The 144,179-nt window shown below is 42.7% G+C and overlaps 1 protein-coding gene across 1 annotated transcript; it reads left to right on the forward strand.

Annotated features, from left to right (window-relative positions):
• The first annotated feature begins 262 nt into the window (after nucleotides 1-262).
• Mkx (mohawk homeobox) lies at nucleotides 263-65,520 on the forward strand. The gene is made up of 7 exons (XM_027405480.2): nucleotides 263-565; nucleotides 2,420-2,689; nucleotides 4,364-4,523; nucleotides 11,271-11,424; nucleotides 11,837-12,172; nucleotides 64,593-64,626; nucleotides 64,733-65,520. The coding sequence occupies exons 2-7, from the start codon at nucleotides 2,502-2,504 to the stop codon at nucleotides 64,917-64,919; spliced, it is 1,059 nt and encodes a 352-aa protein (XP_027261281.1). The 5' UTR covers nucleotides 263-565; nucleotides 2,420-2,501; the 3' UTR covers nucleotides 64,920-65,520.
• Nucleotides 65,521-144,179: the final 78,659 nt, after the last annotated feature.

The raw sequence follows: 144,179 nt of genomic DNA on the forward strand, positions 1-144,179 counted from the left end.
CACGGTGCGTCTCTGCAACCTTCTCAGGCGCTCAGCCACGCATGGTGACATTTCCGGCACTGGGAGCAACTAAGACACTGGATTTGCACCGCAACCTCTGGAGCCCCAAGCTTCAGGCGACTTCTTGGATTACTCCCGTGAGCGGGAAGGAAAAAGCCTGCTTTGCTCGGCGCTTCAAGGCGGGAGCGACAGGAGCGGCGCCCCGCTGGGAGAATGCTGCTGCCGGGGGCTCGGGGCGCGGCCCGCGGCAGCTCCTCTGCGAGGGGTTAACTGCGGCTCCTGCGGCCCGGCGGGCGCGATCGCTTCCTCTCCCGCCGCCCGGGAACATGGATACCGCGCCCACGAGATGTTCGCGGGCTGGGCCAGGCAGTCAGGAAACATGAGAAGGCCTCGGTATTCCGGGTCCCGGGCCGCGCGCGCCCGTCTGGGTAAATAAAGCCGAGACGACGGCGGTGGTGGCGGTGAGCGCGTCGGAGCCTGCGCCGAGAACATGCGGCGGGGATGGGAGTGTGCCTAGCCCCGAGAAGGGACAGCCAGCCGCTGGCTGCGAGCCCCGCGGCCACAGGTACAGCCCCATGTCCTCTCCCCTGAGCGCCGAACGGCAACCTGGCCCGGGCTGCAGCACAGCTGCTCCCCAGCTCTCTGAATGCCGGGGCACTGCCCTCCCCTCCCCCACCTCTGTCTGAGGTCTAGAGGGGGGCGCTCCTGGGTGTTGGTCAAAGCGGGAGGGAGGATCTGGGAAACCAGCTGGCAGCCCACCTGGTCGTCTTTGCTTTGCTTTCTAATTATCCGAGGGGCAGTTCCGCAGGGAGCGCGCTCCCCAGCACAGCTAGGCGCCAATCTGGGTAAGTGCAGAGCAAAAGAGCAGTGATGGGGTGTTGGGTACCTTTCACGCGAGTCAGGATGAATTAGGAACTGTAGGTCCTAACTGCTCCCACGCCCCACGCCCGACCCATTGTAATGGTTCCGAGCTCTCGGACACGTGCCAACCTCCTGCCACCGCGCCTGCAGTCGCAGACCTGGACCATGGCGGTGTTTGTAGTCTGTGGGAAAGGTCCTAGGTGGTAAACCTCACCATGGCTTTGCTAGGGAAAAGGAGCTGTTGCCTCTAGGATGGGGCTGTGTGGAAGGAGGTGGAGTGTGAGGGGGAAGGACGTTTGCACCAGCAAAGAAGCGTGATCGCCAATCGTCGGAATGGGGGGAGCGGGGAACGCGGGGCTCACAAACTTGCTTTGACACTTATCGCGGAGGCTGGGTGCGCACCGCGACCGGTACCTGTCTGCGCAGGATTCAGCCCTAGAGCGCAACGCAGCGGCCATCAGAGGTCTGACTTCACTCTCCATACCAATAATGACAGCGGCCTTCGCTTAGTAGCTGTGGCTTTTCCTAAATGTAGCATGTGGCCGCCACTGCGGTGACTGGAAGGCGGGGCAGGGGGGCGTTGGCGACTGTGGGCGCTGTGCACTCGAGAAGCGGGATGTGTGTGTTAAAGGGGCTGCTGGCAGCGCTGTGTGAGAGGCTCAGAGTAGACTGAGCTACCCGGAGTTGCCAAGGAGGGAGATCTGGCCGGTGGGCATGGTCCGGATTTCGCGGCAATATTGCGGCCTTGCTCCGGATGTCCGTACCTGGCGGGCTGAGGCCTCCAGGCACTCCAACTCCAGAGGTGAGCTGCAGGCTGTCCCGGAGTCCGGCCGGCAGTCTGAAAGGTGTGGGGGTCACTGCCTACTAGGAGCCTTCAGGCTTCTGAAATGGGCTCAACTTCCTGAGGACTGCAACCCCCAGGGACCCAGGGCGTTGTGCCTTTGCTTTGAGCTCTCCAGAAAGATTAGAGAATGTGTGAGACATTTGTCCTGAGACCAATTAATTTTCAGGTTTGGGGCTCTACTCCTAACTTCCCCTGCTGTCCTTATCTCAGAGGGAGACTTTAACCAGAAGTAGGGGTCTCTGCCATATGGTCCAGGATTTAGAAACATGACACCAAGACCTAGGACGCGCTGACCCGCCCTTGTGGATGCAATTATTCATGTTACCCCAAATTGTCTCCTCCTTCCAACTCCTCCTGACTACCCTAGGAGAAGCTTTCTTCTGTGTGTGGTGCTTAACGAACATGTCCCTTACTTATTTATTTTGCTTCTCTGCCCTAATTGTGACGTTCTTAAAGACAGGAAAGTTCGTTTGAAAATTGCTTTCTTTACCTCAGTAGGTAAATTATTTGTTTGAAGTTCCTAGAGGTGTGGGAGCTTGATTGCCGGAAGAAGAGCAGGGACCTGTCCCAAGAGTGTTTTGTGAATGTGTTGTTCGCCAGGTGCTAAAGAAGGGTATTCACTAGTTTACCAGCAGCCCCCACCAAGTTCAGGGCTCCTGAGCTACATAAACCTAGGCACAGTCGGGAGTAACGTGATGCGCCTTGATCTTCTAGAACCTGAGCCCTGCTGCGGAGCTCCTGGCGGCCCGGCTCCGAGGCACTGCGGCGAAGCCGCGCGTCCCTGCCAGTCCGCATCATGAACACCATCGTCTTCAACAAGCTCGGGGGAGCCGTGCTTTTTGAGGACCGAGGCACCCCAGAGCGGGAACGTGGCAGCCGGCCATACGGTGGCGTCCTGGACAATCCACACACACGCCCGGAGGTGGGCATTCCAGATGGCCCGCCCCTCAAGGACAACCTCGGCCTGAGACACAGAAGGACCGGGTATGCTCACGCCCTGGGGCCGGTGCCCACCCGGGAGTCCGGAGGGGTAGGGGCAGCGAGCTGTCGGGGAGGGGATGTGGAGTGCAGACTAAGATCTGAGCATCGGGCGTCCGCAGCTTCCCCCAGAAGGACACATCTATATCTCCTGAACTGGCAAGCCCGGTTCTTAAGGATTTACCTTCTCAAAACTGGAGGGATTAATTCTTTAGAACAGTTCAAAAGAGTCTTGGTGGAAATGGAGTTGGCACCCAGTCCTCCTGCACCTAGAGGTCCCTAGCACTCGGGGACCCTGAGTAGTTACTTGTTTTCTCTGCATATCGCGGGAGCAGATTGAGCGCTGTGCCTGTGACAGGGTCAAGTCAAACAGACAGTTCCCAGGTAACTTCCTCTTCTATGGCCCGAGGATCTCACATTGGCCTCGGGGTTCCCTTGGCCTGGGACTAGGTCAGCTCCCGTAAGGCGTCCCTGGAGCTCACAGCTCGGCGGGGCCCGCGGCGAGCCCGGAGGAGGAGGAGGCGGACCTGCTGGCTTTCGGTTTCTGGGGGTAAGCGGCCTGTCGTCGCCCGGGAGGTCCGGGGTGAGCCATCGGCTCCAGTCCCTGGACGGGCGTGTAGGACAGTGTGCGCTCGGCCATGTCCTCGCGGCTACTAGAGAGGCCGGCCTCGTCCAGAACCACAGCACGGGCTTCTTGTCTTGCCGCACTGATGCTTAGTAAAAGAGATTAGGCTTCCCCAAACTGTAACAACCAGTCAGCGCGGCTGGAATTGCATTTCAAAGAGTTCGAAGAAGCTGACTCCCGGCAAGCAGGGGCGCAGGCGCACGAGCGGGGACTGGGGCTGGGAGCGCTCGCAGTTGCGGGGCGACACCTCCCGGAGCCTCTCGGGAGCGCATCACCCCACGCCGGCTCAGGAGTAAAAGGCTGCTTTGCCTGCTCCTCCTGGAAGGCGGCTTTCTTGAGGTCTTTTACAAACGTTTACCTGCTGGGACGACGTTTCACACTTTTCACTCTCCCTCAAGAGAGAAAGAGGCCCTAGACGGCTTTGTAGGGTCTGCAGTTTTCCCAGCTCCCCGCAAGAGCATCAAATGAAATGAGAAGAGTTCAGAGAACCTAGGCAACCATCATACTTTGCTTTGTTTCTGCCGTCCAGTGTGTGTTCCCTGACCACTGGAGACCTGCAGCCCCAGGACCTGAGCAAGAGAACTTGGAGGGCCGGCCCTCCTCCTGAGGCCAGGGCCACTCAATGACCTGGAAGCGGGGGGTGGGGTGGGGGGGCTTCCAGGAAAGGGTCAGTTAGCTCTGGGTCCAGATCTGCAGTCTAGAGAACACTTTTCCAACCACGTGGCGTTCGTCCCTATCCCAGGAACACTGCCTTATTGGGATCGACATAGCTCCCCGCCCCTTTCAATATAAATGGAAGGCCCCCAAACCAGCAGGCTATTTAGAGAGCCAGTGCTCTCACCGAGAAGTAGTGGCGTTTCCTTTTCTTGTTTTGCCCCAACTGGGGGCTCTCAGAGTTGAGGTGCATAAGGATAGACACCCTGGGTTAATGGGGGTGGGGTTCGGTTAAGCCCAGGTTGGGTGCTGACATCGCAGAAATATGACCTATCATGGAGATCCTTCAGGCCACCCAAAAGGTGTCACTAACGCATCCCTCTCCTTTTCTCATGACCCAGGGTTCGGCAGAATGGAGGGAAGGTGAGGCACAAGCGACAGGCCCTGCAAGACATGGCGCGGCCTCTTAAGCAATGGCTTTATAAGCACAGGGACAACCCGTACCCCACGAAGACGGAGAAGATATTGTTGGCCCTCGGCTCGCAGATGACGCTAGTGCAGGTAATCCAGACCCCTCAAACCGGAGGTCTCATCTCGCGGCCAGCAGCTGAGGAGCAGAAAGCCAGTGCTTCTGCCGTTGTGCCTTTCGCTAGGAAGGATGGCGCTCAGCATTCAGAGGCCGGTCCAGATACTCTGGCTTCTGTTTCCGAGGAGGATGGGATCTAGGCACAGGTGCCAGGTCCTGTCCTGCGTAGAAAAGAGATTTCACCCCTATCAGTCACTTCAAGTGCGAATGATTGGGTCCAGAAGGAGTTTCCGTGATGCGCTGTTGGGGGAGAAGGCCTGCAGCAATGTGATAAGTCGATGGGTAGGAATCTGGATTCAGGAGCCATGATGGGTAAAGATGGTGCTACCCACTGTTATTTTCAGTCTTTAGTGTGTATCAGTTACCAGGGAATCTACTTAGAGCACAGATTGTTGCATCCTGCTCTGCTCAGCTTTCCTGATTTCGTAGTTCTGGGGTGGGGCCTTTCTAACAAGTTCCCAAGTGGTGCTGAAGCTGCCTGTTCAACTTTGAGAACCCTGGGGCCTGCGGTGATATTGGACCCAAGTTAAAAGCTCCCCATACAGATTAAGTAAAAATAACTATTATTCAAGAGGTACAGAGCCGGAACACAGGAAAGGTGGCAGGAAGAGGCTTTTAAATGCTGCCTCCTCCTGACACAGCTGGAAGCCACAGCACATCTTTAGTTTTCTCCTTGCTAAGGAGAGAATATTCTAGAATATGAATGGCTAGTTCCCTTTGTCGGTTGTAGAGAAATCATGCCAACGTGTTTCTTTTGTAGTGAACAAACACGGATTTTTATTTAATTAGCTTTTCTGAGCACAATCATATTTGCTATTCTCCTAAACCGTCGGTACAGAGCAATTACTACCTGTTTTACCGAGGTAAAGGGAGCTGAGGGTAAGGCCTTGGTAGAATCAAATGCTTTTCCATCACACCCATCACGCCGCAGTTTTCTTTACTGAACATAGAGATGTAACGCTTTGTGTGAACAACAGATTCAGAGAGAGGAGGCCACGGGGAGAGCAGGAAAACTCCATATCTTACAGTAGCACAATCGAGAAAGTTTGCACATTTCGTCATACATATGACAAGAGGACACTGTGAGATCCAAGATAAAACTGAACTCGGTAAAATAAAGATCTCCTCCCAGAGCATTTACAGTTTCATTTAGGGATTACTGGAAAGTTTGACAAAGCATTGCGTTGGCTTGTAGCAAGGCTCCACAAAGTTCCAACATGTATTTTTCTGCTTATTTTCAGAATACAGTTTTAGAGAAAACCATCTGCTTTCCTTTCCTATCAACAGGAAATTGTAATAATGGTGATTTGCCACAGCACTGGAGGCAAGAAGTAATTCTGTATTCTTGGCTTAAGATCTGTTTAACACAAAACTCTGAACCTTACAAAAGCAGTTTCTAAATAGTTATTACAATCAGAAAAACTTGACTTATGAAAATAAAGGCATATGCTCCAATGTTAATTTAAACAGGCCTGTTACTTATCCTGGAATTATGCCCGCTTACAGAGGAGCTTGAATACTAGTAGTAAGTTCAACACGTTACTTTGCTTGATCATGTGGCTTCGCTGCTGCTCATATATAAAGCAAGTCTACTTGACATGTTTTTAAAAACGGTGTTTGGTGATTAAAAACTAACATTTGTAGTTATATAAGAGAAATTTAAATTATTATATTTTAATTGTTAACTTGAATGAACTGAAATACAGTTATACTTTTAACTTAGTTATATACTTACTTGCCACTTGTAATGATAGTTTCAACATAAATAACTGCTTTCACCCTTATATCTTGGTAACATTATTACATTTCTAACTTATGTAAAATTATCATTCAAAATTTTTTATTCTTTTATACCATTCAGAACATAAAAATATGTAATCCTTAATTGTAGCAAAGATTGCAATAATAGATGATACATGTACAACAATGGTTTTTCTATTGTCAGTAAGATAAATCTCTTAAACTTTAAAGTGAGAAGTGGAAAAACTTGAAATGCATAAAATTACCACTCAGGGACCTTATTTATAATCTATCTTAGGTCCAGTTATTTTCAACTATGCACAATGGCATATGCAAAAGATATACATAATATTCGATGTATACCCACACATCCATTTATATAGGAATTTATGTAAGTCAAACATGAATTAGACATCCAAAGCATATCCCAGATTTATGGAAACTGCATAAATTATGCAAATACTTTACACTTCTGGAGAAAAAGCAGAGATCTGTGATGTGAGTCAAGCTTTTGATCCTTGCAAATTAGACTCCCCCGTGTCCTGAGTCAGGCTCTCCCTGTGAGTCACTTTCTCCTGTGGAGTGAGCTTCTTGAGAAGAGTGGTCGTGTCTTACTCATGGGCTTCACCCCACAGGATGGCTCTTTCCATGTAGTACTCTATCCGTACATGCTTGTAGATGGAATAGCTTCCTTTTGGGAAACAGCATCCGAGTCACACATAGCTTTCCAGAATGTCTTTCTGACAATTACAAGATGTCTTGAACTCTAGCTTTAGTTTCAGAACAGAGCAGAGAACACACAGCTTATTAGCTTCATCCTGTAGCACCAGTCTTCAGAACATGCATGAGTCTGACACGCTTTATTTTCCAGTTGTCTACGAATACACCATACCCATGCGCCTGCTGGGAGGTGTGAAAAGCTGCCCTTGCTTCTGTCTGAGCTCTTCATTCTTGTCCACTACAGGGCCTCCTCTTGTTCTTCTTCATGGTTTATTGCAACAGGTTGTCACTATCGCTATTTTTTATTCCTCAACAAAATATCTTAGGTTTGGGCATTTATTTTGCATTTAACATTCCTCTGAGTGTGTGTCAAACTTTTCCTAGACTGTGCTTTTCCTTTCTTTTGCTCCTCTTAAGCTGCCGAGGGAAGGGGTGAAACCTAGTCAGCAATCTCCCAAGAAGCATGGAAGTAAAAAGATGGAAATATGTTTTAGTACTTTTTCTGATTCATAGAATTCCAGGGGACACTGGTTGGTACCTACAGTTTTTCATCCCTGAGAAAATGAAACAGAAACGAATGAACTGACCATGTGACTCTCGTTTACTGTTATTCATTCACCTTACCAGTTTGGTCTTAATTTGCTATAACTGTGTTTAACTCCTATTTGCACATATCATCATTATGAGACCACAAGAAGCATTTTTGATAAAATTTAAGGAGAGTATTTCTGTGTGGCATGCTTTGATGTCAACCAAACAGAATCTTATACTGGGCTTAGTTCCTATCGCTAACACTGTTCATATAGAAATGTGCTGTGTACTCCTAAAATAGGAATAGCTTGTGTTGTTGAGGAGCAATAACAGGTAGTATGGGATGGAAAATCTGTATTATTGTATGGTATGTAGCTTACCAAGGGATAATGCTTGGGTGTTGGTGCCTCTTCTTCTATGAATGTAGTTTCACATTCCTGGGATGTGCTTGTGTATATTTGGTAAAATCACAGTATTACAAATATTTGCTTCCAGTATTGGCATAGCTGTTTTTGCTGGTAGGAGTATTTCTTCTGAGACAATACTTGTTACATATTCAACAAAATTTTAGATGAGGCCTTATACATCATTCCAAGTGTTATAAGTACAGAAAGTAGACACCCAATATTTACGATAATAACTCAGACAGAGTGGCATGTTAATTTCAGATGTTCAAAACTGGACAGACTCCCATTCATTCCTTTGGCTTCACACTGCAGTTGCTCTGTCCACACAACAAACCTAAGCACCTTTGGTAAAGATGTGTGGAAAACAGTTTTCTCTTCCAGCGTCTAGAGATTTGGCTCTTTAAGCTTTCGCTATAAAATATGCCATTTTAAAGGCACTTCTGCCATTAAAATGCTATTCCAGAAGCTACCCTTGGTAGGAGAATATGCATGACAACATAAAGGAGTCCAAAGTAGATGTAAAATGTAGAAAATGTGAGTCTATGTTTTACTGTCAGTGACACAAGAAATTTACATGAAATCAATGAGGAAAAATGCAAAATATGCAAATTCACCAACCACTAGTACTTCTGTTGTTCAAGAAAGTCAGTATTAAATATTGCAGCCTGTACCCGACTGTTAAGTTGTACTATGCATTTCTAGTGATAAAATACTGGCAGCGTATATATGCTAGCACATGTGGTGTTGCTCAAACTTATGAAACCAGTTGAAGCCCATGTTAGATATCACTGACCTTTCTGGAAAATCTCCTAATGTCATTATAATGGGTGGAAAACTATGAATACGTTAAGACATTAAAAAGTAGATGATCTTTAATTGTGAAAAGCCAATTAATTCCCTGTGACATTTAAATGTTCCTTCAATTTTATACATTAGAATTATAGTGTACTAATGTTTGGTTTTTTTTTTTTTTTTAAACTGGAAGGCCATTCCACTTTGATTATATGGCATGTCATGAAAATTGGGTTTTATACTGTACCATATGGATATAATGCAAGTTAGTAAACACTGATTAAGATATAATTGATGCAGTTTTAATTAAACAATGTTGTTTAGTAAAGAACGTAACACAAAAGGGTTTCGTGTTGTGTCCTGTGAAATGTGTTATGAACATAGGAGAAGATGCAGGCTGGCCTCTTCTTTGTGAGAGGTGCAAAGATGGGCCTAGTCACACGCAACTGATTTTGAAGAACAGTGGAGAGAGTAGGAAGCAGGATGAACAGCTAGCTGCATGCACAGAGGTTGGCCGGTATGTGGACAGTGAAGACTTTCACAGCGCTCTGTTTTTAGAGTTGATAAAGATGTTAGAAAGCATCTGATCCACTTTACAGCAGGTGAAGGAATTGTTGCTTTGTTTTGTTTCATGCTGAAGATCAAACCCAGATCCTTGCAAATGCTTGGCAAGTGTTACATCCCAGCCCCTGGATGAAGTATGTGAAGTTCAGGAAAAGTTGGAATAAATTAATTAACTTTACACAACATGTCATATTTTTAGATAATTCATAATAGGAAACCAGGCCACTTTTCATTATACCAGAGTCTGATAGCAGGATGTTAATGATGACTTGAAGAAGTAAACTGATTAAGTCAAAACAATGCATCATATTTGAATTTGCTAATAGTTATTAAGATCCACTTGAGAGAACAGAATGGAAACTAGGGAAGTTTGGAAGAATGTTTCATTTCATGAAAATTTGGGCAGTGAGTTAGGGAACCAGAGGGGAGGAAGGGAGGGAAAGGGAGTGAAGAAGAAGAGGCCAGGGCTTCCCTGCTTCCATGGTGACTGACTGCCCCGGTCTCAGATTATCATGATTATAGGGGTTCAGGTGAGTGTGTGACATTTGTAGGTGTGTGTGTGTGTGTGTGTGTGTGTGTGTGTGTGTGTGTGTGTGTGTGTGTGTGTTGATATGACCTTGCCAAGGCCTGCGCTTCACACCATAGCTAGTATGCAATAGCTACTCACTGTGTATTTATTGAATGGTTACGCCTGGATGTTGCCTGTGTGCAGAGGATGGAGAGACTAGGAATTTGAAGCACTGAATCATAGCAATAACAGTTCAGTTTGACTGTAATAGGAGTTTATGAAAACTAAGGTTTTTGAAGTGGTCTGGTACACAGTGTGAAAGAACAGCCATCTTATTCAAGGCAGAAGGGGGCAATATGAGTGTAGTCAATGTTGACTTTATGTGAAAAAAGTAACATGCTAGACAAGGAGGAAAATGTAATTTTCCTTTTTTAAAGCAGCAATCATTATAGTTTCAATAATAATTAGATATTGAGCAATTTGCAAAAATACTTATTTTGTATTCATAACGCTTATACTATAAATACCCTAAATATATTTATAGTATGGCAAAGAAGAAAAAGAATCTTCCACTGAAAATATGTCCATACAAACCATTATAGTAATAATAGAAATTTGTGTTCTGGAACAAATTCACAGAAAAAAATTATATTTATATAGATCATATTTTAAAAAGCAAATATTGTCCTTTTATTTTTTTAAAATTGTAAAAGTTATATGCTGTTGATAACCTGATATTTCAAGAGAAAAGAACATTTTATCCTCTAGGAACTCAAAGGTTCCTTGAAGGAAGAATGAAAATAACTCAAATGTCATTTCTTTGTCTTCACTGATGTGTTCAACAGTAGACTTTCAGTTTCAAGCAGGGTGTCCTGGCATCCCCACCCCCTCTGACTGTACCACCTCTGGTCATTTTGCTAGCTCCTCCTTAATTGGATTCCAAAGCTTGGCCCTCAATTCCCTTCAGTTCACCTAGTTACAACTTAGCCTGAAGGTGAACCTCTAAGCCTGTAACTCTCAAATCAGACCCTCCCTTCCTTAAATCTTATGCACACCTTTTGTTTTCCTGTTGGACCTTCAAGTGTGTTCTTCTCTAGTACCTTAGCTTAGATATTCCGTGAACAGGACACACGGGCACATCCTCAGAAAGCTGTCTTATTTTTCCGATTTTCAGGGCAACACAAGTTTGTAGACTCAACATCACCATTAACTTTCCCATTCATTGTGTTTGTGGATTCTGGCATCATTCTTACTTCCTTTCCCTCTCCCTCTCTTTTGAGATGGTTCCTCCGACTGTTCTCCAAGCTGAACCCAAAACCTAGCCTAGTGATTCTACTGCCTCACCTCCCAAGTAGCTAAGACCATAGCAGCAACCCTGGTCTTGGGTTCTTTAAGAGAAAGTGATTGCATAATCTCCATGTTTTAATGCTTTGTTAATTGAAAAACTAATGCCGTTTTAGGTATCAAATTGGTTTGCTAATGCTAGACGTCGGCTGAAGAACACGGTTCGTCAGCCAGATTTAAGCTGGGCCTTAAGAATAAAGTTGTACAACAAGTACGTGCAGGGCAATGCGGAGCGGCTCAGCGTGAGCAGCGACGACTCCTGCTCTGAAGGTTTGTTCGGGCTTTTATTTTCCTGCCTTTGCCTTGCCATTGTAATAAGTTCACCCTAAATGCGGTCTTAATGGTTGACCCCACAAAATATTGTAGTGCTACAGATTTGTTTTTTTGTTTTTTATTGCATGAGGTAACCTCACCTTTACAGTATTATAAAGTAACAGGAATTACAGCTTTTCCTCTGTTTATAGATTTGTTGGGGGGGGCAAGCATTTATATTAAAATTAAATACCCCATGGAACAATTATATAGGTTCATGTTTCCTTTTACCTAAAAATCTAACATATAAAAAAATCTTATATGTAGCATACGTTCTTCCATTGTGCATATTTTTAATGACTAAGTGTGACAGTTGAACAGCCAGGGAAAGTATGTGCAAGTACTAGCTGGTGGTACTTTTTCCCCTCAGATGGAGAAAATCCCCCAAGAAATCATATGAACGAAGCAGGCTACAGCACCCCTGCCCATCACACTGTGATTAAAGGGGAGAGCTCAGTGATAAAAGCTGGAGTGAGACCAGAGTCACGGGCGGCCGAGGACTATGTGTCACCTCCCAAGTACAAGAGCAGCTTGTTGAACCGTTACCTTAACGACTCTTTGAGACATGTCATGGCCACAAGCACTGCCATGATGGGGAAAACAAGGCAAAGGAACCATTCGGGATCTTTTAGCTCCAATGAATTTGAGGAAGAGCTGGTGTCTCCGTCATCATCAGAAACTGAAGGCAACTTTGTTTACCGCACAGGTAAGCCTAGGCTTGGTTGTAGTTACGGTGACCTTGTGTGAGACAGATATAAAACTGTGGCAGAGGGGTTTATTATAACATATAAGAAAGCCATAAGATACATTGATTGCCGTAATTAGTTCTGACGCAAAGCTCTGATTGGTTTTAAAATGGCAGTGGGTATGTTTGTTAGTAGATGATGGTCTCAGCCTGAGATACTGCTCTCTAACAGTAAGGATAAGAGGACTTCAACCTTACTGATAATTTTAATGATGATGATGTGATAACAGTATTAATTTCTTCACTGTGTATTTTGTGTGAACATCAGTGTGTGGGCCAGATGCCTTCCTCTACCACACTCAGCTTTATTCCCTTGACATTTGGTCTCTCCTTGGACCTGGATCTAGGCCTGTAGCCAGCAATCCTCCTGTCTCTGATACATCAGCACTTCGGTTACAGGCACATGCCCCATCATGCTTAGTGTTTTTATGTGGGTGTCGGGAATCTGAACTCAGGTCCTCATGTTTGTGCAGCAAGTTTTCTTTCCCTCTGAGCCATTTAGCTTGCCTGATGATAACAATATTTAAAGGATGTATATGCTCCCTTTATGAGTAATCCATATGGCAGAGGATTGTACTGGATTGTGGCCAGCCATGCAAATGTTTTATGTACCCCCTTTTCTTTTTACATACTTTGGTTGCTCGAAGCGATAGGAAGTGAATACAAATTAACACACGTGCCAGCATTTTCAGAAAGAAAAACACAAACCTGGATTCACTTACTTTGGAAATTTCACTTTCATTCCTGGAAAGAACAAGTAGGGCTGATAAACAGATTTGAAATCTTTATATTCATTCCAGAAATATTGAGCTGATTTCTACCTGTCCAAAGCATTCAAATGGAGTAGCAGGTTGGAGAATATTTCTGTCTTGACTTTAGCTCAGAGAGATTTGCTTTTAAGGAGTATTTGAGCAGGGTTACTTTGGAAGAAGGGATAGGTGAGACCTACATCTGGTACTGATGCAGCCTGACTCCTAGAAACACCAGTGAATGAGCCTGATGTTGGGTCTAGAGACAAGAAAGCGTTCAGCCTAGCCAGTTACACCACAGATGAAAAAAACCAACCAAGAACACACAGCAGAGCCTGTACAAGAGGTTCCAAGAGGGGCACCTCCGTCAGCACTATGACTGTATTTACCACCACCAGCCACTGCCTGTAGTTATCCTACCACCACCAATCAATCAATGCCTATAGTTACACTACTGGCTGTAGTTACCCTACTGACAATCAGTGTTTGTAGTTATCCTTCCAATACCAACAATTGTCTATAGTTATTCTTCTACCACCAATCACTGTCTGTAGTTATCTTACCACCACCAGGCATTGTCTGTAGTTTTCCTTCCACCACCAATCATTTCCACCATTGACAATAATAGTATTTTCCCCAAGAATTTGTTGAGTGCCCTGCATCCAACATCATGGCAGATGTGATATCTAAACTGTATTCTTAGAGAAGAATGAGGCAGATAATTCCCTGTCCCTGGAGACATTTCTAGTAGGATTTAGTTCAAGTCGCATTATAAAACTTATTTTTCAAGGTATATTGTATGACAGGGATCAAGTTAGAAAGACTACAAGGTGAAACCTGTAGCTGAAGTAAATGACCTAAGTAATCTTCTTGAAGGACCACCAAGCATATGATGGCAGAAAGAGAAGATGAAAGTCTGGAGGTTTTACCTACCCATCAGCTCCTGTAATACAGATGTGGCTTGTGTATGGCAGGCTTTTCTCTGACTACTGGGCCCCTGTCTTTGAAATAATGGTATTTGTTTCACTCTCACTGAGTAGTTAACCCACTACTCCCAATCATTTACTGAGTAGTGATGATACACTTGTCCCTGCTATGGGGACCACACTCCTCTGCACAAACTAACATTGTTGAGGAACCTGACATGGCAACAGTGGAGCTTTAGGAAGGAATCCATAGTTAGTCCACTTAGTACAGTCTTCCGATTGATTAACCTGAAATCTCCTCAAGTGTCTACAGATGTGGACAGCATTATCATGCCCAGTGTCAGGACATCCTTAAAGAGCTGAGTCAACATTTTTCAATTTGCATCTCTAGCTCCCACATAAAGTAATCCCAGGCACACAGAAATACAAAACAGCCTCAGAAGGATGAACTGGGTATAGGAAGAAGTTAAAATAAACACACACACACACACACACACACACACACACACACACACACACCATCATGAAGTGCTGTGAACAATTGTTTGACAGTATACCATCTATAACTGTGTATATGCAATAAACTGGTATTCATTAACTTTGAAAATAAATGATGAATTCATGAGTAAGAAAGTTTTATAAATAACAAATAACGCTGGAAAAATTCAGGTTTCTAGCAAATCTGGTGCCCCAAAATTATGAATTGATGGGTCTATTTGGTTGCTTTTTTTTTTTTCAAACTTTGAGTAAGTCATAAGTTTTACACATTTTCTGGGACATTTAAATTATATCAAGTGCTTCAGTTTTTTGTTTTTTTTTAAGAATGTGAATGTAATCCTAATCCCGACCAGATTAAGATCATATAAAAATCTCTTTATGATACAAAGCACTGAGTGAGTTGGAAGATTCTTACAGCTCAAGCTACTCAAACTGCAGAGGCATGGCATGCAGCTGTGGCAATACAAATGTTCACATGCAGGTACAGCAAATGTGACTTGAAGAAAAATGCAATTAATGAGGTGAATTAGGTAGCAACTGTTTATATAGAAAAGAATTGTTTCTTACAAACACATTTATGTTACCCAGTAAAAGCAAGATCATATGCCTGTAAAATGCCCATCATGTTGAGTCGTTTGAAAATGTGTGACCTTCTCAAAGGTGACAGAACACTTAGAGGAACGCTGTGCCTGCAGTTGATGCTTTTCAGACTGAGGTACTTGGGCTGTTTGTGTTTCTTAAACCATTCCAAAAGTACTTGGTCCATATTGAGCACTGTTAGGTTTGCCTGCCAGCTCTTTAGAAATAAAGTTCATTCTTTAGTTATCCAGCCAATGAGAAAGCAACCTAGACACGTAAACTTTTTCATGCTTTTGTGTAAACTTTAAAAGAACAGTCTGATTTTTTTCCCTTTAATGTCCAAGCTTGGAAAATTAAGAGAGAGACCAAGGGCCTAAAAGTGCTGTGCCAAGTTTCAGGCCAAACAATAAATGGCTGTCTTGGGGGCAGGGGGGTAGGGGAGTGGGGGGTGAGGGTGGGGGGTGCTAAGCAATAGTACCGTCGTAGCCAAGTCACCACATGTGGCAACAGAAGCACAGGGGACCCTGAGTGCTTTCTGAGTGACCACTGTGGCTTCCTGGCATTTGAGCCTATGCCAAGTCCTTCATTGCCGTCTGGTTATGTCTCTTTCCTCATCAGGATAGAAATGTTTGGAGTCTGTTATTCACCCACACTCCTACCTCACCTTGCTGTATACTAAGATGTTAGCTCCATGTTAAAAAGAACACTGTGTGATTTGATCATTTGTCTAGGCTAAGTGATTACAATTACATCTCCCTGCCTTTTTTCCTCTCTCTAAGCATACATACTTCATTAAGAATATGGAATCAGGAATTGGAGTGTGAAAGTTGTTGTGTGGAAGGATCGTGGGGCATTTGTGAAATTTTATTTCACTGATTCCTCTTTTACTCCATTTTTTATTTAAATTAGAAACAAGATTGTTTTACATGTCAATCCCATTTCCCTCTCCCTCCCCTCCTCCCCTGTTCCCCCCCTCAACTAACACCCTACCTATCACATATCCTTTCTGCTCCCCAGGGAGGGTGAGGCTTTCCATAGGGGGAGGCCCATGAGTCTGTCATATCCTTTGGGATAGGGCCTAGGCCTTCCCCCATGTGTCTAGGCTGAGTGAGTATCACTCTGTATGGAATGGGCTCCCAAAGTCCATTCCTATGCTAGGGATAAGTACTGATCTACTACCAGAGGCCCCATAGGTTTCAGAGGTCTCTGCACTGACACCCACGCTCATGGGGTTTGGATCAGTCCATGCTGGTTTCCCAGCTATCAGTCTGGGGACCATGAGCTCCCCCTTGTTCAGGTCAGCTGTTTCTGTTGGTTTCACCAGCCTGGTCTGGACCCCTTTGCTCATCACTCCTCCCTCTCTGCAACTAGATTCCAGTTCAGTTCAGTGATTAGTTATGGGTGTCTGCTTCTACTTCCATCAGCTGCTGGATAAAGGCTATAGGATGGCATATAAGTCAGTCTTCAATCTCATTATCAGGGGAGGGCATTTAAGTTTAATCCCTGTCTTTTTTAAGACAGAGCCTTTCTTTGTATACCAGAGTGGCCTACAACTCACAGAGATCTGCCTCTCTGCCTTCTTGGTGCTGGGATTAAAGATGTGCACCACCACACCTGGCTTTGCCCATTCTTGTTAATCACGAGAGGGAGGAGACAGTGTATGCGTTATGAAGCAGAAACAATCAATGCATAAAAGTTTTTCTGGTTTTTATGTAAACATTATTTCTATGTATTTTGCAGACTTGGGCATTATGCCAAAGCCATAATAAATCCTCAGTAAATATTCACTGAGACATTTCCAATACAGCTGACAAGAATCCCCAATGTTTTAAATACAATTAAGTGACGTTGAAGGCAAGCAGTTCACTCAGTGTGTCCATGGGAAGAAATTCTGTGAATTAGACAGCTATTTATTTCAGCCTGTTAGGCTAACGAATAGGAATTTTCAGATGATTATGGAGTGAATTTCCAATACAAAGTGGCACCCAAGTCTCTGGTGCTGAGGTGGGTCTGAGGCATCAGGATAAAGGTCTCTAGACATCATTATTCCCTCTGCCCTCTCTCTTCCTCATGGTCTCCACACAAAACCAACTAACAATGCTACCTTATAAAACAAGTCCTCCTTGCCTTATGCCTCAAAACCAAATTTATTGATTTTTCTTCTGTACGGGAAGAGGGAAAGAAGTTTCTAAGTGTGGCGATTAGAGGACATCAGGCAAGCTGGAAATAAAACTTAAAGACTTCTGCTTTCCACTTGACTGGGGACCAAAGGGTGAGTGGGTTGGTCTGTCTGTCTGTCTGTCTTTCTGTCTGTCTGTCTGTCTGTCTTTCTTTCTGTCTGTCTGTCTGTCTGTCTGTCTTTCTGTCTGTCTGTCTGTCTGTCTTTCTTTCTGTCTGTCTGTCTGTCTGTCTTTCTGTCTGTCTGTCTGTCTGTCTGTCTGTCTGTCTGTCTGTGTCTGTTCAAGTGTTCACAGCTCACAAATGAACCTCTTTAGAAGTGACTGGGACATTCAGACATTTCTCTGAGCCTACCATCAGTAGATAATTCATCAGTGCAACCAGCTCCCAAGAGGCCGAGCATTTCAAGTTCATCTTGTTAAGCCGACTTAATTAGTCACATCTGTCCTAGACAAAACATCCAGGCCTCTGGGACTGCTTTCTGTGTGGTGTGAATTAATCATGTTTAGCCTTTCCTGCACTTGACTGAGATGAATGTCCCCAGTAAAGGGGCAATTTTTGATGAAGAGTGAAAAGAAGACATGTTCTTGGTACATGGGACAGCCTCTTTGAGATATAGGAACTATTTAGACTGCCTGCCATGGTTGCAGAATTGGAGCCAAGTGAGAGAGCTGGGCAGTGGAGTTGCTGAAGAAATACACAAAGGGTTGTGGAGGATGAGGGCCAGCTGCCATTTCTGAGTGTTTTTGTCTTAGCTGAAGGTGATGCTTGGAGGGATAAGATGTTCTTTTCCCTCTCATTTCCTGCACACTCATGTGTGTTAGAATTTTAGCTGGTGTCTGTAGTAAGGTCCAGGTGTGCTAGTGAGCCCTGAAAGTCAGCATGGGATGTCTCCTCACTCCTGGCTTCACGTCTTGGGAGTACACTTTGGGTCTGACAACTGCTGAGTGCTTCTCTCAGCAGCTAGTCCGTCCAGTCTGAGGGTCTCCTGCTCACACAGTCATTCCCACATCTGGGTGTGAGGGCCGGGAGCCTCGTGCTTTGGCCAGCCACTTTCTGCTTTGGGTGCTTTTTTTTTTTTTTTTTTTTTTTTTAGTTCTATCATCATCATTCTCCTCATCCTCATCATCATCATTTTGGTGTTGTAACTTGCCTGCTTCTTCTTGAGCTTTGCCGTTTGAATTATTTAAAACAACAATTTCCTGACAAGGCAACAACAGTTGATAGACTACAGCAGAAGATAATGAGATCTCCTATGTCTAGTCCAGCCAGCGGTGTTTAAAGGACAGCTGAAAGTCTATCCAGTTGTTTTTGCCCGTATACTTTACCTATCAACACCACCTGGGAAGGAGGTAGTCACCACGAGTGAAATTCCAAGATCACAGAAATTTAAGTATACATGTAAAAATACAGAATTATCTGCTCCTCTGAGGTCATAGTTTTAAACACTGCATTTGGGGTGTGTTTTAAGGACTCTTCTCTTCTTATGTTTTCTGCCTTCTATGAGAGCTCCATTAAGTTCTTATTCAAGGCTAGGATCAATCCAAGGGCCTTTGGCAGTAGACAAATGGTCTACCCCTGAGCCACACTCCTACCCACCAGTGCTTCTAAAAACTCATTCTAACTTTTCTAGTTTGAACCTTCTGTGTTTGCTACAAACCTAACTGGACCCTGACTTCTTTGGGTAAAGAACAATGATTTCTTGATGGACTTTGAAAGGCAGAACTTTCCTGGTTGCTAATTTCAGAGCAATAATACTTCAAATGAGATTTAAAGGCATTCTGACCACTGGGTAAGGCCATGACAACAGTAGACCATCTGTAGATTCTAAGTAAACATCCAATAATAGCCATCATTGCAAAACTTACTCACAGAGCTTATGTGGGGAATTTTAAACAAATTAATGTTTGAATTTATATCAACTTTATGGATTCACTTGAAAATATAAATGGTGTTACATAAAGTGTCTCTCCCATTGTGAAGAACTGAAAGAGGCACAGGTAGGAGAGGGAACGAGGGAGAGTGAGACAGACAGACAGACAGACAGACAGACAGAGACGACTGAGACACACTCACTCCCTGAGTGATTCTTTGATATCTCATGGGTACCTAAAAAAAAGCCAAAATGGAGATCTGAGACTCTCAGCCTCAGTAGCAGCATGACTTGCAGATGAACAGAATTTTAGAGTTTAGAGTTTTAGAGTTTTAGCTTAAAGAATGTATAGATTTTGTTAAAGCTGAGTTTGATCCAGATATATCTATCTTATTTTTTTTACATTATAATACTTATAACAGATAACAATACTAATTTCATACTTGTCTGAATGCAAACAAAATGTTGGGGTTTTTTCAAAATTGTGTGTGTGTGTGTGTGTGTGTGTGTGTGTGTGTGTGTGTACACGCACAAGCTCATGTGCATGGTAGGAAACACACAACGATTTGGTGAAGTTTGATTCTCTCCTTCCACCTTTATGTGGGTTCTAGAGATTTATCTAAGGTGGCCAAGGGTGAGTGGCAAGCACTTTTACCAGCTGAGCCATCTTGCTGGCCGCAAAATGTGTTTTGAAATGCAGCCACATTCTTTCTGTCTGTTAGGTAGTGAGTCCCACCGCCTGGCATGCATTACAAGTTCTCAGTGGCCCTGAATTGGTGCTGTATCAACTGAGTTTTTATAGGCTCCCTAGCACTTCGAGTAGTAGTAGTAGGCCTGCTACATAAATATTTCTTAAGTGAGTGAGTTGGTGTCGTTAGTGTGTCTGCTCTTAAAATCTTGACAGACATTCAAATATGCATAGGTGTATGTTGTTCTTTATTTATCACCATAACGAGAGAAAGAAAAAGACCCAGAATAAGTTACAGTTAATAAACATCTAGCAGGCATGTTTATCACAGAGAACATAGTCTTGGAGGCAAGGCTTCAGAAACAAAGTGAGATTTAGACCCATTCATCAGGACTCTGTCTCTTTGGGGGTTGATAAGAAGCCAGAACAAAGTTTTGCCTTTTTAAGAATGACTGTTCAAACCGGGTATTGGTGGCACACGCCTTTAATTCCAGCACTCGGGAGGCAGAGGCAGGCAGATCTCTGTGAGTTTGAGGCCAGTCGGGTCTCCAGAGCGAGTGCCAGGATAGGCGCCAAAGCTACACAGAGAAACCCTGTCTTGAAAAACCAAAACCAAAACCAAAAAAAAACCAGAATGACTGTTCACAGTTGAGGGTGTAATTGAGAGTTCATGCCTCCCAGATGTAAAGATTTAGGGTCTGCCCAGCCCTCACCCCACCTTACATTTTAGAATAAGAGGCAGTTACGCAGGAACCTTATGTTTCTCCTCTCTTCTATGTGTAAGGATGAAGAAGCCATACATATTATGGATTTTCCTACTAAAGACGGGTTTATGAGTAGGATATCTTGGCCCTGAGGAGGTATTCTCTGTGTTTTGCCCTGATTCTTCTGCTGCCATGTGTCAACAAATCCAGGGTGACTGGTTTCTGATGCTCAAACTTGCTGCAGCGGCCAGTCACCTCCCGGGCAGTTCCTTGGATGTGCTTATCCATGTCACTGTGTTTAAGACTGTGTCAGTGTTTCCATTAAGAGACTTTTTCATTCCCCTGGGTTTGTAAATGTCATTAAAATTCAAGCTAAATTCAAACCCTGGTGTAAAGAGTCTTTTATCCCCCTTACTCTGTGCATGAGGAATATAAGCCAATAACCCCCACTAATTCTAACTTTAGCTTTGTGCTTAAACTTTTTGCACACGGATGAGACTGAATAAAGGACATTGACACCTCTGTGTAGCCTGAGACTGAAGAAGATGAAAAAAAAAAGTTTACTGCCTCTGAAAGTAAGATGCTCTGTTTAATGAACAAGGAGGTGTGTGCTCTACCCCCCTCCACCCCCATGCCTGTCTGTCTGTCTCTGTCTCCCCCCCCCATCCCTACTCCTTGATTAGTTGCAGGTGAGTTCCTCTTTCTCTTCCCTACTTAGTTTCTAAAATTCAACAGGTATTTTTCTGTCTAGAATTTTCTGTGTAGCACTGGTGTTACAGAAGTTTTATGCTGGGTAAATATGCACCTTCTGCCAGCCCTGAATAGTCTGGCCCTTTGAAATTTTAAGGCCTCATGTTCTTGATGCCTGTGATTTATTAGAATGTTGATAACTGTGAGTTCCCAGGAAGCAAAGGGGATAATAAACTAGTTTGTCCTAAGCAGTTGGTTTTCTTGTTTGTTTGTTTCTCAGAACTTTTTCCTCACTTTTTCAGGTTGATGGAGAGTGGAGTGTTTAAATAACAGTTATGTACTGAACCAGTCCTCCGTGACAGCTTTAGTTTTGTTATAGTTTCTCTCAGTGTGGTGCACTAAAGGGGCAGGTGCTCATGGAGTTTCCTAAAGGATCCTTGAATCCCATCTCTTACTTCATAATGAGGAAATGGCTTTGGGTACTACCATGGGAACAAAAAGATGCTTTTAGATATGAATTGCTTAGTCTAATAGTTTCGTGTAATTCCAGGTACTTAATTGATGTTTGCTTAAGAATTCTTGAGTCATTCATTTTGAACTTCTGAGAAATTAGAGTGAGTGTGTGTACATTTCTACCAATTTCATTGAAATTTTTAAAAATTGTGTATTGTTATTATTATGTGTGATAGGGTGTGCATGTATACTCAAGTCAAGGTGTGTGTGTGTGTGTGTGTGTGTGTGTGTGTGTGTGTGTGTAGGTCAGAAGACAATTCTGTGGACTGGATTCTCTCCATCCGTGTTTATGTACATTCTGGGTCTCAAACTCAGATCGTCAGGCTTAGTGGCAAATGATGCTTTATTCATGGAGCCTTCTTGCTGGCCCAGTTTCTTTCTTTTAATGGCTATTGTGGAATGGTCTTGTTGACATTATCAATTGCAGGCTGTGATGGCCGAGTGGTACCATGATCTTCAGTTATAGAGCAAAAAGGAATGGTTTGTAGAAGATCACCGGTAGTTAACAGTAGTGGCTGCAAGACTCTGTGGGGTGCACCCATGCACTTGCTTGTAGCAGCAACAGATGTTGAGCACACAGGAGAGTATAGTAGCTTTTGAAAGTGACCAGTACCATCTTCTATTTACCTTTACATCATGGGAGCCTGAGGTCACCACCAGGAAAACTCCAGTGCTAATAGCATCCCAGTTTGCTGCTACTTAGATGTGGCTTAGTCTCAGGTTTAAGCATCAGCAGCATTGTCTTCTGCCTCCAACAAACCTGAGACTTCTCAGTCAAACAAGTAAAGCATGAGCTTTCTTCTGGTCAGGCAGGACAAAGCAGTTCAGGGCACCTGAGCTTCTGTGAAGGAATTCCTTATGGGCACTTCCCCAGATCAAATGGAGAGTGCCTCATCAGTGCAGGTTAAGAACACTTTCTCAGGCAGATTGGGAGGACCTTCTCAGGTCTGTTTGGGAGCACTCCATTAGGTTAAACTTGGAGTTCAGATTGGGAGCATTCCATCAGCATTTCCTAAGGTCAGGTCTAAGAGAAGGAGAATGAAGTTTAAACTTCACTGGCTCGGGACATTAGGCAGCATCTTACCCCCTGGCTCTGTAGCCTCGGTGTGCTTCAGTATCTTCCAGAATTACTGGACTGCAGACAGGGTTAAAAACTGCCTCATTGCTGGCATTTGGAACATTTTCAATACAGTGAAAGAGAAACATTTCTGGTGAAAACAGTGTGTGTGTGTGTGTGTGTGTGTGTGTGTGTGTGTGTGTGTGTGTGTGTGTGTTTGTGTGTGTGTGCACTTGTACAGATGAGTGTCAGAAAACAAATTTTGCCTTTGAATAGTTTCCATTCAAATAAAGAAGCAAGTTATTGTTTGGTAATAGCAATGTAAAGAGGAGTGTATTGTGAATGTAAAAATTAAAATGAACCGGACATTGGTGGTGCACGCCTTTAATCCCAGCACTCGGGAGGCAGTGGCAGGCAGATCTCTGTGAGTTCAAGGCCAGCCTGGTCTCCAGAGAGAGTGCCAAGATAGGCTCCAAAGCTACAACTCACACGATGAAAATGAAACATTTAAAACACTGGAAAGTGGTGGGAGATGATCATCCACACGGTGAGATTTCCAAGGGACAGACTGCTCTTACACTTTCACATAGCTGCCTGTGCACTAAGAACGCATTGTCCCTTCAGCTGAGCCAGACTCGGGCGATGGTGGACAAAGCTCAGTATGCAGGGCTGTTTGGAGTAGGAATGCCCTGTTCTGCCAAGACTGTCATTATGACCCTGAAATGTGCCCTTTTCTGAAGGGCCAGAATTCAGAGGCTGTCCTTCCAGCTTCCACATTGATTTAGACAGCAGATCCATTAAAAGGCAATGTGGAATTTAGAATCATTTGTCATATGGCTTCAAGGCAAAGAAAAAAAATGGCTATCTGGCCAGAGCAAAAATTCCTTAAGTGTTACTAGGTCCTACATTTCTAAATGCAAAATCCCAGGCCAGAAGTCGTTGGGTGCCAAGGACCTTTGCTGTGATGTCTCAGTCTAGTGTGAAGCTGACGGCTGTGTTGTCGTGGCTGCTTGCGGTCCACATGGCCTTCTTGAGTTGCAGCTGAAGCCAAGCCTGAGGATGTTTTTGTTTCCCATGTTCACTTACTGTTCTGGTTCCATCTACAGGGCTTTGTTTCCCTCCTACTCGTAACTCTTCCGTGAGCTGCTAAATCTGTCTAACTGGAGTGAGAATCCTGTCATAGCTGCATAAGGAGTATAGCTGGTCTTATTTCAGGTGTTGTTGAGCCTGCTTGGAAAACATAAACACAAATCATCTGGAATAGTAATGGTTAGCTATGCTAAAAAATATTTCAGGACTATTTCACTGTTACTGTGGTTGAAGCTATGAAATTTCATTTATTGATATTTCCTCTCATTAGAGAAAAAAAGTACCAAAGCTCATTGTTGTGATTTCGTGACATCTTGCCCACTTTCAAGCATCATTCCTACTCCCACCTGGGGACACAGTAGTCTATGGCATTCTAGGAGCCCAGGAGGAGCCCAGGGAGCAGGCTCGGCCAGCACCCAAGCTCACTTACTTCTCACTTTATTAAATGACAGTGTACAAGACACAAAGAGGGGCTCCATTGACACATTCCAAGTCAAATCAATACTTTTATTATATTTAAAACACCTTTAGACTCTGTTGAGTTTTGGAAAACAACATTGCAAGGCTCAGAGTTTCTCTCCCGCTAAAGGCTCCTTACTTTACACGAACCAGTGACCTGATTGTAGGTCACAGACTGAAAGAATAGAGGCAATGTCTGAGGTTAATGATGTACAGCTGAGCCAGAACTGCTAGCAGTGGGTATGTGTTCTAAGGTAAGCCCCTTTATTAACCCAAGTCTCCAGTTCCTTTTACTGAGACATGAAGGAACATGATGATGTAATCTGTAAGTGACACACCCCTGAAAAATCTGTGGCTCTGTGGAAGGCATAGGAGAGAAGGAAACACAGAGCTCAGAGAAATGCACAGGCAGAGGCCTACCACGTTAAACACCCTGGGAGGACATGGGGCACGAGGATGGTTTAGGGGCTCAAAGGACTCAGTGTGTCTATCGTGGGGTCTTTGTGTAATGTGTCATTTCAGAAAGATCTAACCCAAGTTCATAGACACCTGCTTCTGTTTTCTCTAATATTTTAAACATTTAAGTTGTATAGCACAGTTTATAATCTATCCTTAGACTTTATTTTTGTAAATCATATGAGGCAATGACCTGACTTCTCTGTTTACTCTTTTATTTATTTTCTGTTTTTTTTTCTGACAGTGTCTCAAATAATCCCAAACTTTCTATATAAACAAGAATAACCAATAACCTTGAACTCCTGGTCCTCTTGCCTCTTGCGCCCAAGTGCTGGTATTTAATTTGTATTTTCCCCCACACAATTGACTAACTAAGGCAGCAGTTCCTAGCTGACTTGAAAGGCTACCTTCATTCAGTAGGGTGCCTATTTCTAGATGATATTGCATTTGATCAGACCTAATGTACTCAATGTATAAGAGCAGACCACCTCCCAACTTTGGTCTCATAGAACATTTTGACATTTAACAACATATGTCCATTTTCATTTTTCCTCCAGATATTGTCATCTAGGTTTTTAAAAATTCAATTTCCAGCTGAACTTTTTAGTAAATCTGACAAGTTTTATTAAAATATATTCTTTGTAGAAATTAATTTGGTATCACTTTGAATATTAGTCTGACTATTAGCATTTAGTTTGGGGAATAGCTTTGTCTTTAATAGCTTTCAAGTCTTCCCACTAAGAAATGTTTATTCTGGTCAACTTTTATGACATTCAATAAGTTTTCATACTTTACATATAGTGTACATATTTGTCATGAAGTTAATTACTAGATATGTTATGTGTTCTTAATTGTTTCATTATATGTAATTTTGCCAGTTATATGTTATAATAGTTAACACTGACATATGGAAAAGCTATTGTATTTTATATAATTTTCTTATAGCCAAGTGGACTTTCAAAGTACACTGTATATCTTGTTCAGATAACATTTTGTATGTATCCTCTCCTCTCCATCCCCCTATCATCTTGGTGATTCTACAAAACGTCATTAGATAACAAACATTAAATGTAATTTTTCTTGTATTTTACCATCAAGTATATACTTGTAGAAGGCTTTTGGTTACCAGAAACCAAGAATAAGGAAATTACTGAGTAAAAGGAATTCTTCAGTCATTCCTAGAATAGTTAGTAAAGAAACCCACACTCAGCAAACACAGTGGTACATGTTCCATTTATAGATTGCTACCTCTGCAGTTTTAAAGATCATTCTCTAGTTATCTTTTAATCTATTTGTGTTATTACTTTAAAAAGAAATTTTCCTATATTTAAATGTCTTTGAATTCTTGGGGAAATTTTTCAATTCACTACACTATATCATTCTTTCAAAATGTTTCTGAATTCAGTTTCCATTGTATTAGTAAACATTCACGTTATTGATTTTACATCAAAAAACCTTTAGAGAGATTTGCCCATAATTTTATGTCATTCTGGTGCTCTTACATAGCCTTAGTAGACTAGTTATGCTCATCGTGTGCAAAGAACTAGAAACTATTTTGCCTTATTTTTTTTTTTTATTCTGGAAACTTGTAAATGATGTATTAGCTCTTCCTCATCTTGTGAAAGTTTGAAGGAATTTACCTGTGAGATGACATTGGCCTGAGTCACTGAGATGGCCTTAGGCTGTGATCTATTGGGATGAGCTTGGCCTTGAGTCATTGAGAAGAACTTGGCTGTGAGTCATTGCTGCTCTGCTTTTCCTCATTCATTTTCACCTTTCCCCTGTATGTCATGAATAGCTTCATAACTTTTTCTTTTAATTACTGGTTTTGGCTTCAATCCCATCACCATTTATTAACCAGCTTTATACTGAAGTTGATCTTTTCTATTTTAGTATCTTATTTTCATTCTCCAAGAATGTCATTGTCTTTTTCATTTCTGTTACAGTGTGGACCTTAAATTTCCCTCAAAACTCATGTGTTAAGGTGGGGCCACCAGCCTAGGGGAAATGGTGGGACTTTTAGGAGATGAGGCATTAGGAGATGAGACACAGGATAGGGAGTTAGTCCATTGGGGGATTCCCTTGAAGAGACTGTGGGATTGATGACAGATTCCCTCTTTCTCTTGTTTCCTTGCCTCCATGAGGTAAACAAATTTGTTCCTCAAGGCATTCCCTGTAGTGATGTTTTCCCTTTGCACAGGCTCTAAAACAGCCAACCAACCTCCAATGGAAACTCTGAGCCACACAAACCTTTCAGCCTTTGAATGTGGTTTTTCTTCATGCATTTTATCATAATGTTAAGCACAACCGGATATTATCATGTTTTCATAGCAGTTAAGAGCAGAAGTTACTTGAAAGTATTTTCAATCTCTCTCCCTCTCTCTATCTCTTTCTGTCCCTATTTCTCCTTCTCCGCCCTCTCCTCCCTCCCTCCTATCTCCCTCTCTCCCTTTCCTTTTCTCTCTGGTGATTGAGCCCAGGCCTTCACACAAGCTAAGCACATACTCTACCACAACACACAGCCCATATGCAACTCTTGATGGTTTTAAAGCCTTTGTTAGGAGTCCTTCTTGCCTTTTCAACAAGTCTACTGATTTGCTTGAAGACTATTTGTGGTCAGGTGACCCTTTAAGCTCTCATTGAGTCAAGAAGGCAGAAAAGGCATGGCTTTTTTCTGGTGAGTGTCCTATAACTGGTGCCTCTCCTGATTCCACTTGTGTTGCCTCAGTTTTGTTTGGGAATTGTTGACCTGTGCTCTGTTGGGAGAAGCTGCTTACATCCTGTCTACCTATTCAAGTTGTAGTTCCCTGTTTAGATTTCTGCACCAGTGTGATGGCTGTTTGCATCTCATCGTTCATGAATTTCTCAACTTTTCTGACTTGATAATGGTTACTGTGATTGTTTTAATGCACTGCTATGTATATATTTGATTTTAAATTTACATTCTATAATATAATTTTAATATCATTTTAAAGGACACATGAGTCAAACATTCAGCACACAAACTTAAAGAAGAATTCTGTAATACAGATTTAGTAAATGCTTTTATCATAAAAAATGTGTCTTCTCTTTCATGTAGTTTTTAAAGTGAAACATTGGACACACTAACCATTGTGCATACATATTCAATGTCAAGAAATAGTAAATTCAGAGTAATTGTCTGAACTATCACAGAACTGCTAATAGGGGGACAATAAAATGTCTCAGCTCATGAAAGCTCTTGCCAAGCAAGCCTGACATCATGGTTCAATCCCGACAATTGATGTAGCCACTGACTGGTAACTCAGATCAGTAATGCCAGCACATCTATGATGAGATAAGAGGTGAGGACAAGAGAATCATCTGGAAGCTTTAGGCAATCTAGCCTGGGGGATGCAGCGCAACAAATGGAGAGACCCTATACTACATCAGCGTGGAAAGAGAAACCAATCTCCAAGGTATTCTGACCTCCATGTGCATATCACGGTATACACGTAGTGTGGCACACTCTATACACTTGCATAATACAATTTTTTTCATTAAAAATTTCCTGGAGAGATGTTTCCAGTACTTGCCGCCCTTCCAGAAGACCCAAGTTCCATTCCTTGCGCCTAAGTTCTGCTTACAACTACATGCAGCTTTAAGAAATCAACACAGCCCTATCACACACACACACACACACACACACACACACACACACACACACACACACACTCACACTTACACACAAAACACATACACACTCACACACATAGATAAACCATTTTTATCCTTAAAAACATTACTGATAGACTTTATCTGCATATACATGGCTTGTTCTGATAGCAAAGACTTCCTAATCACATTGTTTCTAGAAAAACTAAATATAACTGAATTAAATAAACACACTATAGTTACACGAATATAATGTGGGGCTACTTGGCAGTAGCAGCACACTCCTTGCAATGCTACTGAACTTGGATGGACTGTTCTCTGTGTAGTTAGTATGTGGCAGGACATGCTAGAAACTCACTTTCCTTTTTGCCTTTCCATGGAAAACTTCAAGTTCTTTGAGGGGAAACTGGTGGGAATTTTTAAGTGAAAACAAGGAACTGTGAATTCCACTGCTTTTTGCCAACATTTCTTTCAAGCAAAATGATCAATAAATGGAGCATTAAATATCATATGCTTCAAAATGTTTTTTTACCCTTTTGTGCTTGCGTTACTTTTATGATATTAGCTAGTGCTGTGAGTGTAGTTGATAAAAATGACACAGAGAAAGAAAGCAACGGAAGGCAAAGGATCATGATGTTTGAAAGGCATTGTATTAACTAAAAGACATACTAAATGTGGTATGTGTGCTTGATTTGTTTTGGAAATGTCAAAATTATATTTGCTTTCCATTAAGACTTCTATCACTTTCTTCTCTTCCTCACTTTTTTTTCTGACAATAACGTGCATTGTGTCTTTCCAGAGCACCCCTAGATGTTCCCCTTGGTTAGATTCCCCTTGGTTGATTGACTGTGAATGGGCCAAGGAAGTATTTCACAGCAGTTCTGTGTCTATCAGCAGTGATAAACGGGCCTCGGGATAGTTTTCGGTGTGTTTTGATTCTCCTTCTCTATTGACACACACAGCCTCAGCACTGGTCACTGTTTCAAATAGGCCACTGTCCCCAGGTCTTTCCAAGACTGGTTCTTTCTTCCACTTGAACAACTGACATTTCTAGCATCCTTTGCTTGCAGTGAATCAATGTCATCTCTTAGTGGTATGTGTTTTACCAAAGGAGTCTTTCCCTGAATTACATAGCTATTGCTTTGGTTCATCTCTGAAGACCGATACACCCAAGGACTTTACGTCCTTCCACCAGCAGGTCTCACCACTGGAAAAGAAGCATAAATGAGTACCAGATCCCAATGAGCCAGTGATTGAAGCATTGGCCCACACATTTATGGGGTACAATGTAAAGTTTAATACATGTGTACACATAGTACAATCAAATCATGCTCACCAACACACATATTACCTCAAATATTTATTATTTCTTTGTGGTGAGAAAAATTAAAAATCTCAACTCTTCTGACATATACAGCACATTATTACTAACCATAGTTGGTTCTCAATCTTGGAATGGCTGCATCTCATGGTAATTCTAATCAGGCCTTTTCAGGACTCTCATGCTGTTTTCCTTGATGGCTATAGTAATTGCATGCCTATCAACAATGTACAAAGAGCCCCTTTTTCCATGGTGTCTCTGATGCTACACACACACACACACAGGCACACAGGCACACAGGCACACACACACACACACACACACACACACACACACACACACACACACACACACACACACACACACGGATATGAAGGGATTTCTCGTGGCTTTAGTCTTATGCTTAAGAGACATTGAACATTTCTTAATATATCTTTGGCCATTTGTTTATATTCTTTTGAGAAATTACAATACAAGGTTTTTGTTATTGTTGTTTTGTTGTTGTTGTTTTAATGTTACATGGGGTTGTTTTCTTGTAGTTGAGTAGTTAGCATTCTTTCCATACTTTGGATATCAGAATTTTATCTGACACATGATTTTTTGTGGTTTTTTCTCTATATTTATGATCTGTTTCTTCCTACTATTGTATCCTTTGCTCTGTGGAAATTTTTTCATTTGCAAAAAAAAAAAAATCCCAAACTGGATAGTGGTGGCGCATGCCTTTAATCTCAGAACTTGGGAAGCAGAAGCAGGTGGATCTCTGTGAGTTTGAGGCCAACCTGGTCTACAGAGCTAGTTTCAGGACAGCTAGGGCTTGTTACACAAAGAAACCCTGTCTCCAGAAAAACAAAACAAACAAACAACTCCCACTTGTTTAGTTTTTCCTTCATCGCCTGTACTCTAAGGGTCATTTCCAAGAATCATCGCCTCAATATGTCATGGAGCCTTCCCCCAACATCTCTTCCAGTGATTTTATAGTTTCTGGTCTTTAGTCCTAAAGGGTTTTCTTTCTCAGTAGTCCCACACACTCTTTGTTGGAGATGTTGTTTGGCAGTGGTACATCCCAACATTTAACCTAAAAGAAGAGAAAAATAGATTCCCCAAGCCAAGAAGAGCAAGGAAAACACCAGAGGCTGGCTTCAGATCGTCACACACATGTCGCCATAAAGAAATGGCTTGCATGAATCAGTCGAGGGCTTGAGGTAGCTGAGGATGTAAGGCACCACATGTTACCTCAATAACAGTGTGGGGCTTGTATGTCTATTTACAAATAAAAGCACAGTTTATGGCTGTGTGTGAGTTTTTCTACTTCACATAGTAAGTTACCATAAACATTATAACGCAATGCCATTGTATGACATCACAGTTCTGTAAGTCAGAAACCTGGCAGAATTACTGGAGTCTCGATCAACTCAGGGTCTCACAGGAAAGCATCAGGAAGTTAGTTATTTGGTTCCTGCTGGTAACACAAGCAAAGGACTCACTTGTGGAGTTATTCAAGCCATTGGAAGAATTCATTTCCCTGTGATTGTAGGACTAGCAAACCATCTCCTAGTCTTTCAGATTCTAGAGTGTTCTCTTGCCCCTTCTCTGACTTCTTGCTTTTTTCAAACAGCAACATCACACGGACTCCCTGCCAAGTGTGAATTTCTCTGACTCCCCCATTACATTTACCCATCAAAACCTTTGAATTTACGAGTTGCTGCCCTTATACTGAACCCACCAGTATGACCAAGAATAATCTCTCTGTTTTGGGGTCAACTAGTTGCTCATCTCAATCAAATCTACAAAGTCCATTCCCCATATAATGTAACATACTCATGTGGCACTAAGGACAAAAGCTTCTGAAGGGCATTATTTTGCCTTCCCTAATGTAGAACACATAACAAGGAGATTTTTGAAAGGTTCGTCTTATCCCTCCTCCAATGTACAGATGGTAAATATGGTATTACTAACAACTGAAGCCTTTTAATTGTAAATTGTCAAAAAGTATGCTGCTCACATGCTTTGGGTATGGACTATCTACAAACTGAGTAATGAGAACCCATCTAGATAAGTAAATTCAAATTTATATTTCATTCATTTGTGCTCATTTATCTGCATAAAAGCCCCACCTCTCATTCTCCTGTGCTCTCTATCTGGCTCATTTTACTTTCTTAAAAGTTATATACTATCTCACAACATAAAGTAGGCAACTGAACATGTTGAGCACTGGGCCATTAATAGTGTACTTCGAGCAAGCTGGCTAGGTAGTTGCAGTGGCCTGAGGGATGCTGAGTGGTGAGAGGAGTACTGACCTTGCTGCTTTACCCTAAGTTTGAGAAAAGCCCAACTCTTAGAGTTGAAGCTTACAAAACATTCAAGTTGAGATAGGCTGATTGTAGGACAAGGGGCTTCGTTGCAAGGTTATTTGAAAATACTATCTGTACTTGTCCTTGTAACTTGACCTCATTTAAGATTTTTAAAATTTTGGAATCTATTTTGAAAATTAGGCCATACATTCATGGACTGTGGATTTGTAGAGAAGGGCATGGAAGTTTTAAGTTGAACCTACAAGCAAGACAGGAAGCAAAGCTCTTCACCCCAGACCTGGTCTCTCCGGGCCTGCCCTGGGTATCCTGTGACCACTCTGAGAAGGAAGGAATACCTGTATAGGCCTGTCCCCAGGAGACTTGCTGTCCCTTGCAGATGAGCAGTTGCCTTTCTAAGGAGCCTAGCATGTTGGTCTCATGTGACAGGGCACCTTGCTTATTTATTTTCTTCTGTGCTTTCCTCACAGTTTGGACTGGATAGCTCTCTACACAACTGCCACTGCAGGCAATTGTCTCCCAATTACACTACTATTTAGGGTAAAGCTGCATGGTCAGCTGTCTTCTATTAGGTCTGTCACTGTGTAATGCTTGCTAAAACTTTACATCCCAGACTTAAAGTGTGACAGTAATATAATACTGAGTGGATAAAATATGGTTGCTGTAGCTGAGAAGCCACTACAGTGTTGTTTCCTTGTGTGCTGTGTGTTCTATACTTAATCCTCCTGTATCAAGGAACATGGTTACTTTAAGAGAACTAACTTTTTAAAATTCTGATGCTGTCTCCAATGGTGAGGCTCAATAGCATTCCTTTGAAACTACTTTCACTCTTAATCTATAATTAAAACCAACGTTTTCTTTTGATTTTTAAAAGCTTGTCCTTGAACCAAAATAAAACGGAACATTTTAAAACAGGGCTCCAAGCAGCTGTAGATACATTTCTTTTAAACCACAGAGACTGCAGTTAGATTTCTCAGTGCCAGACAGACTACAAATTATAACTGCAGCCGAATCAGAAGTGAGTGAACTTCTGGATGCTGCAGCACCAGTGGGACTGGTTGAGATTTTTGGAGTTGTCCCTGCCTTTGGGTGGTACCCACGGATGACTGAATCTTTGCCTGAGACGCAATGGCATACCCTTTGCCATGTGGGGAAGCATTGTAGCCTGCTTTGCCCCTTATCCCCTCCTTCACAGATGATGTGCTCACCTCCAAAGAAAGAAGCCATGTGGAGAAAGCCACCAGACAGAAGTTGGAAAGTAAGGCCAGAACACACTGAAACCCCAAGGCTTGGATATGTGATAAAAATACCATTTAAAGAGAAGGTGATTGTTTACCATGGCAGGAAAAGGGATTACAATCCATGATTGAACTGTAGAAATATTTTTACTAAGTTCGTTTTCATACTTACTATTCTGGTATTTGATTAGCAAATCCCATGCCAGATTAGGTCTAATAATATCTTGTATTGTGTTGCACTGTGTACTGCAGAGTGCATGAACATCTGTTATTCTATTTGATCCTCATTATGACTCTATGAGGTAAAAATACGGATAATTATTCCCACGTTCTGCAGGGTGGGAAGGAGTGACCTGCTGCAGCTACTTAACGGCAGAGCCAGAAAGAGAAGTGAACTCTCTCAGCGCCTGATTCCGGCTCTTTCCGTCCAATTTTATGGTGTTTTCCATCCTGGCTAAATGGACTGAAAAATTAATAATTTGCAGAGAACTCTTGAAAACAGTGACTAGGAGCTTATCTGGAGCTATTCTTTTTTTTTTTTTTTATGGTCTGCTTTGAGAGCTGGGTAAGAGATCCAGAAAAATGCACAACTACCTCCTGTCCCACACTGATAGCTTGTGCAATGCAAGTGTCCCAGTGGTGTTTCCTGGCATAGCGTGGTTCATGCTGTGAAGGGTTTAGGGCTGTTGTCACAGCCTGTCGCACCTTTACTTTCTAAGGCACAGTCACCTCATGTGTTGTGGCTGTTTTATACATGTGCTTTTTTTCTGTAGCATATTGATCAGGACACAAAATGAGTCTCCTCCAAGTGCTAGGTGTCCCTACTCTCCAAGACAGTATAGTGGGCTTGATGGAATATATGGAGAGCATAAATAAGGGTCTTCTAACCCATCACTTCCTGACTTTTCAGAAACATCACTTCCTCCTGCCCTCCACGCTCCCCCTGTGCTTGGAATTCAGCAGTCTCCCACAGCCTAAGCACATGCTCTACCAGTGATCTGCATTCCGTCTGTGCTCTTGTCCCAAAGTGTCTTTTAGTCTTCCCACATGGGACACTTTCCTATCTCTCCATCCCCACATAGCCTCACAGCATCTCATTAAGTCTACTCTTCGATCTTTCCTTCCCCTTTCTACTTTGTTGCCCACTCCAAGGGCATGGTAGAATCCGAACAGGTGGTGCAGAAGTCCATGAGTGTTCATGTGTGTGGATCTGTCCATTCCAGTAAAAACAGAAAATAAGTAAGACCAGGCAGAAATAACTTTGATTTTTCCTTATCAGTGGTCCTTATCCTATATAAGAAATGAAATATGCATTATAAAGAAAAGTGAAACTGTGTTATAGGAGTAGAGAATGCTATAAAAACATGACATGGACCAAGAAGGGTATAAAGTGGCTTTAATTTTTTAGTGAATATTTATTTTTAAAGTCAAACATAATATTTTAATTATTTGAGGTTTTCTACATCCATACAATGTATTTTATCATACTTAGCCCACACACACTTTTCCCTCTAATTCCTTCTAGATCCACTCCTCCACCCACCTTCCCTTCTTCAAGTCCCCTTTGTTGTTTCAATAGGCCCCCCTAGTCCAATTTGTGCTGCCCAATTTGGGAATATGGGTGTGGGTCCATGCGCTGGGTAATGGGTAACATACCAGGGACCACACCCCACCGAAAGAAAACAGATCTTTCCTCCTCTAGTAGTCATCAACTGTCAATAGCTCCTCAGGTAGGAGTAGGGGCCAATACATGAGCCCTTCCTATCCATGCTGGAATGTTGACTGGCTTGATCTTGTACAGTTCTTGTGATGACAACATCCAGAAGTCACGATTGCACTCCAGTCTTTCCTGTCTATAGCATAAAGAAGCTTCTCTCTGATGAGGTCTGAGAGCTGCATTAATATATGGGTATAGAGAAATGAAGTTAGAAGGCAGTTTGGTACTGTGTCCATTTAGCAAAATAATATTAGTAGGTACATCCCTGGATCCCATGAACTCCCTAGCCATTAATTCTTGGTCAGATATATAGTAGCAGTGCTTCTTCCTGCAGAGTAGGACTTAACTCCATTCAGAAAATAGTTGGTTCCCTCCATAGTATTTGTTCCACTATTGCACACATGGGCATATCTTGCCAGACTGGTTATTGTAGCTCACAAGGTTCACAGCTGAGTAGCACCATCAGATACTGTGGAAAGTACCCAGCAGGGAAAATCTTTCTTGTAAGTATGAAGTTGATTTCTCTTTTTTTTTTTCTGTGACCAACTTATGTGCTATCTTCATCAATAACGTCTGATAATCAAGTTCTGGGGGCAATCAGGAGCAATGACAGCAGCCTATATTCTCTGGTGGGGAGTCTCTTAGATACCCTTGACCAACAAATAACTTAAGAAGAGGTATCCCTTACTGGCACTGGGCCTTTTATTTGGCAATTTATGGCTTCTGAGAGGAACATCATGACCTGTGTAGAGTAACTCCAATTAAGGTCCTTTATATGAACATATATATATATATATGTGTGTGTGTGTGTGTGTGTGTGTGTGTGTGTGTATACATATATGTATATGAAGCTTATAAAACAGAAGGTTTCTGTGGGGATCCCTGCAAACTCTATTGCTGGCAGCAAAACTGTCTGATATGCAGAGAGGCAAGAAGGAAAACTCCATTCAACACAACTTAGTTAGCCAGGCTGGATGAAACTTCTGGAATCTGACACCAGGCAGTTTATTTTAGACATATTTAAATACAGTATAATCTTGGGGAAAAAAATTCCTGGTAACGATTATCCCAACCCATGTGCACAATAAAGCTTAAGGTGTGACTACATCAAAACTCTTTTGCAAAGTACCTGTGACCTCTTCCCGTGAAGATGTGTAGGCAGAAGTTTCCTGTCCCGAACACCCAGTCCCAAATAACTTCCCCGAGGCTTGTATTAATTATAAATGCTCGGCCCACAGCTCAGGCTTGTTACTAGCTAACTTTTACATTTTAATTAGCCCATATTTCTGGGTTTTTTTCTGTGCTTTTTTGAGACAGGGTTTCTCTGTAGCTTTAGAGCCTGTCCTAGAACTTGCTCTGTAGACCGGGCTGGCCTTGGACTCACAGAGATCCACCTGCCTCTGCCTCCCAGGTGCTGGGATTAAAGCCATACTCCACCACCACTCATGTTTTGCCACATGGCTCATGACTTTACGGGTCCTCCACCATGTCTTGCTCCCTCTCATCTCCTGGCAACTTCTCTGACTCCTCCCATCTTCTTCCTATCATTCTCAGTTTGGCTTTCCCACTTAACTTTATCCTGTTCAGCTATTGGCCAGTCAGCTTCTTTATTAAACCAATCACAGAGACAAATCTTCACAGTATTCAAAAGGATATTCCACAGCAAAGATGGGTTCTATAGCTTAAGGGCCTAAGATCTGGTGTGATCTCTGACCCAGATAGTTTAGAGGTCCACAGGCTATGAAGTACATGTGACATTTCCCCTAAAGATGGGTCTTGTTGACTGAGAAACAAACCAAAGATAAAGGTCTGGGGAGGGAGAGTCTGGGATGAACATTCTGGAAGATTTGGGTGAAGTCTGGCTCTACAAACAGGAAAGGTCATCAGGTCATTAACAACATCCACCCCCAGCCTTCTGCATGGAAAACACGTATTCATTTTTTCTATTGAGAGACAACCCTGCATGATTAACATTCCTGGTTTCTCTGGTACTTGTCTGTGAGCACTCAAGTCCTCTATGGGTTTCCAGGTTGCTTTTCAAAGTGCTGGCCCTGCACCACCCTACCCCTCATCCCTCTCCTCACTTTAACCATTTCTCCCATTACTCTCCTTCCCTTTTGACACCCTCTGTGGTTGATACTGGTTTTAATCACATTTGGTTTAAGTGTGAGAGATTCTTTAAGACACCTTCCTTCCTCAGCAGTGAGCATCTGTCCTGAGAGATGCCACCGTCTGTCATTCCAGGGCAACCTAGCAGCTGAGGCTTCGTGTTTAGTGTTACAGAAAGATTACCGTCATCCTATTTGAATATCATACATGACTAGCACCTATCACATTTCTGAAGAAGACATTAGAACAGTGAGGTGCTTTACAAATATCACTGGTTCAAATGCAGCTTAAGAACCTGGGCAACTTGTTGTCTAACCTTATGCTTCCAACTCTGCCTTCCCAACCCCTAATAATAATGGGTATCAAAATAAACTAAGCAGACTTTGTTCTTCTGCTGCAACACATAGGATAGCATAGTTTACAATTATCCAGTTAGAATTTAGGAAGGATTGGAAGGCTCTAAAAAATGGAGCAATGGAAAGAAAACAAATAGTAATTATCCTAATTTGATCAGAACATGCTACATGTGTGTGTTGATATATCGCCACACCCTATAAATAAATACATTACTTACACATACTGTGTTAGTTACTTTTCTTGTCATTGACAAAATACCTGACAAATGCAGCTTAATGGAGGAAGGACTAATTTTGGCTCATGCTTTCAGGGTATTTCGATGCATTGCTGGAGAAGCTGGGGCAGAATGGCTGTGGAGCAGTGGCTTGTTCACATGAAGCAAACAGGAAACAGAAGTTAGGTAGAACCAAGGATAGGTATGTGGTTTCAAGGTCCAACCCTAGTGATCTACTTCTGCCAGCACCATCTCCTAAAGGCCCCAAAGCCTTCAAAGTAGTGCCACAAGCTGGGGGCCAAGTCAAAGCATGAGCTAGGCAGTCCAGATTCAGTTTATAAGTCATGCTAATTCAAATTTTTAAAAAATCAAAGTCAACAAAGGGGAAGAAGGAAGGAAAGAGGCAAGGAAGGAAAGAAGGAAGGAAGGAAAGAAGGAAGGAGAGATGTAGAGACTTAGGGATAGACATCAAGCATTACACAATCACAGGTTCTGAGGTTGAGAAGGTAGAAGTCGTTGAACTGGAGTTGGTCCTGGCCCCCGGCCCTGCTTTGGAGTACTTCTGGAGCCCTTGGGGTTTCACTGGGTGCACTAGATGTGCTATTAGATGCTAAAGCACCCCGGTGATTTGCAACATACTTTGTCTGCTCTAGTGAACTTATGAAGATCAGATTCATCTCTTTTATTTCTTCTTAGGAAAACTCAGCCAGGGTCAAGAGCACTGGATCATCTCATTATACCACTCAAATACCACTGAGTATTTACGTCTGGATAATTTAGGGAAATTATGTGTCATTTTCTTTCCTGGAAAATATGGGGTATTTTCATAGTCAAGTATAGGTCAGATCAATCTGCCTTGATATAGGAGTTAGAAGATCTGGCCCAGTGCGGTGGTGCACGTCTGTAATCCTGGCATCCAGGAGACTGAAGCAGAAGAACTGAGAGTTCAAGACCAGCCTGGGCTATGTCATCAGACCCGCTCTTAAAAAAATTACAGAAATGTCGGGAGATCTGATTTCAAGACTGAGCCAGAATAAAACACGAGAGGTAAACACTACAATTACCTGCTAGCTATAACACATGATGGTAGCTCAGAAATAGAAAGGCAGAAGAAACTTGGAAAAAATCCAGGGTTGGGAAGTTACAGCCTCTTAGCGAGATAGAGAAAACTGCATTTGAAGAGTTGACTTGATTAAAGGAATAAACTAAGGAAGAAAAGAAGAAATGGGAACCTGAGAAAAAGAAACTTTAGGAGTTGGTCCTACATGCTAAGGATCAGAATGTTTAAGTACAAGGAAGTGACCATTGAGAAATGGGGCTGAATGAGCACTTGAAGGAACTGTGGATTCCATGCTGAGTAGTTCTGGGCAAGTCCTTCAGTAGGATTCTCTGTTGCACAGCAATATAATGTCATAGTGTAATAGATACAGTATTTTACTTTAATACTATTCTTTACTGAGTATAGGGTGCTTTTCATAAGCACCATCCAGTCTTCTCCCAGAGTCCACAAGCAAAGTACATAAAAGGGAAATCATGCTGCGGTGTTCCTTGAGGTGACTCTGCTGGGAAACAGCTCTGTTCCTCTCAAGCATGAGCTAAATGTTCACTGTTGAGGTAGGTAATCGAGTCACCATGAATCCAGAACGAGAAATTCTTTCAAGACCGAGGTGAAGAAATGGAAAACTAAAAGCTGGCAAAATGGCTCAGCTGGTAAAGACAGTTGCCACCAAACTGAAAACCTGAGTTCAGCCTGTGGACCCACATAGTAGAAGCAGAGAACTGCTGTGTGCTAACTCTCCTCTGGGTCTGTTTCTCCATCAAGTTAAGAATAACAGGAGGAGAAATTTGCAGTCTACTGGACACAAGATTTCTTATATCAAATACACCACACACAGCACATACACAAAGTCAGAATCCCTTGAGTAACACAGGGTTGAGGTGTGTGTGTGTGTGTGTGTGTGTGTGTGTGTGTGTGTGTGTGTATGTGTGTGTATGTGTGTGTGTGTGTTATGTGTGGAGCAGAGCTTGGCTCCATTTTTCCTTCTTCATGTGGACCTACTAGAATGCATTTAGAGGGTTGGGTCATGTTAAATGACAGCAGGGATCCGACTTAGTAAAAGACAAGAGTGGGGACTCTCTGAAATTCCCACAAAGAAGAAAGCCTGCCAAGCCCACAGCACAGCAGGGATTGGTATGGGGGTAGGGGAGTTAACCTACTGCCTGGGAGTTAGCCCAGAAGCCTGCTGGAGAGGAAGAAACTGAGGAAAGAGAGTTATTTTGGACAAGAGTCGGGGTGGATGTTCTTAGCATCTTGCATCTAAGGTAGAAACATTCAGAGGTCAGAGGTCAAGCTGATCCCATCCTGAACCTCTTTCCCCAACTATCTAACTCCTGTTGTCCCCCAGAACCAACTCCTGCTAGCTGTCCTCTGACCTCCACATGCTCACCATGGTACATGCACCCTCTCTCACAAAATAAATAGAGGAAAATGTAATTTTAAAACCCTTTTTAAGAGTGGGAGGCTAATTACATGCCACAAATGAAGATGAATCAGGTCTTCGATTTTTCTGTTACACAGTGAGTTCAGGAATATCTGATTTCATGGAGATGCTGTATGTACAAGATGACAAACCTTCCTATAGATTCTCCTTTATCAGACAACTCTTATTCGGTTCTGTGAGGGTCAAGTGTCTGGAGTAATCAAAATCATAGAGACAAGAAAACTGTTGCAGGGCCTAAAGACAAGGAGCAATGGGGAGATGTTTAATGAATGTGGACATTCAGTTTGGGAATTGAATAGCTTCCTGAGATGGATGGTGGAGGTGGGTAGATTATACCAGTGTTCTCGATGGACTCTTAAAAATGGTTAAAATGATAAATGCTGTTTCAAGTATGTTTTACCCTGAGAGGGGGAGGGGGCATTCATCAAAACTCTTCCTAAGCAGTAAAAGGAAGAGCTAGAGTCACTCCTCTGATTCGGACTTATTATTCATAATCAGCAGGTAAAAATGCTGATCACAGTTTGTATTGTGTATAGACATCAAGAATAAAATGATTACTTTGTTTCCCCTAGATGTAGCAGCAGCGCTTGGGGTATTTCCGCAGCATGTAAGATGGTGGCATTGGAGCTTCAGTCACTGTCTACTCCCACTGAGATTGTGGTTTTTGGTTTTGAAGAACAGGTTCCAGTTTTTCCACTGTTGTTTGCTAACTACAAAACACTAGCAAGCTCATCTAACTTCCCTAGCTTGTTTCTATATATGTATATAAAATGAAGAAAATAAAAATATCTCACAAAGCTATCATGAGGGTCAAACATGGTCAAGGCCTTGACAGCCAGAGCTCCTCTGTCTAAGTATCACAATCCCTCCCCCCCCTCTGTGGATACCTCTCTTTCCGGAGTTGTACAAGTTAGATTCCCGTTGTGGCTCTGAGTCTTTCTGTAATTGCACTCACCACCCCGTTTCTACAAGCACTCCAAGTTTAGAAAGAAAAAAAAAATGTTTTTTGAATGGTGAGTGAATTCTTCTGCTGACATTTAACCAAGACATATCCCAAACCCGAGCTTCTTGTGAGGTTAAGAAAATGTTGCTCACCTTCTTGTAAAGAGGTGAAATAAAATGTGTCTGTATCTCAGCTCCTCCTGGGAGAGCTGGAAGCAAGTGCACTGGGGGTTGTTACTTTGTGGTATTTCAATTCCGGGAAAAATGAAACCAAAAAATAGAGGAGATTTTTCAAATTTTTGTTGGGAAGCTTTTCTTTTTCTTCTTTTTCCTTTTCTCTTCTCTTTGATTTTGTTTTCATTTTATGGTGTCTTCTCCAGCATTGCTTAACACTGTGAAAGTCATAGACCTCCAGTTGCATGCAGATATTCGGCAGACTAATTCTGGTTACTGATTCACGGCTTTTTCTTCTGAATTAATGGTTTTAGAGAATCTAAATTAGTGGTTTTAGAATCTATTTCCTGTCTGAGAGACAATGCTGACTAGAGACAATCTCAATGAATGGAAAATAATTTGCATACATAGGATTTTTGTGTTTCCTGTTGTGAGTGAGTGTCCATATCGGGTTTCTGTCTGGAGTTTATATGGCCTAGTCCAGTTTGACAATTGACTTTTTCTTTATAAGCAATCAACCAGCAAGAGGGCTCTTCACTTTTAAAAAAAAATTGACTTTATTTTATATGCATTGATGTTTTGCCTGTATGTGTGGCTGTGTGAGGGTGTTGGAGCCCCTGGAACTGGAGTTACAGACAATTGTGAGCTGCCATGCGGGTGCTGGCTTCACTTTTTAAAGAACATAGTTACACAGTTTTGCCCATCACTGCCTCCTCAGCCCTCCTGGCAAGACGAATGACCACTCCTCCTCCAGTCTCCATGTTCCCTCCCACACACTCACCTTACTCCCTTGAGGCTGCTCCCAGGCTGTCCAGCAGAGCTGTAAAATTGAGTTTCTCCAGAGAAGCAGCCTTGTCCCTGCTGGCTGGCCTGCGAGGGCTAGGCTTTGGGAGAGGAATCCATATACCCTCATCTTCCTAAATCTGGTTCTGTGACTATAGTTAGGATCTGAAGAATTTTCTAGCTCTGGGAAGACTGAGGATCAGTTTTACATTAAAATCAAATGAGGCCTCACTACATTGTCTCTCAGAAATGGGTATGGGTATGATGTTCTCATCTTCCACATATGTTACAGATTTGTTTGCTGATATTAAAGGCAAACTCACAGGAAGACACAACCCTTCTTTTATACACAGGCATATATGATCTTTTATAGCCTTCTATATTCATAGATACAATATTTTATATTTATATATAAATTTATTAATTATATAATTTATATATATATATATATATAATCTCTACACATCATCATATATGTCAGTTCATCTATTGTGGACCTCTGAGCAAAGGCATGGGGGAGACAATGGTGGAAATGTGCTGTGAGAGCCTTTTGGAAAGCCTCCATGATTGAAATGAAACAGCAGTTGCTTTGGAGTAGCCAGGCTATTGCCTCATTAGCCCAATTTACAGAATGCTTATCTAAGCAAAGTTTATAAGTTAGGGTAAAAGTCAAAGCCATCAAAATGAATCATCAAAATGAATCAGTCCAGACGCAAAACTTCACAGATGTGGCCTGGATTACCAGAGCTGTGGTGACTGTGATTCCTGTTCTACTGAACGGGCTTTGTTCATTCAATAGTACAGCAAGTGTCAGGGAAGAGAGGAGTTTCTGAGGTGGGAAGGAGGGACCCTCTTTATAATTTTATAATTAAAATAAGCAACCAAGTAAATGTGGTCTGTGCTCAGTTATGACTTCTCCCATTTGTTATGTTTCAGGCACTCCCTGTCTCCCTGTGTTCATGGAGCTAGCTGTTAACAATAGCAGTGCAAGGTCTGTTGATTGATGGGTTTGTTGATTGAGCACTGGGGAATAGAAGCGCTTCCACCTTTGCTTCCGTCTCAGTTTGGAGAGGAAAGCGTGTATATCTTTTGGTGTGCAAATCTGACAACAGGCGATGTAAATATGATGGGCCAGAAAAAAAAAAAAAAAAAAAAACTCTTCTAATTGGGAACAGAGCCTATGCAAAGGAAATGGTTTATGTTACTGTAAAAGCAAAAATCTGCCTTTAGTGTCAGATACGCGGTGAGACCTGGAGCGCTTGCCTTCTGCCCCTAGTGTAAACACGATTCCAAGACGCCTCTGGAAGTCATTTACTCAATTCTTATTTCATATGCATGTTCTGTTCTGGGGCTTGGTGCAGGACTTGATGGAAAGTTATTTTCTTTAAGTGACAGCTTGTTTACAGAAATTCCTTGAAATCTGGATGGCTATTGAAAAGACTGAAATAAATGTTGCCTGCAGCAGAGCTCCACCACACCTTCTAAAGCGGTCCCATGCCTCGCTAGTAAATCATCTAACATCCATAAAGGTCATGGGGGCGGCTCCCTTTGTAATATGAAGTATTTATGTTTCTTTTTTAAAAAAAAAAAACCATACTGTGAATCATTTTGGTGTTTTTAGGTTGAGGGTACATAATAAATTATTCCAAAATTATGGGGGCCAAATGCCATTCCCTCCAAAAGTTTGTGTAATATCTATTTATCTGAGGGCAGATGACTGCTCTGGATAACCAGTGGCAGACTTTGTCAAGTTAAGTCTAAGTAAACACAGCTGAACGTAAGCAAGTTGGACTACAAGGATTTCTTGAGCTTTGCCAATAGCATATGACCTTGGAAAATGCTGGGGTTTTTTAAACTACAATCTGTTTTCAATGGAAAAAAGAATTCTTTTTGCTTCAAATTAACAAGTGATGATTAGAAGCTTGTTGTGTTCTAATTTTTAGATGCAAGACAAATGAACATGGGTACACGCACCGAGCAGAGCCACCCTCCTGGGGAAAGCTGTCTCCAGTCAGGGAGCAGAATATAGCCTGGAGAGAGAGGCAGAAACCAGCCAAATAAGAGTTTGTCTGAGAAAATGAAAGGGGAGGGGGACCATTTTCACTTGTTTCCTTTAAGTCTTTGTGCCATTTCAACAGATTAAAATTGTGGTTTCCAAGGGGCACCAGCAAGTGTGTGTGTGTGTGTGTGTGTGTGTGTGTGTGTGTGTGTGTGTGTGTGTGTGTGTGTGTCCATGTACATGCCACAGCATCTTTGTTGAAATCAGAGAACAACTTTCAGAGCTGGTTTTCTCCATCAACCTGATAGATCTTGGTGCTGAAACTCAGGTCATCGGGCTTGTCCGCAAGCACCTTTACAGGCGGCACTGTCTTGCTGGTCTGGCTTGTTCTTTAAGAATCACCTCAGTAGCAAAGGAACCTCTAGTTTCCAGCAGAAATTCCCATCCTTCCTTTATACTTTCCATGGGTTCCTTTTGTGCTCCTTTAAAACAATAATACAAAAAAAAAAACCACAATAATACACGTCTCTTTACAATCGTCAAAGGTTCATCATTTTTTTTCACATAGAATGGAATCCAATATTTAAAAAGAATGTAAGAGCATTTTGTGGTGGGAGTGACGTTCCTCATATCAAAGATGGGACTTTGAGTGAGAACTGAGGTAAAGAGTGGTTTTGTTGGGATTTGTCTCAAAACTTCTGGCCTGGATGTCATCCAGACGGCCTGCTCTGTCTTTCCTTCCTTTAGGGAAATGGTTTCTTTTGCCTTTGCCCTTTGAGTGTGTTTCCTCCTGAGGGAAAAAAAAATGCAGTATGTATGAAGGGTATGTGACTAGTACAGATTTTAAAATAATTCATTTTTCAAGATGTTGGTGTTTTATACTTAAAATCACATGTTGGATAATAGTAAATGAGCATACAGAAAAATGTTCATCTCTTTGTGCTAATGTATTGCTCTGCAGTTAAAACCTTTATTATTTACTTATTCATTAATCCATACATCCACCTTTTCCTGGATTTCCACAAAGAAATGCCTTAAGAAGAGTATTTTCAAACTTGTTGCTAAGTAGCCCAGCATCAGTTTGAGTTTGCATCCTCATCTATCTCTAATGGTCCATTTACACCTGCACTTGAAGATCAAGACACATCATATTCTGGATGGGCAGGAATAAAACACTGTCCTGCCTTCTTCCTCTCCTCTCCAACTCAATGCTATCACCAATAACCCATCCTCCTGAGACGGGATCCTGAGAAACAATTGAGATCCCAGTTCCACTTAATCATTTAACAGCCCCCAGTCTGTCTTTACCTTGCCTTTCCAGATGCACTGCTACTTCCAAGTACCCCGCTCCCACCCTACATCTCTCTTAGGTCCCTGCTGGCATCCTCCCTGGCTCCTTGATCTTACACCACAGCAAGAGGAATCTTCCAGATGTCCAAATGTGATCCAACCTAAACATCCACGGCGTCGCCTGGTACCTTTCAAGAGAGTCTGTGTTCTTTGTGTGCACACAAAGCCATAACCTTTGGCCTTTGTTAATTCCTCTTGATTCACTTTCAGCTGACTCTACTTATCTGTAATGTGAGAGAGATCCTCAAAGGGGTCATGACATTGCACTTCACCAAGCCCTTCTCTTCCTATGGTATGTACTTTGTCATCTTTGTCACCTAAGTAGCTCTCTTCATTTGTACCTCAGCCAATGCTTTCATACCTTTGCTCTGTCTTGGCACTTGGATAATGACATCATTGGCTGGGTACATGGCATGAGAAGAGGAGACTGACCACTGCTCAGGGTTCTGTGGGGTGCTGTCCCTCTTGCCACAAGGGCATCATGCTCTCAGGACCCTAATGACTCCATCCTTCTACATCTTCCTTGGCACTACCATAAGTTCCTGTCATTCGTTTATCAAATGGTCATCAGCTCTGGGATGAGATTCTTCTGGAATTGTTATTTCTAGAGTCCGTCACCATGGCTGTACACAGCCTGCATTCAATAAGTGTTTTACTGAATGAACCAATGAACCCATGAGTAAAAATAACTGAAGACAACATAAAGAAAATTCTGATGCACTTGAAAGAACACTTGGTGTCCACTTCTATTGTTTACTGACAACCGGCCCTTGAACCTATCAGAGACCTTTTCTGAGTTTTATTTTCTACAATAGGAAATGGGAATTTCCCCCCATGTTTAATCATGTCAGTGTGCACAATAGTAGTTAAAATAAATCCTCTCATGAAATGAAATTGGTTCACAAAGTATCGGGATTTTTTTTTCTGACAATTAACAGAAGATCATTTGTTTTTCACTGCAAGTTCAAATTCATTAGAATATGGGTATATATTTTCTACTACCAAAGCACCAAGCATCTAAAGGTGAGAAAAGTCAAACATTCTACCTATTAGGCAAGGTGAGGCAAAAAAAGTGAACTGTCAAGTATACAATATCAGGAATATTTGATAACCCATGCACTCCTGCTTGCTGCAGCCAGAGAGAAGATCCTGAGAACTGCAGCATGAAGCAATGACAATTAAAACTGTTTAGCTTTACCTATGTATTTTGCATCACAATTGTGAGAGGCAAGTACAGTACTGAATTAGATCCTCATAGGAACTCTTAAAAAGCATCTTTTTAAAAGTGGGAACTCTCAAATGTCATATTCTCTCTCTTAGGTAAGGTCTTCATAACTGAGACTTACTCCAAGCAATTCAGGATAAAACAATTATCAGGGTATATCTCAGTAGTAAATTTTACCAACATTCAAGAGGCCCTGTGTCCAACCTCCAGTGTTTTGTTTTGTTTTGTTTTGTTTTTTAAAGTGCAACCTTCCAACATAGTGATTGAATAATGTGTGTACAAGCTGCTGGTGCAAAGGCTGCTTCAGGCATGAAACCAGATTGTGAACAGCAGATCAGCCGCTGCCATAGTCTGTGATTTAACACACCCATTCTCACTGTCACTGAAGGTTCTTTCATAATGTATTGCATATTGTGGCTGTTCACCAGCTGAAGTGACCTTCTCCATGCTGTTGCAAAACTGAAGCTCCCATAATTATGCATCGTGCCCTTTTGAGAATTTTCCACACTAGAGCTGCCTAGACATAACATGGCTTAGACAGTTCAAACACAAACTATGAAGAACCGTTGTGTTTCTTATTATCTGTTCCATTTCAAGGTAAGTCTTCAACGGTCTTCAACTTTTGCTACAAAAACTAGCAAAGGCAAGTATAGAATTGTTTTGTCCCATTACTGGGTGCTCAGTAGCTTACTGAAATTATTTCTGATTTTCATAACCATCCCCACTGTTTTCTCTTCTTACACCCTTTGTGCACATTTTAAAAGTGAGACCAGTATTATTAAGCCACCTCACTCAAACCAGTAGCACATAAGCAGGAGAGCTAGGGATGGGAACTGGGCTCCCTGGCCCTCTCTGTCCTCCTTTCAGTACACCTCGCTGTTACAGGAGTACAGCATAGTGAATGAATTTGTAGTTACTATCAGTAAATAGCTTTGTCCCATTCAAGCTACGCCAAGCAGAGCCTTGGGTCCCACTACCGAGTGACTTTTGAAATCTGAGTCATTAGTGTCCTCCTCTGTGCTTTAGTCAAGATGAATTTAGCAGAGTCTCCGTTTGGGTATTTCTTCAGTTAGTGCTAACCTGTGGTACCCAGTTCTTAGGTCAGCAGGTCCCACCTTCTCTGTGCAAAGTGTGCTTGGAGACCCTTAGTCGCTGAGGGTATGCAGTCTGCATATGCAGATGTGGCAATGATAAAGCTTAATTTGTAACTGCACAGTAAGAGGTTACTATAATGACTAATAATAACACTGAGTAATTATGATATAGTGATAAAATATTTCACCTTGAAAAAATACTTAGTCTTTACATTTTGTGTGTGACTGAGGTATATCTGCATGTGATGTATGTGTAAGTGTGTGCCCAGGTGTCTGCCTGTGCAGAGGCAGGAGGGGGACATCACATATCCTACTCTATTACTCTCCGCCTTGCTCCTGAGAGAGAGTATCTCACTGAACCTTGAATGGGGCTGACAGCCAGCAAGCCACAGGGCCCTCTTTTCTCTGCCTGCTACAGGGCTGGGGTGGCAGGTAGGTGTGCAGCTGTGCTCGGCTTCCTTTTACCTGAGTTCTGAGATGTAAACTCAGGTCCTCATGCTTACACAGCAAGTACTCTTTCCCAGTGAGCCATCTCCATCTCCTCACTTTCACTTCTTCTTCTTGGCAGTTTCTCTACGTGGCATATCCGAATCCTCAGCATCAGTGCTCTTACACTACATTATAATGTCAAATAAAGGTTGTTGGAACACAGTGCTGTGTGACTGGGCGATCTGACACCATTGGATGTCCTTGGCAAGCAGAGACAGTGTAGATACCCTGGAAATGGGGGCCGTCTGCCTCAGCTACAATGGAGATAGCATCATACTGTTCAGAATATTATATACTTGGACATACAAGTGCCTATTTCTGGAATTTTCTAATTAATTTTGGGAGAATGAGACTGTCCGTGGGTAACTGAACCTGTGGACTGCGAAACCATGGGTAACAGGAACCACTGAATACTGTAACTTACTGGCAGACACTTTCAACCCTCACTCCACACAAACTCCTTTGTTAAACTCTTCCTTTTCTCCTTTATTCTTGATGCATCTTCCCAACCAGTTTGTCTAATAACCTGTGTCTTCTAAGATAGCTTTCCAAAACCTCTGAAAATGTACTGTAAACTAGCTGAATAATGGATCTAGTGACCTAGGGCTTGGGAAAGATGAGACTATTTTCCCCGGGAAAGCCTCACTGTCCACCTCCTCTCTTTTACTGCTATTCTTGTCTTACGCAGACGTGGAGTAACTGAGCATAAGTGATGCCCTGAGGCCTGAACAGTGGCTTGCTTCTGTGGGTTTTTTAATGTCTTGTGTGGGACTCCCATTGTGGGTGGCCTGGGAAGGAGCCTTTCTCTTGTGTCTGGTAGATTCCTTCGGCTTTGTGGACTCTGCTCAGCCCATATGCAAACACTTTGCAGAACAGTGGCACACTCCTGCTGGTTGTCAACTAGGGGTGCATCTAACTAGACAGGCATCTAAGCCAATAGAGACCGTCATGAGCAATGATGCTGGTGGATGTTTCTAGGTTCAGGACCTTCATAGCTCTTGGTTTCTTCTGAGAAGCTATGCAGTCATCCTGAATCACCTGTACAGGCCATTCTTGTTCCCACCCTCTGGGTGATAGAAACATGACTAACACAACCATATTCTTTCAGGAATGAGGCATATGCCTGCAAAGGCTTTGGAGTCTTACATAGAATGTATGACTTTCCTGGGTGTTACTGCACACAAACGTAAGACAATTTGTTTGTACTTCTATGACGAAAATATGTGTCTGTTTACTCATGTGTGTGACAGCCAGGCTCTTTTGTTTAATATTTGATTCAAGGAAGTGACTTCTATTGGCGTCACATTGCTCACTCATTTCTGAATGTCTTAGCAGTCTGCATGGATTTGGATTGTGAAATTTGATTTTCAAACCACTCTAGAGTATATTCCATCATCAGAAAGTATGAGTAGGTGGATCTGATTTGTCCTGAAAATATATTTCTGTCTCTGTCTCTGTGTCTCTCTGTCTCTGTCTGTCTGTCTAAATTCTAATTTAGTCTGCTGTATTTAGTCTTGGCTCTATGCCATCCATTGGAGCATATCCAATCTACAGGAGCCACACCCTTAAGGAAAATTGACTCTTTGACAGCAGCTTCTCTCTATTGCCAGCATCTCCACAGCTAGGGGTGGGACTTCATGTCCACATTCCCTCTCCATGTTGGTTGTGATTTTGTCTCACTTGAACTTGCACAGGTCCTGTGCACACTGTCAAAGCTGCGTGATTTTTTTTTTGATGTTTTATAATGTCTTCTATCACTATAGAATTCCCCTCTTGGGTTAGATTCTTAGAGCTGCTCTATAGAACTGTATAAGCCAAGGTCTTCTAGAATAACAGAACTTACAGAAACGGGATTTATCTACATAGAGAAGGGATTTATTAGAATGACTTATAGGCTGAGTGGCACAACTAATTCAACAATAACTGCATTTGGGTGGAAGTTTCGAGAATCCAATAGTTGCTCCATCCACAAGGCTGGATATTCCAGCCAGACTTCAGTATACATGGGGATCCTTAAGAAGTAGGATTTAATGCCAGTGAAGGAGTGGACTTGCTAGTGAGGCAAGAGCAAAATCTTCCTTCTCCCACGCCCTTCTATAGACTTCCGGCAGAGGGTGTGGTCCAGATTAGAGGTGTGTCTTTCCACTTCAAAGTAAGCAGAAATTCTTAACAGGTGTGTCCCTCCATTTGGGTGTTTTATTTAATTCCAGATATAGTCAAGTTGATAACCAAGAATAACCATTACAGGAACCCTGTTGCATTAGACTTGTGTCTAATTTCTGGTATACCATTGGAAGAGATGGTCTGAGCACAGGATAGCCCACTTGCTCCGGTGGAAGAATAAGTTCAGCCCACCTGCAACCCCTGAAGAGTCACTCAGATTTCAGCCTCTGTCTCTTGAACCTGTAGTAGGGGCTTTGCTAGATTCATTATCAACAGATTGCAAAGAAAGTAAGTGTATTTTTTTAAGTGAAGGGATGAGCACATCTTCTCTACAGAATCCCACACTAACGATGACTAACCCGCTGATTCATCCAGGAGGACAGAGCCCTTGAGACCTAATCACCGCTTACAGTCCCTGCCTCCTCATGAAGTGCTTCATTAGTGGTTAAGCTTCCATAGTAGGAACTTGAGGGGTTGTTCAAACCATTGCAGTGCTCAGCCATTTGGTTCCAGGTGATAATAGCTCACTCCTCAAAAACGAGCAGCAGCCTGTGTGGGAACCACTGGAACCACCTTCACAGCCAAATCTAGTATTTCAATCCCTCTCTGCTCCATGCCCGTGGCTTTAGGCTCTATGGCTGCTGAATTGATTTCATGGTGCTGCATGAACATTTCCTGGGAAGGATGTGAACAAAGGTCTACTCATCCCAGGGTACCAAACACCAAAGTGGCAGTTTCACCAGAGTCCAACTCAGTGGTGAATTAGTGAATTTATTGGGCTCTAAATAGCAAGTACTAGGGGTGACTTAAAGGTGTTGGATGACCCCAAAAGCAACTGTATCACCCTGGATGGATGATGACTTCCCTGTAGTTGCATAGAGTTCCTCCTCCCCTTGACCTTCTTTCTATTATCTCCCAAGGCCATGGGGTCATGTCCAGCTGCAGTTCAATTACATACAGCTGGAAGAGAGATGTAGGAAGGAATGGCTTGAATCTCCAAAAAAAGGGGGAGTGTTAAATGACTCCTTTTATGAGAGAAGATCAGCAGTTTGGCTGTTGAAAGTCTTTTAAGAGTAATCAGAGCTGCACTGGTTGCCATGTAAAGCTTGACACGTCTAGAGGACAGGACAATTCTACCCTCATTATCTTTCTCTCTTCAGAGGCCACATAGTCCCAGCTACCTCTCAGGGATGCCATAGACATGACAGATTGAAAATAGCCCTGTTTGGGGAGGGGCTCAGTGGCTAAGAGTGCTTGCTGCACAAACATGAGGACCTGAGTTTGGATCTCCAGTGCTCACCTTAGAAAGCCAGATGTGGATGCGAGTGCCTGTAATTCATTGCTGTGGAACTGGAGACAGGAGGGTTTGTGAGGCTTGCTGGCCACTTGCCTAGCTCCAGGGGTTCAGACAGAGACAGCCTTGAGAGAAGAAGGCAGAGAATAATAGAGCAGGATGGCTGATGTCCTCTGGCCTCCACACACCCATGTATGCATGTGTACCCACATATACCACACACACAAATTTTAAAAAAAAGAAAATACAAACATGTCTTTAAAAAAAGTAAAAGTAGCCCTGTTTTCAGAGCCTTATCTTGGTGTCAGTAGAAAAAGAAACAGTGCTCTATTCTTTGGAGAAAGGGCCAAATAAAATATTCAACTGAGGGCAGCAGAAACAGTTTACTTTGGTTTACAAAAGCCGATTATCCTCCCTAGAAAGAATGTGTATTTGAAGATCCCATGTGGATTACTGTCTGTTACCCTATTTTCCCATAGGAAAGATAAAATAATAAAATGGAAGACCTATAAAAATAAAATCCCCACCATTACCACAGTATAAAGCTGGGCCAATGGGTTTCATTTCAAAACATGAATATAGACTTTGCAACAGTCTATTACTATGACTACACCAATTAGAAGACCTGTGTGTAGTCTAATGATAGCTTGAATTCTTTGATTCTTAAATATGTATTGCTAATGACTTCCTGTGTAAGATATTATGGCATAGAAAAATTATAATACAGCAAAAGTTATACAAAGGGAATGGATTGTATGCCACGCAGGGAACATTTTCTGTTTCCACTCTGTCCATGTCTAAGCAATGGCAAACGTGAACAGGTATCTTTAGCAACCCCTGAATGTACAACCTTACAGAAGTGTTGCAATAATTGCAACTCACAGTAAAGCAAAATCAAGAACACAATGCAATGTGAGGACCCAATAATGATTTTCAAAATACTAAAGAAATGCTGCCACACTTGAGAGAAGGCCCAGAAATTCCTGCGTGATTTGACTAAGAGACGCATGCTCTGATTGCTGCACTGGTTCCCACTGGGCTACTCTCTGCCTTCTGTGTCAGAGCTCCTGATCTCTGCCCTCTGTGTCTAGGTTCCTGAGGTGTTTCTCCCTGTCAGAACCATCAGTCCCAGAGATAAGACCCAGGGATCTGTCCTTTGGAGTCACTCCCACCCCATCCTTGCTGCTGGAGTTTAATTCTCCTCTTTACAAAAGCCACAAAATGGACTAAAGCCCTAGAGAATGTCAGAGGAGACCCAAGAGTGGTCTCAGCCCCTTTATGGATGTGGGACAGCCTTGCACCTCGCAAAGCTAGCTACAAAGCGGCTCGTAGCCCTAACTCTGCACCAAGCCTGTTCAGGGAACTCTGCCTTTGGTTCCTTGCCCATCTTCCAGGCATCCTAGGAGTGAGATGTTATCATCACCCCATTTTACAGGAGAGAAATACAGGCATGTTTAAGTAACCCCTGATGTCACTTGCTTGGTGAGTCCTGTGATCCCAGTTCAAACCCTGTGCCTTACACAAATTATTGCCAAGATTAAGATTTGTTACCTATAAAATGCTTTTTCTGGGCCAGCAAGATGGACCAGTGAGTAAAGATATTTACCTCCAACCCTGATGACCTGAGTTCAATCTCCAGGATACATGTGATGGAAGGCAAAATTGTCTGCTTCAAGTAGTCCTCTGACCTCCACATGTGTACATGTAAACACACACACACACACACACACACACACACACACACACACACACACACGTGTAATGACATTCTTTAAAAATGTTTTTGTATCTTCAAGACCAGCTTGTTAGGTTAAAGCAACTTACTTCCTACACTTTTTTTTTTGTAGAAATTCCCGGTATTCTAAATTTAGATGGTAATAGTGAGGTGGGCTCTGTATGCCATTGTAATTCAAATCCACTTTTAATTGATTTGTAACATAAAAATTGTACACACTTATAGGGTACTATATGATAATTATACATTTAGAATGCAATCAGTATATATTTTAGTTAAAAATTTTTTTGGTTTTTCAAGACAGGGTTTCTTTGTATAGCCCTGGCTGTCCTGGAACTTGCTCTGTAGACCAGGCTGGCCTCAAACTCATAGAGATCCACCTGCCTCTGCCTCCCGAGTACTGGGATTAAAGGCATGTGCCACCACTGCCTGGACTCATTTTTATTTTTTAACTGGCACACAAAAGCATAAGAATTGTATCTTTTTAGGGCATACCACACAGTGGTTGGGTTATTTCATAAATGAATAGGAAGGAACACAAATCTGGCTGCAGCATCTGTCACCCACCTACTAAGTGCTTTAGCCAGAACAAGGTATCTGCCAAAGGAGTGCAGGAGTGGCTCTAATTTGCATAGGGCCACTCATTGCTTCTTCTTCTTTTTTGTTTTGTTTTGTTTTTTTGAGACAGGGTTTCTCTGTGTAGCTTTGGAGCCTATCCTGGCACTCACTCTGTGGACCAGGCTGGCCTCGAACTCACAAAGATCCGCTTGTCTCTGCCTCCCGAGTGCTGGAATTAAAGGCGTGTGCCACCAACGCCCGGCTCATCACTTCTTTTATGGAGACCTTTGTTTCTGCCTGGTTTGGGATGTCCAGTCCTGGGCAAGATTTAGAATGGGTCCCTCTAGCAAGACAGACTCAAGGTAGGAAGGATTTTTCAGTGTTCTGTTAGTCAAAAATGGGTCACAGAAGACTACTCTACAGAGGTCCCAGCTATCACACAAGGACAAGGCAGTGACCTCACCTTTATGCATGGCTTCTTTTCATGTCTGTCCTTTAGTGTTACCAGAAACAATTTGGGGATGTGCATCTCCACACCACAGTGTAAGCATGAAAGTCAGAAGACAACCTCAGAGTCAGTCCCCACCTTGTGCTTTGTTTGAGACAGGGTTTCTGCGTTGTGTGCTGTTCTGTATAACAGGCTAACTGGCCCTTGAGATTCTGGGAATTCTCCCGTCTAGGGGCTGGGGTTACACGTGTGTACTGTTGTGTCCATCTTTGCCTGGGAATTCCAATTCCAATCTTCACGTTTGCATGGCAAAGTGCTTTTTTGTATAGCCCTACATTTTCCATTTCATGTGTACCTTCATTCCTGTTCAAGTTTTGCATACTGTTTCTCATTTAAAAGCTAAAAAGACCAGACCCTAAAGGTCAAAATGTGGGAGCACAGATCGCTGTGGGGCTAAATTCAATAATAAGATTCAAGTTTATCCAGAGTTTTGGTATGCCTTTGGAATGCAGAAAGATTGGCGATAGAGTCCATCTTGTGTCTAAGACATATTTTTTCTTTTGTAATAAATATAGCAGTTGAACTGTAAATATAGCACAACTGTCATTTGCTATTTTTCTGAAAGAGCCAAGATGACTGTGAACCTCGTCTTTTTATTGTGTCGTTTCTGGTGTTAATGCAGTCAGACAGGTTTAACCCCAAGATCCTGCAGTCTGAAGTATCGTTTCTGGAGATGGTGATGTGAGGAATTTGGACACCCTGGCAACAGGGCGAGCCAACTCAGAGATACACTGCAGTTCGTATATCAGAGGAGAAATACTTTTTGATAGCTTTTCAGAGATACTGAAGAGTTTGGAAATGCACGGAGGGAGCCAGACGTTCCAGCCCCTTTCCAGATTATTACAAGTGAATATTTTTCCATTTAAAAGGTTTTTATTTTGCTAAAGAAAGCCATATTAGAAGTTTGTAGCCTAATGGCATTCAGCTGTGTGTTTATTAAACAGCATTACCCTTCTAGGACTGCAGTGGGCAGCTGTCAGCTTGCTCTTGTGGGAACAGCCCTTGTGCTATGGGAGAGCACAGGGGATGCAGAGCAGTGTTAATACAAGGGAACATAATTAAGAGCACACCAGTTTCAGAACCCATTGCCCAATTTGTAGGCAGAGTGGGCGCTTTTGTAGGCAGCGAGTGCTCCTGTAACATGCAGGCACACAGAAGCCATGCATGCAGAGTTGGGAAGTCATTTTCTGAGACTTGGCTGGAAACCTAGTTTTCATGTATGAAGCATTTTGGGTAGCATCTCCAATATTCCCCTTGGGAAAATGAAGTAACAAAACCCATCAGACACCCGAGGTCAGCAGCTCTTTAATGTGGCTCCAGGGCTCTTTGTCCTGGCGTGCTGGGGTGTTCTGGCACAAAAGAGCAATGGCAGCGCCATCTTTGTCTTTGAAGATGATAGATTCCACACGCTTAGTTCATTAATCTGAGTTGATGGGCTTTGCCTGGAGTTAAATATCCTCTCCTTACATGGTGGTTTTCATATTAATCTCTAAACAGTACTGATTTTCTCAGTGACTGCATTCTACCCCGCTTATAGATGTAAAAGAATAAAATGAGATAGGAAGTTGGCATTTTTTAAAAATAAAGACCCTTATAGTAATATATATATATATATATGTATATTAAGTATATATATTTAAATCTCTTCTGATGGTTTACAAAATATTGTCATGTGGTTTTTATAAGCACCCCAAGAATCTGTACTCTGTTTTCTAAATGAAAATGTAGAAACACAGAAAGTCACACAGCTGGTGAACCCTCAGACAGCAAGAGGAGAGTAGGGGTGCACTTGTGCCATCAGGTGAGTCCAGGCTCTGCCCTTGTGGTACCCAGTGTCTCTGTGACCTCCTCTAGACCACCCTCATAGCTAATACAAGAAGCCAAGAGAAGTGAGTATCCACCATCTCAGGCCTCTGTCTGGTCACCCACCGGCTCCTCCCTCCCACAGACTGCATTCTAATCTTCAAAGCAAAGTTTCAGCCTGGGAGCTTCCAGCTTAGCAAGGGTGGAGCACCCTTGGAAGAGACGACTGTGCAGAATAACTTGGCATCAAGAACATTCAAAACGGTTAGTGGAAGGCTGCGAGTGAACTGGAACTGCAGCATTGGGTGACACTTTATTTTCGGGAGTTACTTTGAATTCACAAGTCCCATTCCCCGCACTTTTTTAATCCACCAGTCCCGATAGGTAAGACCAGAATGGCTGTGCATCCTAGAAGAAAAAAGACAACCAGGAATAATGGAGCCAGAATAGTTGTGCACCCCACCATCAGAGAAGCATGGGCGAATGAGCAATAATCTACTAGTAAAATCCCATGCACTCAGCTCGGTAGTGAAAATCTGTTAAGGCTGGTGTTCCCCAATAAGGGGCTAAGCAGCACATTTACAGGGCTACCACAGTGTTACTTCTCCTGCAAGGAGAATGATGCTGTGCATGGCTGTTAATGACAATATTGTGGTCCCTGGAAGTTTTGACGAGTGCTCCCCATCCAGATAAAGAACTCTTTGCCATTAGCCCCACATAGTAGAGTGCAGCTTCTAATTTTTATATTCTTACGTGACCCAAAGGGGATGATGCATTGACAGAAAGGCCGCTGAGGTGGGGATCCTACAGATCCAGGACATCTGGGCATCATTAGCCTTAGCTGGAGCCAGCCCACATGAGAGGTAGCAGGAAGGAAAAGAATGTTGGGCCAGATGTGGAAGCCATGCTAAGGGAAACACTGGCTCAATTTTTGGAAAGATTTTTTCCTCAAACTCTTAAATGATTTTGGAAGCCACCTAATAGTGGCCCTGAGATGAATAATTTAGCTAGAATATTGCAAGGCAGGGGCGGAGGGGATGGGTGTAGATCCATCCATAAAGATGATATTGGTTTCATTTTCTAATTCTCACTAATTAGAAGGTTTCCAGTGGGCCCACCCCACTGCTGGCTCACAAAATCCAGACACCTCATGACTCTTCCAGAGGCAGCAGACTTGCTAGTGACCCAGTGTCACCCCTCTCCTTGTCAACCCAAGTTTTCTCGGGGAAAGCTCTCTTGGGACATTAGAAGCAGTTTAGTCCTCCAGGGATGCGTGTTACACTGGTAGCATTTTCCTTCTTTCTCTTCCTTTTTGGTCAGATATCATATCATTTCAAATAATTTCCTTTGATTCTACAAACCTCCATCTGTCCCCAAGAGAGGATAACCACAAACAATACCTTCTATAAGTGGTGGGACAATGGCTGTCCTGCAATGACTTATCAATAATTCTGTTCGGGCTAGAGGAAAGTGATCACAAGGCTGTCATAGCTCCTCAGAAAACATTGCTCCAATTAAAGCCTGGGGAAACTGTGGGTGCTTGTTTAGATTTCCTTTTCTGAGATTTGGAGAGATGCCTTGATCACAGATCAAACCATAGAGAGAGAAAGAAAGTCTTTGTTGTTGTCCTTGTGCCCCTGGCCTACAAGCCTAGCAAAAAGTACAGAAAAAGACTTGAATAGTTGAGTGTGTGTGTGTGTGTGTGTGTGTGTGTGTGTGTGTGTGTGTGTGTGTGTGTTTGGTGTATTTGGGTTTTGCTGGTACTACAAATAGAAGCCAGGGCCTCTGGCATTGTAGGTGAGCCAGTATTTAACTCATGTCTGTTCCATAGGCTTTCTGGATAGAGATGCATTCGGCTCACCAGAGTCCCTGTAGGTCATTTGGTCCAAAGAGATGCTAGCATAATGGAATTCTGTAACTGCAAACATGACTTCAGTGCTGGCTGACTCAGAGATGGATCTCACAGTCCCCACTTCCTGAGTCCCTTACAAGTTCTTGGACCTTCGAAGCTTCAGTTATCTGTGAATAAAGGTATTGGTGCCCTGACTTCCAAGGTTATTGTTACCAGATAACCAGGTAACATTTGGAGAGTTCCTGGAATAATGGCTAGCATAAGCATAAGTGGTCAATAAACATTAGTTGTTATTCTAAACAATTCTCTAACAACAAGGTTTTCTTTCTTCATATTCAAGTTTAAATTGGATGGAGGGGGCTTTTGAACTCTTCTAACTGTAAACTTTTAGGGAAATTCTAACAGTAAACTATTCCTCAGAGTAATACAGGATAAGAAAAAGCAGAAGCTTGGTGAGGAAGAGGGCTCCAAGACATGTTCCAATGGGGTTGGAGAGATGGCTCCGTGGCTAAGAGCACTGACTAAGGGAAGCACCACCCACAGTGGACTGGACACTCCCACATATCATTAGCCAAGAAAATGCCATTGGGCATACATATCCACAAGCCAACTTGATGCAGGCAATTCCTCAGCTGAGTTTCCCTCTTCCCAGAGGACTCTAGTTTGTGTCAAATTGACAGAACTAACTGGTGTACAAATGTTATTACTTAGCCTAAATATACTGTCTTAATTCTGTTCTACACCCTTTCCCAGGTTTTCTACCATGAACCTTATTACTTTCTTTTGTTTTTATATGTGAATACTAAATTCATTTATTTTTGTCTACAATAAATGGAATAAAACACTACCTGGTCCAATCTGTTATCAAAACAAGAGTATTAGTGTGTAATTTATGCACAATAAATTATTTTCTTTCTCTAGAAGTTACTCAGAAGGAAACTTAATCATCAGAAGACTTAATCTGGAAACATCTCAAATTGCAATAGGGAAAAGTCACAATTAGAGCTTCAGTTAGAGCATGCATACTATTCCAGTGCTCACACATACTACGTGTATACTCTTATGATCCAGAATTTTTTAGGTTTGGGGCTCAATAAATACTATAACATAGTCTTTTCTTATTGCATTACTATCTTATTAGGCAAAAATAAGAAAAGCTATTTTTAAAATTTTCACGTACTGGTTTATGTGTATGTCAGGTGAGGGTGGGAACACAAGCACCACAGTGCAACTGTGGATATCAGAGGGAAAACCCATGAGAGTCTGTTCTCCTTCACCCTATGAGTTCTGGGTTCTAACTCAGACTTTCAATCTTGGTGGCAAGCACCTTTACCACCTGAGCCATGCTCCTGGCCCAAAAGCTTTTATTTAAAAGGAGAAAAAAGTGAAGTCGCTATGGAGACCAGCTACATCTGGGGGTGGGGGAAGTGGTCCAGCCAGGCATCCTGATGTGAGAGAATAGACATTCTAAGCATCACAATGGGATTAGACAAATGGGTGGCTGCTGCTTTTCCATAATGTCCTATTGTATTGAGCAGTCAATATTTCATATCCTCGGGGAGGAGTTCTGTCCACCCTGCTTGCAGGGTCTTGTTCTTTTCATCCATAGTCCCACTCTTGTGAAAACCAGAAGCTGGTCTGGTGTCCCATGTCTCTAAGACACACACTCTAATCCTTGGCCATGCTCAACTGCTCTCACCAGTGATGGCTGCCAACCTGACCACCTTTGTGGAAGCCTACTATTCAGACATTGGGATTTATGACTCTCTTTATATCCTTGACCTATGCTCCAAGGTTTTAATTTCCCTGCAAGGACATGAGGCCAGGTGTGATGGATGAGGTAGATAGATACCATCTTCTGTCATCTTAGGATATCTGCCTATACCAAAAGCCTGCTTTGCTTTCCTCTGGGCAGAACAATATAAGTGTTTCTCCTTCATTCTCCCTGCTCCCTACATTCCCCAGTTCCTCTCTTTCATGTTCTCCATTTTAATTTAGAGAAATGTCTGCTATGTGATTTTCACATTACTTAATTTGAAAAATAGTCACACGCTTAATCTTCCTTCATTTTACTTACACGGCAGTGGCACGAGTACTCTTTCATGAAACACTTAACAAAGCATTTCCAATTTGAGGATTCATTCATTAAATTTGAAAAAAAAATGTATCACAAAGGAGAAAGAGTTAGCCATACTTTTGTCACTTTCTAGGCCTACAGATGTTATTTCAGGAAAATACCTCCAAATTAGGATGCTTCTAAATGGCATTCGTGAAAGTTGAAAGGCCCCCTTGTTTACTGAGCCCCAGGCTTAGATAACGTGAATTGCTGTGCAAGTGTGTGTTTTGAGTAATTGTTTCTTTGCTTAACTCTCTAAGGAAACACTCGTCCCAACTGAGGATAGCCCTACCTTAAGTTTCAATATGCTTTGAGTTTTACAGCATCCAAAATTTTCCTAAGTGCCCACCTCTTTTTTTTCTTTCCTTTTCTCTTTTGGTTTAAAACACACTCTTTTGGCTGATCCAATGAGCAGTTCCTGCCAACCAATTACTTTTATGGTAATTGACAGTGTAGATGATTTTTGGAGCCTTACAATCCAAAAGGGCATTTTAGCTTAGATTTGGGGAGGCTGAGCCAAGCTACTTGCAGCGTGAGATACACTGACCAAGTGTCGGTTGGGAAGATCCTGTTCTGTGCATGCTCATATACTCCGCCAAGGAGCCTGTGGCATATCTGTAGCCTGGGTCCCTGCTCTCTTCTGACTTTCAGCAATATTTATTCTGCATCTTTACTTCCCCTGGTACTCCTACCAGAAAGGAGCCCATAAGACTAGCTGTCATGGGTGAGCAAAAGTGACCTGACCATCGTGACCACCAGTGATGGGGGATAGCATCCCCCACGGCTCCTTTGGTACTGACTGTGGACTGAAAAGACAGCTAGTTCAACTGGAAAAGAGGAAAAAGATAAAGCAAGAAAGAAGTAACAACATTTATTGGCACCATCCAGTGTTAGCTGTGGATTGTAAGCTCCTGGGCTGTCCTCAGATGGTGTCAGTCTCTAAAATAGCTGCGATGTCCCCAGATTCCATCTCAGCAAAATAAATAGAAGTCCCCAAACTGGCGTATCTTTAGAGTTCTTGCTTTCCAGAAAAATGCACAAATGTTCTCAAGAAGGAGGTTGTTTGTGAACTTCCTTCTGTGGGTCATCTGAGAACTAGAATCATCATTCCTCAGGGGTGGGTCTAGATCGAAATACCCTACTCACACTAGGAAGCCCCAGTAATACCCACACAAAAGTCCTGCTACCCCTTTAACACCAGTCTCTGTTTTAAACTCAAGACACCCTAGATGAAGAAAAGCTTCCAAGTGATGACAGTCAGCTTTTGCAACTGGTCTGAAATTCTCAAGAGTGCACTTTGGGACAGTTTTAGCCTTGATGGAAATGCAAGCTGTCTCCCAGTTGTTACAACTTGTGCAGCTCTGCCTCTGACTTCAGAACCAGGCCTACCTTATGACAACAGATGTACCCACATGCCTTAAAAAAGGTGTAAAGTTCACTCTTGGGATTCATGTACCAGATGTCATTGCAAGACTTGTGTTTTTTAAAAAAAAAAATAGGGGCTAGTGAGATGGCTCATTGGATAAAAGCACTTGCCATGCAAGCAGAAGGATGTGAGTTCAAATCCTCAGGACTCATATAAAAGCTGGGTACATAGTAGGAGCATCTGTAATGCCAGTGCTCCCACAGGGAGATAGGAGGTAGAGACAGAAGAAACCTTGGAAACTGTAGGAACCAGCTAGTCAGGTAAAAAGGTGACTCTACTTGGAACAAGGCAGAGCCAGCACCCAAGGGTGCCCAGTGACCTCTCCCTGTGCCCTATGCAGCATGAGCACCCACAAATGTGCACATGTTTACAGAATCATTGTACACACGAGAGAGAGAGAGAGAGAGAGAGAGAGAGAGAGATTGTGAAACTAATTAGAATGTCCAAACAAGGCTTTGAGCGTGGGTTTTTACACATGAGATATTTTTATAAGCACCAACCTGTAAAACACATTCATTTCTAAGTAAGCAGAATTTCATAATTTCCCAGCTTGCTGCCGGAATCTTCTTTCTCAGTGGCTTGACTTTAAGGGGCCAGTCACGGTGGGTGCCAGCAACATCTAGCCACTCTGGGGGCTTCCTCCTCATCTGTGCATGCAGGCGACATCATTTCAGGACTCTGAATCACATTACATGTCTACCAGATAGCTGCAAGCTTCCTGCTTGTCTGCAGTCACCACCCTCAGCTGACCTGCCAGGTAGCAAACCACATTCTGGTCCCTTCACTCGTGGGAACCAGTTAGGCTGTGAACCTGAGCATCAGAACCTGGTCTTTTCTTATTTCCCTGAGGTCTGTACTTCATGGAACTTACGCTGCTTTTGACAAATTTTTCCATTGACTAAGCATCCCATAACCTATTGCTTCATTTTTGGCAACATTTGTGGGAAAATTTGAGCAAAGACCAAAATATTAATTTTCTATTTCTCTCTGTCTCTGTCTCTCTCCTCTCCTTTTGCCTCTCTCCCACCTCTCTTCTCTTTCACTGTAAAATGTCCAATGTCACTGACTTTCCTACCCAAATGCCTTGACTTATTCTCTGTTCTAATGGCATCTTGTACCTGTCATGAGTAAGTGGAAACAGGTAATAGGAGAGACTTTGTGGGCACCAAAGAGACATGCAACTCCATAAATAGTCACTAAAGCTGAAGAACTCTGAACTGGGATCTGAGAGGGCTCGGTGGCTGGAGGCACCTGCCACCTTGCCTGACAAGTTGGCTTTGACCCTGGGACTCACATGGCAGAAGGAAAGGACAAAATCCTGTCCTCTGGACTGAACATATGATGTGCCTCACACATACACCCCATTAATACATAAATGCCATCTCTGAAAAAATGTTAAAGCAAACCGGAAGAGGCTGTTACCAGAAGATTCTGTGTCTACACTGGATTTGGCCACCTTTTACAGCCATCCATTTATTTTCTTATGGCCATCTTTGCGCTGGGAAGTGTTGCCCAGGTTGGACTACATTGTAACTATGTTGCTCTTCTTTAGGCTGAGCCTTCCTGGGCTCTGACTCTTAGAGCTCTGAATTGAGCATTAAATTGCACTGCCTAGCAAACCTTGTGCACAACAAAGAAAAACAAACAAACAAAAAAAAGCAAACAACAAAAAAAACCAAAAAGCCTAGGGAAATCGTGAATAGGAAGAAGAAAAGGCGAGGGGAAGGACTGAAACCAAGAAAGGACAGGTTTGCAGAGGTCATAGGAAGAGGAGGACTCTGGACACGTGTGCATTTTCAGCTTCCTTTCTGTCCTTTGAGGTTCACTTCACTAGATGCTGGCTGTTGTCTACTGTTGTTGTAGTCATAGGCGGTGGTGGTGGTGGCATTGGTGTTGGTGATGGTGGCGGCAGCAGTGGTGGTGGTGACCAAGGGTTATCCACTACCTAGATTCAGAGTCTGCTGAGCTTATAGGGAGACCCTGCCCTACTCCCACTCCTGAGCTGCACGTTTTTATCCCCCAATGAGTCAGCTTCTGTATTCCCCAGGCCGTGTTCCTTTAGCCAAAGGAATGAAGCAACACCCAGAGCCCATCTCCATCATCCATTATGTTTTCATGGCATTAGAAAAGATTAGGGATCTGAGACAGGGGAGCAAATGCGCGCCGCAGGTGAGGGTGCTCACACATAAGCCATCAGCTTCATTTCTCAGGACAGCAGGGCCAGGAGTAGTCCTGGAGACTGAAGACTGGCTTCTTTTGATGTCCCAGGAGCATCGTGTTACTGTCAACAGTGTTGGCTATCCAGGCCTGTCAGTCTCACCTCTCCCCTCAAGCTTGAGTCCCAGCAAATTGCAGAATATTAAGGTCTTGGGGTAGGGGGCGGGGGAGCGGTGTCTCACCAGCTTCTAGGAAACTCCTTACTGTGTCCTTGAAGAAAACAAATCACTCTTATGGGGCATGGTAATGTGCTGATAGTTGCTGATAGGTGAGAAATGAGCAAGAACATTGACTGGCCCAGTACAGCCAGTACACATCCCTGCACAGTCTTTCCCTGTGAAGGCTCAACTTCCTCCAACAAATTAATCTTTTTACCTTAATAACTTCTGAGATTCTGTTTTAAAAATTAATTTTCAACCATATTTCCGGATAAAACTTTATTCTTGGCAATTAAATGAAGATGTCCCAAGATTAAACAGGACTGGAGGGGTAGATAGCTCAGTGTTCAAGAGCAGTTTCCGATCTTGCAGCGGACCTGCATTTGGTTCCCAGCACCCACAGACCCACAGCTGGTGACTCACAACTGCCTGTAAATCCAGCTGGCGTTCGGGGATCTGATGCCCTCTCCTGGCCGCCACATGCAACTTCTCTCTCTCTCTCTCTCTCTTCCTCCCTTCCTCCCTCCTTTGCCCACTCTCTCACACAGACTGGGAAAGATAGAGCTAAAAAAGTTCAATAAATCTTAAAAGAAAAAGTCCAAGAGACAGGTGACTAAATTTGTGCTTCTCTTTACAGACACTCTGGACATTGGATCGAATAAAGGTGACAGGTGAGCAAAACCAGTTTCATTTGCCATTGGGGCTTTGCTATAATGTCCTCTCCAATGCTCAGTACAGTGGGTTTGATCCTTTCTCTTCTCTTTTGGACACTTGCAGTGCAGCTAACAGAAGGGGCCCGAGCAAGGATGACACGTACTGGAAAGAGATCAATGCAGCCATGGCCTTAACAAACCTCGCCCAGGGAAAAGACGAAGTGCAGGGGACGACCAGCTGCATCATCCAGAAGTCTTCCCACATAGCAGAAGTAAAGACAGTCAAGCTGCCACTGGCACAGCGCTTTTAGTGTGGCCAGGAGGCGCTGAGCATGTCAGTGTTTTGTTTTTTACCTAAATCCTCATCCTAAGAGCCAAAGCAGGGATGAAGAGGACTCCCATCCAAACCTCCTAAGTTCAGCTATCCTAAATATATCAGTTGCTTCTATAAAAAGACACATAAATTATAAAAAAATCATTTTAATCAGAAATATTAACTTATTTTATGTTACAGAAACTATGCATAAAGCATTTGCATTACCATTACAGTAAGTGCCTTGCTTCCCTGAGATAAGCTCCAACGTGGGCGCAGTGGAGAGCTGTGCCTCAAATAGCCAACGCTGACACTTGCTAGACAGCATCATTCCAAACTGGTGCAGGACCGAAGCCAGAATCGAGAATGCCCTTGAGATAAATCCAGTCATTCACACATTAAAACTTGGAAATCTGTTCAGCCCAGATGAAGTGCTTTTGTCCCCCGCCCCCCCCCTTTCCCGGTAATGCCTATAGGAGTGGAAATTGTTCATTGTGCTTTCCAGGGTGACGGTGAGAATTTTATGTGTGGGTTTTGTTTGCGTATCTGATATGTTAGCAGCTGCCAAAATAAAAGGTGCAGCCTGTACGCGATGTAAATGGCTCACATGATGTATGCGTTTATGAAGAGACACTTTCAAACCAGTAATTACAACACACTGTAATCACAAACTATTTTCCTGAGCACTGTGGAAAGCATCCCAATGCCCTTTACAGCTAATTTGGATTTTTTCCTTTTCTGAAGTTTTGCAAAGAGCCTTATGATATAAATTGCTGAATTTTTTCCTGTGTAAACTAAACCAATAGTTTAGTTTTAAGACCTAATCTTTTTTGCATTGGAGTTCAGTTCAGTGTTCCTTTGTAAAGGAGGCTGGCATCCATACGGAGTAACTAAAAGCTTTTATTTGGTTCATTTCAAGTCACAATTCTGATGGGCAATTTGTATTGCAATGAGAACAAGAAAATGAAGGGAAAATATCTGTATGTGGATATACATATACATGCAGAAAATTGATTTCTAAAATTCAAACCATATGGGAAACAAAACATGAACAGTCTCTGGTTTGTGCCAAGTAGGACATTCAAGTAAAAATTAAGTGAAATCTTGCATTGAAAGAAAGAACATTTTGTTTCTAAATGACACTACCACTGAGTGAGAATAATCACTGTCAAGGAAGAAGAGTGTCTCTTTCATCTAACAATAACATCCTACCCAGCTTGGAAAGACTCAAAACCTAGAGAAATGTGGAGATGCCTAATAAGACAAAGCAAATGTTCAACAGCAAAATGAAACAACTGGGCTGTTTTGATGGGTTTTTTTTTCTGGGTATGTAATCTATTTTGTAGGTTTTTTTAGACTGGAAAGCATTTTTGCAAGTGTGAATGACATCCAGTAGTGCAGCATGTGCTGACATTTTTCTTTATTTTACAAAATGCTTTTAAAAGCCAAAGGTTGCTCTGGTTGCTGAGTGGACATGACTGTCTCAATGGCCATCGTAGGACACTTTTTCATGTATCATAGCATTGTGGGGTGGGGGTTATCTAGGGTAATGAAGATAATTTGATATGAAAATATTTTGTATGTATATTTTTACTTTGTTTTCTTAAGTGCAGTTTGCAGTGACAGGAAGCCCAAGGTGAGATGTGTGCATGATGACTGTATGAATAATAGATGGAGTATTGGTTTCTTCTGTTGCATCCTTGATACTTTGAAATCCAGGGTGTGAAGTGGAAATCACCACAACTCTGCCCAGATGTCAGCATAGCAGTGAAAAACAAGGACGAATACTTCAGTCTTTTTCATACTATTATAAGTTATTCTGGTATTAAATATTTTAATAAAAGTGTTTTTGTTTTACCATGTTGCAATTAGATAAATGAATGCTGGTTGTACTTTATTTGAAATTGTCATGATCTGATTTTTCCATCCTTTGAAGAAAAAAAAAATCAGTGAATTTGTTCTCTATTAGGAATGCAAACCCATGACAGGACACTATCCACATGCTTTCTTTAAAGTACCAAAGCTGGAGTCCAGCCTGTGCACACATCAAAAAAATATATCATTAACATATCCTGGGCAATGTCTCCAATTACAATTAATTTATTATTTTTCTTTCATTGCTTTTGTCTAAATTGTCTGGAACTCCGAGCCCCCTCGTCCCTCAAAAGCACCTTAAACAACACCGAGCCAGCAGCTGAAAGTCTAAGACATAATTTATACTGAAGAAAGAGATCCGCCCTCCTTTTTATTTTACAATTGTATTTTAATAAAATTAATAACTGTCCGGAGTTCTTGACAGATTTGAAATAAAAGTTCATTTCTAGACTTCAGTGATCATATGGGTTTTGTTTGCCTTTGAAAGCTGCCCAGAGGGAGGGAGCAGTAGTCAGGAGCGGCTCACGTGTGGGTCATGGGCATGGAGAGTGCTATAGTTGGATCAAGTTTGAATTCTATCACTTGAGGCCACCAACCTACCTGTTTAGACCTACGGACAAGAGCACAACACGAACTGTTTAAATACTGGACTGAACTAAATTCTTTCTTTCCATAGATAATACAATAAGCATTCTTTTTCCATATTTGTTCATCCACGGCCTTAAAAACTTTTTTATTAGCATACAAAATAAAGGGTTTTGTCATGACATTTTCATACGTAGGTATTTTATACTTTGATCATGCAGTGCTCCCTGTCCATTACCAGTGTGTTCTATACAGGAGAGAAGTTTAGCTCGGAAGCCAGGCAGATCTGTATTTGGAGTGCTAGCTCTGCCCCCCATGACTGCAAGATCTAGATGCAGTCTTTGGGTTTTTATTTTCAAAGTATGAAGAAGGGGCCACCCCTTGTAGAGTTTGTGAGAAATTGAAATAGTGGAGAATGTAAGGATTCAGGCATTATGCTGGCCAATCTACAGGTGGCATTATTCCTAACAGATGATAAATAAAATACAGGGACCAGCAAGATGGGTCAATGGTGAGGACTGTGCTACCATGCCTGTCAAAATTTTGCTCTCCAGAAACCACATGGTAGAAGGATAAAACTAACTCCTGTAAGTTGTCTTCTGATCTCCACACTCATGAAGTGAAATAAACAAATGTAAAAAATATTAAAATGCCTGCTACAGTGGCTGACACATATGTGCTCCCTCCGTAAGTGGAAAATACTATCACATAATGTAATTTGTCCGTGTAATGTCTGTAAAGAAGATGGAAATGTAGGTGGAATAGGAGACACGAATACCTTGACAGAAATCTTCAAGCATGGAGAGATTCCTGACTTGAAAGGCTGCAGTGGTGACACTAGTACTAGAGTTAGAGTGTTGAAGGCCATTGCCATCACTTTGAACTGCTACACCAAGGCGTAAAGTAGAGCAAAGGCGAGGAAAAGCAAACACACCAGTCAAAGACACAGTGTGTTTAGTGGTATCCTTCACTTGGGTGACAAGGATTGCTTTTCTTTCAGTTCCTCTCCACACGGCTCAAGACGACTAAACTCAACCTAATGCCTATGCTCTCTGCACGCTCTAAGTAGCCATGTTTAGCACACAGTGACACTGGCCACAGTCCTCTCTTTAAACCCATCCAGCTAAGTGGCATAGCAAGCAGAGACTCATAAACAGAGTCTGTGCTGGTCACCAAGACAGCAGGTGACATGCTCTGCAAGCCGCACTGTGATTACAAGTGTGTGCCACAGGACCCCCATGGGCCTGCTTCACAGAGAAACCCTGTCCTGAAAAAAGAATCAGGAAGAAAAGAGTGTAGGGCTTTGAAAACAAATGCTAGTCCACAGTCAGTTTCTGAAAATTTGGCCTGTAATACATCTAGTATGGTTATTCTGCTTTGGCTTTAATTTTAATTGATGTGTAACAGTTATACAGATTATCGATAGAGTGTGATAGCTGTACATTTATGTGTTGTAGGATAACCAAGTCAGGGCAACTAGCATATCCCTCCAAAGTTTCATTTCCTTGTGGCAAACATTCCAAGACCTCTCCTCTAGATATTTTAAAGTATTTAACTATTTTGAATTTTGCAGTAAGTACAATATTACCAACTAGTGGGGGGCTCTAGAGCATATTCTTACTCTATCTTTGAACCCTACCTCTATTAACTCTCTGCTCCCTCCACACCCGCAATACTACAATAATCATTATAAAGACATTTAGTTTAGTTTTGTGTTTTTACTTTTAGGGGGCCTACCACCCAGCTCCCAAATAAGTACACTGAGACATAGTCTAACTAATGAATGTCTGGGCTTAGCTTGGCTTGTTTCAGGCCAGCTTTTCTAATTCAAATTATCCCATTTCTCTTTAACTACATTTTGCCTCTGGGCTTTTTACCTTTCTTTATTCTATATATCTTTCTTTCCTCTTGGCTCCGTAACTGACTGTGTGGCTGTGTGGCTGGCCCCTGGTGTCCTCCTCTCCTTCTTTTCTCGATCCTCACTCTCCTTCCTGAGCCTAGGTTTCTCCTCCTATTTATTCTCTGCCCACCAGTCCTGCCTGTTCTCTCTCCTGCCTAGCTATTTACCTTTCAGTTCTTTATTAGACCAATCAGGTGTTGTAGGCAGGCAACATAGCATAGCTTTACAGAGTTAAAACAAATGCAACATAAAAGAATTCAACGAGTCTTTGCATCATTAAACAAGTATTCCACTGCATAAATGAATGTAACATATCTTAAACTAATGTTCCACAACAAAGCAAACATGGGAACATGTATGTCCTCAATGTGCTGTTTTCATTTCATTCAGATGTGTATCCAGAGGTCATATTTACATCATACTGAATAGTTATTCTGAAGTATTAAGATAATCTATTTTGTTTGAGGGGAATGCCATGCTGATTTTCATAACTATCCTAACGTACCTTCCAACAGTATGGATGGGTTCTCTTTCTTTCACATGCTTGCCAGCACTTGCTATCTTATGCCTTCTACAATGGCAATCTCTACTGGGTTAAGGTGATGTCTCCCAAGGTATTCCCTAGTAATCAATTATGTCAAACATTTTTTTCCACACTTATGTGTTCTCTTAAGAAATGTCAATGTTGCGAAAATTCCTTCCCTGGGAAAGATATGAACATCTACTCCCTCCTTCTAAGGTCCTAACAACAAACCAAGGTACAGTTCTTCCACAATTCACCCTGGGAACCAATGGGTTTATTGGACTTACCTAGAGAGAATGGGTGAGGGTTTACTGACCAGAGCATGGATAACCCCAAAGCAACTGCACTGGAAGGTCTTCACCCAGCATGGGTGATGGCCTCCCCATACCTCAGAGATGGAGCCTGTTTTCTCTTATTCTTCCCCCATCTTTTATTCTAGCTTCTCACCCATACCCAATGGTCATGTACAAGTACAGCACAATTTCATCAAAATATCTTGTGGGGAGTGGCCTGATATGGATGTGAGCTTCCAGTGGTCCTCCCAGTCCCCTCCTTCTATAAACAAATGTCAATAGTTTATATTGTCCTTTTATGGAATGGAGTCCCTGTATCCTACACCTTCTGCACATCAACACCTGGTTGGGTGCAATTTGCAATAATCTCCAAATTTGTAGATCTGAATCTCCTTCTGTTAATCAGTTGTCATGGGGGTGACCTTTTAGCTTGATGTAACCTCATTTTTCTACTATATTTTAGCCTGATTTTGGGGAGTGAGTACTGTCTGAAAAACGCCTCTACCTAGCCCAGTGTCTTGAAGTATTCCTTCTACTAGTCCCATGGTTTGAGGTCTTATGATCAATTCTTAAAACGGCTTTTAGTTGGTTTTTATATATTGTCACATGGTGAATATACAGACTTCTATTTGTTTTATGTTTTTTAGTGTATATGGTGCTTCACCCCATTTTTCCATGTCCATGTTTATCTTTCCATCATGATATGTAGATCTAATTTTTAAAATAAGTGGATGAGATTTTATTTTTGAATCTGTTATGATTTGTTTACCAAATACCCATTGGTGGATTTGGGGGTTATTCCACATTGAGAGTTTTATTCCACATTGAGAGAAGGAGTTCCCACGAAAACATACATCAATATGCTGTTTTCTCCATCAAGAAAACATTCCTATGACAAAAAAAAAAATCAGGAAAATTCAGCACCTTTGAGACATCTTGTTTTCACTGATCAAGGCTGACATAACATTGGCTTGTGGACAGCCTAGTGTTTCTGCATCTCCAAGCAACTAGGTGTCTCTGGATTAAATACTCAGAAACTGAACTAATGGGCTAGAGTATAGATGCACTGAGTTTCTTGATACAGTATTCCAAGTTATCATTTAAAAATCCTACCTATTTGCATGTCCAGTGATAAGGTGTTCCTGATTTCCTTCAGTCTGGCCAAAACATTGACTTTCCCAGATTTGACAGTGCAGTGGGTCCGTGTTTTGTCTGCATTTGTATTTTTGAAGATGGGTGTTCTTACATAAAGTTATTGGCATATTGTTTTTGTGAACCTTTTGTTCATATTTTTTCTTTTGCCTTTAATTGTCCATTTGTAAGTGACATATATATGTGTGTGTATGTAGACATTATATACACAGTACCTTGTCTGAAATGAACAGGAATGTTTATTCTGTTGTTTTAAGTTTTAAACTTCGAGTAGCATCACATAAACATCCAGTTTGTACAGGGTAGCAGCACACAGCTGCCCTTATCATTCAGGCCACAAACCACAGAGCCACCCTCCTGAGAACCAGGGCAGCCCTATCCTATTCACTGACACTGGCAGGATGTGGCCTCTGTGCACCCATCTGTGACATACAGACCATAATAGGAGCTGCCGCTTCTCATGAGGGGAGTACCGGCACACGCAGCGATCTGAATGTAAAATGTCCCCACAGGCTCATCCATTCAAACTCTTGCTCCTAGTTGCACTTTTTCAGGGGCACGGAACCTTGGGATTCAGGATCTCGCTTTGTTTTGCTTTGGAACTTGCTGATATTAACCATCTCTGTAACTATGGGTTTGGAGCTATCCAGTGGAGTCTGATGGGCTTGACCAAAGGGTGCACACCCAAAGATGTTCACTGCCCCTCCCTGCCAGAATCCATCAGTTGTCAATAGTTCATAGGGCCTCATCTGCGAGAGGGTGAAACTCCCCCTGCAGGCTGGGCAAGTCTCCCAGGCAACACTGAGAGACTCAAATGAAGGACCAGATTCAGCTTCTCAGATGATGTCTCTGTGCAGCTGACTCCCATCAGCGCCTTCAGAACACCTTGTTAGTTTCTCCTTCTCAGGCCTGTTTCACTTCTGGGACATGGTAAGAGAAAACGAAATCTTTAGCCCTACTTCCGTTTTTGCTTTATGCTATAAAATTAACCTCCCCTGGGACTAATTCCATTCTTCTGTGGTATGCTGTGACATAAGTCCTTGTCTTTGTATGGAGGGGATATTTCAGGACACTTGTTTCACTCATAGAGTAACACTTACCAGTCCTTCTCTGTGCCTCCCAGAACCACCTACTCAGGAATGGCAACACCTACAGTGGACTCTCTCAATTGAGGGCCCCTCTTCCTAGATGACCCTAGCTTGTGTCAAGTCGACAGAAACCAACCAATATAGTACTTTTGGGTGTATCAAGCAGAGATAAGAGGAACTGTGAATTCCCATCTTCTACAGAGGTCTCAGGAAAATTATGTTACTATTTTTCTTTATTGTCCCCTCACTTCATGGTCAATAGTTCCCTCTCATTCTTTTGTGTGTGTGTGTGTGTGTGTGTGTGTGTGTGTGTGTGTGTGTGTGTGTCTTTGGTCGATTTCTACTACTTTCTAATGATCAATCTAGTTTCAAATTTATGTAGCCCAACAGTATTCACATTCCCTAGTAATGACCCCCTCCTTCACGGAGCTTAGGGCTTGACTGCTAGAGAGCAGGAATACTCCCAGGTCAATAAAGATGGAGTAGCAGTGGAGATCTGATAACCTCTATTTCGTGTTCACCTTCTCACAGGCAGTTAAGCTTAAATGTGCGCTATAAAATCTCTTCAACCAACAAGCCCAACCATTAATCACTAAAGCCTTAGCGACCTCTGCCTTTTGGATCTCCTAACTCCCCAGAGGACTGTCAATTTAACCATAACTACCTAACAACCGCCAAGCCAGACTTTACGAGCCGCTATTGAGAGTTCACCTATTTAAGGCTGATTTTAAAAATTATTGGCATTTCATGGCATTTGCTTGATTGCTAGTGCTGTAAATAACCACAAATCGAGAGAATTTATTTTCCTTTAAAGTATGGGCAAAAATTACCATGTCATCTTTCTCCACATGGTTAGCTAACTCATTGCTCATTCTTCCAAGTTTGCCCAAGCCAAACAGGTAAAACAAGGTCAACTCTCAAGAGGGGTACAGGATGTCTAGGAAAGAAAGCCTGAAGGCAGGAGGCCAGAGGAAGTCATTGGATCTCCTGGAGCTGGAGTTACAGCTATAAGCTGCTCAAATGGGCATGCAGAACTGAACTTCAGTCCTCTTATACCTCTGGGAGGTATAGGAAAGGTAGCTGAATGTGAAGGCACTCTTAACTACAAAGCCATCTCCAGCCTCTCCAAGCTTCATTGCTGATGTCCCCTGTGCTAGAATTGTTTCTTTTGTAGGCCTACCTAACGTTCAACAATTTTTGTCCCCAGCAATTTAATCTCCATACTTTGAATACCTTTGAAAAAACTCAGACTATGTGATGAGGGATACACCAAGCCATGGAGGCTTTCTCAAGACCCTGGGGTTAGTTAGTTGCAGGGCTCCTTGCAGGATAAGCAGGAGGTCTCATTGTTCTCAGAGCCTGTTTCCCTTCTGAGGCATCTTTTATTTAAATTAGAAACAAGATTATTTTACATGTCAATCCCAGTTCCCTCTGCCTCACCTCCCCCCCCAACACCCTACCTATGACATATCCTTTCTGCTCCCCAGGGAGCACAAATACGAATATGTCAATACAGCTACCACTTCTGAGACTTACCACGACTCACTGGCTGATAGCTGCTGCACCCAGTCTTTCTGGCAGACCACAGTGCTGGCACAAATGTGGGAGTGCACACACACACACACACACACACTCCATACCCTCATGAAAACAGGAGTAGTCTACTACAAAAGGCCCCATAGATTTCTGAGGTCTCCTCACTGACACCCACGTTCATGGGGTCTGGATCAATCCCATGCTGGTTTCCCAGTTCTTTTCCCTAGCATAAGAATAGACTTTGGGAGCCCCTCCATGAGCCTAGACACAAGGGGGTCGGCCTAGGCCCTCTCTCAAAGGATATGACAGACTCTGAAGACCCCATATGGAAGGCCTCACCCTCCCTGGGGAGCAGAAAGGATATGTCATAGGTAGGGTGTTAGTGGGGGGGGGGGACAAGGGAGGAGGCGAGGCAGAGGGAACTGGGATTGACATGTAAAATAATCTTGTTTCTAATTTAAATAAAAGATGGAGAGAAAAAAACTAATGAGCAGCACATAAAAAGTGAAAAAAAGAACGAAGGGAAGAAAGAAAGAAAGAAAGAAAGAAAGAAAGAAAGACAGAAAGAAAGAAAACAGGAGTAGTCAACTAGCCTCCTGACTGACCTTGACTTTGAAAGGCCACAGCCACGTCTCCACACCTGCTGGGGAAGCAGGCAGGGCTATGGATGGCCGAAGCAGCAAATGCCAGGGCAGGAATGAAGTCTTCCAGGATAGAAAAGGCAGTAGGCAGTAGGCTTGTGCTCCTTGTGTGAGAAAGAGGTGGAAACTGGGGGAATGCCTCCGTCATCCAGGAAACTGGGCATCTGGGGAATTGATTTGTGGTGAGATGCTTTCAGGAAAAAGGTTTGAAACAACTCAACAGTCTGTGGTGCAGGGAGCTATGCCAGTTCGCCAGCTTATTTTCAATGTTCTAAGAGTCTAGCAAGTGTTACACGGATGAAAGAGGAAACCCCTGATGTGACAATATGTGTAACATTACTTTACCTAGTTTTGATTTTTCAAAGTATGTATATGTCAGGACCCAGAGTTGTGCTGCATGACTGCTGCAGATGTTGAATGCCATTGCCTTTGTCTTAGAGTCATGAAGACTCATGGAGGGACTCTCACAGGACCAGGTGAAGGACAAGCCAAGATGCAATTAGACAATTGGATGAAGGATGAAGCAACAATTAGACTGCCTATCAGCCTAAGGAAACATCATTGGGTGCTGGAGAGGGCTAAAAACAGACTCCACCAACCCAGACTTATATACTTTTTCATAGCTCATGTCCATTACCTCAGCCAGTCATTCTTAACCCTGATCTAATATTTGGCCACTTTTGTTCTCTTTCTACGTTATTCTGCACCTGAATGTGCAATTATTTACATATATTATTGTCTAGGTTCAGAATATGAGGGAGAACATGAAAATTGTTTTCTCATTGAGATTTGCATATTCAAGTGAGGTTTTCGCCCAAACACTGGGTCTGGAGAGAGTGCTGATTGTTTTAATTCTGGCACTTGGGAGGCAGAAGCAGGTGGATCTCTGAGTTCAAGCCTAGCCTAGATACATATCTAGTATCAGAACATAGAGAGATCCTGTCTTTAAAAAGGAAAGGAAGAAGAAAAGAAAGAAGAGAGAGAGGAAGGAAGGAAGGAAGGAAGGAAGAATGAAGGAAAGAAAGAAAGGGAAGAAAGAAAGAAAGAAAGAAAGAAAGAAAGAAAGAAAGAAAGAAAGAAAGAAAGGGATATAAAGCTAATTGTTTTTTTTAGTTCTAACTCTGTCATGAAGTTTACGTTTTGGGCAGTGGATAAATCCATTAAAATATATTTGAAAGTGAAAGTGTGAAACCCAATGTGAAGCTCCACAGCTTTTTGTTCTGACTGGCTACTCTAATTGCATAAAAGTTTCTTGGGTTGTGTAGTTTTGGGTCTGGTTAATGTTGGTGTGATTGCCAGCTTTTTAATAATTGTTTAAAATATTTTTAAAATTAGCATACTCCCCCTGGGATGCTCTTCTGAAGGTGCTGTAGAGACTAGGTTAGTGGGATCCATTCTCATGGTATGAGAAAAGCATGTGGGCCTTCCTGTCTGACTGCTCCTGCCTGAGCCTCCTCCTGGGTCTGGGCAGTTCCATTACCACCCAGATCTTTCTTACTGAGTATAAAATGGCTGACCCCTTAGGTTTTTTCTGTTGGCATTTGCTCACAGTGACACACAGTTCTGACTGCACACTGTGGATATGTACAGATAGGTAAGATGTGGAGTTGTGCGGATGGTCAAGACCAGAGCACATATGTTATTATAGCCACGGTTAGGACAACTGGGTCCAGACCTAGGAAACATTGTTTAATGTTGGCCAGAAACCCGCAGGAGACAAGGTCCTTTCTAAAAAGAATGTAATAAAGTAATTGCTGAAGAGGCAAGTTAAGAGAACCAATGTGGATGGTTTCAGATTCTTTGAAAATCAAGAAGATTCTTGGGAAGAAACATCAGAGGAAGCCTGTGAAAGAAGAATGAACAGAAACCATCCGGAGACCAGTCACTGTGATAGGGTGCAGCCATGGCTAACCCTGATTCCAGGGGTTCTGTGACTATCTCATCGCTCTCTTCCCCACTCTTAGCTCCTCCTACTGCCGTCCTTTGGATGAGCCCAACCAAAAGTCAGAGCAGAGGGAAGCCACATTATGGAGTCTCTAATGGCCCTGCCTCCAAGGCCAGGATTTGGCAGAGAGATGTGACTTGGAGACTGTGCGGAAGGAAAAATGACTTGGCTCAAATGTCCCCATGTAATATTTTTTACCAAACAGTAATAGACCACAGAGAAAATATTCACTAATACCCATTCATTCTATTCCCAATCACACAAATACCCAAAGCTCCTGGGTAAGAAAAAATGTAGTGGGAGCACAAGCTCACACTTGTGTTATAAAGAGTGTCATTTTTTTCTCAAAAATAAATATTTGGTTTTCTGTGACAATTGGTGGTATATAAAGTAGATCTAGCTCTGTATTATACATAAATAATGTCATTAAAATATGTCAGAAGCCAGGCGTTGGTGGTGAACACCTTTAATCCCAGCACTTGGGAGGCAGAGGCAGGCGGATCTCAGTGAGTTCGAGGCCAGCCGGGTCTCCAGAGCGAGTGCCAGGATAGGCTCCAAAGCTACACACAGAAGCCCTGTCTCGAAAACCAAAAAATTTTTTAAAAATAAAATATGTCAGAGATATATTATAAGTTTGTGGGGACTTTTCTAGGTTTGATCCTGGGAGAGCTATGATAGTGTTGAAAGTCGTACTCATACGATTTGATGGGTCATTTTATGAACTTGATCTGTACCATCTTCCCAGGTAATTTCATAGAGTCATTAAACATCGTAGTCCATCCACATGTGATTCTTTACCTGCTTCCTATAGCATGGTGGGTAAGGGTGGAAATCCCCACCCTACAGTACTTAAGACCATACTACATACTCTGCCCCTGCCAGGCCTGCATACCCGCAGGAAGGCTATGTAGCTCCTTGGTTTCTTCATCTTTCAAATAGTTGATAACAATGCAGGTGGGACACCTGGGATCTAAAATGTTTCAAAATGTGGAACTCTTTGACCACTGGCACAATGGAAAATTCCACACCATGACAATGTTTTATGTCCAACATTGTTACAAATATCACATATACTTGCCCTCAAACTGCGTGTATTCATTACTTTTCTGTTGCTATGATAAAAATATTCTGACTAACAGCAACTTACAGAAGAAAGGGTCTATTGCGGCTTATAGTTCCAGGGGGTTGAGTCCATCATGATGGAGAAGGCACTGCAGGAGGAGACAGAAACAGAGCTAACATCTCAACCAGACAGGAAGCAGAGAACACAGGAAATGGACTGAAGCTATTAACCCTCAAAACCCAGAGATGTGCTTCCTGAAGCAAGACTGTGTTTCCTAAAGGTTCCACAGCCTCCCCCTAACAGCAACACCAACCAGTGCTATGTGATACTATTCCTGGAAAGACTTAAGCAAACATCTACTCACCCCAGATAGGGACCTGGTGTAGTGAACCAATGTGTGTGTGTGTGTGTGTGTGTGTCACTGTAGTGTGAGGTGCAAAGGGTAGAATGGCAGGTAGGGCATGGGGGCGTGTTCCAGAAAGAGCAGACTGTATGCTTTGAAAGACTCATTAGGTAAATAACTGGGGATATAAGTCATAAAATGTAGGTATCATAGGAGCTTACTGTAGGAGAGTTGCGTCCAGAATTATTTCTAAAGAATTCAAAGGCAATCGGGCCTTATAAGCTCCTGAAGTGGGATTCAGAAAACTAAAGAAATCCCCCCACTTCAGTACCTCCCAAGCCCATTGTTATCCGTGTAAATCTGATGGATTCTTCTCTTGTGTTTCAGGCTACGTTTCACTCCCTCCAGAGTCTCTGAAATATACATTTTATAATTGTACCACCTCTGATAATAACTGGTCATTTCTCATTTTAAAGTCCAAGATCTTGTTGGAAAGAAATTCACACTTTATTTGGAACAGAAAAGGGGGTGCCAATGAGATAGTCAGGACTTAGAAAGTGTGCTGCTTGAGGAGACAGGGGTAGAAGAAAAGGGTCTTGGGCCGCAGGGAATGTCAGCATGCTAGAAATAAGAACAACCTTGTGCAGGGCTGGCTTATTTGCAGTCCCAAGACCTAGAGTGTGTCTGAGGCAGCTTCACACTCATTTATAAGAACCAATGGCTAGATTTCCAAAGAATTTGTGAGGCATTTGATAAATTTTAGCCATGGCTAAAACTCAAAGTATACAAATTCATAATGGAAATTATATTAAAGATGAAGGTAGTTTAGAAGACTGTTTCCAGAAGCCAGAACCCTTCATATAAAATGATGTACTATTTGCATATAGCCCACACACCCTCCTGTGAGCCTTAAATCATCTCTAGGCGACTTCCATATGTAACACAAGGTAAATACTATATAAACAGATGTCTTGTTATATTGTTTAGGAAACAATGACAAGAAGAAAGCCTGTGCAAGTTCAACACAGATGGCAGTGCTTTCCCTTATTTATTTATTTGTTTTTCCATGTGTATTCTTTTTCATTCTGTGTCTGCACCACAGGTGCAGAGCTCACAGGTGGGAGGACCTGATGCTTGCACTCGTTGCTTCCTGGTTTTTCCCCCTGTTGACTCTCAGCTCTGATCTTATGATTCTCACTCTACTGTGCTTGTGCAGCTGGAGGGCTAAAGCACAGTGATGTGACACCATACGGAGGTGTTACTGCACGGCCGGGGGACAACCTGTCAGCAGCAGTGGGAGGGACCCTGAAAAGTGCCACCCGACAAAACTTGATTTGTTAACTACAGTTTTCTTTTAAAATTGTTTATATCAGGGATCAACCAACTGTAACTGGAAGGCAACCTACCCCTTATTTCTGTGAAATTCATGAGCTAAAAATCATGTGGTTTGTTGTTTTTGTTTAATGACTGGGAGAAAAGAACAATGATACTGTTTGACATGTAAAAATTATATTGTGTTCAAATTTTCAGCATCTGCAAATAAAGGTTTTTATTTTAAAAATTTATTCATTGTTATTATTAGCAGGTTCTCTCTCTGTCTCTCTCTCTCTCTCTCTCTCTCTCTCTCTCTCTCTCTCTCTGTGTGTGTGTGTGTGCACATGTATGTGTATACACAAATGGTATGTGTATTTGGGAGCACATGCAACTACTCACATTTAGAGGTCACAGGACAACTTTACATATTCAATTCTCTCCTGCCACCTTTACATGGGTTCTAGGATCGAGCTTAGGTCATCAGGTTTGTGTGACAAGTGCCTTTACCTACTGAGCCATCTTGCCAGCCCTCAAATGAAGTCTTGTTGGAACAAGGCCATTCTGACATATTGTCTCCTGCTAATTGTACTACAACAGCAGCGTTAAGTAGTTGCAAACAGGGACCATATGGCCTACAAAGCCAAAATATTTATTGTGTGGTTCTTTAAGACAGAAATAGTTTTTCTGATCTGGTCTAGATTTAAGAGAATGAGAAAAAATTCTAAGAATGAGAAGAGTCTTAAATGTCAAAGTTAAGGGCGTGCTGTGTCTTGTAGTGTTACATTGTGAATAGCAGGCCTACTGGAGGGACTAGCCACTCAGAACCCAAGTCAGCAAAGAAACCCCTCCTGTTACTGGCAAATCAGCGAGGATCTGACAGTTTTTCATAGCCTCCCTTTCTTTGTAATCAAGACAAATGGAAATGCCCACAAGTCCTGTGATGTGAATGACTTTGCTCAATTAGATAGTGTGCAAGCATTTACTCATAGCCTCATGTTATAACGATGTTGCTGGCAAAGGCCATATGAAACCAACAGTGGGGAAAAGTCAGCAGGGCAGGTACAGAGAGCAGTGCCAAGAACCCATCCCTCCAGACGACTGGTGGAATCTCCCTGGTAGAATTCTTTGGAACTCTGGAGTCTATTATTACCTTCTGAGAGATTTGTCTGCCAAATCCTGGTTAATTTGGGCCATTCCCGTGGATAGCATCATCATAGCTCCAGTCTCCAGGCCGCAGCCTCCAGCCCTGTGCCACTCAGCTCACTTCTTGGTGTTTCTAGCATAGCTAGTGGTATTTCAGGTAGCCAAGAGATGTCTGTTCCTTGAATGTCTGGATCTGGATTTTGCTAAGTGACTGCTGTGTCTGGTTGAATACTCCTGCCAGAGCAATGGCTTCCAGGGAATGAAAAGAAACCTGTTTCCCCCTTTTGTTTCTTACTTTCTTTCCTTTGGGAGTTGTATATTTTAAGGGCCAGGAAACACTAAGGCACCCAAGAAGATCTTTCTATGACACACAAGGAGACCTTTAGAAAGTCATTACACAGGCCTAAAGGATAAGAGAGGCTCAGAAAGAGCCAAGGAGACCCTAAATTTACACCCGGGGCTAGTTACCAACACAGACATATACTAATTATAATATAATATATAGTATTATAATATAATATATATTACATATAATAATTAAGAACTAAATAAACAAAATAAAACAGCAAACCCTGAGGCATAAGACAACTCTGATCTCCAGAATTGCCATACCAGTTTTAGACAACAAATCAGAAGCCATACCAAGTAGCAGGAAAGCATGGCTCCCTCAAAGGGAAAAATTGGAAGTAACTAACCATCTATGAGGACTAGCAGATGGTGGGCTCACTAAGCAAACATCTGAAAGCAGCTGTCTTTTTGCTGTTGTTGTTTTGTTTTTTTGTTTTTCGAGACAGAGTTTCTCTGTGTAGCTTTGGAGCCTATCCTGGAGACCAGGCTGGCCTCGAACTCACAGAGATCTGCCTGCCTCTGCCTCCCAAGTGCTGGGATTAAAGGCGTGCACCACCAACACCCGGCGAAACCAGCTGTCTTAAAAGAGTCAAGTAAGGTATGGCCAAAGTCAGGGACATAGTGCAGCAAAGAGACTGAAAGCTTAATCACAAACAAAAAGAATCCTGGAATTGGGGATTGCGATGGCTGAAATAGAGTGTTCAACAGATGGGTCAGAGGCAGATGGGACAGGTGAAATAATCAGCGAACTCACAAGTCAACTGAGGTGGTAAATGTAAAGCACACACACACACACACACACACACACACACACACACACACACACACACAATAAATAAATAAATAAATAAATAAATAAATAAATAAATCTAAAAAACAGAGCCCAAGGAAATAATGGAACATCATCATCAAACATAATAATACAGTCTGTGTGAGGGTCTCAGGAGGGGGCTGGTGACAGGAGAGGCAAGGAGAGAGAGGGCGGTAGAGGAGGTGGAGGAGGAGGTGAGAAGAGAGGAGGGAGAGGAGGGGAGAAGAAAGGGGAGGAAGATGAAAAGGGGGAGAGAGAGAGGAAGGAGGAGGAAGAAGAGGGAAAGGAGGAAGAGATGGAGGAGGAAGAAGAGGAGGGGAGAGAGGAAAAAGCAGGTATAGTGGCACTGGCCTATAATCCCAGCACTCAGGAGGCTGAGGTGGAAGAATCATGAGTTAAAGGTCAACCTGAGATTTGTATGCAGAGAGACCTTGTTTCAAAATAAGTAAGGAAATAATCAACCCAAAGGTATAAGCCACCCATTGTCCAACACTGAGGAAGGGGCGCGGCGGGGGGGGGGGGGGTGGAGGGGGCTCAGGGTGGAGGTGAGCAAGCACACTGCCCTGGAGGGAGCCATCAGAAGACTGGCTTGTAAAAGCATACCCGCACTCCCAGTTTGTTTCCTGAGCTCCAGTGGGCACTCTGCTCTCTGATGGCCACACTGTGATTTCTTCAGTCTGTTCACTTCCTCACAACTCTAGAAAACCACTTCATGCCTCCCTCTCCTCCTCCCTCACAATGAACAGCCTTCATTATTTCCCAAGAGAACAGAAGCAACCACAGCAGTCTTCCACAAGTTCCAGCCACCACACCCATCTGCAAAACCTCTTTGGTTTCTGGGTTTTCACTAATTCATCTGCCTGAGGCCAGCGACTTTGTGTGCACGCTAGGTGTATTGATGATAGCCTGGCAACAGGATTTCTTTTCTCTCTGCTTTGCTCTGTGCCAGTGGACAAGTAGTTTGGCGGCAAAAAAATGCATCCAAGGTAACAGGACCCCTGTTAATTGATTCAGCTATGGACTTGGGCTTAGTAAACCCCCAGGAGCATCCTGATGTCTTTAGGCAGACCACTGAGAAGGGACTCCCTACCTACTTGAAAACAGTAGCCATTGTAAGACTTTCTTCAAGGACTCTACAAGTGAGGACAAAGAGGAGGTGACATTGACAGATTATTTGAAATGGGTATTTTGCCATGCATATTAGTGCATGCCTATAATCCCAGTATTCAAGAGGCCGAGTCTGGAAGATGGTGAATTCAGGGTCAGCCTGGGCCATTTAGCAAGACTATGCATTTCAAAAGAAGAAAAAATAAGAAGAGAAAAAGAAAAGAGGGGAAGAAGGAAACTAAATTTGTGTTTTAAAGATTTATCTTCATTTTACCTGTGAGTTGGTGGCCACACCAATTAGCATAGGAGCCTGAGGAGGGCAGAGGGTAGCAGACCCCCTGGAGCCGGACTTACAGGCTACAGTAGCAAGCTGCATAACTGTGCAGGTGCTAGGCACCAAACTCCAGTCCTCTACAAAGGCAGCAATCTCCCTTGACTGCTGAGCCATGTTCCCAGCCCCTAGATAGATGGATGTTTTCAAAATGCCTTCTCACTTGTGCTGGGATTCAAGGAATCAGTGAGGGTTAGCGCACATTACAGAAAACAGAGCTATGAGCGTGAGGGGGCGGGCGGGGGGCGGGGGGAGATCTCTCATGTGAGGTGAAACTTTAACTGCAAGGCAAGAGCCAGGAAAGAAGCGCCAAGCGGGATCCAGCCTTTGGTACTTGCGGTGCAACCAAAGATGACAGGAGAGCGCCTGGGCTGGCCTCAGCATATACGTTTCGATTCACAGAACCACAGTGCTGAAAAACACAAATGAAATCAGTTCCAACATTTACTAAGACAAGGGGGAAATTGCCAGAAAATGTGGAAGGAACTACCCTTCCAGAGCGAAGCCAATCATCTCAAATCCTCTGCGAGGCTCCTCTAGCCCAGACTCACCGCAGAAATCCCTGCTGGCCTGCAGCCTGCCTCTCTCAGCTTCCACAGCACATCCTGCTCATGTGCCATTTCTCCTCTCTCCTCTCCCTCGCTGGGCTTAGCCCTCTCCACTTTGTGTTCTCAGGAAAAACCCTTGTCCTCTCCAATATAAACTCATCATCCTCTCTTCTCCAGCAGCATCTTGGGGCGCAGTTGTCTGCATTACAAAACCCCAGGGTCCCAGACAGCCCAATTCTCTTCAGAGAGGTGGAATACAGGAAGGGCTGGGACCAAAGAACATTAATGATTTTTCCCCCATCACAGTAGAATAAAGTCTCTTTTCCCCCCTCTGCATTCCAAGTGTCTTAAAATATCTAATTTCAAACAGAGAAGGGAGAACACCCTTGGAAATACAGAAATACTGGTGAAAAGAGAAGCCCCTCTCTCTGAGTAGGGACAGCAGCCCAGGGAGCTGAAGGGCTGGGATTCTTTTAGTCATCCAGGCCACAAAATGTAAATGAATCTATTTACTTAGCAAAATATTTCCTTATTACATTTCAAGTAATTTCCCATTGAAAACAAACGGTGCATGTCAAAAAGCTCCAGGCGTCCCCTGGGCCCCCGGAGGTGCAGGACAGACCTATCGCGGCCACCACCTTTCATCTTCTTTCAAGACAGAAAGGCAGACATGTTTATTTTTGTGTTTGTCCTGATGTTTTGATTTAGCAAGTGTCACTGCCCAGTTGAGCTGTGGAAAAGACAAACAAGAGCTGCCACCATCTCTGCTCAAAGTGACTCCCCTATGAACCTGGATGGAACCTAGAGGGGAACTGAAGCTGCCTCTGAAACAGCTTAGCGTCCAGGGTGGTCTGTGTCCTACCCTCAGGATCAGTGCCTGTGTGTGAAAGAAAGGTGTTATAAAGGGCTGTGGGGTTCATAACCTCAGCCAAGCCCATGACAAGCTCTGGACCTCAAAGGATGCACCCCAACTGTCCTGGGCAAGCTCACCTGGGCTCATCTGCCTTTATCCCAGGATCAGTCAGGTGTGCTTGCCCCTCGGACAGTGTGATGCTCAATCTCTCTCTCTCTCTCTCTCTCTCTCTCTCTCTCTCTCTCTCTCTCTGTGTGTGTGTGTGTGTGTGTGTGTGTGTGTGTGTGTGTGTGTGTACATGTTGGAGTGTGCCTATGGAAGGCTGCATTTGCATGTGTGTATAAAAGTTTCTTTGTGTGCACACATGTGTGGAGTTTCTGTGTGTCTGTGTGGGAGATGCACATGAACATTTGTGTATGGGGACTCATTGCATGGAGGCCAGAGGCTAACACTGGGTATCTTCCTCAAACTGTTCCACCTTAATTTCTAGACTTTCTATGAAGCTTCAGCTCCCTGATTCAGCTAGACCAGCAAGCCCCACAGGTTATTCCTGTCTAGGCCATCTTTTTTTTTTTTTTTTTTTTTTTTTTTTTAATTCAGGATCTGGGTTCTAAACTCAGGTCCTCAGGCTTACAAAGCAAACATTTTACAGTCTGAGCTTCCCCACACCTCCTGTTTAATCTAACGTTTAAAAAAAAAAAAAAAAGTCTTAGTCTTGTTGAATGCTATATTGGCGTTTTTCACTTTGCATTTGAATAGATCTATCTTTTGGCTATCATACTATAACTTTTCAAGATTCTTCAACCCTCTGACACCACCAGCAGAATTAATTCTGCTGACTACACTCAATGGGAACTCTTCTCCAAGCTCCTAGCTTAAGTTTTCATGAAGAGCTTTGCTTGTAAAGTCCTGTGCACCTACAACTTCACACCAGGCCATGTGTGTTCACACCTGCATTTCACACCAAGCCAGGCGTGTTCACACCTGCAGTTTCACATCAGGCCAGGTGTGTTCACAATTCTTTTTTGAAAAAAACAACCCCCTGTAACATCCACATCACCCCAGATCTTACACCAAGCTTTTCATTGTCTCCAAGCCTTCTTCAAAGCCAGACTGAAGACCTATCATCATGAAGGAACTGTGAATCCAAAGCACAGCAAAGGTAGAATCAAGATGCTGAACCCCCCCTTGAGTGTTCTCTGGTGATCCTTGGGTACTTACTAAACTTGCTATCTCAGTGCTAACTTTCTCTCATTGGACCCTAACTTTTGCATTTTATCTCTGTCTCACTGCCCAACTCTACCCACATGTACACACCCCAAATCTGATCAACACCCATGCCAGAAAAGATACATGTGTTCTCTCGACCTTATGCTTATCAGTCCCTGTGACTGGATTTCAATATGTCCCTCACCTACCTCCACATATTGAAAAGAACCGACACAGTTTTATCCTTGCTAACATAACTTACACTCAATTTTTTTCTAGTTTGTTCTATAATAGGCTGACTTTCAATAGTATTTAAGGGTCTATAAAGTGCTGGTCACAGAAACATTAGGACTTGAGTTCAACCCCCACTCAGAACCCCCACTTCATTTTTTTAAAAAAGCCATAAATGGTTGCACACACTTGTAATCTTAGCACCATGGAGGTAGAAACAGGAAGGTTCCAGACACAGACTGACCAGCCAGCCTCACTTTTTCAGTTCATTCAGGCCAATGAGAGAGAGACCCTGTCTCAAAAACCAAGGTGGACAGTGTTTGAGAAATGACACTAGAGACTGAACTCTGGCCTCTCTATGCACGTGCGCACACACACACACACACACACACACACACACACACACACACACACACACACACGAATATGTACGCAGTTCCACACACATTAAACATCATCTTAATAATGCACCTCACCAGGCATGGTGGCACACGCCTATAATCCCATCATTCAGGCTACATAAAAGTACCTTGTCACAAAGACACAGGGTGAAGATGTAGCTTGGTAGTAGTTGCCTAACCTGTAAGATGCCTCAAGTTTGATCCCCAGTTCTGAAAAAAAAAAATGTTCCTGACCATAACCAAGCAAAAGTCATGGTGATTCACTGTCCTTCTGTCCCCCCAGCACCTATAGTTTTTAAATGCAAGTGGCCCTCTATTCTTCCCTATTTGTCCCTCTGTCTTTGCTCCTGACACAGACCCTGCCATCCATCTGAAGTCACTGTCCTTTTTGCCTACTAAAAGTTTATTCAAGAAAGGGAAATGTTTGAGTTTTTACCCAATCTGTTTTTACTTTAAAATGCTGAAACATTTCTACCATATAACACAGAATTTATTCCTAAAACTTTGAACTTTGTTTAAAGGTGTTGGGGGGCAGCAAGGCATGTGGTGTGGTGTGTGTGTGTGTGTGTGTGTATTTGTGTGTATGTTTGTTTTGTGTATGATGTGTGGTGTGGTGTGTGTGTGGTGTATGTGGTATGTATTGGGTGTGTGGTATAGTGTATGTAGTGTGTGTATGTATGCATGAGCATGTGTGTGTGTGTGTGTGTGTGTGTGTGTGTGTGTGTGTATGAGAGAGAGAGAGAGAGAGAGAGAGAGAGAGAGAGAGAGAGAGATTAAATGCACCAGCAGGCTGTTATTTAAAGGAAGCTTAGAGTGAATTTGTTTCACAAGCTAAGGGCATTTTTTGCAATAATAATACACTCTATCCCAACCCATTTCCACCTCCTTTTCCCACTAACAAGAACAACCCTAGAAAAAATCTGTTTCATAAATTTCTTAATAGTAAATGGGGCTTACCATATTTCCTTTAAAAACCAATTAGAAATATCATACATTGTACACCATGGTTCATCGTTCTCTCCATTTCAGAACTTGCTTTCACTTTCTTTCTTATTTTATGTTCCCTGACTGTACAAACGCAGAACATGTTCCCCAGACTGTACCAACGCATGAAGGAGCGGAAATGAGATGTGAGGAAGATCGAACAATAGAGGTTATGATTTTTGAAACTCAAAGATTTTTTTTTCTCCTTGTGTATGCTGTAAACTTCTTAATTCTTCCTCCTAGGCTCAGAACATTTTCATGTTCTTCCCGTCGCTGTCTCCCCCCACCTTAGAGTGGAAGCTGGTGCACTAGATTTCGGCAGCACTCTCCTCAGCAGCGTAGCCTAGCATACTTACTAAGGATGGCCTCAGTGGAAACTTAGAAAACCTTGCAAGCTTTTTCACTTGTTCAAAAGGCCCAGTGAAGTGGCTGCTGTGGGTGGTGCTTGGGGCTGGACCTGCTTCTGATGGTCAGGGGAGGGCCTGGTGGGATTCATGCTGGAACCATTAATGAAGTTTTTGATTATGCTCTGACAAGTTCAGCGCCCTGTTGTTTGGTTGCTCTCTGCAGTTGCAACACACATGGGAGGCACATGTGGCCTTGACTGGAGTTTCTCCTTTAGAGGTGTTGGTAAAACAGTTTTGAAAATGTAATTCACAAGCCTGTAACATTCCTCAGCCCTACACGATGTAAACCCTCCACCCAGTCAAAAGTCAATGTCTTGGCAGAAAACCTGACTGCCACCAAGATGCTCCTACTTCCCCAAGTCAGTTCTATGCTGCCCAGTCCTGACCCTGGTTCAGCCTGGCCTGTTTGCTGGGACCCTGTCCGGCACAGTGGAGCTCGGTGGTCAAGACAGTGACACCCAGCTGGGGCCTGCTCCCATTCTCTCCTCTCAGCTGTTGCGGAGTTCTTCCTGCTGAAACCAGCCAGGCCACCAGCAGAGTCCCATGTTCAAACCTTAGGAGACAGTATAGAAATGGTGATGGAGAGAGTCAGAGTCACCCAATCCTCTGACTCCCCTCTTGGAATTTCTTGTGCGTATGGAATCTATCAATTACTATTGCTCCACATCTTCTCTGATGATCGCCGTCTTCACTGGTACGCCCGCCCTAAAGTCTCTAGGTTTTTGGTGTTGCTGTTTTCAAAGTATGTCTTCTACTGTGGTCAAAGTGACCTTTCTTCCCTTTTCAAAGTCCTTCCCCGGCTCCTCAAGCCATTGGGATTAAGTTTAGGTTTCTGGATATAGATTAAATAGGGAGGCATGTGTTGCCTACAACAATTGTGTTTGAAAATAAGGAAGGGCAAGTGCATAGGCGTGAAAAGGGACCATCCCAAGCTATGCTGGACACAAGTCACCCAGGACATAAGTAGACAGGTGCCTTTCAGCCCAGTCCCAGCCAAGCCCCACCCCCCAGCCTCACTGCCTAGTCAGTGACCATTTGGAACTTTCATGGTCCCAAAGGCACATGTCGCAGACTTGGTCCCTCCATGGTGCAACTAGGAAATGGTGGGAATGTGAGGAAGTAGAGTCTAAATTAAGGAAGTTATGTCATCAGGATTATGCCCATAAAAGAGATATTGGGACTAGGTGCCACCGCCCTTGCCTCCTTTTCTCTTTCCTTTTCCCTTCTTGGCCACCATGAAATAGGAAGCTCTGCTCCAGCGAATGCTTCCTGCTGTGACATTTTGCCTCATGACAGGCCAAAACCATGGACTAAGGTATCCAAACTATGAGCCAGAAAAAAATCTCTCTTTGCAAGTATCTTGACACCTCAGGGCTTTTGCCACTGCTGTGAAACGCCAGCAGAGGGTGCTCTCTTTGTTGTGCTCACTGCCTTGGACTTGGTTCCTCTCCACCCACTCTCCACTCACCCTGGACAGCTCTGAGCACCATGTTCCTCTCTGCTTCCACTCAGCTTGCTGTAGGAACCTGAGCTCTCCAGATGGAGTGTGGTGCTTCCATTTGAGACACTACCTATCCACTGTGCTTGTCTGATTTTCCTTTATCCCCTTATAGAGTACTAAACACTTCCAAGGCTGAGATCCATCCTGGCATTGGTTGGCTCTCAACACATACAAGTGAATTAATGAATCCTGAAGGCCACTGGGACATGGAGAGGGAGAGCATGAGAGGGGGTTGGGAGAGACTGGGTGATATCAGTTAAGTCTGGGAGTTGGGGTACAAGCACAGCATGGGAGTTTTGCCTAGCCAGGGCACTGGTTGACTGACACAGTCCAGAACCAAGGACTTGGCTTCACGTGGTCCCTGAGATGAGAAAAAAACAAAAAACAACAACAACAATAACAAAAAAGAAAAAAAAAAACCCTGAAGGGACCAGCTCCCCATTTCGGCAGCCATAACAGCCAAACACATGCTTGTCTGACCTTGCCTTGGTCACTAGGAAGTTAGGTGCCTGCCTTGTAGCAAGGAACCAATCAGAAGTTAGCTGGTGGCGTTATGCTTTCCGGCTCTGGGTGTGCTTTACAGACAAGTGCACAGCAATGGCGCGCAGAGCATAGCAACCACCCTGGGAGGGCCTGTGGGCCATAGCAACCATTTGACCAATCAACACAGGGCAAACCCTCCAAGCCTGGAGGCACACCAATCCTGAGCCTGTGCGTACCCCTAGACACTCCCCTTACACTGCCCTACAAGATCTCTATGCAGACACTTCGAGCTGTCTTTTCTAGCCATCCGCCATGGTGGATAGATGAAAGACCCGAGCTAACATGGGGTTAGCTTGTTAAACAACTATAATAAAGCCTTGTGCTGTTTGCATCAAGCTTTCGACTCTGCCTGGTGATTGGAGTGACCACAGTCCTGGGCTGAGATCCTGGAGGCCTGAGCTTCCGGGGGTCTTACAACCCCAAAACATCATTTTCATTAATTGACCAGAAAAATACAACTATAGGACAAGGAACCTGAGTGACACATCTAGGATGCCATGACTGTTTTCTTATGATCTGGACACTGGATCCACAATCTGTTCAGTTTGAGGAATTCTTTGTATGTGTATTATAACAAGCTAAAAATAAAGTGGGTAAATCCTCTTCCCAGACTGGATAGCAGGGTCTCACAGGACGTTGAACATAGAAAGCCTCGCTGTCTGTCCTTCCCAGCTACAGCCTGAATCTGGAAAGTCACCATGGAGTAGATGTGTCTGCAACTCTTCAGACTCTGCCAATGCACCAAGATGCTGAGAAAATACCAATGAACTAGCTTATTTACTGCCAAGGTGCAAGTTTAATTCTTCTGAGAGACGCTTTCACTTTTGTTAATCGTGCGTGTGTTTGCAGTGAACATTTCAAATGTGTATTTGGGCTCACCACTATTTCAGAGAGGGTTACAAACACACGACAATGTGCCCTGTGTACGCACAGTAGCATGCAGTTTGAAACCCGCCTTGCCAGACATGCATATTCATGGTCCCGATTCCCTGTTCATTGCACCCTTGGCCCTCCTCTCTCTAGCTCCAGGCCCCTCATTTCCATTTTTTTCTCCCCCACCCCAAGGCTGACTTGCCTGGAGATGCCTGGGCTATTGCTGGCCCCATCCCCATGGTTTTAAAATGACACCAATTGCTGACATCCAGTGGCTGCTTGGCTCCATTACAGATGTATGTTCCATCTGCTCACTCTGGCCCCTGTGTGCCTGTTTGAAAGGAGCCCTGTCCTGAACTGCTAAAGTGACAGGAGGGTGGACCGTGAAGGCTGTTGATTTGTTGACAGCTGAGTTCTGCCATATCTTGGGGTTTTCCATACTGTCAGACTCTGGGGAGTAAGTTGAAGGCCTGGTGACCCCTGTCAGTGAGTGACAGTGGGTATACGGCCCAGCACACTTCCTGACCTAACCTCCTGAGGCTGTCTCTCCTCCTCCCTCCTCCTTCCTGTCCTCTGCCTCGCCTGCCTCTCTGCCACCTTGAAGACCTAATGGCTAATCATCTCCTCGAAGAACACTTGAATTGTGAGGCAGGAGCCATTTTAAAAGCACCGGGCTCACCATTTTATTATTTTTCCAGAGAAAACAGGTTTTGCCTTGGCCGGCCTTGGTGCCCCGGTAGGATATGACTTGTGACAGGTCTGAAACACATTCAGAACAGTAAACACAGGGCCAGCCACAGCCCCCTAATTTAAACCGGGGGGCCAGCAGTGCAGGCTGTGTTTACCACGCTCGGGAGCACACGTGGCTTCACTTCAGAGAAAGGCATTCCTTTGAATCTGAGACCGGGACAGAGAGAGACTATAAGAAGGAAAAAAGTTTGGTTTCAATATGTGAAATTGGTGCCCCTGGAGGAAACTTTAATTCTTGTCAAATGTTTAGGGAGAATGCAAGCGGGAAAGTTTCCACGTTGCAGATGTACCCCTTGGCACTCCTGCTTAAGTCTGTGCAGAGGCCCCTGCTGTCAGCCGAGGTGCTTCTGAAGGGCAAGAGTGCTGGGTTGGCCTAGAAGGAGGAAACAACCGATGCCTTGCAAGATGACAGCATGACAATCCAGCCACAGATGAGATGACTTGTCTGTTAGCGGGGCATGGTGGCTCACGCCTGTAACCCCAATTCTGAGAGGCTGAGGCAGGGAGCTACAGCCTGGGCTACACAAGAAGACTGTCTCAACAACCAATAACAACAATCATCATAATCATTGAAAGCCATATTCTTTTTTGTTTGGCTGGTTATTGTTTGTTTGTTTCAAGTCAGAGTTTCTTTGTGTATCCCTGGCCATCCTGGGACTTGCTCTGTAGACCAGGCTGGCCACAAACTCACAGAGATCCCCCTGCCTCTGCCTCCCAAGTTCTGGGAATCTTAAAGGCATGTGTCACCACTGCCTGACTGAAAGCCATATTCTTAGCCCTAGTATCATGGAAAACCATTAGAACTTTCAGTTCCGCCTAGACTATACAGTGAGAGTCTATCTCAAGGAAAGAAGAGGGGAGGTAGATAAAGAAAGGAGAAAAGGAAAGGAAGAGAGACAAAGTATTTTATGCACCCTGAGGATCAGTAGCAGGTGGGCCTTGGGGCAGGGGTGGGAAAGAGAGCAGGGGCGGGCTCAGAGCTCTTCCCAAGCTGTAGGGAGTAGGGAAGGACAACCATGAGCAAATTCCTCTCATCAAGTGACTTTAATCTTCTTTCCCCTGCCTAGCAGAGCTCTGAGGGCCTTGGGCCTCTGTGGGCAGAGGCCAGCCAGGCCAGGCCAGGACGCCTTCACCCTCCTAAAGCAGGGAGAGTACAGTGCTCTGCATTGATCTACCAGCTACATAAATAGAGACTCTGCAATGGCCATCAAAAACACATTTCCAGTGCCCTTGGGAGGGAAGCCGACAATTCTAATTATAACCGGCAGCTTCTGCCTTTCTGGGCATAGCTGCTGTTTTGAAGAGGAAGGGGAACTCTGCGGGTAGGGCTGGCAACTGCAGCAATGGGACAGAGGCACTACAAACATCTTTCCCCACCGAGCACAAATGGCCCTGCAGTTAGGTAAACACTCTGTGGGTAAACCAAGGCTAAAGAGCCCCAGAGCCTGAGTGGAGAGGAGCTGGGGTCTGAAAGAGATACCCTTTCCAGATGCAGACAAACCCTCAACCTTGGGAGCATCTAGAAGAGCTTCTGGGACCTCACTCTGGCCCCAGCAGCAGGGCACCCTGACCATCCTTCCTGTGCCATCTTCTGCACCCATGGCCCTGGCTGATTCAGGGTGATAGAGACCCTGTCTCAAAATCACAAACAAAAAAACAAACAACAGAGTGGAATGGAGAGGTACCTGAGGAGTGACAATCAAGATTATCATCTATCCTCCACACACAAGCACACACGTGTCACACAAACACATACACAGATGAGAGGAGGTGGGGAGGGGGAGACGGAGGAAGAGAGAGAGAGAAGAGGTGGTGAGTTTTATAGCCTTAACTTGCCTAAATTGGGTTAATGTAATTTAAAATTAAATAAATAAATAGCTTTGAAGGCAAAAATTCCTTGAAGCCATCCCTCACCTTCTCTCTCTCTCCCTTGGTCCCTTCCTTCCTCCCTTTTTATTTAAAAAGTGAAAAGTAACATGATGTTTCAATCCACGAGTAATGATTGAACCAGAGTAAACATCTACCCAAACATTTACAATTTCTTTGTAGTAAAGATGTTTAGAGATATTTGCTGTTGCTATTTTGAAATGTATACATTACTACATCACATCTGGTGAAGCACTTTCTGCCTATCTAGCTGTACTGTGGTACCATTGACTAACCTCTCTCCATCCCTCTTTGGTTCCCTTCCACTCCCTGATTTTTTGAGGCCATTCTCAACATTGGCTAACCTCAGGCCTGAGTACAGGAGGCACCACCATCCTTTTGTGCGTGGGTGTGCTCATGTTTGCTAGTGTTAAACTTGTAGGGTTGGGGGTGGTCATGGGTACAGAGCTCAGAGGCAAAGTGTTAAATGTGGAGCAGGCTGGCGCGTGGCAGAGATGGGAGTACTCGCCTGACACACTCAAGACCTTGGGTTTGGTCTCAAGGCAAAGAAAGGTGGAAAGCTGCCACTAAAAATGGAGGGGTTTTCTCTGAGAATAGACTAAAAGGAAGTGAGTGAGTTCAGATAAACTCTGATGATTAACAAAGGAAACATTTGGTTTTTAAACTAAGACAAATGGAGTTCCAGGAGTCAACCAGAAGATGCCACAACAAAAATTCAGAAGGCTTCCTTTCTATTTAGAAAACTGTTGCCTGTGGTGCTGTGGTAGTTTACTGTGGACACCAGAGTCATCTCCATCTTTGGCCTGGTCTCCAGGTGGGCAGAGGAAACCACAGTGGACATGGTACTTGCTATTCAGCAAAGCTTGTAGCAAAACATCTATCCATATCTTCATAGAAAGAACATCTGAGCCGGGCGTTGGTGGCACACGCCTTTAATCCCCAGCACTGGGGAGGCAGAGGCAGGCAGATCTCTGTGAGTTCGAGGCCAGCCTGGTCTACAGAGCAAGTTCCAGGACAGGCTCCAAAACAATACAGAGAAATCCTGTCTCGAAAAACAAACAAGCAAACAAACAAAAAAGAACATCCGTTACGAGGAGATCCCTGGTAGGAGCAGCCTAAGGAGCTTTCAATAGAAGCAGCTATCTAGTTCACTAAGGTGTGAGCCAGAGACAGTGGCTCACATTTGAGTCCCTCCACACTCAAGCAGCCCAGAGCAGACAGGAAGTGGGACAGGGATAGAAAACCTTATAGGCTATCCCCATGGGCCCATTTCCTGCAGCTAAGCCTCCACCCTCACCCCGCACCTTTAAAATGCTCCAAAATATCACTACTAGCTGAGGACCAACTGCGAAAACAGCGGTTGTGCAATAGCCTGTGGGGGAGGGCTTGCATTCAAACCACAACAGAAGTACAGGGAAGTGTGGGTTTGGTTGAAAGTTGGTGAACCTTCAAGAGTGTGAAGTGATTTGTAGTCTCATAATGGAAGTAAAGTGTAAAGTTTGACTTTTTCTTCCTTCCTTCCTTTCTTTCCTTTCTTCCTTCCTCCCTTCCTTCCTTCCTTCCTTTCCTTCTTTCTTTTAATCAGTGACTATTTTCAAAGACAAAAAATACAAACCATGCCTTGAGGACAAAGGAGTCAAGAGACAGACAGTTCTCTAGAACATAGGTCAAGATTCCACCTTTCAAAACACTGCTGCAGATCTTGTAGACTGGCTACAGTCTGCAGAACGAGCCTCAGTGGGGGAAGAAATGCCGTCTTATGTTTCATATTCCCAAGATAAGCCGCAAATGAAGGGATGTGATGGCGAACACTCGGGCTGGTATACAATGATTTGGAAATAGTCTGCAGATTAGGAATACCCAGGATGCACACAGAGAAGGCACACTGAATGGAGAATGTTCTGGAAAATGTGAGAAATGACTGAGGAAATCCAGATCTATCGAGAGTGTGAAGTACAGTTCTCCAGAAAGAAGCTGTGTGTGAAATGAGCCTTCTACAAAGACTGACTTATTAGAATCACAATGATTGTGGAGAGCTTGGACTGTTGCTGGTGCAGAGCTAATCATGATTTATCTTGGGCTACACTGTCCTTGCCCACCTCTGTCTGACCTAAGGCCCTTGTGCTATCACAGGAAACGTTTTGGTGCCCACCAGAGGGCACAAGAGAGCACCTGACAGCAACAGACACTATAGCAGAGGATTTCCCCACTTTGCTGTAGTCATCTACTTGATGTGTCCACTAATGTGCTGATATATGACTTTCTTTTTCTGTTACTATAAAAACTTCATGGAATTGTTACCTCATTGAAACATGGTACTTGTGAAACACTGAACCTGTGTTCCAGGGCCATGGTCACTAGTATTTGACCCAAGAATAAACTACTGCTTTTTTTCACCTGAGGTGAGAGCTGTGCTTTTGTGTCGACCAGGGGACAGGAAAGCTCTTGCCGGAGGGAACACTCAGAAGCCAGGAAATCAGCCTGGCCAATAAGTAACCAGTGACCGCTGCCTAACCGCTCCTCAGGCTGCCTTGGGGAGTGGTAAGAGCAGAGGCATCTGCTGAGACACTCCAGAAACGTCCAACAGTGTGTCATCAGGAGCACTGAGAACCCAGACAAGCTTCATACAAATGCACAGAATACAAGACAACCCGGGTGGCCACAACAGTCTGAACACGGATGTGGGGGAAGGTGCCACTCTGTGGACAAGAATAATGAAATAGTGGGTTTGAGATACTGGGCAACAAATGAAGAAATTCCCTCAGCTCTCTTGCCAAGAGTTCTGTGGGGACTGGCCTCCCAGATGACTTCCATGCTCCTTCTTAGAATTTGACCCCAGGTCATCTCTTTTTAACTGTGTTTCTATCACTCAGTCTTGTATGACTTTTTTTTTTTTTTTTTAAATCTCTCACTAGATCTTGGCTCATTTGACTGTAATGTTTTGTAAATCCCTTTTTCTTCCTAGGTCTTGGGTCACTTTTTAAAAACTCCCTTTTCTCTCCCTAGGTCTTGGCCAGGACATAGATCATTAGACCATTGAGTTTTCTCTGTGAATCACTGCTAGAACAAGTGTTTGCTCAGCCATGTCATAAAATATCTCTTCACTTACAGCCACAAAGGAATCCATTGTAAACACAGAGATTCCGACCTTCTCTCTTGTCAAAGGTCCCAGGAATGGTCAGTCAGAGAAAGACCTGGGAAGGGGAGGGAGAAAGGGGATGTTCCCATAGTCTCCAGCATAGAGCTCCTCTGGGTAGGTCTGATTCCATCCGTCTGGCTGGCCTGGTGAAACATTCTGTTTTGTACCTTCTGGGGCTGTTGAAGAAGGCAGAGTGGAGATTTATAACAAGCGCTGTTCATTCCAGCCCAAGCAGCTTGGCACCAGCAGGAGCTGTGTTCCTCAGCACAGCTTTCCACATTCCTGGCTGAGCTGAAACGCATGACAATTTCAGTTTTGAAACAAGCAGATGTTTTTGTCAGGAAAGAAATAGATGGCCCAAAGGAGATGGGAAGACGAGCTCCAGGACTGGGGAAACGGCCCTACTGAGAGCTCTCATCTCACAGTGCCGACCAGCTTCTTGCCACCATTAGCCTGCTTGTCTGGAAGCCAGACTCTACTTAGCTTAGCATTTTCCTTTCCAAGGATTCCTCTCTGGCTGCAAGGAGGCTAAACTTTGGGAACCATGAAGTATACTACCCTGACGACTCCTGTATGGGGAAGTTGCTCCTTGTAGCAGAGCTGGCCTATGGGAAGTAGGTTGAATGGGCCACAGGATGTGGTAGACAGTGCTGGGCTCACGGGTGGTGCTGAGTCCTTTCCTGGAGATGGAAGAGGCCACACCTTCTGTAGTCCCTGCCTCAGTGATCCCTGTTCTGCTCTCCTTACAAGCACCTAATACAATGAACTAGCATCACTGTGATCAGTTTTTTGGGGGAAAATAAAAATCAGAATCTCTTTGTTTGAATCATTGAATTAAGCCTAAATGAATACATTGAGCTGTGTAAGCTCAGCTTGAAGGAAAGACAGACAAGGGAATGAATGGGCTTCCCATTGACAGGCCAGGCTTTATTCTGGGAAAGGCCTGCAAAGAGGGTGCTGGTATGAGAATCAGGGTCACATTACAGCTGAGGTAGTCACAGGATGGAAAGGGAGAGTGGCTGGATGGAGGGTAGGGGCTTTGGGGGCTGGCGGCTAGGGGCAGCTAGAGAATAAGGTGAATGGTGAGTTAAGAAATGTCGCATGAGCCACAAACATCTGGAGAGGGGGTGAGAGGGCATTCCTGGAGCAGGGAGAGCTACAATCTAGAAAAGCTAGTCACTTTAGCTCTGGAAACCAAATTAGTTTAGTTTCAGGAATTGTCGTTCAGTGAAAATGGGGGAGCTTTGGAAAGTGGCATGGCCTTGGCTAACACAGAGTGGCAGATCTTTCAAAACAATCCCAATTTCAGAAACAATTGCACTGTCTCATTGTGGGTCTAACTTTTAATTAAGACAATATTATCAAGGACTTATAAATAACCAGTGAGTGATGGAGAGGTCAAAGAATAGAGCTTCTATTTCATATGATATTTTGTTTGAAATGTGAGCTTTTGTGTCAGTTAATTGCATGAGTTCCCTTGTGTCCTTAGGGACAAGTATTTGTTGAGGTTCTTGAACAGGAGCAACCCGGAAGTCGTCGACGTCTTCTTTGCTGGTCTCTAGACCATCTCTGTCCTTTGCACTGTGCCTAAGATATGGGATACCCAGCATCTCAACTGCTACAGCCCAGCGTAAAGAGTGTCAGTTTTTCTAACTGATGGACCTAACTATAGGCTGGAGAATACTTGGGACAGGTGGTGGGTGGGTGGGTGGGAGGAATGATTGAAAAAAAGCTAGTTGGCAGGGGTAGCCCTCATCTGGATTCCAAGCATCAAACTGAGCATGCTCAAACAAAGCCCTGCTATACAAGTGTAGGAAAGGCCTGGGCTATATAAACAATCTATAAAGGATCATGAGCCTTCAGGCCCGGGGCTTCTCAGAGGATATGCTTTTCCAAACTCATTAATCCACTCCATTCTCAGTGGCGCTTTCCCATTCTTAAGAAAGTGTCTCTATTTCTCTATTTCTATTTCTAACCTCGTGTCTCTGGTCCAATTCTTCACCCTGGGACACAAAAGCCTGGAAACTTCAGCAGGTACTCTGGGACTCGGATCCACCACTGCGACAGCAATGGCTTGGTACCTGCTACAGCATGCCTCCTCTTTGCTTCTTCCCAAATCTCCCTTGATTGTAACAGAGGAAGGGACTTTGTAAAGAGGAGGGTACTGAGAATGAGGTGGCCAGTGGGTACTGATGCTGCCTGTCTTTCTCATACCCACCACACCACATCCCCCAGGCCACTAACCATGACCCCGAGTAGCATCTAGGGCTCTTCTGCACTTGTGGTCCACAGCTTCCCAGGCTACTCCCCATCTCTGAATGCTACCAGCACCTGGGTGATTTGTTTAACATTACTCTTGTAAAGTCACTGCCTCTCCTCCAGCCTCGTCAGCATGCCTCCCCCTTCTCCAGAGAGCCAAGAGAAACTATTAAAAATGTGTTTGAAATTACACATTCCCCCACTCTCCTTGACAGAAGAGCTTTGCAAAGCTCATTAAGAGAGCTGGAGAAAATTCCTCTGCACATTTCTGGGCTTATGGTTATTATTCTGCATGTGTTGCCCAGCTAATAGAATGTGACGCTGAACATCATGATCCAAGAGAAAATGGCTGCCTAAGTCGTGGCTTTAATTCTAGAACAGCAGACGTGGCTACCATTTTGGCCAGTTGCAGAAGAGATGAGAGCCAAGGGGACAGAGACAAAGAGGGAAGGAATACATTCAACAGGCTTTGGAATGTGACCCCTTCCTCCTCCCTCTCCTCTTCCTCCACTCCCTGGTCTCCCTCTCAGAGGCTGGATGGCTGGATTCAGCTTATTTTACAGCTTTGCTCCAAGTCTGTAAAACTGAGCTCCACCAGAGCTGGACTGTGCAGTGTGTAAATAATCTCCTACAGGAGCCTCCCTAAGTGGAAGCAGCCTGTTCCGTTCAGTTTTCCCCCCTGATTACCATCGATGACCTCCAGACAGCTCAATCCCTTGCATAATCCTCAGGCAAGCATAGCCTCTGCTTTGCCTCTGTTGGAAGGAACGCCACACTTGACCTTCTCCCTTGCTCCTGTGCTAACACAACCCTGTAAGAAAACAGCCTGACTCTGGGCAGGAACCACCAGGGAAAAGTCTTGGGCATGGTTTTGAATCTTCTCCAACAGATTTGAATGCCTGGAGACCATACTTCTGAGCAGACCCATTAGGAGTGAGGTTACCTGCCCTCACGGAAACATACCTTTCACTATTAAATCAAGGAAGTGCCGTGACATTTCTGTGACACAAAATCCAAAGCAGCACCATTTGACCTTGGGCCATGTAAATAAGTTTAACAAGCAAAAGCTAAAACATCTCCAGACCTTCTTACAAGAAGCGTGTGGGAGACCATCAGTGGAAACTCTAAAATCCTTTAAAATTCCTGATTTACAGGATGTTATAGATTTCTGCAACAGAGAGTAACCCCAGGACTAACCCCAGCACTATGACTGTGACTTCATCTTGATTTGAGATGTCATTGCTAAATGAGCTGGCTTCTATAGAAAGGGTGGGCTGGCTTCTCACAGAGAACTCTGGTTGCTTTAGACTAAAGAAACTGGAAGAAAAAGGAGATATACTAATATTTCTCTTGGTAACATAACTGTTGAGTTCTTTATGGGACATTATATACTCTACTAAATGTTAAACATACAGGTCAAGGGTTAAAGAGAAATTTCCAGAAAAGAATTCCAAACCTCTGTCTGCCCTTCTGAAAGGACCGTTTCTACCTCGCTCCTGTTTTTCTTTCCATTTCAACTCCTCCTAAAGCAAGAACCAAACTTGATTCACAAGACATCCTTGGCAAGAATTTTCCTCCTAGAAGATGTTCACTCTGTGAGTTCTAAGCATACTCACCCACACAGTGCAAGCCTTTTGGCTGTGACAATTATTGCCTGTAAGATTGACCTTTATATATCAAAATTTGTGGTTTTCGGGTTAATATGAACTTTCTTTCAAGAAGTTGTCCTAAGACCCCAGACTTTAAGCACTGGACGAGTGGGCATCAGTCTTCTGACTTCACAGCCTCCACAGCACCCTCTAACTGGACCATACACCCTAAGACTTGTCTTCCTGGCACCAGAACAGTCTGTGGAGTGGATATTTGCCTTTCTGCCTCCTCCGTTGGCTTACAAACAACATGAACATAGGTGAATGTCAATTTAGGTGAGGGTCAGCTTTTGCTCACTGTCATCTCCAGTCCCCAGTGCAGTCTGGCTCACCCATCAACTGTTCATGCATGAATCCTTGCAGTGAGAGATATCCACCCCATCTGCATCTGTAGCGCTGACCACGCCCACACGGGTGAGGGCCTGCCGGGGAGTGACTTTAGGTCTGGGGTCCGGGCAGGTGGCTCTCTCTTGCCTCTTGTTGGGTCACAGGGAGCAGCCTGTGCTGATCCTCATAGCAGGAACCTGAAGTGGCCATCTACTTCTTGTATAAGTGACTTCTCTCCGAAATAAATTATATTTAACCTATATTTAAACCCTAGTCGAGTGAATCATTATCCGTGCCTCCGCACATCCTTGCATTCATGTTCTTCATGTTAAGGTTTGTCTTAGTTTCTTCTCCTGTTGCTATGATAAAATAATCTTCTAAAAGCAAATTAAAGGACAAAAGGTGTTTTGTTCCCACAGTTAAAAGGCAGAGTCCGGGCGTTGGTGGCGCACGCCTTTAATCCCAGCACTCGGGAGGCAGAGGCAGGCGGATCTCTGTGAGTTCGAGGCCAGCCTGGTCTCCAGAGTGAGTGCCAGGATAGGCTCCAAAGCTACACAGAGAAACCCTGTCTCGAAAAAAGAAGAAGAAGAAGAAGAAGAAGAAGAAGAAGAAGAAGAAGAAGAAGAAGAAGAAGAAGAAGAAGAAGAAGAAGAAGAAGGTTCCTGTGGAAGGAGAGAACTGAGTTCTCTAAGTTTCCTCAGATCTCCCCATGTGTACCATGGCATGTGCCCCCATCAATAATAATCATAATAGTAATTTTGGGCTTGAGAGATGGCTTAGCGGTTAAGAGCACTGACTGTTCTTCCAGAGGTCCTGAGTTCAATTCCCGGCAACCACATGGTGGCTCACAACCACCTTGAATGAGATCTGGTGCCTCTACTGGCATGCAGGCAGAAGACTGTATACATAATAAATAAATAAAAATTTTAAAAAAGGCGGAGTCCATCATGGAGGGGAAGCCAAGGCAACTGGAGCTTGAAGGAGCTGGCCACATCACATCCACAATCAAAAAGCAGAGAGCATCTGCTGCTCAGCTCCCTTCCTCTATGTATACAGACCAAGATCCCACCTGGGGAATGGCACTGCCCACAGTGGGCATGTCTTCCCACCTCAACTAGTACCATCAGGACAGTTCTCTTCAGGCATGCCTGGGGACCCATCTCCTAGGTGATTCCAGATTTTGTCAAGCTGACTATGTTAATTAACGACAGCAAGGTCTGGGTAGGAAATGCTTGTGTCTTGGTCCCCAGCTGCTGATGCTATTTTGGGAGTGTGAGACTTGAGGAAATGAGATCTGGCTGGGCTGAGGAAGTAGTCATGAGCACTTGTTCTTGGAAGATGTGCCTTGTCCCTTGCTTTTGCCTTACTCTGCTTCCTGGATGAGAAATTTGCCCACACACTATGGTCATCATCATACTCCACCCCAACAGCAACAAAGCCTGCCAATTATGGAACACAGCCTCTGAAACTTTTAGCTGTTTCTCTTGTGTCTGTGAAGCACTAACATAGCCATGCTACTAGTACAGCAGACACTCCCCACACAGTAGGCTGCGGCACAGAAGAAGGCAGAAAGGGCTCTTTCTGCTTTCCTGGTATTTAAATTTGGGGTGCAGGAAGGGGTTTTTGGGAAAACATTTCCTATCAACAATTAAATGAGCTAGACAACTTTAGACACTGCTAAGTTCTGTGAAGAAAGTGAAAAAAGTGGTATGTTTCTGAGTACCGCTCTGGGGAGGAGAGTTGGTAGGAAACCATAAGAGGGTTTTTTGTGTGTGTGCGTGTTTTTTTGTTTGTTTGTTTTTTTAAGAGAAGTCCCCCTCGTCTGATGTGGTGGTACATTTACTCCCGTAGGATTTGCTGAAGGAGGCAGAGGCAGGAAGATCTCGAGAGAGAGATGCATAACAGGGACAGGAGAGGCCACTTGAAGCTCAAGCTCTATAAGCAAAGAGTGAGACGCTGGAACACCCACTAAAGAACAGATGAGCAAGTCTGTGAGGGAAGCTCACGGGGACACAGCGGGTGAGGTGGCAGAGAAGGCTGGGGAGAACGGCTGGCAGATCATGATGGTAGTGCATGCATGGTCATGCCTGGGCTTTGCTCCTGGATCATGAGAGATGATGAAACACCCAAAACAGTGGTATGACTTAACTGGCATTTAAAGGGGGACATTTGAGACCCTGCCACGAGAATTAGTGACATACTAGTTATGGGCTGAAACCTCACAGCAGCTCAGCCTCTGGCCTGAGCAGGGGGATCCTCAGGGAATTCTTCATGGCAACTGTTCCACCTGGAGATGTATGTAGAGCAAGTGGAGAGCTGGTGTTTAGAGCTGTCCTCCAAAACCTTGGAATCTAGATTGGACACAGGTCCAACATGTGGGGATAGCCAACCTGCTTCATATGCCTCAGTTTGTTTCAGGGTGTAGAAGTTTTAAAACATTTGTTATAAGGTATAGTGTGTGAGTGTGTGTGTGTGTGTGTGTGTGCTTGCTTGTGTGCGCAAATACAGATGTGTGCCCCTCCCCGAGTCCAGAAGAAGGTGACAGTTCCCCTGGACTTACAGCAGGTTGTTAGCTGCCCTATGTGGGTGTTGAGAACTGAACTTTGGTCCTCTGAAAGAGCAGCAAGAACTCCTAACTGCTGAGCCTCATTTCTATCCCCCAAGGTTTAGAAATTAAAACGTCTAAATGTTTTACCAAGTAAACAGCTTTAAATTGTTGTAATAAATAATTTATATTAGTAATCATGAGGGGAAACACATAAATGTTGTATATGCATACATATACATTCTCATCACTTTGGGAGGTGACAGCTCACCTGGTAGTGTTGTCTAACCTAAGATTCCTGCTCTCTAGCATAAACAAATTCTATATTCAGCAGCAGCAGCAACACCAAGTTCTATGACTGCTTCCATTGGACGGACTTCGCTTCTGGTTTAATCATGAAAAACCTCACAAGTTGTGTTTCAGCAGCAGAGGACAAATGGGCTGCATACCCTCTAATGTCTGTTTTGGTAGACTGTTCAGGAAAACCAAGCGAGTTTTAAGGTTCTACAAAATCAATGCTATTTCCCACTTACTGAACCAATACCATGATCCCAGGCAAATCCCAACCCCCCATTAACCTTTTCGGAACTTCAATGAAGGAAAAGCCCTTATTTTTCTGAAATCTCTCAAAAACCTTACTGTTGGGACAACACTCTGCTTGCCAGATTTTATTTAGAAACACATTTTTAAAATATCCATTTCAGTCTTCTGCAAGAGAAATGGGCCAAGAAAAAGGTCATATAGCAGAGGCCAAGGTAACCATTTACCAGCAATCCCAGCCCAGATGGAAGCCTATGCCGTGGGCATGGTGGTTGCTGAGACTCAGGCAGGACCCTCCTTAAGAAGAGACTCTTGCTGCCATGAGGGTTTGGGTTTAAAAGTAAAGCTTAAAAAAAGACTTGAGGTGAAAAAAATAATCTAAGCATGTCTACACAGAAGTGTCGGGGTGCAAAGAGCAATCTGAAAGTGTCCACATAGCAAAGGAGTGAAAAGAACATTCTGAGCATCCACCCAGCACAAGAGTTTCAGAATCCCCAATTCGGAGTCATTAATCTTTTTGTGTTAGGATGACAATGAAAAAGACCACACAAGCACATACAGGAAGTGGATGCTCACATACTCTGAGTGTCAATTCTAATTTATTTCTTCACTGGAAAGGGAAGACTGAGAGCCGGCTGCAATTCTGAGGGGAGCCTCCCCAACTCTTTTGGCTAGACAATGGTTTGGATGCTGTGGGGACAAGCCAAAAAAAAAAAGGAAGATTTTGACTTCCTACAATGAATGTGTGTTCATTGGAAGAGTGGGAGAGTAAAGAGAACAGACCTCTCCTATCATGACCTAGTTTGTGTAATTCAAAAGTGCTTGGCACATTCAAAGCAAACACCAGAGAAAGAAATGTATTTTTAAAAAAGAAAGTCAGATTTACAGTAGGCTGTTGGGCCCACAAGAAGAGGACTTAGAGAAGACACAAGCCAACTCAAGTGCACTGATGTTTTTGCCAGAACAGAGTTGTGTATATAAATCCACATATAATTCAGAGTGTAGGAGTTAGAATGTGTGGTCCCTGCCCTTATGGATGGGAAGAGTGTTATTGGTGCATTTATGCCAGAGGGGGCCACAGGAATGACATGTCCCCAACATACAATCTGAAAACCAGTGAGTGACAGCCATGCTTGAGGAGCTGGTTGCTCCCCTTAGATTCAGCAGTGTTTAATGTAAGCTGACTACCCTCTTTTCCACTCAAGTGTAAGGTAGGAGCCTCAAGTAGGTGAAGGGATGTCACTACCCCAGGGAGATTCTGGGGCTGAGATGGGCTCTGTAGCCAGCATCCTACATAGGGCAAATACAAAGAGTTTGAGGACAGGGACAAATTATGTGCCCAGCTTGCCTATGTGTTGAGTCATCCAGAAAACTGCTAGACATCTACAGTCACCTTGGGGATTTTATTTCCTGACTGTCTTCATCTAGGAATTGACATTTCCTTCCTACTGATTGTTATTCATTTAAGACAAAATGACATGTGTGTTGCTTATGTTATGTAAACTTGACCCAGCAAGAGTCACCTGGGAAGAGACCCTCAACTGAGGACTTTCTTTGTCAGATTGGCTTGTAGGAGGGCATATCTTCGGGTCACTTTATTAATTCATGACTAATGAGGAAGGACCCAGCTCACTGTGGACAGGCCACCCCTGGACAGGTGTCCTTGAGTTGTATGTATAAGAAAGTAAGCTAAGCAAGCCACCTAGAGCAAGCCAGTAAGCAGTGCTCCCCCATGGTCTCCACTTTTGTTCCTGCCCCCAGGTTCCTACCTTTCATGACTTACTTTCAAGAGAAGTAAACTAGGATGAGACCGAATGAGCTTCAGAAGCATGAAGTAAGTACCTTACAGATGCAAGCCAGGTGCATCCAAGTCCTCTGTGCAGCTGGAGCAAGGGGCAAGCAGGGAGAACATCGCCCTCTCACAGGGCACAGTCAACTTTCTCCAGGTGGGAAGCACAATTTGGGATGGGGTGGAATGTGAAGAGTTCAGCAGGCCACCCTTCTGGTGTCAGGAGCTTTTATCATGAACTATTGTGGACCATAACACAATTACAGCTTTATAGAAATTGGTAATTCAGATGTCAACCCACCAGAAAAATTATTCTCAGATGGAGAAAGCCTGCCAGGCAGTGGGCCTGCAGGACCACTGACTCTGAAAGCTGTTGTTTTTGTCTGTAATTTTGCTTGTGCAGTAACAGCCTTGATGTCTCCCCTTACCATGCATTTTCATGTAATGTGTATGTGTAATCTCATGACTGTATCTCAGTCTTATGCACATATATCTGTGGTGGTCAGGAAGATGACTTTTCTTTTGTCTGTACAATTTTGATATATAGAATATATGCTAGGACATGCTTCATAACTAGATCTATTTGCCCCACAAGAACTGTAGACACTTAAAAACTTGCCTTGTTCCTTTTGCTAAGACACAATTATCTTACTTTTACCTCAGAGCAACTTCAAACTAGACTAAAGGCTTTTTGCAAATAGATCATAAGTTTAAAACTTTACAGCTATGCACAAGGTCAAAGTTGCAGATGTCCAACCTAGGTTGCTACACAAAGTAGCCTAAGAAAAGCATGCCGATTCTTTGCTTACCAGTCTGCTGACAATAGACCAATGTCTCAAAGTTTGTCACTGGGCACTGTGAGCCTCGCCCCCAATCTGGCCACAGTCTTACTCCTGTAACCTTGGAACAGTGTGTTGCCATGGCAATGGCTCAGCTCCTTATCATTTACCCTAGGAATGTGCTTCTGACCAATGAAAGGTAACTCTTGTATTTTTTTTTTTATTATTGCTTCAAGGCTCCTGTTAGAAAGAGAGTTTTTAAGAGAGAAGAAGAGGCTAGGAAAAGAAGCTAGGAGGAATTAGAATTAGGACAGGAGGATTAGCATAGAAACATAAGAACAAAGAGACTTGTTTGGAACAGCACGGTGTGTGAGAGAATTCATTCACCCTCAGATATCCTAAGAATAAAAAGTTCCTTTCACTTGCTATAGCCTCCAGTCTGAACCCCGAAGAGAGTCTTGGGAATGGAACACAAAGGCTCTCTATACTCTAGGTATACGTGCTGCTTGATGGACTTGAGGTCCTGGCTTTCCCTGAAAAGTGCCCTGTCTTGCTCTTTTCCACATAGAAAACGGAGGGAAAGCCTGATGTGACAGAACCAATGTCTTACTTGTTAGATCCAGATGTCTTTCATGGTAGAGGACAGTGAGAAAAGTGAAGGAATGAATATAAATACACGTGTATTTATATACATAACTCTGTTCTGGCAAAATTATCAGTGCACTTGAGCTGGATTGTGTCTTCTCTAAATCCTCTTCAGGTAGGCCCAACAGCCTACTGTAAATAAAACTTACTTTTTTTTCAATTATTTCTTTTGCTGGTGTTTGCTTTGAATATGCCAAGCACTTTTGAATTACACAAACCAGGGGATGGTAGTAGAAGTCTGTTCTTTTCCCTCCTGCACTCTGCCAGAGAACTCTTATTCCCTATAGGAAGTCAAAATCTTCCTGAGTTATTCCTACTTGATCATTTAGGGAGGTAGTTAGCAGGCTTTTGCTAGACCACCCATTCTTTCAGAAAACAAAGCTCCCAGGTTAACTAAGGCCTGTGTGTAGCACCAATGCCCAATGCCTTCTCAAGACTCCAGTGCCCAAGGCACTGGATGTCATAGTAACTTGACAATACAAACAACTCTAGCTTCCAGTGAACTCATCATGGATGGTTTAAAGACCCAAGGTCCAAATCTCACCTGCCAGGAAATCTGGAGTGTGCCTCATCGGCATTAAGAAAACCACGTGAGGAAGATGCCTCAAGCTACTTTAGAGACTCCTATATTTTAGAAAATGCAGACATGGTCCAGTAGCTTTTAAAATTAAGCTTTTGTGATTCCCTGCAGACTCCATGGAGCCTCCAGGAAATTTGAACTTTTAGACAAGCTTCCAGGTACTACTCAGTGCCACTTGTCCACAGAGACTTGACTGAGGATGCCCCAGTTCTGTCACAACCATGAGGAGCTTGAAGTACCTGCTACTTCCTTGAAGTCTTTCCCTTCAGTCTACAAAGTGTAGGGGTAAAGTTGGAAGATTACGCTATGCATCTCCCCCCCACACACACACACACATGCACACATACAGGCCTAGAAACCAGCTATTTCTAAGAGTTCTGACTTCCTCTGCTCTGTACGCCTCTGCTCATTTATTGGGCTGCTGTAGCAGTGCACTTCTGTTCTGGAGGAACCATCATGGACCGAACCTGGGGTGAGCTGTGGCCGCCTGGGGACTGAAGCTGCCCAGGTGTGAGAACAGTCAGGGACCATGACATAATCAGACAGTGCTGGGATTTCTAAGGCACCTCTCCACAGGCGAAACAGTTAGTAAACAAGGGGAACACTGCAGTTGTTTTCAGGCACAGAGACAAGGATGTAATGAGGAACGCAGAGCTACTGGCCAGAGGATGTTGCTGTCCCATCTACACAGCAGCAAGGTAACGGATGCAATGTGACTTTCCTTGGTGGCTCAAGGACAGTATTTCACAGATATTATTGGAAAACCCATATGGTTTGGTTTGGTTTTTAATCTCCACCTACCTCCTCCCCCAAAGGTTCTCTTAAATCATTAAAAAACAAACAAAAGCCTTCTAACATGGCTCCATCCAAGCGGCCACATTTCTAAGTGTCTGGGGCCGTGCTCACCAGGGCCAGTGGAACCCACGCTGGTTTGGTAGAAGATGATGCCATTTCCTCTGCCTCTCATAGGGACGGGAAGAAAAGCTGTGAACTTGCTAAGTGTATAAGCAGGACCATGTGGGTGGCCACCAAGAGGACACCTGTTTTACTACTAAATGTGGGATCACAAACACAGTGTTCTGTAATATCCCAGTTTAGCCAGCACTGCAATGCCAAGGCGATTTCTAGAGAACCATAGAGCAACACTTTCCAAGCTGTTGAGATGTGATCTTGATGAAGAGCCTCAACTTTAAAGAGGGATATTGGTGGCCATTCTTTTTCATTTGTGAAGATTATTCCACAATGACAAAGCTCTATTCATTCATTGTATGGTGGACATTCAGGTTGTTTTCAATTTTTTTCTATTATGAAGTCACAATTGAAAAATGTGTGTGTGCATGTATGTGTGAGGGTACATATATGAATAAGGATGTTATGGTGTGTGTGTGCACACTTTTTATCATTTTTTTATTTGAATTAGAAACAAGATTGATTTACATGACAATCCCAGTTCCCTTCTCCCTCCCCTCCTCCCCTACCACCCCCCCCAACTAAAACCCTACCTATCACATATCCTTTCTTCTATTCTTCCCCTGACTCAACCTTTCTGCTCCCTCATGACCTCTGCATCCTTCCTCTTCTTCCCTTCTCATTCTCGTAGCTCCCTCCCCCCTCTTCCCATGCTTTCAGTTTGCTCAGGGGATCGTGACCCTTTCCCCTTCTCGGGGGACCATGTATGTCTCTTTTAGGTCCTCCTTGTTTACTAGTTTCTCTGGCAGTATGGATTATAGGCTGGTAATCCTTTACTCTAAGTCTAAAAACCACATATGAGTGAGTATATATCATGTTTGTCTTTTTGTAATTGGGTTACCTCGCTCAGAATGGTTTCTTCTAGTTCCATCCATTTTCCTGCAAATTTCAAGATTCCATTGTTTTTTTCTGCTGAGTAATACTCTATTGTGTAAATGTACCACATTTTCTCTATCCATTCTTCAGTTGAGGGGCATCTAGGCTGCTTCCAGTTTCTGGCTATTACAAATAGGTGCACACTTTTTTTAAAGAATGGTTCTGACAGTTACTGTTGACTGGTTTATCTTGTAAATTTGACCAATATTATCATTTTTACTATTATCTGACAATTTCATACATGTACCTTGACTATATATGCTCCCTCCCACCTTCATTTTTATTTATTTTTTGTAACTCACTGAGCGAGTGTTGGCTGGTCTTGTTGATTTGACCATGTACAGGTCTTATGCAGTTCATCATAACTGTTGAGTTCATGAGTACCCCCTCATGTCCGGTAGACAGCATGTCAGACCATTCCTCCCCATTTTTTCTGTTTCTACATTACTTCCACCCCCTCTTCCATGAACCCCAACTTCTTGGGGAGTGTGAGAGAGTTGTCCAATTTAGGGATGAGCACTCAACTTATTCTCAGCACTTTGGCGAGTTATAGTGCATTAACTGCTGCCCATTGCAGACAGATGCTTTTCTGGTCAAGCTTGGCTGCAACAGTAGTCTATGGGTAGAAACTGACTTTTTTTTACCATTATTATTTCTTTCAGTTTTTTGAAACTATAATATAATTATTATTTCTTCCTCTAAACACTTCCATATCCTCTCTTTGCTTTCTTTCAAATTCATGGCCTCTTTTTCATGAATTGTTGTTGCATACATCCATATGTATTTTTCCTAAATACATAAATATAACCTGCTCAGTCTGTATGTTACTTCTGTGTATGTTTTCAGGGCTGACTCTTTGGTATTGGAGTGTTCTTCCCTGAGGATGACTATTCTCTCATTTTCATCATTCCTTAGTTGCCTGCAGTTCTTTGAGTAGGATTCATGTGTGAGGCTCCATGGTCTTTCCTCCATCCACTTTGGCATGTCTATTGTTGTTGACTTTGTTCAGTTCATGTTTTTAGGCAGTCATGTTGGTGAGACTCTATTGGTGTAGTAGCTTCTGACATTACTAAGAGATACAATCTCACAGAGAACTCTTTGATTCTCTGACTGTTACAATTTTTCCACCCCCTCTTCCATTATGATCCCTGGGTCTTAGATTCAGGAATTATATTGTAAATATATACATTGGATTGGGTTCTGCATTTTTGTTCATGGTGTTTTTCTGCAATGGTCTCCATATGTTTCAAAGAAAAGCCTCCTTGACTCAGGGAGGGACTGTACTTCTCTGTGGATATAAGAACAAATTTTTAGGAGGTAGTAAAGGATTGTGCTGGTTTAGCAAAATAATGGTTGTAAGTTCTCCTCCAAGATCCATGACTTCTCCAGCCTAGGTAGTTGACTGTTTCCAGCACCAGGCCTGGTTTTCCTCTTGCTGAGTGTACCTAAATCCAATTAGAGAGCTGTTGGCTACCACCAACGTGTAGTTCTTATGCCATGCTGGTTGCTGTGGCTCATAGGAGTCATTGCTGGGTATAACTGTTGGTTGCTTCCATCCTTTGGAAGTGTGCATGGTGCCCTCTGGTACCACAAAATCTAGTCCTTAGGAAGTAGGCATTAAAATGGCTTCCAGTTCAAAGGCCTCTGGGCCCTGTGTCTCAAAAGGAGAAACTCTAATTAGGATTGGGAAGGGAGATAAATACAAAGGAAGGAGAAAGGAGGGAAAATACAGTAAGAGTGTTAGAAACACCCATAACTATCTAAAAACAACCCTACAATACATATAAATCAGTGTATAAATATACACAATTAGTTTAAATGAAATTTTTCCATCTGGGCTGACAATTATCTCTCTAAAAGCCAAATATGATCTAACAAAAAGTCTAACACCAGCCATGAGAAGCCCTCTTTTGAGGTTTTGGTTAGGGTTGTCTGAGAAACTCCCCAAACAGGGACAAGCTATTGCCATTGCCCTTGGTTCCCCTACCCCCAGAAATGGAAGGTAAGTCCTTACTGCTAAAGATGCTATGTTATTTTTAAACTGTGCTAATGGATGCTGAGAATGGCCCCAGCAGTCCTCCTTCCCTCAATGTTCTGGAACATGGGCTGCTGCTTCCATTTCCTTTACTATTCTGATGCATAAAAATCACCCTTTCGCATTCTGCATCTGTATTTCTGTGTGGGTTGAGTGAACTGTGGGCTTCTTTTCTCATTTATTTGTTTCCTGAATTTTTCTTCTGTGTATTCCCAGTCACTCCTTTCTCATTTGCTTGGGCTTACAGAAGAGGAATAAAATTCACACTTGGTCTGACATATGTGCTCAGAAATGCTATTTCCCAGACTTGATCATCTTTTAGCTTTTCCTTTGAAATACAGAGGGTTGGATTTCTAGATAGTCAACTTCAAATGGATTCTGTGTTTCCTATAGGCATTCACTACCCGCAGTCATAAGACAAAAATTTTAAGCTTTCTTTCAAAATATTTGCAGTTTAAAAGGTCAAGAATTTTCACTGCTTGTCTTACGCTGAGGTTTTGGTGTGTATGATGTAAGGTTGGGGTGGTGTCCTCCATGGGTCCCTGTGCTTGGTCTGGAGAGCCAGAATGCTGCTGTGGCTTCATGGTAAAACCTCACAGATAGGTTGCAAAGCTCTTCCTCTTTCATTCCTATGTTTTTGCTACATCACTTTGCTTATAATACTTCTGTAATAGAATTTAATCATCTTTGTCCTGAAACATCAAGAGCAGTTTGTACATACCTATTTCTACACAGAAACCATAATAAAAATTTTACTATCAAAAACCTTCTCATGGTTCAGGAAGTGGTTTAGTAGGCAACAGGTCTTGCTGTACAAGCATGAGAACCTGAGTTCAGATCCTGAGTAAAAGTTGGGCATGGTATCTTATGCCTGTAATCCCAGAACTTTGGGGAGAGGAGGAGAGTGGACACAGGAGGAGCACTGAGCTCCAGGTTCAGGGAGAGACCCTGTCTCAAGGTAATAAAGTGGAGGGCAATAGAATAGGGCACCAGACTTCCTCCCCTGGCCTCTGCATAGTGCAAATTCTGGGATAACATGCAACACACACACACACACACACACACACACACACACACACACACACACACACACACAATTTCTCATTAAGACTTTGAATTTTGGTAGGGATAACGTCTTCTGTTAAACCTTCCCATTCATCCATGTGGTGGTGATGCATGCCTATATTGTGTTGCAGACAGGAATGAATTCTACTATGAATGAATCCTACTTGCAGACAATCTTTGTTGCAAGCAGAGTCTGCACTTGTGAGTTCCCCTTCTTACTCACATGCATTGTAACTCTAGTAGTCAGTGCTCACCAACTTTCACAACATTTATACTTGTGCAGAATGGAAAGAAGAAGAGGGATCCCAAAGGACTTGTTTCCATGTGACCTCAACCAACCTGGGAGCTTGTTTCAGTTTCATAGTGTGTCCCCTTCCCTCCACAGGGTGCTTGATGCCTTTATTTTAGTTTTGTTTTAATTCTTGCGCTTTTATTTTGTTGTTAGTTAATCCAATGCCACTCAACCAATGACATCTGTTATGCACAGTGTCTGTAAACAAGGTGAGGAGTGACCCACCACAAACACTGCCATCAAAGATTCCAGGAGCTCTCTGCACTTCCCACAGCATCACTGGTCCCAAGATGCTAAGTATCAGTGATGCTGTAGAGAGCAGGACCATCACAGACAAGAAAAGGGCCCCCCACTCTTTCCTTACATAACCTATTTTTATATCAGATTTTTATATCAAGGTGGCAATTTCAGAAAATATCCAGGAGCCTGCATCCCTTCACTGTGTTCTTAAACAGTTTATTCAACAGTGCTCTAGGATGAAGATTTCACTTCCTGTCCTGTTTTCCAACTCAACCATATATAGCCATAGTATAAGAGTCTAATGTGCTATATTTTTTATTATTTAGATAGAAAAGGGGCAAAAATAAAGTTGCCTCAAATTTGAACACAAAGCCTCTTCCTTTATGAATTCCTCCTGAGAAATTAAAACCCTAAGATTAAATTATGAAAGCAACAAGATCTAAATTTCTCCAAGTCTAAAAGCTACGATATGAAGCTTCTGTGCTGATGTGTGGGGAAATAAAAGTTTACTATTCATCATCTCCCACGCTGTCTGGTGTTTTAGCCACTAGTGTGTCCTGCTGTGGGTGAGTATGGGTTGTTCTGTAGCTATAGGTTGGGCTGTCAACTTTGGAAGGCTGTGGTTCCTTCTGGACCAGATGCTAAGTTAGACTTTTTGGTGCCTTGTTTTTAAATTTACAAAAACAAAACAAAAAACACCCCAGCATGTTCAACAGAATGTAAGTCATCACAGCACTGACTTCTTGTTAACTCAGAAGGTGAGAAAATGGGGAGACTTTCAGGGCAGCTATCAGGTAAAATTCCCAGAAGTCAAGGCTACTATTGCCAAAGGCCAAGCTGAACACATTGCTGTTTGAGACAGGAAAGAACAGAGGGAGCCTTGCCCCAATTCACCAGGATGCTGGCTCATCCATGACAGTGTTCTGGAGAACACAGCCCAGGAATGTAAACTGCATGGGAAGTCAAATTTGTATCACCATTGAAGGTATGGAGTTAGCATGCACACTGTAACCACTAGCAGGCCTGTTTCCCTCAGTTAACCATCCCTGGAAACACCCTCACGATCCACACAGAAGCCTTGACTCCAGCTCTAGGGAAGCCAGTAATTAAACTCACCACTACAACTGTCACTCCCCGAAGGCAAGTTTGGGAGAAGTAGTTCTTTAAATCTTAAAACTCCAATAAGACAGCAATGACTCTGAGCAGTCAGTGTAAATGTTAAGCACCCATCAAAACAATAGAAATCAGAGCACTGTGGCATAAGAACAAACCACTGCAACACAGACAATTATCCCTAACAAAGGCACTGAGAAGACAGACACACAGCAAAAGGCAGCCTCTTCAATCACTGGCATGGGAAAACTGGATTTCCACGTGTAGAAGTTTGAAATTAGACCATTATCTTAACACACACACACACACACACACACACACACACACACACAGAGAGAGAGAGAGAGAGAGAGAGAGAGAGAGAGAGAGAGAGAGAGAGATATTCACTCAAAACAGATTTGAAAACTAACAATAAGACCCAAAGCTGTAAAACCCCCAGAAGAAAACAACAGGGGAAAGTTCTTTGATTCCGATCTTGCAATGCATTTGACGTGTGTGTGTGTGTGTGTGTGTGTGTGTGTGTGTGTGTGTGTGTGTGTGTGTATTTGTGGTGCACACCTTTAATCCCAGTACTCTGGAGGCAAAGAGGCATGAGAATCTCTGTGAATTCAAGGTCAGTCTGGTCTTCAAAGAGTGTTCCAGGACAACCAGGGCTGTTACACAGAGAAACCCTGCCCCAAAAAAACCAAACCAAAAGAAAGAAAGGAAGGAAGGAAGGAAGGAAGGAAGGAAGGAAGGAAGGAAGGAAGGAAGGAAGGGCATTATAAGTGGCAAAAGTAAATGAAGCTACAGCAGATTGAAAGACTTCTTCACAAAAAAAAAAAAAAAAGAGGTGGAAACAGAACAGCAGAATGGAGGAAATATTCACAAACTATACTGGATAAGGGGTTCATATTCAAAATGCGCAGGAAGCTCATACAACTCAGTAGCAACAACAAGATCATCTGAGTTAAAACAGGCAAATGACCTGAACAGATTTCTTTTTTTCAAGAGAACAGGTAGAGACAGCCAACGGGTAAATGAAAACGTGTCCAACATCACTTCTACCAGTGAAATTCCACCCAGAACGTGAAGCAACATCACCTTACACCTACAAAAACCATTCCCCAGAACAAGATGGAAGTGCTGGGTAGCTTGCTGAGAGAAGCAAGCCCTGCAGGCATTGGTGGGGTTTAAAACGTGTAGCCATTATGGAAAATAGTATATGATGGTCTCCAAACATTAGAAGTGAAACTGCCCATGTGGACATATGCTTATTCATTGCAGTGTTATTCACAATAGCCAAGATATGAAAATAACCCAAGAATCCAGTGACAGATCTATGGATAATAAAAACACAACACACATGAGTATTATTTGACCATTAAATCAAAGAAAATGTGATATGGTTCCACAAGGATAGAACTGGAAAACACTATTGTAAGTAAAGTAGGCAAAGAGGCAAACACTGTGTGAGCACACTTCTATGTCAGTGAACTCATAGAAGCTGAAAGTAAAGGGGGTGCCAGGTTGGGGTGGAGGGGAGGAGTGGTGTAGGTCAGGGTCACAGACTTTGGTGAGCCTTCTAAACAATCCGAATGTGATGGAAGATGTCCTTCTGTATGTGTGTTTCTTTTGTTGGTTGATGGACACTATTTGTCCAATAGATGCAGGAAGATAGGCAGGGCTAAGAGATGAAGAGAATTCTGGGAAAGGTAGGCAGAAAAAGACTGAGAAGAGACACCAAGTAGCCGTAAAAGGAGTAACAGATCCAGGCATTCTCAGGTAAGCCAAGACCGCATGGAAATACATAGATTTATAGAAATGGGTTAATAATTAACACAGAGCTAGCCAATAAAAAGCCCTAGCCATCGGCTAACAGTTTAACAATTAATATAAGTCTTTGTGTGTTTATTTGGGGTTGAGAAGGGCAGTGGGACCTGGCAGGACAAAAAAAACTCCAGCAACACAAATGTAAAAAGCAGGCAGGGGCAGGTGTGGGCAGAGAATATGAAGCGTTGACCCATGCAAACCTAGTAGTGTATTTTAAAGGCACCTCATGAGTTATGGTCAGCCTGACACCGTTATTATAACAAGTATTTATTAAACTGCACAAGGTTGCTAAACAAAGATGACAACCTTGCTTCAAGAATGCAGACTCCTCCAGCTTGTGAAGGCCCAGATCTGGGGAAATAGTTCAGGACTGTTTATTGTGTGTAACGATGTTATTATTGCGCTCGGCATGGAGGCTGTAAAGTGATTCTGTATGTTGGTTTCAATGTGTAAATGTTTTTCTTATGGAGTCTTTATGCACACCAACCATGAACATTTCATTTTATGGTATTCTTGAATTAAATCCTTTACAATCAAAGAAGGCATTTAAACTTGGCAGAACTGTCAATACCCTGAATCCACGGGGCAAAGAATTACTGCTGTTAATGCCAGAGAAATACAGACATATAACCCTGGAGCCTTAAGAAGGTCACTCCACGGACTCCAAAAACATTACAACAGATGCATGATGAGTAATTAAGACCTAAGTGAACAAGCCACAGACGGCATTTAGATCGAGGTGTATTTAGAGTATGAAACTGTTGTAACTCACATGTGTGCCTGGATGTCTCTTGCCCACCTATTTCCCCTCATTCCCCATGAAATTAAGATCCTCGGGTTTATTTTCTTTGTAGCCTAAAAGTCATGAAACATTTGTTTCATCAACTTCATTTCTTTTGTGGGAATTATTTTTACATGCTAACTTGGCTGGGCCATAGGATGCTCAGGTACATGGTCAAACACTATTATGAGGGGAAGGATTTTTCTGAGCAAAATTAGCTTGTAAATAGACTGAAGAAAACACTGCCCTACACAATGAAGGCGGGCTTCACCCAGTCACCTGAAGGCCTGAATACAACCAAAGGCCAACCTCACCTGATTGAGGGGCTTCTTCCTGCCTAAATGGTCTTCTAACTTATTGCAGCCTGCTGGCCTTTGCGCTCAAATTAGGGCACTGGTTCTGCAGGTTTAGACTTTTCCAGCCTCCAAAATTCTACAGTTAATTCCTTACAACAAAACAAATATACTTTAAACACACACACACACACACACACACACACACAGTGGGGGAGCATATTCTGTGGAACTCTCAAGGAAATGCTACAAGGCAGACACTGTGGTTTGGACCCAGGAAAACATATTCAGGGCTTCTGGCCTCTTCCACTATAGGAAAATAAATGTGTATGTTTGTATATGTTTGTAAGCCACCAAGTTTGTTCTAATTCACCCCATCACAGCAGCAACTGGGGTGAATGCCACTTGAATTTTTTAACTTAATTTTTTATTGATTTTTTTTGAGAATTTCCTATCATGTACCCCAATTCCACTCATTTCCCAGTTCCTCCATACCCACCCTCACTCCTGTAATGTTCCCCCAAAAGAAAAAAATTTAAATACTAATTTAAAAACAAAAAGATCAACAATAAAAAAAAAAATCACCTCAAGCCAGGTAGTGGTGGCACAAGCCTTTAATCTTAGCACTTGGGAGGCAGAGGCAGGCGGATCTCTGTGAGTTCCAGGACAGCCTGGTCTACAGAGTGAGTGTCAGGATAGGCTCCAAAGCTACACAGTGAAACCCTGTCTCAAAAAAACAAACAAAAATCACCTCATTCCTCCATCTTTCCTGCCTCTCCAACACCTCTTTATTTGTCTTAACATTTGGGAGCTTGGGTGTGTCATGCCGTATACTCTTTTATCCACTCAGATTTACTTGCATCTGTTCATTGAAATGAATCATTGGTCTTGTTCAAGGCCTCTGGGTTCTGGCACACCATCATTACTGGACCCTCACCGAAACTCCTCTCAGATATCCTGTGGCCACCTCAAGTCATGGAATGGAGGTCCTGTGGCTATGGTTCTGCAGAACCAATCCCTTCAAGCACCAGGGCAGGTCATAGTTGGGGTAGATATTGGGGTAAGCCAACTCAAAGCCCTGGATGTGGGTCAGGTTGGTAGCTGATGTGGTCAGTACAGGCTGCTAGGACAGTCCCTCAGGCAAGGAGTGGAGACAGCTGTTCTAGGCCCATGCCTTCTTTGGGGCCAGCTCTCCCACTCCCATGATGAGGGTTGGGGCCAGATATCTGTCTGGAGCCAGGTCTCCCATGAGGGGTAGGTCCAGCTCTTCTACTGCAGGGGCCAGGTAGGGACAGGGCCAGCTCTCCCAGGGCCAGCAGAGAACAGGAGAAGGCTGAGCATGGCCCTCAGATTTCAACATGCATGGTTCTTATGGCCTGCTGTGGTAACATGGGCCATGGAGAGCAACACAGACCAAAGCATGGGGCCTGGATGTCACCATGGCCCTGCCCCAGTGGCAGCACAGGCCATCCAGATCAGTATGCTGTTACTATAAATCTTTCCGCCAAAGCTGCCTGAGCCCCTCCGCCACATGGGCAGTCTCCGCCAGCTACCCGAGTTCTACCTGCTGTGTGGATGAACAAAATAATACAGAGACATATTAGGTACAAAGCTGCTTGGCCAATGACTAGGATTCTCATCTGTTAGCTCAGTCTTAATTATCATAAATCTATATATTTTAAAAGACTTATCTTATAGAGGATGCCTTCTGCTGGCGCCCTCTCTTGCTAGTGGCTTACATTGTGGTGCTGGAGGAGGCGCCAAGGGGAAAAGGGGAACACTTCCTGTTTCTTCTTGCTTAAATATAAGTCTCCTTGCTATGTCATTTCCTGCCTGGATCACCACTTCTCTACTACATTTCCCAGAATCCTCTTTGACTCCTAGTCCTGCCTAACTTGCTGTCTCATTGGCCAAACAAGTACTTTATTCAATAATCAATAAGACGAACACACAAAGTACATTCCCCATCAGTATGCCCTGGTTGCAGCATTTTCTGGTCTCAGGTGGCTGACCAGGTATCCACACCACCCTCATTGGTAACAGGAACCAAGGACATCAGCTCAGACCCTGGCTGCTATAGGTGTCTATGCATCACTTGTGTGAGGTCCATGCTCTATGCATCACTTGTGTGTCTGATGTCCATGAAGGCCAGAGGCGGTCAGATTCCCTGTAGCTGGAGTTACAGAGGGCTGAGATTTGCCATTGTGGGTTCTGGGAATCAAATCCTGGGTCCTCTAGAAGAACAACCGGCACTCTTAACCCCTGAGCCATCTCTCTAGGCTCCAAACACTTGCTAATTTTTAATAGTAAGTTTTTATAAAATAACAAGTTTTTATAAAAAGTAATTTGTGGACAACAGATTGTTTTTCATTACGATGGTATCATAGCTTGTAAATCTTTAACATACACATCAAAAAATAATGTATATCCAGTCATTCATTTAATAAGGACGTTTGGAGCCATGATGGACTGGAGAGATGGTGGTGATCCCACAAGACTAACTGTCCGTTAGTGATACTGGCTGCCCTTTCCTTCCCTCCCGAGACACTGTAGCACTTCCTTGGCAACACAGTTCTGCAGCTCTCCTGTGCCCTTCTCACTTGCTCCAAACCCTAGTGTGTGCTGCAGGAGTTCCATGACATCACAGCACATCTGGCATTGCTTCCACATTCAACAGGACTTGCTGCATCCCCCAGATTGTAAGGGGTTTCTTTGGGCTTTCTTTAGGGGTGAAGAACAGCAATCAGTTACATGTGAATTTGTTCTCCCATTATTAGACTGCTCAGTGATCTCAATTTTCTAATTCTACTAAAATAACTATATTATCATGTAATTTATTTTTAAAAATATTTTATGTGTATGTTTTGTCTGTGTGTTTTTCTGTGTATCCGGTGCATGTCTGGTGCCCACAAGGCCAGAAGAGGGCATTGGATCCCCTGGTACTTGAATTACAAACAAGTGCCATGTGAGTGCTGAGAACTGAACCTGGGTCCTCTGGGAGAGCAGCCAATTCTCTTAATGACTGAGCCATCTCTCCAGCTTCATTTGTGCAGCTTAAAGATAATTTTTCCTAAGTTTATTTAAAGTGAATATTACTAATTTATTTGGAGTGGGTATGTTAAGGGTTAAAGGGCCTTGTGCAGGCAATGCAAACTAAGCCATATCCCTAGCCCAAATGCCATTTGTTTCTCCCCAGTGTTTTCTGATGAATCAATTATAAAGCATCCAGCATCTTAGCCAGACTGTCACTGTCTGTTTATTTGTTTTCAAAGCTGGGATTGAATCCAGGGCCTTGCACATATTAGGCAAGCCCTCTACCACAGAATCACATCCCCAGCCATCTGTTTAAACAGAGCCCTGTTCTTCCATCTCACTGCAAGCCTGACCTTAATTGAGCCCACTAGAATGTACCTCTCTGCTCAGAAGAACTAAGAGGAAATGATACCCTGTGATTTGGCTCTACTCTGGTGTGTCCTCTTCTTGCAGCTGTCACAAACAGAGTGAGACAGTAGCATTCAGGTTGACAGCTGGAGTTTGTTTACAGTATTTCTTCAGTTAGAATACATTTCATTTCTTGCTCTTTAAGGCATTTTTGTTGTTATTTCCACTGGAGAAAATCCCTTCCTTGTGTCTCTTCTGCTGGTCTCATGTGTTTTGGGGACTCAGCACTGACAAGAACGATGGCAGTTACTCCAGCTGCTTTTCTTTTTAAGTGTTGAACCCAGGCAGTAACTCTTCTTTAGAGACAGATCCCAGAAAGAAGTAAAATATTAATATCTAATGAAGAATACATTGCCCAAACTGGAAGAAGTCCACAAACTCTTGGGGTGGAACATAAAAGCAAGTAAATGTGCCAGTGTGTTCATTCCCTCCTGAGCTTTCAAAATAGCCATGTAGGATAAAAAAAATAAAATAAAAAATAATAAAAAAAATAAAACCTGGGGTCGTATCCTCTCACTTTGTGTAGCTATAACCAGCAGTGAATTCTCGAAGAGGGCAAAGATGACATTTCACTACTGTGGTTAAGATTCTACACATGACTCTGACTAAAACCTTCAAACCAACTACAGAGTCAGAAAGAAGTCTGGACCTTTCCATTTCAACTCATACACACAACAAAAAAATATTAAAAAAACAAAAACGTAACATCAACATGCAAAGTCATTGGTAGGACAACTCCAAAAGCCATGCAGCATAAAGTAAGACAGAATAGAAAAGAAGGATTGGTTACTGTGTATTCCCACAGGGCTTTCTGAGAAGATGGGCAAGCCACACCCAGATACTTGCAGTAAAATGCCGGAGGGAAAGTGTATTCATGTTACCTACACAACCTGTGTTCCTAATTCTTAAGATGCATTTGAAACTGACATTCTTTCTTAGAGGAGAGAACAAAGAAAGAAAACCAAAAACAACAGAAGAAATGAAAAACAAATTGTAAATTACAGATCTGTATGCAAATATATCAGTAACTGTACTAAATGTAAACATACAAAATTATTCAAATTAAAATACAAAGATCCCACTGCTGGTGGGAGTGCCAACTTGTACAGCCACTTTGGAAATCAGTATGGCGACTCCTCAAGAAAATGGGAATGAGTCTATCACAAGATCCAGCAATTCCACTCCTAGGCATATACCCAAAAGAAGCACATTCATACAACAAGGACATCTGTTCAACCATGTTCATAGCAGCATTTGTAATTATTTGTATTATTTGTAATAGTCAGAAACTGGAAGCAGCCTAGATGCCCCTCAACCAAAGAATGGATAGAGAAAATGTGGTACATTTACACAATAAGTACTACTTAGCAGAAAAAAAAATGGAATCTTGAAATTTGCAGGAAAATGGATGGAACTATAAGAAACCATTCTGAGCAAGGTAACCCAATCATAAAAAGACAAACAAGATATGTACTCACTCATTTGTGGATTTTAGACATAGAGTAAGGGATTACCATCCTACAATCCACACTGCCAGAGATACTAGTAAACAAAAAAGACCATAAAAGAAACAAACTTTGTCCCCTGGAGAAGAGGAAAGGGTCACCATCCTCTGAGCAAATTGAGAACATGGGAAGAGGCGGGAGGGAGCTACAAGAGTGAGAAGGGAAGAAAAGAAAGGATGCAGAGGTCATGAGGAAGCAGAAATTTTGAGTCAGGTGTAGATTAGAAGAAAGGACATATGACAGGTAGGATTTTAGTTTGGGGGGGTGGTAGAGGAGGAAGGGAGGGAGAAGGGAACTGGAATCATCATGTAATGCAATCTTGTTTGTAATTCAAAAATATAAAAAATAAAAAAATAAAATAAAATACAAAGATCATCAGACTGTATTAAATAAACTGAGATCTAATTATGTACTAGGCCGGGACACAAAAGACCCAGCAGAAATGTAAAGATACCTAGAGCTTTAAAAGAAAGGGTAGAAAATATTCCATGCAATAAAGACTTATGGTGTGCCTACGATATCAGATAGACTTCAGAAAGGAAAAAAAAAAGAAAAATAAAAACTAGGAATAAGGGAAACACTATAATTTCAAAGCAGCCGATTAATCACAAAGACAAAATCTTAAATATTTATGCAACTAACTCCAAAATGCATGAAACAAAAAATATAGGGTGAAATCAAGAACCCCACATTTATAGCTGAAAAATGTATCCCCAGTCTTAGTAACTAATACAATGGCTAGATGAAAAATCTGCTATGTTATAGAATATTCATGAGCCACACTTTTAATTAACTTTACCTAATTTTAGAACATAGTCACCCAGTATACAGGATAGTGCCAAACAAAGTGTTAGGACTGAAAACTGATTTAGTAAGCTTCAGAAGATTGAATTAAGAAGAAAAATATAAAGTCTCTACACATTTGGAAATACACTGTTTATGGGTCAAAACTGAATGCTTCCTTTAGTCCTCTATCATGCCGATAATGAGATAATCACTTTGTACTTTCTCACACGTTCTTCTGTAGATAGTCTATGCATTTTAAAATATGTATGTATCTATTCTTGTGTAAATGCAAGTGTATTGCAACATCCCACTCCCTTAATTAAACACCTCATTTGGAAGTTCTTCACGTAATTCCATTTACTTAGTGATGGTTCCACTGTAATTGTGTGGCTGAACCATGTAACTGATTTTCCACTGATGAATATGTGTTTTGCTACTATCAAGAGTGTAATTTCTGGAGCCAAAGTGTGTTTGTATTTAACAAAACTTCCAAACAAATCACTGTCTTTAAAAAAATGTTTATAAGTCTATGTGTCTTACATGTGTGTGAAGGCACCCACAGAGGCCAGAAGTGAGTGCCAGTTCCCAAGGAGTTGAAGTTACAGTTGTGAGCCACAGGACATGGATGCTAGGAACCAAAGTCCAGTCCTCTGGAAGAGCATTGAGCACTCATTACTGGTGAGTCATCTCTCTGATCCTGCAAAACACTTTCTTCTAATTTGTACCTATTTGTATCCAACCTAAAGCATCTGACCTTGTATAGCCCCTTTAACTTGTGAGCCTGGGAAAGTCTTCCCGAGGGAAGGTTAGTTAGAAGGGTCTTACTGTTAACAACCACCTGCACACACCACTACCCATTCTATGCAGAAAGGCCTTTGGGTGGTTCCCTGGCTATAAGAACATGGAACACAGCACAGCATGAGATCTTCATCTCACATAAGGCACTGACCTTGTCCCTGCCATTAAATTTGGGAGTGAACTCTGCCTCTTTCTTCCTCAAACCCACAATACATATTCCCTCCTTGAGGTGGGTTTTTACATAATGTTATTTATTGATGTTCTGATTTAGCTTGCAATGGAAATCGTAAGTTTGGATCAATCTTCATTACAGGTTGGATAAAAATTCAAGGGCAAAGTTCCAGAACCAATCTTGGCCTTTTTTCTGGAATGTTCTTCTTCCTGGAGGAATATTCTGTCAACAAGAGCAAGTTGTCTTAAGTTCCTGATATGTAACATATTACCAATTTGATTCTGAAGATGCTGTGGGCTATTACTATTGATATCAGTATTATTGTAACCAATAGTTACCTGCTGAGGGAAGTGCATTACGATAACCTGTAAACACGAATGTAAATAGTTTTATGAAATAGGAAACTGATGTTTATTTCCAGTTAAATATTTGGTATTACTGGCTTTCTTGGTCTTATTCCATATTTGTATAATACATTCATGCTGTCTAGCATATTTGATTATATATGTATCTGATTTGCACTCAGGTTAAGAATACATGAACCACCTAAATCAGCCTGCTATGTGCCAATAAAAATTGTTGAAAGCACAAATCTGGGATATAAAGTTCTAGTAAAGAAAAGCAAAGAAAGTGGATAGCCTCAAACTATTTCACAATTGTCCATAATTCTTGATTAAAAATTGTGTTTTCTTTAACTGCTTATGTAGTCGAGTCAATATATAAATGTAAGAAGGAAACCAAGGCAGTTCCTATAAAAAATATAACTACTCCTTGTTGTAATGGCCACACAGTGATGGGGGAAAGGGACATAGCATCTGGTCCTCTCATGATTGGGAAGTCTGTAGGAGACATTTCCATAAGCATGGAGTTTACACAAAAGAATAAGGTTGGAAAGAGTTCACTCTAAAACTGAAATTATCACATAACGTAGCTAGCAGGCCATGGGAGTATTGGGTTACAAGTAAGAGGGAAACACTAGAAATTTCAAAAAAATCAATTAAAGTGGGAGATTTTAACAAACTTCCCTCTTTGATAGGTCGAATAGAGAGAGGGTTACTACTCAGGCTAAAGAAGGTCTTAATGACACAATTACACACCCAGACACAAGCGTGATTACTCACCAACCGCACAGCAAGTAACCAGGCCACACACCCTAAATCTTATACCATGATCTTTACCACAGTGTTACTGAATTATAAATTAATAATGAAAAGTATCCATCTATCTCCCAAAAAAATTAACAGCTTGAGTTGGAAAACTAAAAAGCCAAGTAACTAATAGCTATAAGATAAAAACCATGAAGTATGAAATTTGAAAGTAATGGCAGGGAACATGCACCATGTCAAAACCCATGGGAATATGCTGTTATCTAATAATTAAATATTTTGCCTTAAGCATCAGCAGTTTAATTCAAAGGGCTAGGAAGAAGCTGGGTGGGTCAGTTTTTAAAAAGTCCAAAGGTATAAATCTTTCTGGAAGTCCATAAGCTTGGAAGCCAGGACACACAAGCACAAACAAGAAAAAAAAGCAGTAATTTTTTTGCAGCTTAAAAAAAAAAAAAACAGCAAAACACTGCAAACAACTTCAATACCTACCATTAAGAAATAAGAGAAGGCAGCGAGGGCATATTGGTATCGTGGAACTAAGAGTGGCCATTTCAAGGACTAAGCCGGAAGCCAGGAAAATGTTAGGGGAACTCTTCTATAGCAAAGAGGATACAGACCACGTTATAAAATGATGGCTACAGCGGAACACCACTGACAAAGCATTTCAACACCGATTAATTCTGCTTATCTTTATGGCTGGATAGAAAATTCTCAATATCGTAAAGTATGGATGAGAAAGAGATGGAGGCAAGAGGGACAACACACTACACACTGAGGGAGGGACACTCAGAGACAGTGGAAGGAGGCTCTGGCCAGGGCTTTCTCTCGCTATCACAAGGATAGGGCTCTTGTTTTCTGTATGCCAGAGGTATTTTATAAGTAGTAAGAATATTTTATAGAGTAGAATATCCTGTTTGAGCCACTTATCTACCATATACCACCTTCTTTGTTGTAATTTTTGGCCCTCGTACTCCGGACCCCTCTACCTCAGCCACTAGAATGCTGGGATTGCAGGTGTGAGTCACTGCCTGTCTTTCATTGGCTGGCATCCACCAGATATGTATGAATGGGCTGGAGGAAGGGCTCAGAGGTAGAGCCCTTCCTGCGTTCAATCACCAGCAGAACAAAGTAAACATAATAAATCAGATGAAACTTCGAAGGTGTGCTTCATAAGCTTGCTACCGCCTGTCGCTACTCGTGGTAGCTGTAAAGTTGCTAACCTGTCCCCCACCTTTTCTCAAAGCGCAATGTGGCACAAAGCACGCGGCAGGCCTGACAACAGCAAGTGCTTTTCAACTGTGGAGGAAGAACAGAGGCTTCGGCTGATAGGCTTTTAATTCTATCAACAGCTCAGGCTAAATAAATTAAATGCAGGCTCTTATTGTCAGATCTCCGGCCCAAGAAGGCCTCTGCTAATACGGAGAAGCAGGCAGGGGCTGTGGGGCTGAGGGTCTGCCCCCTCAACAGCCTAGCGGCAAAGCCCAACCATGTGGTTCCCATCAAAGACCTCAGGAGGGTGCTTTGCATTGTAATCTAAAGAGACGAGCCTAGATTAAATGCAGGCTCCGCACACAGACAGTTCAGGATGCAGTAGACGTATTTCGATTGTATAACACATGTAGTCATTTCTGGTACATAAATTGGATTTTTACAAGTCTGTACAGAATCCATAAAGAACCCAGCCCTCTTTTTATCCCATTCCTGTCAAGTCTTTGTATGAAAGTTGACATTTACCCACTGTGTTGTATGAACCGGCTGTTGGCCCATAGGATGACTTGGAGGTACTAGGGTCAAGACCCATCAGACAATCTGTCCCAGCTTCAGAAAACCCACCTTCACTGCTGGAGACCACCTACTGTCTTGCCTAAGCACTCCAAAGACAACTCCTGAGAAACTGCCATCCCAACCCCAGGACAGGGGCACATGCTTTCTTGCATGGCAGAATAGACTTTTCAGACTGACTTAGTTGTGGTTCTTGAGAGAGGCTCATGACCCTGGATTAGCTTCGTGAGCCAAAGTCACCTCAGGGGCAGAGGGCTCTTACTCAGAGGAGGACAGGAATGACAGAAGAGGAGGAAGGAGGAGAGAGAAGAGGACATCTGAACAGCAAGCTCCTAGCTTTGAAGGCAGAGTCCTTCACCAAAGAGTAAGGGAATATCCCCTCCTAAAGGCTCTAGGAGTGCAACCCTGCTTCTGCTCGCATTTTAGGATGCCTGGTCTCTAGAACTGTGTTTTAAGTCACCGAGTTTATGACAGTTTATTACAGCAACAGGAAGCTGATAATCACTTCAAAATGAAAAGTTCCCATGTGCTCTGCAGTTTCAGTATCTACCCCCCACCCCACCAAGTCCTCAAAGTTAGTATTTTTGTGACTAGCAACTAGAGGACTGTGGGAAATCTTGTCAGGTTTTGCTATGCCGAATGCACAGCACTCTAATACAGGGTGAGATGATATCACATCAGACCCAAGCTTAGGAAGAACAGAAGTCCTGCACCCACAAGACAAGGTTACCCCTGCCCCCAGTGAAAAGAAGGCTACCTTCACTCTACCCTTCACATCTGCCTGATGCTGCCTGCCTGCCTCCCTCCACCATCCATGTCTTCCATCTTTCCTTTTTTCCCTTTCTCCCTCCCCCCACCTCTCTCTTTTAAGACAGGGTCTTATGTAGCTCAGGCTAGCCTCCAGCTCATCTTATAACCAGAATGACCTTGAACTCCTGATCCTTCTGCCTCTACCTCTCAAGCGCTGGATCACAGGTGTGAACCATCATGGCAGGCATCTTCCTTGTCTTTCCAGAACTTTCTTGGGACCTACATTCTCTTCAGAAAACCAATCATCTTGAACTAGCACAAAAGTTCAGACATCCATATGAAACCCATCCGAGATCCACTGGGCCTCCGAGGAAAACCAAGGCAGAAAAGAACATTCAGGGTAAATAGCTTGCAAAGGAAACTAACATGACTTGGTAAATGCCTCAGATAACCTCAGAGACATGCGATGAGAGCAGATCACACCAAGTCCACAAGCTTCTGTATGTGAGATATAGGAAGGAAATTAATGAAGCCTAGAGCAGCAACCCAGAGTGTAAGTGAAGGGATTCTCCACGGTTGAAAACAAAATGTAATGAAACCATGAGAAAGGGTGAGGAGTAAAGAAACCAGATACAAGCACACACCAAAAGCCAAAGCTGTCAGGGGGAAGGCAGGGGCAGATGCATTTTATTGACATTTTTAATGAATATCAAGTGATTCAAGTATCAAAGAGGAAATGAAAGAAGGAAGAAAGGAAGGGGACATGGTGGGAGATAGAGGTAAAGGAGTGAGGAAAGACTGAGCAGGAAGAGTAAAGCACAAAGCTGACAAAGTAGGTTACCTACTGTTTTGTGGGCTTCTATTGCTGCAATAAAAGCATGGATAAAAGCAAGTTGGGGAGGTAAGGGTTTATTTGGCTTACACTTCCACATCATATTCCATCATTGAAGGAAGACAGTACAGGAACTCAAACAGGGAAGGAACCTAAAGGTAGGAGTTGATACAGAGGCCATGGAAGAATGCAGCTTCCTGGCTTGCTCAGCTTGCTTTCTTATAGAACCCAGGACCACCAACCCAGGGCTGGCACCACCCCCAGTGAGCTGGGCCCTCCCTCATCAATCACTAATTAAGAAAATACCTCACAGCCAAATCTTAAGGAAGCATTTTCTCAGTTGAGTTTCCTTCAGGTATCTCTAGTTTACATCGGGTTGGCATAAAACTAGCTAGCACAACTACAAACATCAAAGTGGACTAGCATGCGACAATGCACCAGCAAGAAACTGACTATGCAGCAGGGTTCTCTCTAAAGGCAAAACAAAGAGGGCTGGAGATATGGCTCGGTCGTTAAGCGCACTGGCTGCTCTTCCGGAGAACACAGGTTCAATTCCCATCACCTACATGGCAGCCCAGAGCCATTTGTAACTCTAGTCCTGGGGGATCCAACACCCTCTTCTGGCCTCCAGGGGCACTAGCAATGCATGTGGTACACAGATAGACATGTAGACAAAACAGCCATATACATAAAAACAATGTTTTTTTAAAGATGTCAAATACAGAACAATACCATTATGCACATTCTAACCCTCTAAACATTTTATTTGTGTTTTGTGTGTGGATGTGTGGGTATGTGCAAGTCATGGCATGCACGTGAAGGACAACTTGCAGGAATGGTTCTCCCCTTCCATGATGTGGGTACCGGGGGGATTGAACTAGGCATGTAACAGACACAGGTTTTCAATGTTCATGCAAATATAAGCTTACCAGTTTCAAGGAATAAGATGTATAGCTTCCAAAACCAAAACGTATTTTAAAAAGTACCAGGAGCATGAGGAAGGGAAAAGAAATAAAAGGACAAAATGAAACCACTTCGTAGATGGACAAAATGTACAGTTAGTGGAGCTATGGGCACCACACTACACAGTCAGCTGCTGCAATAATGATAAACGGGTTAAACCCAGAAAATAAAAGACAGATTCTGAGATGGAGCTAAACAGAAACAGAAACGAAATTCCATTCTATGTGGTTTACAGAACATATAAATCAGAATGACACAAGAATTGAAAGCAGTAAGTGGAAACTGATAAACTTGAGAGATGTTAGCACTTGGGGACTATTAATGTCACGCACGATATAATTAAAGCAGTGAGTATTTTGTTGGAAGTCTACAAAAGAAGTGATTTCTTTATAGTAGGGAGAGACACTCTCCTAATTGCAGTGGACTCTAAAAAAACTGTTTTTCCATAAAACGAAATTAACAAAAGGATAAGTCATAAAGCCAAGCGAGAACACTAAGAAAGGCGATGTGATAGCTGAGAAGCTGGAGAAAAGCCACTGCTAACTGTGCCCCACTAGGAAGGCTACTCCAGGCAATTCTATGTAGGAAAGCACAGAATATAGTTTTTTTAAGATTTTATTTCTCTCCCTCTCTCTCTCTCTCTCTCTCTCTCTCTCTCTCTCTCTCTCTCTCTCTCTCTCTCTGTGTGTGTGTGTGTGTGTGTGTGTATGTGTGTGTGTGTACACACGGGTGTGCTCGAGCTTAAGTGTCCCCCATGAAGTCATAACAGGACATCAAATCCCTTGGAGCTGGAGTTATAGGTGGTTGTGAGCCCCCTGACACAACCGCTGGGAACCAAACTTCTGTTCTCTGCAACAGCAGCCAGCACTTGTAGTAACCCAGCCATCTCTCCATCCTAAGATGGAGCTTTTTGTTGAGGTAAAACATGTGGGGATGGAATATACAGATCCCAAATGGACAATTTGACTGGTTTTGGAAATGTTTTCCCATGCCCTCTTCTTAGCCCACAACCTCCTTAGGCAATCAGTACTCTGATTTCTATCAATTGATTTTTTGCCTTTCCTGGGCATTTACATAAATGAAATCAAACAAAGAGGCCTGCGTTCGTTCACTCAACACTGCTTTTTAAATTTGCCATGTCCACGGGTCATTAGCCTTTCCTACTTTAGTGCTGAGCCATGCTCCAGTGTAAGAATGTGTAAAGTTTTTCAGCTGTTCTCCTGGGGCCAGGCAAATGCCACTATGGATATCCACATGCAAGAGCTTCTGTGACCTTAGAGTAGATGAAGATTGAACTCTCTTAAAAGCACTAAATTTTCCCCAAAGTAGCTGTATATCTAAGCACTGTAACCTGTGTGGCTGGCACCTGTCCTAACTAGGGAATGAAGGAAGGACAGACACACATAGAGAAAAGCTAGGGTCAGGTGGGCTGTGGTGAGTGGAACTTGGAACCTCAGCTCTTTCATTAAGTACAGCACTGCGGCAGGTTACCTAAGATGTCCCTTTGGTGAGCAGTCTCAAGCTATAAACATCTTCGAGGAAACAATGCAGTTTCTAGTTTTTACTGGCTTTGTATTTCAAAAGTCCTACTTGGACCAGAGGAAGGCTTTGCCATGCCAATTCTGAAGGTTTGCTTCTCCATGGCTCTGGGGCATATGGTCTTTGACACGGCTATGCCTATATCAACAACATACATTCACTCAGGACTTCATCCACTTACACTTCACTCAAGGCTTCCTTAGCTCCCCACATCCAAGCAAAATGTAAGCTATTTTCTCCACAGTCTGAGAGCTTTTTGCATTAACTTTAGACGTTCTGGTGAGTTTGAAACAGCTTTAGACATTCTAGTGAGTTTATTGTTGACTTGACTCTCACCTGAGTTAACTAAATAATACTAACCATCTTCCATGTGCTTATCAAGCATTGATCCATTCTCTCTCCAACTTTCTCATCTATTTCATTGGCTGTCTTTAATTGCTCATTAGAATTTTAAGCTAGGAGAATAAGTCTTTTGTGAGACATGTGTACTATGAATGTCCTCTCAGTCTGTGGCTTGTATTTCTACATTCTCTGTCGTCTGTCTGTCTGTCTGTCTGTCTGTCTGTCTGTCTGTCTGTCTGTCTGTGGGGTTTCTGTGTGTTCCTCATTCTCAACCTTACTTTTTGAGACTGGGTCTGTCACTTAACCGGGAACTGAATGGTTCATCTAGATTAATTTTGGCTGGTGAGCCCCAGAGCTCCTGCTATCTCTATTTCTCCAGGGTCCTGGCTGTTTAGTGAGTGGGTCCTGGGGATCCAAACCCAAGAATGACTGGGCTATCTTTCCAGCCCCATGTTTGTATATCCATGTTGTTTTTAGCAAACAGGTTTTAATTTGGATGGCTAGAACCATTTATTTATTTATTTATTTATTTATTTATTTAGTTAGTTAGTTAGTTAGTTGTGTGGATGTAGTGGTGGATAGGCACACATGAGTGTTTGCACGTATGGATGGCATATGGCAATCTCAAGCACTATTCCTCAGGAATTGTCCACTTTGCTTTTTGACATAGTGTCTCATTGTCCTCGAGCTTACCAATTAGGTGACACTGGACCATGAGAGGCAGGGCTCTGCCTGTTTCTGGCTTCCCCAGAACTGTGATTATAAGTGTGTACTACTAGGCATGTTTTTTTGTTTTTGTTTTGTTTTGTTTTGTTTTTAATGTGAGTTCTGGGAGTTAAAAGCTCAGGGCTGCAATCACTTTACCAACTGAGCCACCCCTCCAAGCCTGGTGAGTGCTTTTTGGATCCTTTCTCAGAAGTCTTGGATAACCCAGAGGTTACAACAGTATTCCAGTACAACCGAATTCCACAGTATTCTAAAAGCTTTAGTTTTGCTCTTCTGTTTCTGATTAATCTGTTTCAAGGTAACTATGAAAGTACATTTTACAAGCAGTTGTGAAAGGCCTTCTTCTGTTCAGCAGATGGTCTTGGAGCCTTTCTTTCCACAAGCCAGTCCAGGGGCTTCCCTAGCCCTTCCATCTTGCCACAGAAGGGCATTTTCTCTCCTTACACCAACAGCATGTTCCCTTGGCTTTGAAACACCATCAGCAGGAGTCCTCTCACTTGATAGCATGTTTGTTTGTTTTGTTTTCAACAAATACAGGCATTTTCTTTTGCTATGTATTCAGTGCATTTCATATAAATTTTATAACTGTTATAAAAAATAAAGCCTGTTGGGACTTTTGTTTGGATGGCTATAGCTGTAACTGTCCCCTGGGGAGAACAGGCATGTTGGGCAATCCTGAGTTTCCCACAATCACTTTCCCTCTATTTGTGAGGCTGCCTCCTATTTTCCTAGGTTACACCTTGCAGCGTTCAGTGTGAAGGACTTGAATGTCTTCTGCAATATTTATCACTAATGCTTATGGCTATGGTGACATGATCTGCTGGATAAGCAGTCATCGCTTCATTGTCCCATTGCTTACTGCTGGTAAACAGAACTAAATTTGATTTCTACACATTGAGGAGTTCTTGTATTGGGTCCCAGCTTTGTGAATGATCTATATGAATGCTATCTGTAAATAAAAAGCAGTTTTACATCTTCCCATACAATTTTTATGTCCTTTCCCCACAGAGATATCCAATATAACAATGACAGCATAAATGATGACAGAATGCCCCCCCCCACACTACTGATTTCAGAAGGAAGTGACTCACATTGTTGTTACTGAGACATTCCTGTATGTATCTCTTGAACTTTCCTTACTGCCCCGGCCTCCTCAGAGCTGGGATTACAGGTATGCCTCCCACACCTGGCTATCCACATTGTGATATGAGCTTTAGAAAATTAAGAAGTCCCCACTTACCAGGTATGGCAGTGCACACCTTAATCCCAGCATTCAGGAGGCAGAGGCAAGCAAATCCCTTTCAGTTCTATGCCAGCCTGCTCTACATAATGAATTCCAGGCCAACGAAAGTTATACAGTGAGACTCTGTCTCAAACAAAGCAAAAACATAAGCTTTCCTATGTCCCACTTGCATTATAGTGCTGTGATAAACATCACAACCAAAAGTAACCCAAGGGGAGAAAGACTTTATTTCAGCTTATAGGTCATAGTCCATCACCGAGGCAAGGGAAGGCAAGAAGCTATTGCCTCCACATAAGTAAAGGAAACTGATTGGTAACCTTGTCTTTCTCAGTTTTTGATATCAGGATTATGCAGATTAAAATAAAGGTTTTTGGAAAGCAATAGATTGTCCTCAACCTTCTAAAAACATTTCATTAAATTTAGTTTAAGAAATTATTCTTTAATAGTTTCTTATATTATTTTAATTTTTAATATATTCTTATATTATTATTTCTTATATTATTCTTTAACTATTTGATAGAAATCACTGAACTTATCTGGGTCTAAGATTTTCATTATAGGGATATAATGTATCAATTACTTCTGTGAATACAAGGCATCTAATTATACATAATTTAAAATACGTACATTTTTGAAATGAGGAAGAAAATATTCTCTGTACCTCCCACATACCTACCCACCACTTGAGTGCTCTTCATTCCTTCGCTAACTCCAGGTTTCAACCTGTCACCACCTGGCCTCAGGAACTTCCTTTAGGTGTACCAACAGAAAAGTCCCTGCCTCCATTTATAGCAAAGCTCCTCTTTTTGGATGTTTTGAATGTCACTCTAGATGGATATATGATGTAGGGTAGACATACTTTAAAGTTTTATTTAGTAGCTCTTTCATTACCTCTGGCATTTATCATTATGATGAGAAATAAGACCTTGTTCCTTATGTGGTTTTCCAAGATTTTCTCTCCAGATTTTGGGTTTAGAATTGATATTACACATCTACGTGTGGCTTTGTGTTTTTACCTTAGTAAACTTCTCTGAATGCTCGTCTTGAGGTTTTGTTTATAGACACTAAGTTAGTAATGACACTGTGTCGCGCTGTCTACCTTTCTCCATCCTCATTCTCTTCAGTTAGGACTGAGGTCCCCTATGCATTACACATGGTTGATCCTATAGGTCCCTGTCATTTTGTTCATTTTAGGACTTTGTCCTTACTGTTCCTCAGGCTGAGTCCTTCCTACTGGTTTATCTTCAGTGCACCATTATTTCTTATTCCTCACATAATCCATGGGATACCTGTCCAGAAAACATCCTATTTCACACTCTGTATTTCTGGAGCCTAATTTGCTTCCTTTTATCATTACAAACCTCTCATGTAGTGATCATCTGTATATTTATTATGGATCTTTTTCTTTAAGTGTATTTACAACAGCCCTTTTTGGGTTCTTGTCTGCTAACACTGAGGTCCTCTCAGGGTAGGATTCTCTTGACTACAGATTCATGTTCTTGAGTATTCACTTTCCTAGTATATTTTAATTGTATAAAAGAGGTGTTGGAAGGTGAGCCCTTTGAGGGGTGTTTAGGTCACATGGGCCTAGCACCAAGGAGTGGCACAGGGCCATTATCACAGAAGAGACATTGTTCCTACAGGCATAGGTTTGTATAAAAGGATGAGCTGGGTTCCTTCTGTGAGTCATTCCCTCTCTGTTTCTCCCCTCCCATACTCCACCCTATGTTATGATATAACAAGAGGGCCTTTGCCAGATTGCTGGACCTCCCAGCCTCCAGAAACATGAGCTAATAAATTTCTATTCACTATAAATTATCCAAACTGGGGCATTCTACTATAAATTAGATATCATTACCAAGTGGAATTTATCCAAGGTGTTCAAGGTAGGTTCAACATAAAGGTGGATTCAAAAATAAATAAATAAATGTAAATAATAATAAATAAATGTAACTTACCATATCAGATCACATTAAAAGGTACAGAAAATCATTTTATAAAATCCAACATTCATTCATAATGAACTTTTCTGCAACTAGAAATATATATAAAATACCTGACTTAATAAAAATTATCTCCAAAAATATACAACTAATATGATTGTCAATGGCAAGAAACTAGCTTTCCCCAGAGATCAGGAACAGTGCAAAGAAATAGTCTCAAAACATTCCACATCAGACTGGACAGAAAGGAAAATTAGATGACAATAGATAGACACATATAAACAGACAGACAGTTAGGCAGACAGACAGATAGAGACAGGTAGATGACATGATCATCTATACAGAAAATCCAAAGGAACTGATGAATAAAAATCAACTCCTAGAAGTGTTAAGAAATCTTAGCAAGGCTTCAGGATACAAGATATACATACAAATATCAATCATTTCCTTCTATAAAATTTAAATTTATATGCCATAATTTATACTGGGGCCCCCTGAAAAGCCTTAGACATAAATCTAAAAAATATGTATAATATCTATATGAGAAAAGCTAAATAACTCTGATGAAAGAAAGCAAAGGACTAACTCAAGCAAGAGATAAGCCATTTTTGTGAACATAAGACCCTCTGTATCACTCAGTTATCAGTTTCTCCCAGCTTAGAGATTCAATATCATTCCAAACTATGTCTCAGAAAGTTATTTTGTGGACATTTTTCAACTGTAAAGTCTGTGTGACTAGGCAAAACAAACAAAAGAACAGAAGCACCGGTGTTCAAGGGAATGACGTCAGAGGACTGACATTACCTCACTTGAAGACTTATTACAGGGTAGGAAAGATGTCTCAATGAGTAAAGGTGCTTGATGTGCAAGCCTGGTGATGTAAGTTCAACCCCCCTCCACAAATCCACACAAAGGTAGAAGGAAAAAACTGATTCTCACAAGCAGTCCTCTGACTTCCACATATGTACTGTGGCACACACACAAAATGATAATAAATACTTCTTAGAATCTTAAGTTACATTGTAATGAAGATGTGCAGTATCAGCATAAGATTACATCAATGGACCAGAATGGAGAAGTTAGAAATAAACTTGAGCCAGGAATAGTGCTGAATGCCTTTAATCCCAACAGTCAAATCTCTGTGAGTTTGAAGCTAGCCAGGTCTACATACCAAGTACTGGGATAGCCAGGGCTATGAAGAAAGATCCAGTCTCAAAAAAGAAATATATATAAAAAAAGGAAAAAGGCCAGGCATTGGTGGCTCACGCCTTTAATCCCAGCACTTGGGAGGCAGAGGCAGGCGGATCTCTGTGAGTTCAAGGCCAGCCTGGTCTCCAGAGGGAGTGCCAGGATAGGCTCCAAAGCTACACAGAGAAACCATGCCTCAAAAAAAAAAAAAAAGAGAAAGAAAGAAAGAAAGAAAGAAAGGGAGAAAGAAAAAGAAAAAGAAAACCTACATGAGTACAGCTGACTGGTTTTAGCTGAATTGTATGCAATTAAAAAAATATCTTCTTAAGAAGTAGCAACAATTGGACATCCATGTGAAAAGATGGTTGTAGACAGACCTGATATCGTCTTGTAAAATTATTTATTATTCTCTTATATATTACAACCCAACCAAAGTTTCCCCTTCTCTCTGTCTCCCCTCCAGCAACTCCCCTCTCCCCCAGATCCATGCCCCCTCAGAAAAGAGCAGGCCTCCCAGGGACAGCAATCTAACTTAGCATAATATGCTCCGATAAGACCACAGACGTGATAGCTTAAAAAAAGTTAACTAAAAATGGATGACAGACCTAAAGGAAAGATATGAAACTTCTATAGATATCATGGAAGAAAATCCAGATGACTTTTGATAGAACACAAATGATAGCACTCATGAAAGAAAGAAAAATATTCTAAACTTCATTAAATTCTCTCTTCCTGCAAGAGAAAGTAAAAAAAATAAAACAAAATAAAATGGAAAGACAAGCTCAAGAATGGGAGAAAAATCATACAAGAAATACTCAGACAGAGAACCATTATTTTAAAATCTTCAAAGAGCTGTTACAATTCAATAATAAGCCAACAACACAACTGAAAAAAATGGCTCAAAATGGTAGTATACATAAAAATAATAGGCAAATAAAAACACGGTCAACATGTCATTGAAAACTAAATTAAAACAACAATAAGACAGCACTACACAGCCATTAGAATGGCCACATGTGAAGCACTGACAGTACTGCAGCCTGGCAAGTATGAGAAGCATGAATTCTACTCTTCTTCATTCAGTGAGAAAACAAAACGCCCAGCCAGTAGGATGAAGTTTAGTCATGTCTAGTGTTTCTCCAAATGAGTTAAAAGCTTCATTCATGCATGTTGGAAATCTGGAAGCAACCAGACATGTTCTTTTGCAGGTTAGCAGATACATAAAATGGGTACAGCTGGAGGACAGAATACGACAGGTTGAGAAAAGATACAGAGAACTTAGATAGATTACTCAGCAAAAGAGGCCAATATGAAAACATGACACTGCCACTATCTCAGAGCAGAGTAACAATACCCGTGGTGGCCAGGCATGGAGGCAGAGTGGAAAGGAGAACATTCAGGACAGTGCACTTGTTCTGCATGATGTATAGTGACAGATAGAAATCATTAAACAATTCACAAAGCCCACAGAAGTACAGCATTGATATACAAGCCTAACGGAAACTGTGGAATTTGATGGATAAGGATGTGTCATTGTGGGGCTCACCAATTATAACAAATTCATCACTCTACTGGGGGTGAGGGTGGAAACTGCTCTTACAGCCTGATTTTTCTGAAACCAAAAAAAAAAAAAAAAATAGAGTTTGGAGGTTGTAACTAGTCATTGCTGAAAAAAATTAAAGAAGTGGTAGAATCAGCAATAAAATGTAAACCTTATTAACAAAACCAAGATTTTTTTCTATTTTTAAAATTATTTTTTTCATATAAGACATTTTAATCATATTCTTTGGCAAGTGTGATGAAGAATTCTAGTGGAGGGCCAGACCAGGTGGTACATGCCTTTAATCCCTCCAGAGGCAGGCTTATCTGTACTATCTGGATTAGCCTGATCTACATAGTGAGTTCCAAAGGCTAGCCAGAGCTATATATGAGACCCTGTTTCAAAAAAGAAAAAAGAAGGGTGGGTGTAGAATGTTAGCTGAAAAGACTTCTGGGTTTTCTAAACAGATTCTAACATAGAAACATGCTCACACCAAGGATGCCAGTTACACACTGACTGGCCAGAAACAGTCATTAGCAAAGAAAGGCTGAGGAAAGGGCAGGGAGATGCTGGCAAACTCTGATGAAACGTACAAGGACAGAATTGTCTCACAGTCTGAAACATTTGGAGAAGGAAGCCCATTAGAATGAAACATATTCAATACAATGGAATCAAAATCACCCAAAAATTCACTTTAAAAATTTGATGGGATATGAACTACATTTTTTAAAATGTTCTAAGTGTTTCCAGAAAAGTTCTCTCCTCTCACTAAAAGAAGCCTGGTGTAATCTCATTTTTAATCTTTAAAAATAAATGGATTCAATGAACATGTGAAATATTTTAAATTCCTAAAGCCACTCTGTTTTACAAAACACAGGTGGAAGCCTCATTTTCCTGGGGACGCCTCTATTGACTCCTCCAAACCTCTCTAAGTTGTCTGAGCTTCTGTAAGCAATCCTAAATAAATCCAGTGGCTCACCGAACCAAAACCCCAAACCCTAGACAAACAGACAAACACTAATCACACACCACAGAAAGCAAGCCAGTCAATCCCACCTCAAAAATGCTCGGTTAATTGTCCTTCCTTAGTTAAGTTGATCTCTTTAGAGGCCTGTCAACTGACCTCAGCATAAACAAGCCACTGCAGAACAGCAAGGCCCAGTGCTAACAAAAAGGTGATTCATAGATGGACTTCACCAAAAAGAAAAACAACAGTCACTGAATAATCTGGCAAAAGCAAGCACGCACTTGCAAAAATTCTCAGCTGGACAGTCTTGGGCTGCTTTGAACTTGGCCTTCACCCTGGGTTTACTCGGGTTATGAACAGTTGCCGCCACCTCCTGGACAACAGAATAATTTCTTTTAGAGAGGATTCTGCCTCATACTTGCCCTTCCTTTTTCCTTTTCTGTGAGTGGATGTGGGTGCACGGTGGCACATGTTCCTGAACATTCATGTGCATGTGGAGGCCAGAGGCCAACCATCTGGCTTTTGATACAGGGTCTCTCACTAGCATGGAACCTGGTAATTAGGCTGGCTGGCTGGCTGGCCAGCGAGCCCCAGGGATGCCTGTCTATGTCACCAGTGCTGGGATTATGAGCATGAGCCACCAGGCCCAGCTTTTTTAATGTGGGCTCTGGATACCAAACACAGGTCTTCATGCTTCTATGAAAAGCCCTTTACCTACCAAGTGAATCCCTCGCCCCTGCCCTTTCTCTTTTATTGGGAAAATAAAAAGTTCATGACTATGACATGTATTTCTTTAGAAAAGACCAACACTTCCTGGTGTATGATTTCCTTTAAAGTGACTAAGTCCACCTTTGTACAACACCTCATCAATAGCAGTACAGCTACATAGGTTTAAAAACCCATCCTACTCTTGACAGCCACATAGCACATGCCTGGGAAAGGAGTAAAACATAGTTTCTTCTTGGTTAACTGAGATAAGTGATCATTACATGGATTTAGACATAGCATCAGCCAAATCCTGCTCCTGACTGTACAGAAAAAAATACCCTGACAGGACATGCTGCAGTCTGCCTGTAACACACACTTTACAAAGCTCATAGCTAAACTTCACTCTTGGAGAACAGAAAATTAAAATTGATTCTGAGGCTTCCTGACCATCTTCTCTACAACATCTTGACAGCAAAAATACTGCCTTTCTCTGCAGAAGTGCTACAGTGTGGGGAGGAATCCACAGCAACACCACTGGATAGGATGTGCTTTTCACCGATGACGTTCTTAGTGGAAATCCGAGTGGGGTTTTGAACAGCTGTTCTCTGTCTTCTCTTTGAATCCTGCAACCAGGCCTTCAGTTCCATTATAAATTTGAGTTGTAATTTTCTCCCCTGCCTTTGCTCCTACTTAACACAAGGAACTCAGTAGAACTTGAAAACAAATCTAAATGCTTGGATTTATATTTTGCTTCTCCTCCACAAACGTTTCAAAGGTGGGAGAGAAAAACCAACATTTATTTTAAATTTTATTATCAAGTCTAGTTTATACAGAAATTTAAGAAGCCTTCAAAGGGAGTCACGTCATATACATGTGTAATACACATGTACACATAACCACACACACTCCAAGTAGGATTTCAATAGTTGGTCTTCATAGTGCACTTTATACGTATATTAGCTATACATTTTATAAAGATGAGAATTATATTCAAAAAGCAATAAAACCGCAGAACTGTTTCAGCATTAACATTAGATTACACACAGAGAAGCCCTGAGTAACTATACTAGACAATGATAAAAGATATAAATAATAAAAGCTGGATTCGGTGTATTTTTCCATTCCTTTAGTAACACAAAGCTTTCAGCTGTAAGCTGAAATAAACCCTTTCCTCCCATAGTTGCTTTTGGCCATGGTCTTTTATCACAGCAATAGAAACCATAATTAAGACATGCATACACAAGCATGCCAGATGAACTGCTCTTGACCTTGGCTACTCTATGCAAAATAAGTAATGACAAAAAAATTAATTAGCCAAAACAGAAACCAAATCAAGTTCTTAGCCAAGAAATCCTTAATAGTTACCAAAAAGTATGGAGGTTTCATGTTTCATATTCTGTAACTATAACAATCATAAACTGTAAATTTACAGTATGAAAAACAACTGTAGGGCAAATAAGTTCATATAACATGAAATTAAACTCATTCTTCAAAACAGTTCCCACTTGTAAATATAATTAAAACTGATACTATGATTTTAAAAATACTAGACACTAAAATGTTTAGAACTGGGTGCAGAGGTGTGACCCCAGCTCCTTGGGGGACTTAAGCACAAGAGTTCAAGGAAGCCTGAACCATTACAAGACCTGTTTTATAAATAAACTATACACTAAGGAAAATATTGTTTAAACGCTCCTACTATCTAAAAGGCACGTTAACAATAAACAAGTTATATAAGCAACTGAAGAACGTGAAATAAATATGATTTTAAAAGGAAGTCATGGAGAATCCCAGGTAATGGCTCAAAACCACACTCTGATGCTTGTAGTCACACATTATCTATATAAAAATGCACACAGTAGATTTATTTCTACTAAAAAGACACTAACCAGAAACAAACATGTCTCACAGTAAATGAATGACTAAACCTAATTCTGGTACAGCACTACCACAATATACTGCTGCTGGGAGGTGAAACAATACTGCCAATACACGCATCTTAGATGGTGGGCTTGTGCTAAATGATAAGGACGTATCTTAAAATGTCACTGTGTTCATTACTTTTCTCATCACTGCAACCAAGTACCATGAGAGAAGCAATGTGAAGGAAGCAGGATGAACTTTGAGCAGTAGTTGGAGGGCAAAGAACATCACCTCAAGGAAAGTGTGGTGACAGGAACAGTCTGTGGATGAATGTATGGCAGCAGGTTTTCTTTTTTCTTTTTTCTTTTTCTTTTTTTTTTTTTTTTTTTTTTTTTTTTTGGTTTTTCGAGACAGGGTTTCTCTGTGTAGCTTTGGAGCCTATCCTGGCACTCACTCTCGAGACCAGGCTGGCCTAGAACTCACAGAGATCCGCCTGCCTCTGCCTCCCGAGTGCTGGGATTAAAGGTGTGTACCACCAATGCCCGGCCGAGGCAGCAGGTTTTCACATCTTGATGAATAGATCCCAGAGAACCCGACTGAAGCTGTGCTGGACTGTAATCCTCAAAGGCCAAGCCCACTAACCCAGCTTCACGAGGCAGGTCCTAATCCAAGAGGATTCCATAACCTGCACCAACTTCTAGGGACCACAGTTGCAAATACATGAGCTTGTGCCTCAATAATCATATGCCTCAGCACTGGACCCAACAATCAGCAATCTTTGCTTCTAAACACCTGTCTTCTCAGCTTCATCTTCTCACTCTACTAGACAGAACCTTCCCATCAACACATGTTCTGTAGTACCAGCCATCTTAACATCTTTCTAGACATAATTAACCCATTCCATCTACAACTCCCAAACTTGTCTTCCACTAATGCTTCAATATTCCCATATCCAAACCCACATTTTTTGTTCTTGTGTCTCCTTCACAGCAGCCAGGCACCAGAAGGCTCTGGAGCCACAGTGCTGGTTGTGGAGTCACCTGTGAAGATGTGGTTAAGTTTCTGATGTCTTCCTGGTGCCAGGGTTTCTCTTTTTTTAACAAGGAGGATAAGAACACGATTTTAATGTAATGCCAAAGGGTTCTGGTAGGACTCCATGGTTTCTCTCATATCCTGAGAAATAAAGTTCCATTGTCCTGCAGCAATATGAGATATGGAGTCTTCATGAGGATCAAAGTCTAAGGATGGAGATGACCAACATGTATCACCAGATCACCATTTTGGCCTTCTCTTATAGGATGAACACTCGGATGTTCAATTGATGATCTTGAATTGTGTTATATACAGAAGAACCAAGTGACAAAACCCTTCTGTATGAAAACTGAACTCTACCTGGTTTATGAAGTCCATGTGGCCTAATTCATGCTCACTCCCATGGTCCATAAACATAGCCTTGTTATTTCCTAGGATCTCAGCCTGGATCTGCCTTGACCTCTTCTTAATTCAGTCCCTCTTCCCCAAATGCTCTTCTCCCAGATTTATGCATAGTAGGCCTTTCCTCTATTATTACAGTCTCAGTTCAAATGCCATTTGCTCAGAGAAGACTTGCTTGAGACCAGCCATGTGGTATTTCCTCCTACCCATTATTGTTGCTTCCAGATAATACAATTGGTTTACCTGAAGCCAGGCAAATGGGAAGAATGAAGTAAACCTTTGCTGAGTAAGCTGATGAATTATGATATTTCAAGATAATATATTTCATGGCATGCCTTGTCATCAGCTTGAAAGAAAAAATAAAACAAAAATTCCAGGTTCATTACATACCTTGAAATAAACACACACACCAGTAAACTATGAAGTAATAGGAGTAAATTTGTAAGTATTTGTATACTCTTGGGATGGGATTGCCCTTTTAAAAATTCATTTATGTGTGGGTATATGGGCATGTGCATGCCACAGTATTTGTGCAGAGCTCAGAGGGTAAGCTGGGGGAGTAGGTTCTCTCTCACTAGGTAGGTCCTGGGAATTGAACTCAGGTAGCATGCTTAGTGGCAAACACCTTTACCCCTAAACCATCTCTCCAGCCCAGAGTTGGCTTCTTGAGAAAAATCCAGAAATTATAAAGATGACTACCTCTGTCCAAACAAAAAAAAATAATTAATTACTGCTCTATAATAGAAGACACAACCAAGCTCAAGTTGGCTCTTGGGCTTTCCTAAGTACATGTCAGATATATATAAAGGGTATTATTACCTTCATGCCTCAGTTGGTAAAATACTTCGCAAGCATGAGGACCGAGTTCAACTCTCCAGAACCCATGCAAAAAGCTGGGTAGACTGCAATCTCAGTACTGTGGAGACAGAATCTACTTGTCCAAGTTCTAAGTTAATGAGAGCCTGTCTCAAACAAAGAGGAGGAAAGCAACTGAAGACTGACAATGAAGGCTGTCCTCGGACCTCCACAAGCACATGCACACATGAGCAACCACACACATGAAGTGGCACACACATACATACATCAAAAAAAGTCAAAGGGCTTGAAGAACATACTAGTAAAGTCCATGAAGAACATTAACATGCTGCAATATTTATACAAGTTATGCAAATTGGAAAAGAGAAAGGAAAGAGAAGAAAACGCTGAAAATATGTAGGTAAAAAATGCAAAAGGTGGCGAGGAAAAGTGAACCATTCCTGCAATCTCAGCATACTGGAGAAGTGAGGCAGGAAGACCACTGTGGACTCTATCTCTTCAGGCAAGATCCTGCCTCAATAAAAACCAAAAACCAAAACCAAAACCAAAAGCAGAAAAACCACAACACAGCTGCTCCATAAAGACAAAAGCAAGAAAGTTCTGGTCACCTCAGGTATAGTGGAGGCAGGAGGAAAGAGAAATCAAAGAAAATGTACAAGCAGCAATGTTTGATACTAGGAATGTCATATACATTGATTTTGAGAGCACTTAGAAGTCTACATCATCTATTAAAAGACATCCAAGTGTCTTTAAAATTTATCTCAAAGTTTTTTTTTTATTACCTTAGAAACTTATCCTCTGCAGACACAAAATACTCTCCATCCCACTGAAAAAAATAGTGGGAATATTCATAGTTAAGTAGGTGGATAAACTAGACACTTTGCAACTTAATATAGAATCC

Source organism: Cricetulus griseus, chromosome 3 (assembly GCF_003668045.3).
Source record: "Cricetulus griseus strain 17A/GY chromosome 3, alternate assembly CriGri-PICRH-1.0, whole genome shotgun sequence".
Classification (NCBI taxonomy): domain Eukaryota; kingdom Metazoa; phylum Chordata; class Mammalia; order Rodentia; family Cricetidae; genus Cricetulus; species Cricetulus griseus.

Bases quoted from the DNA above. Each gene is read 5' to 3' on its own strand.
- Mkx (XM_027405480.2), top strand. From the start codon at position 2,502: ATGAACACCATCGTCTTCAACAAGCTCGGGGGAGCCGTGCTTTTTGAG. The intron at 12,173-64,592 runs GTAAGCCTAGGC...TTCTCTTTACAG, and splicing joins CAACTTTGTTTACCGCACAG to ACACTCTGGACATTGGATCG. The intron at 64,627-64,732 runs GTGAGCAAAACC...GGACACTTGCAG, and splicing joins GGATCGAATAAAGGTGACAG to TGCAGCTAACAGAAGGGGCC.